Source organism: Oncorhynchus nerka, linkage group LG22, assembly GCF_034236695.1.
Source record: "Oncorhynchus nerka isolate Pitt River linkage group LG22, Oner_Uvic_2.0, whole genome shotgun sequence".
In the NCBI taxonomy this organism is placed as follows: domain Eukaryota; kingdom Metazoa; phylum Chordata; class Actinopteri; order Salmoniformes; family Salmonidae; genus Oncorhynchus; species Oncorhynchus nerka.
The window spans coordinates 64063641-64207819 of NC_088417.1; the positions used below are offsets into that span (position 1 = coordinate 64063641).

The following is a 144179-nucleotide window of genomic DNA, read 5'->3' on the forward strand; positions in this document are numbered from 1 at the left end:
ACAGTGCCTTATTGAGTGTCACCTGAATCGCCACCACCTCCAAGCTCTATGGGACACAGGCTCTCAGGTATCGGTCATTGATGAACGATGGAAAGATGAATCTCTCCCAAACGCAAGGCTGAGAGATGTTTCAGAAATCCTGGACTCACCTGATGATCTAAGGTTGACTGCAGGAAATGGGACTGAAATGCCGTACCTGGGATGGATTGAAACAACTTTTCGGCTAGCCTCTGAAACTGACCAAACAAAGGAACTGATCATCCCGGTGCTGGTAATGAAAGGCTGTCACCTATCTCATTCCATCATAGGTTTCAATGTTATCGAGCACATCCTGACAATGACCGAAAAGACTAAACGATACAGTACAGTAAAAACAGCTTTCCCAAGCCTCAAAAGAAACAAGGTGAGAGCTTTTATACAGGCTGTTAGCGCAGAACAGACAGATGAATATGCAATGAAAACCAAGAAAGAGAAGGTTGCTGTACCAAAACACAGTAGCATTCAGATTGAGTGCCGTGTAGCTTCCCAGCCTTTCAAAGATGACATGACAATGCTTTTCCAGCCAGACCTGAACCCGCAGTGGCCAGACGACCTTGAGTTATTTGACACACTAGTCAGAGTCAGGAAAGGTGTTTTTCCAGTTATCCTGCTTGATGTCTCTAACCCCACTGACCACGACATTGCCCTGCTAGGACGCACAATAATCGGTACAGTACAAACCATGACTGTGTTACCTGCCCAAGTCTTTGAAAAAACTGTCACCTCAGCCACAGTGAATCACACCAGCGTTCGAACCCCATGTACTGCTACTGAACAGTGGGATCCACCAGTAGGTTTAACTCACCTAACCGAAGAGCAGAGAGAGGTTGTTAGGCAAATGCTTAGAGAAGAGTGTCACTCCTTCTCCAGATCAGACAATGACATTGGCTGCATTGAACGATTGAAAATGACTATTTCTCTAAAGGACTCTGAACCAGTAAAGCGCACATACATGTCAGTGCCCAGGCCACTGTATCAGGAGATGAAGGGTTACATTTATGACCTCATAGTCCAGGGCTGGGTTAGGAAGTCAAACTCTTCATATTCTTCACCTGTCGTGTGCGTCCGTAAGAAGGACGGGACCCTCCGGTTGTGTATAGATTACAGAGACCTGAACAGAAAGACACATCCCGACCGCCAGCCCATCCCTCGGGTCCAAGACATCATGGACAGTTTAGGTGGTAATTCCTGGTTCTCCCTCTTAGATCAGGGGAAAGCGTATCACCAGGGGTTCATCTCTGAAGAAAGCAGACCACTGACAGCATTTGTGACACCGTGGGGACTCTATGAGTGGATACGTGTGCCATTCGGCCTCATGAACGCTCCTGCAGCTTTTCAGCGGTGTATGGAGGACTGTTTGGAAGGGCTCCGGGATAACATCTGCATTCCTTATCTGGACGACACGCTAGTTTTCAGTAAAACATTCAACAGCCATGTGAATGATGTGCGAAAAGTTTTGCAGCGTCTCAGAGAGTATGGCATTAAACTCAAACCAAGTAAGTGTGATCTCTTTAAACCCCAGGTCCGTTATTTGGGCAGAATAGTGTCTGCAGAGGGCAGCCGAGTTGACCCAGCCGATTTTGAAGCAGTAAGAACATTGAAAGAAATCAGACCAGAGACTGTGGGCCAGCTCAGAAAAATGCTTGGTTTACTCACTTACTACAGACAGCACATCAAAGACTTTTCTAGGAGTGCCAGCTGCCTGTATGACCTCCTGAAAGCAGATTCGATTCAGAGAAATTACCTGACCACCCACGGAAAACAAAGAAAGTAAGTCATGTGGTGCCCTCAAACAAGCCAATCCTGTGGACTGACCAGCATCAACAGGCACTTGAACAGCTGATTGAGTGTTTGCTTCACCCACCAGTTTTAGGTTTCCCTGATTTCACTCAGCCATTTGTTGTACACACTGATGCGTCACACCAAGGCTTGGGAGCAGTTCTTTATCAAAAGCAAGAGGGGAAGCTTAGGGTCATTGCTTATGGCTCTCGAACCTTAACAGCAGCTGAGAAGAACTATCACTACCACTCGAGCAAGCTAGAATTTCTAGCTCTAAAATGGGCAATCACTGATAAGTTCCATGACTATTTGTACTATGCTCCGACCTTCACTGTATACAGCGATAACAACCCGCTCTGCTACATTCTGTCGACTGCAAAACTGAACGCAACCACTTCCAGGTGGGTTGCAGACTTGGCTGATTTCCACTTTACAATAAAGTACAGGCCAGGCAGAGAGAACGGTGATACAGATGCTTTGTCAAGGATGCCACTGGATGTAGAGTCACTGATGAGAGAATGTTCTGAGGAGCTTCCACCAGACACCATCGCCGCCACGACACAAGCAGTTGAGGTACAGAGGTACACAAAGAGGCTGTACCTTGGTCATTTTCAGCTGCATCTATGTCAGTATCAGCTGAAGGTGAGACAACCACTGCAACAACCAGCTCGATCCCAAAAGATGGGATAAGAGAAGCACAAGAATCTGATCCGGTCATCCGTCCTGTGCTCAATTTCAAACTGTCTGGTTCCAAACCGCCAGTTAAAGAGCAAAAGAAATTCAGTCCAAAGACAAAATGCCTATTCAGAGAATGGGACAAATTGACAATAGACAGTGATGGCATTCTGTACAGAATCACTACAGCCCGCAAGCAGTTAGTTCTACCAGAGCAGTACAAAGGTAAAGTGATGGAAGAGTTGCACAATAACATGGGACACCAAGGTACTGACCGCACTGTATCACTAGTACGTGACCACTTCTTCTGGCCATATATGCAATCTGACATCGGGCACTATGTGACTAAAACTTGTAGCTGGGTCAAGCAGAAAAAGCCAGCCCATGCAACAAGAGCTCCTCTGACAAACATTGTGACAACACAGCCATTTGAACAGGTATGTATAGACTTCCTTCATCTCGACAGATGCAAAGGGGGATATGAGTACATCCTCATGATTGTTGATCATTTCACACGTTTCACTCAAGCCTACGCCACCACATCAAAGTCAGGTAAAACTTCTGCAAATCTCATTTTCAATGACTTTGCCCTGAAGTTTGGGTTCCCGTCCCGCATCCACCATGACCAAGGGGGAGAATTTGAAAAGGAGTTGTTCCATCAGTTAAAGAAACTCAGTGGCATGGCTGGGTCCAGGACAACACCCTATCACCCGATGGGAAACGGTCAAGCGGAACGCATGAACAGAACATTGTTGCAAATGTTAAAGACACTAACTGAGACACAAAAGTCAAATTGGAAGGAGTCTCTGAACAAACTGGTTTATGCCTATAACTGCACCCGTTGCGAAGTGACTGGCTATTCACCATTTTATCTTCTGTTTGGGAGATCACCCAGGCTTCCAGTTGATATGCTCTTTGGATTGTGCACAGAGGCAGGTTCCAGTAACCAGCGAGAATACGTGGAGAACTGGAAACGAGGGATGGAAGAAGCATACGCCATTGCAAATGAAAATGCTCAGAAAGCCGCTGAAAGAAGTAAGAAGTACTATGACACTAAAGTTAGGAGTTCAGTGCTACAGCCTGGTGAGCGAGTTCTGATTAAAAACCTGACACCAAGAGGAGGACCAGGAAAACTCAGAAACTATTGGGAAGATACAATTCACAGTGGTGAGACAAATGGGTTCAGACCTGCCGATTTATGAATTGAGACAAGAAAAGGGTAGGGGACGCTCCAGGGTCCTGCACAGAAACCTGCTCATGTCGTGTGACCACTTACCTTTTGAGACACAACCAGAAATTACCAAAGTGGACAAAAGTCCAAAAACGAGGAGACACCAGCCTGCATCACAGCCTCTAAATTCTGATGAAGACAGCGGGGATGAATATGACCATCATGAGCCGCTACAGGTTCCCACATCTCCTACAGTACCTGAGGAGAGGAATGCTAAACCAGCGAGAGAGTGGGAACACAGACCCCCAACAGTGAAACAGACAGTTGCAGTGCCAGTCCCTGATACGCTACCAGCACAGCCTCTTGTTGAAAAGCAACTGGAGGAGACAACAACAGTTAAAGACTTGCCTGCTGAAAATTTGCCTGATGATCATCCACCAAGTGCCTTTCCTGATGCTGCTGAACCTGAGGAACCAGCCTACCAGCTGCCACAAAGAGAGAGACACCCTCCAAGACGTATCACCTATGATCAGCTTGGTATCCCTTCCTGCTACAGTATACAGCCACAGTTGTTCCCTGTCTACTCTGCACCAGGATTGGTTCCATGGCTGCCATCACTACAGCAATGTTACTTTCAGCCACCTTACATGTATGGGCTTCAGCAAACATGAGGCTACAGAGTTGACATGTTTGACCATGGACTACTGTCTGATTTCACAGACTGTCAAAAGAGACAATTTGCAGACTATGCATATAGATCATTAAAATTGATGGACTGTGGATCAATAGTATGAGAAAATACTGCTTATGTTATATAGCTGGTCAACAGATATGGACTGTGAATATAACTTGTTAGTTATATTTGAACTGTGACACTTGACCTCTGCTCAAGTACTACCTTACAGAAGAGGATTTTCTAGGTCCAGTGCATACGGACTGTTGAAGACAATGTTCGTAATGTTGGGACAACATTTATTTTGTCGGGGAGTGTGACAGGTTAAAGGAAATATTCATAGCCTGTTATACATTAAAAAGTATTAGTGAGGATCTTAAAACATCTAAGGTTAAAAATATGCATTCAGTATTAGTTGATAGAGATTGATCAAATCAAATCAAATTTATTTATATAGCCCTTCGTACATCAGCTGATATCTCAAAGTGCTGTACAGAAACCCAGCCTAAAACCCCAAACAGCAAACAATGCAGGTGTAAAAGCACGGTGGCTAGGAAAAACTCCCTAGAAAGGCCAAAACCTAGGAAGAAACCAGGCTATGTGGGGTGGCCAGTCCTCTTCTGGCTGTGCCGGGTAGAGATAACAGAACATGACCAAGATGTTCAAATGTTCATAAATGACCAGCATGGTCGAATAATAATAAGGCAGAACAGTTGAAACCGGAGCAGCAGCACAGTCAGGTGGACTGGGGACAGCAAGGAGTCATCATGTCAGGTAGTCCTGGGGCACGGTCCTAGGGCTCAGGTCCTCCGAGAGAGAGAAAGAAAGAGAGAATTAGAGAGAGCATATGTGGGGTGGCCAGTCCTCTTCTGGCTGTGCCGGGTGGAGATAACAGAACGTGGCCAAGATGTTCAAATGTTCATAAATGACCAGCATGGTTGAATAATAGTAAGGCAGAACAGTTGAAACTTGAAATTGATAACATTCATATAATTGTGTTATAGTTCAAATCTGTCAAAGGGTACGAATTGTGAGAGTAATGTGTAAACGTTATATTGATTACTTTATTTTGTGGTGCCTAAAAGTGTTAATCTGTGATCTACGAAATGCTCTTAATCTATGAGCCGGAGATCGATTGCTCTGGTCTCCGCGATTTTCCCCAGGAATATGGGTGGTCTTTTCTCATTGAACTAAAAGTTGAATTGAGAATACAACACGGTATCACTCTCGTGATTATTTCTCCCCTGTTTTCAGGGGCGTAACATATACATGTGATAATTATAAGAGCGAGAATATTTTTATTTGTCAAACGGCAGTCAAGCATCGATCATCATGTCACCAGATATACCCTCGATATTTATTGGAAAGGATCATCAAGCTCATCACCAATGCCGTGCACTTTTACCACCCTGTGAAATCCATCAATTTATTTCATCTGTAGCCTAATAAACTGTACGGTTTCCCGAGTGGTAGAGGGAGGCCCACACACACACACCATTTCGTCACGTGACTCAAAAAGTTGACTTCGATATGTTTATTATAGCAACATTTGCGCATATAGGCATTCCCACCAACATTTCTCGCATAACTACATTCTACTAATACAAAAAGATCCCACCATGCCAGACGAACAAATTATCTATCGACATTTATAAAATTGTAACGAAACTACTGGTTTCCATCACACCCGTCGTGATTTTTGTTTATACAGTATGATGACTTAAGGCTACATGCATACAAACAGGATGGGAACGTGGTTACTGATTTCCAATAAAGCAGTTTCGGTGCTGTGAAGTGAGCGGAAGCCTGACTGGAATGTTTAAGTAGCGCAAACTCAAATTAGTCCCCAATTGCTTGAAAAACGCTGTTTCTAAAATCATTGGGGGAAAAAGTTGCGTAACCCCTCATCTGCAATTGATCTCTCATGCAGTGTGTTCAATAAAACAAAAAACACTGGATTTTCGTTATTCAGCCATTTGACAAGTATTTCCATATGTAGTTTACAAAAACAAACGTGCTCCAGTTCAAGAAACCAAACAATATTTTAATTTGTTCATGTCATATTATAAGTACAAAAAAAGAATATCAACATAAATTCCCACTGCATTCTGGGACAATACAAAACAAACACAAGGAGAGCATGAACACTCAAAAACATCTAATCACCTTCTTTCTAGTGCCTTTCCTCAGCCAGCCAGCCCACACCTCAAACCTGGGCAGTGTACACACACACACACATCTCAAATCTGGGCAGTAACAGAAATGTGCAGTGTACACACACACCTCAAACCTGGGCAATAACAGAAATGTGCAGCGTACACACACACCTCAAACCTGGGCAATAACAGAAATGTGCAGTGTACACACACACACCTCAAACCTGGGCAGTAACAGAAATGTGCAGTGTACACACACACCTCAAACCTGGGCAATAACAGAAATGTGCAGTGTACACACACACACCTCAAACCTGGGCAATAACAGAAATGTGCAGTGTACGCACACCTCAAACCTGGGCAATAACAGAAATGTGCAGTGTACACACACACACCTCAAACCTGGGCAGTAACAGAAATGTGCAGTGTACACACACACACATCTCAAACCTGGGCAGTAAGAGAAATGTGCAGTGTACACACACACATCTCAAACCTGGGCAGTAACAGAAATGTGCAGTGTACACACACACAACACAGAAATCGATATAGACACAATAAGACCATATCAGGATGAGTCTCAAGCTGTATATACAAACACCCTTTCAAGGGCACAAGAGGTTTTAAGCATATTTTCCACACTCTGCCTGTTCAACCCTATTAAAGCCATGTGATTCTAGGCACACAATGGAACATTAGGAAGATGTGCAGCTGTGGGTTTAGCATCAGACATCCTATAGCTGACATAGGAAGATATTAACAGCGTTAACCACTCAGCTCTCCACTCAGGCATTTGGAAACATATTTCCTTATTAGTCAATGCACATTAGTATACTTTGAGACATCTTACATATCTCCCTTTCAAGGGATAGAAATGTTTACAGATTCGGTTTGGGTCACCACTTTATTCAAATTACGACTGTCAGTGTTCATTGTTCTCCAAAAAGCAACAACAGTTTCTATTATGATGTCCATGTGGACACTAGTGTGGTCTTTAGATTCATTTTAAGGGTTGAAAGCAATAAAATGGCACTGTGTAAAGAAAAATGGTCCACGGTCACAGAGCAAAGCTAAACTTTAAGGCAGAAATGGCACCCTCTGATGGGCAAAAAGGAAAAAATTTAAAAGGTAATGGGTCCAATTACACACTTTAAAGAAAAATATTCACATCATTGTTGGGGAGTCTTTGTACAAAACAAACACTTATTTACACACGTCTCAGTCAAACAAATTTTTGCTAATAATTAACTCAAATAAAATGTATCTAGACCCAAGAAGATGGAGTGTAACATTTGAATCCATTTAAGACCATGTTTGAACAGGGAAAGGAATCCACTGAGTTGCATCTGCTTCATAGAAGTCAAAACCGGTGAATTTGTATGGACCCAAAGTCAAGCCGAAAAGCTGAACTGGGAGGAGTTGCTCACACAGCACAGGGAAAGAGTGAAGATGGAAATTACAGTGTGGACACAAATGCTATCAGGGAAGAAAACGCAAAACAACACCTACACATGTGCCTATGTTACAGAGCTCATCTTGACAAGAGCTGCAGAAAACACTTCTTCATGAAAGAAAGAACCCTGTATGTACGAATAATGTATGTCAGCTTTGATGTGCAATGAAGAGACAAGGTCAACGAGCACTTGAAGCCCAGACCGTCAATCAAGAATGGTTAATAATCAATTCAGTCAGAATCCACTCAATACTGTGAGCAAGAGTCATTTCCCTAGTAAGACTTCACTCAATACCAATTCAAAATGTAGCCATCTTTTACACAGGCCAGAGGAGGCCGTACCATTGATCCACATTTCAATGTTTGTCTACACAGCAGCAATGTTTGTCTACACAGCAGGTTCTTGTTCTGAATGATTTACTGGGGGGAAAGCAACTCCAATCTAACGGGAGAAGTTGATGAAGTACAGTAGTTTACATTGACAAGATTTACGCAGAGGGGACTTTGGGCAATTTTTCCTTGTGTTTCATCCCCGCCTTTCCTTCAGTTAACGTAAAGGGTTCCTAACACGTTTTAAGCCATATTGATACAGGAATTAAGGTTGTAAATGTGTCCACTTCATTTCAAGGCATTTGTTTAGACTTAACCAGAATTGAGTGTTCATTACAGCACTGTGTGATACCTGCTTGACTGTGCTCCTCCACACAAATACATCAATAGCACCTCATTGAATCAGAAAGGCAGAGAGCTTTTGATGTTCTCTTTGTTGTGAAGCAGGTGCCCCCTGCTTCTTTCTAAAAATTCACCTTAGCTCATAATGCCCAGACCAAAGCCCAATCTGAGTATGTAGACATTGCAAAAGTCAACCATGACCTCATTAGTTACATATTATAACTTCCTATTTTATTTAACACCGACAGGAATATATGTCTCTCGCAAATATATTGTTCATCGCCCCATAAACTCATATTTCATAAAATGTACATTTAAAATGAAAAGATGAATGAATGTGACCAAATATATTGTGACACATTTTGCAGTTAGTCGTCATCATCAAGGTGCTTATTTAGTGAGTTGTAGCATTCGTAGTATTTGGGTTGTCAGTGACTAGAATGAGTGCATGCACGTGTCTACACAAATGCTCATGTGCATTAAAGTTATATACACTACGATCCAGTTCCCAAATGGCGATTGCCACTGTCTAGACCGGCTGTGGTGTCCAAATTGGAGGGGAATCACCTGTCTGTGGTCTCCACTGTGGTGAAGCTTAGGTCATCAGATATCAACTGGTCTCCTGGGAGGAAAGAAGAAAAGAAGCATTTAATCATAGCAATAATTTTCTTCCAAGGAACTGGCAAGTTGATTTGAGGATAAATGTGTATGGAGAACGTGCAGAAATGAAACCCCATACTAGGGTATGCCTGTTCCTGTGTGAGGGGGTTACAGCAGGTAACAATATTGACCTGCGCAGGGCAGTGCCGGGGTGTCGTAGCGACAATCTCCAGCCTCCAGGACCACCACCTCGTCCTCGTTCTCTGTGTCACAGTCGATCTCACTATCACTACTCATACCTGGCAGCAGTACCACCGTCCGCTTCTGGACAACATGACCTGACAGACAGAAAGAGGGACACACAAGATAAGGGAAAACAGAATGACAGGGAGAGACAGGAAAACAGAAAAGGGAGAGCACATAGGTAAACAGAAAGGGGGGGTCAAAAAGGAAAACAGCAGAAAGATGTAAAGGAAAAAAAAGGTCCAGAAACAGGGTGGGGGAGACAGAAATAACCTTATAGCGGAGTCTCACAGGTAAGGGGAACAGGTGTGCTCTTGGCACTGATGGTCTCATCTTGCACACCAGTGCCAAGTAGACACCCACTCGCTCTCTCTACAGACACGGACTCACCCCAGAGTTCATTAGGAGAGATGCTGGAGGAGAAACACATTTTAAAATACCCTTCTCAAAGAAGCTGTTAACTCTACCTGCAGTACGTAATTAGATTACAGTACATTCTATCCACTTAAGATGAAGAGTGGAGCTCAAGCCGTAGTGCCATCACAATCCTCCGTAGAGGAGGGTGGAGCTAGAGGTGGAGGAAGGGAGGGGTGTTAGAGCAGTGAGGGCTCACCTTCGTTGGGGCATGAAGAGGGTTCCTCTGCCAGGAAGAGCAGTGACTGGCGGATCTCAGCCGGCTCCGAGTCACAGTCCAGAGAGCTGTCCGTCAGCAGGCCGGCCCTGAGGGAGGAGAGAAGGAGGGTGTCAGTTTACACAATTCCCTTCTCACAAAGCCTCCTGCACAAAATCACCTCAGATAATCCCCGTGGCCACTGCCAAGACCTTTTTACACTGCTCCTAGAGTGGTCCATCAATTAATAAAAATGACTATCCACACAAATGCTAGACAGGAGGAAAGTAGATGTGCCACTCTTATTTTAAGCACAAGCGAAATTGTATGATTTCAATAGACATTTTTCTTAAATTCTTTCTATGCTATTGTTGAGATTTACGATTTGTATTCGTATCACCATTAGCTGTTAAAGAAGCAGCGGCTTTTCTTCCTGGGGTCCACACAAAACTTACAGAACACTGATGGATAGGAACAGCAACATTTTCACCACTCTAGTAGCTGGTTTATTCCAAAGCTAAACAGTTATTTTAGAGAAAGCTGGCTCTCAAGGCCTTTGTGGTCCACTGGGAGGGTCAATTTGCAATACCAAATAGGGTGCCACAGAAATACCACTTAGCTACAACAGCAGCAGCACACTTTATTTTCACTTATCCGGCATTCTTTTAAAACCCAGCCAAGGTTGGCACAGTGAAGTAATAAAGAAACAGTAAACACAAAAAAAATATGAAGCCAAAAAAAAACAAATTGTTAAATTGGAGGCTTTGGCAGGGGCTAAACACTTGATAAAGGAATAATAACTAAAGCGTTGGTTTAAAACGATCCATTAAAAGATTGTGGAGCAAACAGAAATGTTGTATGAGGGAGTTTATATTCTCAACTGTCAAGTACACTTTTCAATTATCAAGCTCCATTCTCCAAGCACCTGGACTGTATGAAAAAATATTAGATATGGGAAAAATAAACAATAGAATTTCAATCCAATCGCTTTGGATCTCCACAAATGCATAGGGGCTAGGGTTGGATTTAGGACAGGGTGTTAGTTTACCCCATGGTTTTGGTCCTGGGTCGTGCCATGGTGGCGGTGGAGATGCAGCTGAGGACCTCCAGAGCGTACAGGTCAGACCCGTAGAGCTGCTCCTGGTCGTGTTTGGAGCTGCAGGGTTTGTTTTCGGAGCAGGACGACGAGCTGCCCAGATAGGGAGGGGAGCTGTGGGTGCTGCGTGGCTTCAGGGCTCCTACAGTATGACACCGCACAGGGAAACACTGGTCAGTCAGAAGTCATCAGCTGACAATCATTTATTTGGGAACATAGGTAGATCCATGGTGGTCTAAACACTGATAACCCCGACACCTCTGCCTGGCTTTACTACTGACCCTCTGATCCGTTGGAGGTGCCCCTGGGAAAGAGGCTTTGGTCGCTGGACGACTCTCCACCGCTCTGGCCTCTCAGCTCCTTCTCAACTACGTCTGCAGCCCTCCTTAGGCCCAGCCTGCTCCCATCCTGCTTGGGAGATGAGGCCTTCTTCCCTCCTGCCACACAAACCACAGCTAGATAAACATCTGATTGAGCAGTTGATAGCTCCCCAGCTGCCCATCTAGTCTTCAAAGAGTTTGACAGTAGAACGTGATGTAAAATGCTATCCGATTCCACAGATTGTAGTCTGTGTGTATGTGTGTGTATTGTGTGTGTGTGTATTATGTGTGTGTGTGTAGCAACTCTCACCAGAGCGACAGTGTCTGGAGACCCCAGGTCCTTTCCCCATCAGATCTAGCTCTATGGGCTTCCTGCTGGGCCCTAGCTCTGAGTGGTAAGAGGGCCCCTGCTCCCCCCCTGTGGCCCCGCCGGAGGGCCCTGCCTTGGTCTCCCCCCGTGCCTCCAGCTGACACTTGACATCCGTCATCTTACTGCGCACCTCGGCCATCTGTGCCTTGAGCCGAATCAGGACCCCAGAGTCTGGGGCTCCCCGCCTCACTGTCTGAGGCCTGCGCTCACCCCGCTCCTTCCTGGAGTGGACTTGGACTGGAGAGAGAGAGAAAAAAGGGAAGAGTGAAAAAAGGAGATGAAAAGATTAATTGGCTATTAGCGCTTATCCTAATGTCTGCCAGAGAGGGAGTGACTGTGCCTTAGCTTGGCTACCCTGTACAGAGTAGGAGGCTGTGAAAGACAGACCCTACCTGGGCTGTGCAGCAGGGAGGCAGGGGGTCTGGGTTGAAGGCCCCACAGTGACTCCACACTGCTGCGCTCCTTCAGATCCAGTAGCTGGATGAGGATGACGGGGTCAATTTCTAGCAAACTGTTGTTGCTGCCAGCGGAGGAGAGACCACCACTATGCCTCAGAGACCTGGCCCCGGGGTTAGAGCTTCCTGGGAGAGGGTTAGAGTGAGAAAGGTATGTTCAGAGGTACAATGGTGAGGAAACAGTTGCAAACTGAAAGGGGAGACCAAATGTGAGCTACACTGGATATGCTTCTATCTATCGAGTGTTGGAGGAGCAGCAAGGGGAGTCAATTGACACTTCGAATGAGTTTGGAAAAAAGCATATCGAACACTTGTGCAAAAGGAAATCTTTACCTAGGTTTAACACAGAGCGGAGCTCAATGGCTACTAAACAGCCCATGCTGCATCTCCATTTTAAGTTACAGACAAGAGAACTCCTGCACCAAGATTCAGTTCAACTCTCCAGCCATTTCACTGCAGTAGTGAATGAGTCAGCCGGCGCACAGCTACGAGAGCAGCATAAAAATCATTAAGGGCTGCATACAATGAGCATTTCAAAAGGCGAGAGATTAGATTGGAAAAAAACGCTACTCTGTCTGAGGCAGTGAGAGTAATGGAGGCGGGGATGATAATCCACTTTGCAGCCAATGTTTAATGAATACATTTGAATTTGAATAACCTCCCTGGCTAACCGACTATTAGGCATTGGGGCATGCAATAATGGATATTGGAGGAGAGTCCGATATGAAGTAAAAGGGACTACCAACATGTCCAAGTTTAATGGTGGCCCGCACTGAGTTGCTAAAGTTTAAATCAATTATCAAAGTACCGAAGAGTAACAGGACAAGGCTTAGATCTGCCAAAGAAAGGTGCATCCTAAACACTATGTAAATGAAAGTAAACTGACACATGGATTGTTATGCAGCCTTTCACACTCCCCTTTGGCTTAACACACACAGTTTAAACATTCCACATCAGCACCCATGACATCCTCTTTAAGCCCCATTAGACACACACACACACACACACACACACACACACACACGAGAGTTCTGATGATATAGATCAAAAAGAGAGAAAAAAGGCGACGGAAAGAGAGACATACAGACAGAAAGTATGAGAGGGAGAACGAGGCTGTGAGAGAACGGGATGGAGAGAAAAGAGGGGAGGGAGATGGAAAAACAGATGAGGGAGTAGAGAGAGAACGAGATGGAGACAAAGGGGAGGAAGAGGTTACCTGCTGCTCCTGCCACAGCGGCAGGCAGTTCTCCCTCTTCCATATCCAGGTTCCTACTGAACTCCACGTCATTCTCCCCAGACCTGAGAACCAGAGACCATCAACTTCAGGACTGGGAACAACATTGCTACAATGTCACGGTCAAACGAACACTAAAACTTTAGCTGACAGCCAACACTAAAGCTGACTGAATGCCGAAACCATGCCAAGACCAGGAAAACAAGTCTACCTATCATTTCAAATAGCCTCGCTGGCATTTAAATTTGGTCAACTGAGTTTTAGTTGATTCAGTTTATCAATTGGTTTTATTGGCCGACTTATTGTTACAAGACAGCGAGATGTGACCATTTGGGGGACATGGAAATGTCGTTCCCTCCATGGACCTCTTTGGGTATAGAAACTGTGCACGTTCAAATCAACCCCACTTAAGGAAAATTGAGTTCCTTGGCCAATACTATAGGCTGGGAGACGGCATTAATGAGACAAATAATAAATCAGCATCCGCAAGACCTTGGCTGGACCAGCAACTCTTCAATGAGAAAGTGTGTGCATGTCCAGGACTCCCTAAATCACCGAGCAGTGTTCCCTTAACAAAAAGCTTTTTAGGGTGATTAGACAGAAAGTGCTCTGTTGTCACAGACCAACTAGTAGCTCTACTGATGAAATTGATGGACACTGCAATGTTCTCTGTCGAATGGTACAGCTTAATGATAAGTCGTGCTGTTCTTTTAGCAGGGGCCAAACGGCCCCATGGGGATGTGCGTGCCCATTTGAGAGTGTGCAAGTAAGTGACTGACTTGTGTGCCTGTACATTGTGTGTTCGTATACATCAGTCTGTAAGCCTTCCCTGTACACATGCCTTTAGGTATGTCCCAGGGGACAACAGGAAACACAGCAGCCCTTGCCATTATATCATCACATAGCACAACATGAGTCAGAGATATCCAGCAGAGCTTTTCTCACTCGCCGCCACTCAGTGTATTTATAGACGTGGGAACGATGGAGCAACGCATCCCAGAGCATCTTGGAGGAGAAAAAGCCCTACCAGCATTACAGCTTTTGCGAGCGCGAGAGAGAAGTGCCTTGTGGGAGGAGAGGGGGATGGCACTTGACTGTAGTTTCCCCCACAGGGCCTGAGAGGATCCTTGTTAAAAGCAAACATGGAGCACTAACATGGATTTAAATGTTTCAGGAGAGGCATGGAGATTGAACAATGTGTGTTCTCTATGTAATGTGTGTATGCATGCGAGTACAGGTCTATATGAAGACATGGGAAGCCCTTCTGTGAGAGTGTTTATGCATACGGTACATGTGTGATAATGTCTATGTAAGTGTGCGCTTGTGTGAGGAAGGAGCTGGTGAGCCTCGTGTTGGTGTTTTACACTCAGCCAGCCAGGCAGTATGAGGAGCAATGATGACTCATGAACGGCTCATCTGGAGAGCTCACAATGAGGGGGTGGATGGGGGAGAGAGAACATGCGAGGCTGATGATCCAGCGCTGCACTCCACTCTCAGCCTCTCTGGTTGCAGGGGTTTGAAAACACGTCGATGAGGTACGCATACACTAGTCATATAAAACACTTTTTCTAAGTAGCACAACCCGGATGGTGGGGAAGGGCAGAGGGAGTCTAACTTAATTGTACTGATAGGATGCGGAAAATATAATTTCCTTTCTGCATCCATCCCCCAAAAACAAGCAAGTTTCGGTAGGCCACTCACATGGTCTCTTCGTCGATGTCGTTCTCCTCTGTGTTGCTGGTTGCCGTGGAGCTGCCAGAGGTGCTGCTGCCGTCCAGAGGGTTCACCTCCTCATCCCCCGTCAGACAGTCCACCTCCAAATCCCCGTCAGACAGCTCCTGACCACACCACAACGTTTGCACAACATTTACATAAGAGCCTCTTTGTACTGCTCTGTCAAGTTTTATCATCTGATACACCAATGAAACAGTCCATGCTCAAGGTCCCCGTCAGATTGCTCATGATCACACTTCAACATTAATGCAACATTAGCACAATGTTCAGACAACACGTAGCTTGGAGCTCAGCTCCTGACGCACCAAGTGTTTCCCCTCTACTGTGTCGCATCTCCATCTTAAGACAACTTATGATACTGCACACTGAGGTCAGTGCTTAGGTATGACAAGAGAAATTAAGTGGAAGAAAAGGTGGAATGATTTATAAGTGTTTTTTAAATCTAATTTAGTCCAGTAATATAGACTAATGATGCGCCATTTTTAAAATAACATTTTAATCTGAAACAAATATGAACCAAAATTATACATTTTGTGAAGTTCTGTGAAAGGGAGTAAGACACAGCGTTGAAAGAGATCTTCAGTTTCTTGGCAATTTCTCGCATGGAATAGCCTTAATTTCTCAGAACAAGAAAAACTGACGAGTTTCAGAAGAAAGTCTTTGTTTTTAGACATTTTGAGCCTGTAATCAAACCCCCAAACGCTGATGCTCCAGATACTAAACTAGTCTAAAGAAGGCCAGTTTTATTGCATCTTTAATCATAAGTTTTCAGCTGTGCTAACATCTATTTGATGTTATTTTAATGGAGGGGAAAAAGTGCTTTTTGTTAAAAAACAAGGACATTTCTAAGTGACCCCAAACTTTTGAACGGTAGAATAGGGCGCTGGGCCACCACGAGCCAAAACAGCTTCAATGTGCCTTGGCATAGATTCTATAAATGGTCTGGAACTCTATTGGAAAGATTCGACACCATTTCACAATAAATTTATTTGGCGTTTTGTTGATGGTGATAGAAAACGCCATCTCAGGCGCCTCGCCAGACTCCCATTAGGGCTGGACAATATGGCCAAAATATATCACGGAATTTTATTTTTTTAAATAATGAAAGCGTTAAATTAGCTTTACAAGTAGTGCATAACCCAAGGGTGGCAACACATACAGTTGAAGTCAGAAGTTTACATACACCTTAGCCAAATATATTTAAACTCAGTTTTTCCCAAATTCCTGACATTTAATCCTAGTAAAAATTCCCTGTCTTAGGTCAGTTAGGAACACCACTTTTAATAAAAAAAATGTGAAATGTCAGAATAATAGTAGAGAGAATTATTTATTTCATCACATTCCCAGTGGGTCAGAAGTTTACATACACTCAATTAGTACTTGGTAGCATCGCCTTTAAATTGTTTAACTTGGGTCAAACTTTTCGGGTAGCCTTCAAGCTTCCCACAGTAAGTTGGGTGAATTTTGGCCCATTCCTCCTGACAGAGCTGGTGTTACTGAGTCAGGTTTCTAGGCCTCTTTGCTCGCACATGATTTTTCAGTTCTGCCCACAAATTTTCTATGGGATTGAGGTCAGGGCTTTGTGATGGCCACTCCAATACCGTGACTTTGTTGTCCTTATGCCATTTTGCCACAACTTTGGAAGTATGCTTGGGGTCATTGTCCATTTGGACCACCCATTTGCGACCAAGCTTTAACTTCCTGACTGATGTCTTGAGATGTTGCTTCAATATATCCACATGATTTTCCTTCCTCATGTTGTCATCTATTTTGTGCATGATGTCATCTATTGTGTGAAGTGCACCAGTCCCTCCTGCATCAATGCACCCCAACAACATGATGCTGCCACCCCCGTGTTTTATAGTTGGGATGATGTTCTTCGGCTTGCAAGCCTCCCCCTTTCTCCTCCAAACATAACGATGGTCATTATGGCCAAACAGTTCTATTTTTGTTTCATCAGACCAGAGGACATTTCTCCAAAAAGTACCACCTTTGTCCTCATGTGCAGTTGCAAACCATAGTCTGTCTTTTTTAGGGGAGTTTTGGAGCAGTGGCTTCTTCCTTGCTGAGTGGCCTTTCAGGTTGTGTCGATATAGGACTCGTTTACTGTGGATATAGATACTTTTGTACCCGTTTTCCTCCAGCATCTTCACAAGGTCCTTTGTTGCTGTTCTGGGATTGATTTGCACTTTTCGCACCAAAGTACGTTAATCTCTAGGAGACAGAACGCGTCTCCTTCCTGAGCGGTATGACGGCTGCGTGGTCCCATGGTGTATATACTTGCATACTATTGTTTGTACAAATGAACGTGGCACCTTCAGGGATTTGGAAATTGCTCCCAAGGATGAACCAGACTTGTGGAGGTCTATAATATTTTTTCTGAGGTCTTAGTTGATTTCCCCCATGATGTCAAGCAAAGAGGCACTGAGTTTGAAGGTAGGCCTTGAAATACATCCACAGGTACACCTCCAATTGACTCAAATGATGTCAATTAGCCTATCAGAAGCTTCTAAAGCCATGACATCATTTTCTGGAATTTTCCAAGCCGTTTAAAGGCACAGTCAACTTAGTGTATCTAAACTTTCTGACCCACTGGAATTGTGATACAGTGAATTATAAGTGAAATAATCTGTCTGTAAACAATTATTGGAAAAATGACTTGTGTCATGCACAAAGTTGATGTCCTAACGTGACTTGCCAAAACTATAGTTTGTTAACAAGAATTTTGTGGAGTGGTTGAAAAACGAGTTAATGACTCCAACCTAAGTGTATGTAAACTTCCAAATTCAACCGTACATTCTAAGTGATTTCAATGGGTCTATCTCCATTCGGATTATTTTATAATGTTGTCAACATTGATCAATTTCTGCATTTACTGCACTAATTTGAGAATTTCCACACTGCCACGTAGGGTTGTTCGCTTTGGGCAAACAACCTAGGCCTGATCTTTCACCAAATGTTGCAATTGCGATTTGACTTGCGATTTAGAGCAAAACACTTGGACTCACTGTTGGAATTACGGAAACAGAATGTTTATTCTAATTCTATACTAGTGGGCACTTTGAATACAATGTTGTTGACATGACAACGAATGAAAATGCCAGGAAGGAGTTATTGTGACAGGGTAGGAACCAAAGTGTTGACAAGTGTTTCCAAGGGGACCCTATTATCTCTTAGCTACTTCATTTAGATAACATATTTATGCTTTGCGTATTCCTTTTTTATTTATAAGATACTGTTTCAAACAATATTTAAGTCTACAGCCTGATAATACCAGTGATGGTGTATAGCGAATTACATTTGCTCTGACTAAGTGCATTTATTAGCTAGCTAGCTTTAAATCAGTATAATCATATGGTAGTGTGTGCACCATCTTGAACCAAAAACATGAACCAATACAGTGATCCTCGGTGGTCCTCATTAATATGATTATAAAGCGCTAATGTCTGAGTTACTCACATTGGAGTCATCGTGCTGAGTCTTCTCTTCCTCCTCCTCCTCTTTGGTGTCAGTGGTCTGGCAGCTGCCCTCAGCCACGGGGCCTTTCCCTGAGCGTGAGTCTCTCTCCGAGGTCGAGGGGCCCAGGCGCCGGTTAGGAGGGGACGAGCTGCGAGACTGCTGCCTACAGATCAGCTCAATGGCCAGCCTCTGAAAAACGGGTGGACATAATATGCAATGACAAGACAAACATTTAAGCTAAGGTTAATTTGTGATCTAAGCAAACTCGGTCCTGGGGTTCCCCCTGGGTGCACATTTTGTTTTTTGGACCTAGCACTGCAAAGCAGATTCAAATAATCAAAGCTTGATGAGTTTGTTATTTGAATCAGTTGTGTAGTGCTAGGGAAAAATCCAAAACGTGGACCCAGGACCTAATTTGGTAAACCCTGATCTAAGCCCCCACCTCTTTGAGATTGTTGATCTGCTGGATGTAGCTGGACTGGGCTGACTCCAGCTGGCTGATGTACCAGTATTGGTCTCTGCACTTCTGGAAGAAGGTGGGCGAACGCACCTGGTACCTGTTGAGGATAGAGACAGTAACCTCGGCAGTCGAACAAGACATCAATGAACCCGGAATCAGAGCTGATAAAGACACGGCACCTTTCTGTCTAATGTGTAGTAGTGGTAACTCACCTGCAGCGATTTTTTTTTTTTACGAGAGAAATCAAGTCAAGAACTATGTGGGAGGCTGGGCTGAAGCAGAAACGTGACAATTAACTACAATGACCATAATCCATTGCGCCTGTTCTTTCCAGCACGGACAGAGATGGATACACTTTTACGCCTGCTACGTTAGATACACGGACCGCGTGAGAGAGGAATGACGAGAGAGAGGGATAAGGAACACATTCAATGACAGTTTGTGAATGTGTGTCTTATCTACTTTGAAGAACTAGTAAAATTATTGTGTCAGACAGACAGCTCTGCAGCATGTTTAGGCAGACTAGCCTAGCTAAATATGATGAGTAAAGACAATATGGGGAGCAGAGATAACGTTGTCTGATTGACTGCTTCTGCCTGAGCAGAGATGAGATGACGACTAAGGAATGAAAAATAGTCATCAAATAAACAGTAATATACACAACTGAAATATTTTATTTCATATTATTTTCCTATTTTCTATCGTTGTCTATCTAATGTGGAATTGACAGAGATGACGGAATATTTTCAATGTTTTGGCAATTGAATGTTCAAAATTTTTGGCTTTGAAATTTCCATTAAAAAGCTCTCAAATAATTTTAATGTAATTATTTCATAATACATTTGTTTATCTTGAAATGGAAAATCTTTGTAAAAAAATTCAATAGTCAAACCGACCTCAAAAAGCACTAGTCGCTCACCAATACCCACCTGAGGACTAGAGTGTCAGTCTGCATGTTGAGGTAGCCCTCACTGGCCAGCAGGTCCAGTCTGAAGAAGCGGTTGTATCCCCAGCACTCCCCCACCTCAAATCAAATCAAATGTTATTTGTCACATACACATGGTTAGCAGATGTTAATGTGAGTGTAGCGAAATGCTTGTGCTTCTAGTTCCGACAATGCAGTAATATCCAACGAGTAATCTAACCTAACAATTACCTTACACACACACACACACACACACACACACGTGTAAAGGAATGAATAAGAATATGTACATAAAAAACGGCATAGGCAAGATGCAGTGGATGGTATAGAGTACAGTATATACATATGAGATGAGTAATGTAGGGTATGTAAACATTATATGAAGTAGCACCAGACCTCAAAGTCTGACGCAAACTCCCTGATGATGTTCTTAGTGGGGTCGCTGGAGGCCTGGTGAACCATCTCCACGCGGTACTCGTACCTACAGACACAAACACACGCGTTAAAGGTGATATAATTAAAAGTGAAACCTTGAAAGAGAATGACAATTTGACAAAAACATACTTCGACGTTTCAGGGAGTCCTGCAGACAGTTCCAAGAAAACTGACAGGTAATTGCCACGCACCACACCGTTGCCATCCTGAAGGAGAAACACACATAATGATGAACATGACCAGTTTTTCACAGATCTTCAATACTGAAAACTTTGTTGTGACATATCAAATCTAGTAGCTAGAGTAAGATAGGATGAACATAAGAGCTAATTGTCTCGGTTCAATTACTACAAGTTAACAACCAATTGTTGGAGGTGTCGGTCTACTCCAACGGAGGCTACAGAGGGGAGGATGGCTCATAATAATGGCTGGAACAGAGCAAATGGAATGGCATAAAACAAATGTAAATGTGTTTGATGCCATTCATTCCGCTCCAGCCGTTACCACGAGCCTGTCCTCCCCCAATTAAGGTGCCACCAACCGCCTGTGGTCTACTCACTGGGTAAACCTTGAGTCTCCAGCAGAGGCCAGATATCTGGAGTGGTGGGCTGTAGACAGGATCTGCCCTCTGTCTCAGGGTGCTGCAAGACCAACGGAACACACCGGCAGAATAACAAGTCAGATAGGATGAACCCATTCATTAAACAAGCCAATTTCTACTGCGTCTTGGTAAGTGTCACAACGAGAGAGAAATTGCTCATCATCATGGGCCGACATGTCCGTGGTTGTTTTAACGGAGCAAATCCCCCAACTGACTGATGCTAATACATGATCAGTCACATGCTAATTAGCAGCTAGAGCATAAGCACTTAATCAGAGCCTTGGACTTGGCAACCCAAATGGGGGACTTAGTATTCTTTGCCAAGACACAAAAGGTAAAATATATTTTGTTTGTTGTTTAAAAAGACTGTTGATTTCTATTCAAATCAAACTTTGTCACATGCGCCGAATACAACAAGTGTAGACCTTAACGTGAAATGCTTACTTACAAGCACTTAACCAACAGTGCAGTTCAAGAAGAGTTAAGAAAATATTTAACAAATAAACTAAAGTATAAAATTATAAAAAATAACACAATAACGGGGCTATATAGAGGGGGTACAGGTACCGAGTCAGCGTGCGGGGGTACAGGTTAGAGGTCATTTGTACATGTAGGTAGGGGTGAAGTGACTATGCATAGATAATAAACAGCGAGTAGAAGTAGTGTACAAAACAAATGGGAGGGGGGGGGGGCAATGTAACAGTCCAGTGACCTTTTGATTAATTGTTCAGGAGTCTTAAGGCTTGGGGGTAGAAGCTGTTAAGGAGCCTTTTGGTCCTAGACTTGGTGCTCCAGTACCGCTTGCAGTGCAGAAGCAGAGAAAATAGTCTGACTTGGGTAACTGGAGTCTGACAATTTTATGGGCTTTCCTCTGACACCGCCTATTATATAGGTCCTGGATTCAAGGAAGCTTGGCAACAGTGATGTACTGGGCTGTACGCACTACCTTCCCTCTGTAGCGCCTTACGGTCAGATGCAACCAGTCGTGCCCTCTTCACAACTGTCTTGGACCATGATAGATCGTTGGTGATGTGGACACCAAGGAACTCGAAACTCTCGACCCACTCCACTACAGCCCCGTTGATGTTAATGGGGCCTGTTCGGCAAAACTTTTCCTGTAGTCCACAATCAGCTCCTTTGTCTTGCTCACATTGAGGGGGAGGTTGCAGTCCTGGCCCCACACTGCCAGTTCTCTGACCTCCCTATAGGCTGTCTCATCGTTGATCAGGCCTACCACTGTTGTGTCGTCAGCAAACTTGATGGTGTTGGAGTCGTGTTTAGCCACGCAGTCGTCAGTGAAGAGGGAGTACAGGAGGGTATAAGTACACACCCCTGAGGGGCCCCAGTGTTGAGGATCAACGTGGCAGACATGTTGTTTCCTACCCTTACCACCTGGGGGCGGGCCGTCAGGATGTCCAGGATCCAGTTGCAGAGGGAGGCGTTTAGTCCCAGGGTCCTTAGCTTAGTGATGAGCTTTGTGGGCACGATGGTGTTGAACGCTGAGCTGTTGTCAATGAACAGCATTCTCACATAGGCGTTCCTTTTGTCCAGGTAGGAAGGAGCAGCGTGGTCTGTGGATCTGTTGAGGCGGTATACGAATTGGAGTTGGTCTAGGGTATCTGGGAGGATGCAGTTGATGTGAGCCATGAACAGCATTTCAAAGCACTTCATGACTACCGACGTGAGTGCTACGGGGTGGTAATCATTTAGGCAGGTTAACTTCGCTTCCTTGGGCACAGGGACTATGGTGGTCCGCATGAAACATGTATGTATTAGACTGGATCAGGGAGAGGTTGAAAATGTCAGTGAAGACAGTTGTCAGTTGGTCCGCACATTATTTGAGTACACGTCCTGGTAATCCATCTGGCCCCGGGTCTCATTCACATCAGCTACCGAGAGCGTTATCACACTCATCCAGAACAGCTGGTGTGCTCGTGCATGCTTCAGTGTTGCTTGCCTCAAAGCGAGCATAAAAAGGCATGTAGCTTGTCTGTTAGACTCGCGTCACTGGGAAGCTCAAGGCTGGGTTTCTCTTTGTAGTCCATAATAGTTTTCAAACCCTGCCACATCCAACAAGCGTCAGAGCCGGTGTAGTAGGATTCAATCTTAATCCTGTATTGACGCGTTGCCTGTTTGATGGTTCGTCTGAGGGCATAGCGGAATCTAGATTAGTGTCCCGTTCCTTGAAAGTGGCAGCGCTAGCCTTTAGCTTGATGTTGCCTGTAATCCATGGCTTCTTGTTGGGATACACGATCACTGTGGGGACGACGTCGCGGTGCACTTATTGATGAAGCAGATGACTGAGGTGGTATACTCCTCAATGCCATTGGATGAATCCCGGAACATATTCTAGTCTGTGCTAGCAAAACAGTCCTGTAGCGTAGCATCCACGTCATCTGACCACTTCCATATTGAGTGAGTCACTGGTACTTCCCGCTTTAGTTTTTGCTTGTAAGCAGGAATCAGGAGGATATAATTACTGCCAAATGGAGGGTGAGGGAATGCTTTGTACGCATCTGTGTGTGTGGAGTAAAGGTGATCTAGAGTTTTTTTTCCCCCTCTGGTTGCACATGTGACATGCTGGTAAAAAAATTGGTCAAATTGATTTAAGTTTGCCTGCATTAAAATCCCCGGCCACTAGGAGCAGCGCTTCTGGGTGAGCATTTTATTGTTTGCTTATGGCCTTATAGAGTTAGTTGAGTGTCCTCTTAGTGCCAGCGTCGGTCTGTGGTGGTGAATAGAGGGCTACAAATAATATAGATGAGAACTTTCTTGGTATATAGTGTGGTCTGCAGCTTACCATTAGGTACTCTACCTCAGGCGAGCAATACCTCAAGACTTATTTAATATTAGACATCGCGCACCAGCTGTTATTGGCAAAAAGATACACACCACCCCCCCCCAGCTCTATATTATCCGCGTTGTCGTTCAGCCACGACTCGTTGAAACACAAGATATTACAGTTCTTAATGTCCCGTTGGTAGGATAATCGTTAGCCATCAATTTTATTTTCCAATGACTGCATGTTAGCAAGTAGAATTGATGGCAGTGGGAGTTTACTTGCTCGCCTACGGATTTTCAAAAAGGCAGCCCATCTGGGTCCTATTTTCCTCCGTCTTTTCTTCGCACAAATGTGTATCTTTCTCGTTAAAGGAAAAGGCTTCTTCCAGTTCGTGGTGAGTAATCCCAGTTCTGATGTCCAGATGTTATTTATTTTCAGTCATAAGAGACAGTAGCAGCAACATTATGTACAAAATAAATAAGTTAAAAAATAAGTTAAACAAGGCAACAAAAAAATAATAAATTTGCACAATTGGTTACGGGCATGTAAAACTTCAGCCATCCTCTTCAGCTTAACATACACAAGCTGAATATCAGAGCATTTTCAAGACTAGATGAGGAAGAGCGATGAGGATTTTTTTTACCTGAAGTTTGCCAGAACGAAAGTGCTTGAGTCATAGGCAGGAACCAGCTCACTGTACGTGTGTGTGGGGGGGAGATGTTTCGTAATTACAGCTCAATTTCATCAAATATCCATTAAAAGCATAAAAATATCTTGCTGCATTATGACTCATCCAAAATGGAAATGTATATCTGAAAATACAAAATTAAACTGAACATCCATATTTAAAAAGTGGATCCTCCTTTCTCTGACGACAATTTGAAAACACAGCTACAACAAAGTCTAAAAAGAGAGTGCAGGGCATCATCTGTGGTTAAGTACAGTACCTAGGGAGTGCAGTTAGAATGGGTTTAGTGCAGTAGGATTTAGTATGTTACCTGGTGAAGTCTGGGGGACTGGGGTGGTAACAAACGACTGCATGGGCTTGCGGTGAACCTGCTGGAACATGAGCAGGATCTCTGGGCTCTTGGAGATCAACTCGCTCTTACTGCAGGAGCGCAGCTGAAGGACAGAACAACACACAATTCTAGAGCTCCGCAGAGCAACACCTGACCCACCCCCCCACCCTTAACGCTTAAAGTCATCTCATTTCACTGGCGGCATGACATATCAAGGTAGAGTTCCACAGGCCATGGAAATCCCAAGGTGGAATGTATAAGAAAACATCTGGGTGAAGGGCGGAAAACAGCTATATCTTTTTCTTCAATTGACTGTGTTTGAATAACGCATTACGAACCTGAGAAACGTCCTGAAAGATTCACATGGCTGAATTTGAATGCGTGACTGACAGTTGAAGCCAGGACACCCATTCTCTCAGCGGGCTTGCGACCTTCATTGAATTTAGGCTCAGTTTTGAAATATAGGAATCTCTGGACTGAAAAGGGCAGGATTATCAAGCTCTTGCCAATCAATGACTCATCTAAAACATAAAAGCTTAGTTTCTCACACGAGTTTCAAATCAGGGCGAACAACCTGGTTTCTTGAAGTTTCACATGAGTTCTCTCAGAAAACTAAAAGTAAATCTCAATAGTCTGAAAAATGTAATGGAGTTCAAGCTTTTGGGGGATTTTATGCTACTGAAGCTGGCTGGTAAATGCGGCCAGGAGATGGCCAGGTTTCAAAAATGCCTAGCTTTTGTGTCACTATCTAACAGGAAAAGCTAATGGCGGATGAGAGGCATAACAATGGACCTCAGGATCTTGTCACGGTATCTCTGTGCATTCAAATTGACATCAATAAAATGTAATTGTGTTCGTTGTTCGTAGCATATGCCTGCCCATACCATAACCCTACCACCACCAAGGGGCACTCTGTTCACAACATTGACATCAGCTAACCGCTCGCCCAGACAACGCCATGCACTTAGTCTGTGGTTGTGAGGCCGGTTGGAAGTACTGCCAAAATCTCTAAAATGACGTTGTAAGCGGCTTATGGTAGAGAAATGAACATTAAATTATCAGGCAACATCTCTAGTAGCATCTCCTGCAGTCAGCATGTCAATTGCACACACTCCTTAACTTGACAGCTGTGGCATTGTCTTGAATGACAAAACTGCACATTTTAGAGTGGCCTTTTATTGTCCCCAGGACAACGTGCGCCTGTGTAATTTTCATGCTGTTTAATCAACTTCTTGATATGCCACACTTGTCAGGTGGATGGAAATCCATGGCAAAGGAGAAACGCTCACTAACAAGTATGTAAACAAACTTGTGCACAAAATGTGAGAGAAATAAGCTTTTGTGCGTATAGAACATTTGTGGGATCTTTTATTTCAGCTCATGAAGCATGGGACCAACACTTTACATGTTATGTTTATTTTTGTTCATTGTTTACACCAATTGGATTGGTGTAAACACGGGCTTTCTTCCATCATATCTTTTGCACCAGTCTCAGCACTATTCCTTTTAAATCCAAGTCTCTGAGATTTACTTTATAATTTAAACCTAAGCATTGTTCTTGAGAACAAGTAATTTAGAAGACGCTCTTAGAGCAAATTAGGGTTAAGTGTCTTGCTCAAGGACACAGACACATTTTTCACCTAGTCAGGTCGAGGATTCGAACCAGCTAGCTTTTGGTTACTGTCCCAACGGTCTTAAACGTTAGGCTACCTGCTGCCATAGGGTTCCCATATGAACAATTGACCACAGGGGGGCCAACGTGTAAAACGCTCTGTCTAACCCCTAATAATCACAGCGTGCAAGTTATACTTTCATATCATACCCATGGAGGTGTTTTGCATTTCACTTCCTGAGCTAATGGAATCTCGGAAGTCTGCTCGAAGAGGTGTTACACACAAAAGATTAAAGTGGTAAAATATGTGTATTTTTTATGTTAAATTTGAATAATTAAAGTAACTGTACTTTGAACTTTAAAAGTTTATATTCTGTTAACGCATACCCAAATGATGTTGTTGACTCGTCCTAGAGTCCTATGTCGCCAAAGCATAATTTGGAGAAAAAAAAACCACTTCAAAACAGACCGTTTCACAAATGTTTGCCATTTCCTCATAGATTATGTCATACTAGTGAGGAGGATGAGCTGGCCAATCAGTACTCTACTCGCATAAATCTGTTTAATGACTAGCATGAATATTTTTAATGACCGGTATACACCCACACCATTCTGTTATTGGGGTACACCCACACCATTCCAACAAAGTAAGTCTACTTTTTAACAAACTTAATTACAATTTTTTGGAAGGAAAACTATTTCACTCATATTGTAAGTAATTATAGAAATCTGGAAACACCGGAGTGTTACTTTAAGTTGGGTGTTCAAGGTTTCAAAACCATCTCGCAATCAAGTATCAACCATTTCTAGATGGAGCATTCCACACTTGACCAAAACACCTCAGCTAATCAAAAGGGACGTGGAATGACTCCAATGTAGCATTGGAGTCATGAGAAGGGCTAGCCTAACCTATGACCTGACCCATCACCCCCCCAGTGGTAAGAAGTGACATCCCAAGAAAACTATACAACACAAATGGCTCCTAGCCTCTCACGCAAGCTTTCTTCCATTAACACTAAAATTAAATATTTTCATACAACTTAAACTAAATAAAAATGAACAAATCAGGTCTGAAAACTAACAAACTAAACCTAATTCAAAACTAATAGAAATAAAAATGAATCTAAAAACACAAAACTATAATAACCTTGGTGCAGATGCAGAGTAAGAGGATATGAGGGGAACGGCACCTCAGTACCTCCAGGCTCTGATCAGGCCCTACACCCAAACAAGGGCACTGCGTTCATCCACCTCTGGCCTGCTCGCCTCCCTACCACTGAGGAAGTACAGTTCCCGCTCAGCCCAGTCAAAACTGTTCGCTGCTCTGGCCCCCCAATGGTGGAACAAACTCCCACGCCAGGACAGCGGAGTCAATCACCACCTTCCGGAGACACCTGAAACCCCACCTCTTTAAGGAATACCTAGGATAGGATAAAGTAATCCTTCTCCCCCCCCCCCCCCCCCCCCCTTAAAAGACCTAGATGCACTATTGTAAAGTGGCTGTTCCACTGGATGTCATAAGGTGAAAGCACCAATTTGTAAGTCGCTCTGGATAAGAGCGTCTGCTAAATGACTTAAATGTAAATGTAAATATGAAACGAGAGAAAGCTTCTAGACCATTGGTGGCTCAGTGCCTTTTCTCCCCCAGCTTCCTGCTACCCTGAGTGCTGTGCAGTGTGGCGTGCCAGACTTCCACTGGAAACACTTCACACTCTCCTCTTAAACACCTACCTCCACAAACCACAGGACCACACACCCTCAAGCAGGTACACCGTGTCCAATCCACTTGTAGTGCCACCTATGCTGTCATTATTGCCTTTTGGTTTACTGGTGTTAAAATGTATTAAATGGTACGCTGTATAGTGAGTGGTATGGTACAAGTTCACACACCTGATGTTCCACCTCTTGTAGGAGAGACTCCAGTAGCTCAGTCTCCTGGGTGAGGGAGGTCTTCTGACCTGTTGTGAGAGGACATTTTCATGTAAAAAAATAATATTTCAGTGACATAGAAGGGCATTACAGTGACTAGAGTGAACCCGGAATGGTGTCACCAAATGAGCGTACCCATGAGGGTGAGGAGTTTGTTCTTGAGCTGGTTGTCCAGACGGGCGATCATCATTTCCACTGCATTACGGATCTCTCGCACTCGCTCGTCCTTGGCCCCTCGCACTGCTTCCACATTCCTCTCCTGAGAGAACCAGAAAACCATGTCAAATGAAGGCAGATATTGGTACAACTGTAACTTCATCTGTCATCATAGATAGTGGGTAGAGGATAATTAGCTACAGAGGATAATTACCTGTAGTGTCGTTATGCCATCTAGCGGTTAAACTCAACACTGCATTAGTGATACTATTTTCTCATGTGCGCGTCTAACCAAGCCACAAAAAAACAATCAAACGATCCAATGATATGTCATAATATACAGACACAGTTCCCCTCACCACTTCCTGCACCAGGCTGATAAGTTCCATGAGGCGTCGGCGGAGCTTGGCCACCTCCTCGTTCACCTTGGTCACGTGCTGCTCATAGATCTCAGCCAGAGGCTTGAAGGTGTGGCCACCATGCTTGGGAAAGGGGTAGATGTGGTGATCATAAAATGGAGGGACAGACTGACAGAGTACTTGTCTTATACCAAACTGATGTGGGCTTGATTGAGAATACTCCTCTGGGGGTCACTTACCATGCCTCCCCACAGAGCACACTGGTGGCAGATGCACTTCTTACAGGTCCAGCAGAACACACTGAGCTTCTCATGGTGGTTCTCACACCTGTAGACAAACCACACAACTGATAAGGTTGACACATCCAGACCCTCTGGAATCTCTTTTCAATACATTTTCTATAATTAACCATGTTTCGATCCAGTTTTTTTTGCAAGTAAAGGCAAACCGTATTTAAAAAAAAATCATGATAGCTGTGATGGAAACAGGAAGGGTCTGTAAAATGTTATAAACGCAGCCATAATGTGAGAAATGGAGGAGGAAACTACTTTATGTACAAATATTGATATAATAACCATCATATCAAAGTAAACTTGGGAGTCAGGTGTGTGGTCCTCCCACTACGACTCGGGAAACCATGCAGTTTATTAGGCTACAGATAAAATAGGGTGGTGAAAGTGCACAGTGATGAGCTTGACGCTCTATCCATTAAATATCAAGGGTCTTATTCTGGTGACATGATGATCGATGCTTGACAGCCGTCTGACAGTTGAAAATGTGATGGAAACATTGATCTTTAGGTTTTTATTGAAATCACGGAAACGTAAGTGAAAAAGTCAATTTCACATGTGCACTGTCATCATGCACTGATTTTTATCCCCAACAAGGGTGGGAAATGCGCATATTTTCTTTAAGCAGATTTTTCCATATTCGCATGAAAATCTAATGGCAATTGGGTGGAAAACAAGCTACTGTCAGCAAAACAACTCCCAAACAACCAGCCATTTATAAACTCAGCCCACATTAGAATGTGCTGAGCCTTCAAATTTCCTAGCTGAAAGGACACCATTTTAGGTTGCTTTTGCCTCATACTGCAGGTACAAGCTACATTTTGTTTAATGGGGGTTCAGGTCGTTTTAGAGGTCTTCAGAAAGGGGTAGAAAGGGCAGAGAGAGACAGAAGGATAAAAAAAAGCAGTGGTAGTGATGATGAATGAGGCGGCGAGTCACAGGGGAGCGATGGAGAGGGATGCTGGGGCTCACTTGTCCTTGTCGTTCTCCTCATGTTTGGAGAGGTTGCAGAGCTGCAGGGTGTCCAGCTGCTGGGTAACTTCCTCAACCCAACGGCAGTTCACCAGCTCCCGCAGCTGCAGTGGTGCCCTGGACACACACAAGATCAGGCTTGACATATAATGCCCACTAAATGGTGGCTAGAGCCTAGGTCAGGGATGTCAAACTCATTCCATGGAGGGCCTAGTGTCTGCATGTTTTTAGTTTTTCCTTTCAATTAAGACCTAGACAACCAGGTGAGGGGAGTTCTTTACTAATTAGTGACGTTACTTCATTAATCAAGTACCAGGGAGGAGCGAAATCCTGCAAACAGTCTGCCCTCCTGGAAATGAGTTTAACAAGTGGCCTAGGTCTACCCAAAAACATCTAATCAAACAATATAGCCAAAGGAAGTTACATACAGATCTCCAAGTTTAGTATACCTTCAAGAATTTTTCAAGCAAGACTTCTTAAGAAACGTGTTTCTTTTACCAGCATGAATTGATACTGGCACTAGAATTTTTCCGGGGTCGCAACCCCTACTTTGAATACTACTACAGTAGTAGGAGGAGGGCTTACCGACAGTGTGGGCATTGGGCTCTCTGCTCAGTCAACCAGCGCTGTCAATAGGAGAGGTTACATTACAGCACTGCAGATGAGGTTGTATAGATTTCTATAAGATTCTTAACACCCATGACCGCATTCATTTACTATATTTCTAGCCTGACAGTTCAATGTAAACGCTAATGAGAATGTTTCTATACTTTAATAATTTGAAAATGTAAAGTGGAATTTTGGATTTCTCTGGTAAACAAGAAATGTAGTTTCATAAAGCTTCTGCTTAATTCACCAATGCTGTGAGTTAAGCATGTTAGTCCGAACAGAGACTTTTTAATGTGCATTGTTGTAGATTTCTCCCTCACAACCCAGCTGTGCAGTTACGCTAACGAGCTGGCCTCATTGCCCGTGGCGACATGTCATGAGACTCACCCTTATGCAGCTGAAACAGCAGAGTTTGGAGCAGTGGGGGCAGAGCCGAGCGTCCCGCAGCTTCTCCATACAGATGAAACAACGAAACACCTCCGCAATACTCTACGTGCAGAGATGGAAGGCTTTAAATTATCAAAGCAAGACTGGAACCATTATAAATTGACAGGAAACAGTAGGCTCTTGAAATGTGGTGTACGATACATTCAATTAATACAGGCCTAACTAGAAATGTGATATAGGGTATATATTTTGTAAATTAACTTTCTAAATATACAGAAAATATCAATCTATCAAACAGTGATAAAAACTAGCAGCACAATGGTCACGGGGGGCTTAGTCATGGACATGCAAGCAGGAATCAATTCTTATTTGGTACAGTTGAGGCACAAACCAATGTAAATGACTGTCTGGTGGGGTGAGCAATATCACAATCTAATGCAATTGGCATAAGGCCAACGATGGCTGAGAGGAAAAGCTCTAGTCTAGTAACACATCCTGAGCTCAGGAGTGCTTCCATCCATCCGCCTGTCAGCTGAGGAGATTTTCTAGTTAGAGCAGTGTGTCTAGTTGTTCACACAAGCAAGTCAGAGATGGGTCTTTATCTAAAGCTGCAGTGAGGTAACCAGTGACATACATAATGACAGAGTGAAAATCGTTTTTTTTTTTTTAAACGTTTGCAAATGTATTAAAACATTTTTAAAAAACATACCTTATTCACATATAGTACCAGTCAAAAGTTGACACCTAATTCCAGGCTTTTATTTTTTACATTGTAGAATAATAGTGAAGACCTCAAAACTATGAAATAAAACATATGGAATCATGTAGTAACCAAAAAAAGTTAAACATATCCAAATATATTTGAGATGACAAATTCTTCAAAGCCACTCTTTGCCTTGATGAAAGCTTTGCACTCTCTTCGCATTCTCTCAACCAGATAAAATAGTCCTATTTGGTAAAATACCAAGTCCATATTATGACAAGAACAACTCAAATAAGCAAAGAGAAATGACAGTCCATCATTACTTTAAGACATGAAGGTCAGTCAAAATGCAGTCGCAAAAACCATCAAGCGCTATGATGAAACTGGCTCTCATGAGGACTGCCTCAGACAAGTTCATTAGAGTTACCAGCCCAAATAAATGCTTCACGGAGTTCAAGTAGCAGACACCTCAACATCAACTGTTCAGAGACTGCGTGAATTAGGCCTTCATGGTAGAATTGCTGCAAAGTAATCACTACTAAAGGACATCAATACGAAGAAGAGACTTGCTTGGGCCAAGAAACACAAGCAATGGACATCAGACCTGTGGAAATCTGTCCATTAGTCTGATGAGTCCAAATTTGAAATTTTTGGTTCCAACCCGCTGTGTCTTTGTGAGACGCAGAGTAGGTGAAAAGATGATCTCCACATGTGTGGTTCCCACAGTGAAACATGGAGGTGTGATGATGTGGGGTGTTTGGCTGGTGACACTGTCAGTGATTTATTTAGAATTCAAGGCACACGTAACCAGCATGGCAACCACAGGATTCTGCAGCGATACACCATCCCATCTGGTTTGCGCTTAGTAGGAGTATCATTTGCTTTTCAACAGGACAATGGTCCAACACACCTCCAGGCTGTGTAAGGACTATTTGACCAAGAAGGAGAGTGATGGAGTGCTGCGTCAGATGAGCTGGCCTCCACAATCACCCGACCTCAACCCAATTGAGATGGTTTGGGATGAGTTGGACCGCAGTGTGAAGGAAAGCAGCCAACTTCTTCAAGACTGTTGGAAAAGCATCCCTCATGAAGCTGGTTGAGAGAATGCCAAGAGTGCACAAAGCTGTCAACAACGCAAAGGGTGGCTACTTTGAAGAATCTAAACTATATTTAGATTTATTTTACACTTATTTGGTTACTACATGATTCCATGTGTCATTTCAGTGTTGATGTCTTCACTATTATTCTACAAAGTAGAAAATAGTACAAATAAAGAAAAACCCTTGAATAAGTAGGTGTCCAAACGTTTGACTGGTACTGTATACTGATGTGCAAAATGGACCACACCTCAACACTTTGTTCATCCATCTCAGCCAGTTCAGTTTTCTTCAAGTGGAGGAAATTGGGTGAAATCTCAATCCAATACCTATTATCATGGTGAGAAAGAAAACAGGGGTGTAATCATTAGTCCAAACAGTTGCGCTTCGCAACAAAAACGAATTTCTATTTGACAAATTCCGGCCGTTTCGTTCTGTTTGTTTATGTTTAAGAAATGGTTTGCAACAGAATCAACTTAATGGATACGTCGCAGGGTTACAAAACATTCCCTTTTGCAGCGAAAACGAACCCAACAAACAGGGCGGGAACTAAATTAATATGTCCAATATAAATATTAGTTTGATGTTTTCCAACTGTTTGGGGTGTAATCGTTACGCAGATTCTGTTGCAAAACTTTTTGCAGAAACAGTTTACGCCAAATCGAAATGCAAACATTCAGGTAGGTCCCTCCCCGTTTAGTTTGGTTCTTAAACGGTAGACTTTCTGTAATGAACACACCCCAGTTGTGTCAAACTAATGCAGATAGAGGTCAAGTCATTTCCAGCGCATAAATGAATGAGTTCATGATAACGGTATTTCAAACGAACATTGGTGCTCAATAACTTCAAGCTGAAAAAGAGTTTGGCTCTGTGACTGGTTAGCTAACGTTAAGCAGGTGGTGACTTGGCTAATTAATACTGGTTTCCAAAACTTTGTTGGTTATATCCATCTATACACACACCATTAAAAATAATTGTAGTTTGACATGGGGTTGAACAACAAAGCTAACTAGTAAACATTTAAAAAAAAGAGCCAATGAAGTTGTGCATTATGTTATGAGGGCTGATGGCAAATTCTAATTCATAGCTAGCGAGCTAGCTAACGTTAGCGGACTATGATAGTTATCTTACCTTCTCATATGCTTGCTAGATAGCTAACTGGCGTAGCTATTTCTTCAAAAAGGCATCGATAACCGCGCTGAAGATACACGCCGAAGTTCCACTATTATTTTGGATGGGTGGAATTGGATGGTGGAACTAGCTTGCTAGTTAGCCTGATTCCGAACATCCACTGACTAATAAACGAATTAGCATCGAGCTTACTTTACCTAGCTAGCTAGCAGCTAAATTGCCTCAGCTGTAAATATCGAATTCATACAGTAAATGCAGGCGTCATTCAATGATACATTTGAACGCAAGACTAGATATATTTTTTGCAATCCGTGACTACATTTATATTTCTCCCATGATGCAGGCTGTATCATCTGCTGCAGCTACATATCACCATTGGAGACCATTCCCCTGTTTATCGCGAGCTCTTCGGATATTGCTTAAACCAATGTAAAAGCGGTGGAAGGTGGGACGTTTGTAAATGATCCAATGGGCAATGGCCCATATAGCTGAGATGGTAAGGCAACACACCCATTTTATTATCGTATGATCCGCACACACCACTGATATTGAAAAACAAATTCTCTGTGACTATGGTAATTTCCAGTGATGTAATTACATATTACATATCCATAAGAAATTGGGGAGACAAACGGTAACACAAAATGTGAAATTGAAAACCTAGCTAGCTAACGTTACATCATTTGATCATTATCCCCATTGCATTGCAAGTGCAGAATCAAAGTTACTTATCAACTATGCCATGCTTAAAACTGTACTGAAATGTGGACCTTCCACTGAAAATGCCTTATTCTGAAGCATCATTTGGACCCGAGTGAGAAATTGACCCACATACTAAATACAGAGCGCCCGGAGAGTTGCCTTCAGTGGCGTTGCCTTCTCTGGATGTGGGACCAAATTACTGAGCAATTTTTTTATGTCCCCAGTGAACCTGGTTAAATGTAAGTCTTTCATTCAGGCTAGCCCCATCGAGACACATCCCATTTTCAGCAGGATCCTCTGGTATCAAGCCTAGCTAAACACTGTGAACCTTGATGAATATAGGCATCCATAGACACACATAACAAAAGTACATCTTAATTGTCATCCGTTGTCTCATCTCCACCTGTTGTAATCTGAAAACATGTGATAGGTGAAAGCAATATGGTGGACGCTAGTAGGCAATCTACATACACACGTGACCCGTCCAATTCTATTTGATCAATGCAGATGAGGACAAGAGACTTGGAGAAAGAGGCACATACGACTACAATATGTATTAATCATGTCCTCTCTCCTCACTTTCATATATAATATATAGAGCGCCAGAGCAGCCACTATTAAATAGTCATTGCTAGAAACAAAAACCACATCTTAAAAGTTCTACCTAAAACACAATTTGATAATGCTAATGTTCAGTGAGCTTTTCTGTTACAGTACAGCTTTTTAGAAATTTGGTGTCAATGAATTTCCAGCACAAATTCAGAGGCTGAATGTCAAAATGTAGATTAAACCAAGCATATGCATTTTCTGCACAGGATTCTCAGAATTGGGATATGGTTCCAAAGTAACCCGTACTGCTGTGCAGTGCCCCATCTTATCTGCTTTAGCACAACTCTGGTCAACATTTTCACCACAAGATGTCAGTAGCAAGTCATTTGCAGCAGGCAATGCAGACTACTCTACGTGATTTAGGCTAGATTTGAGTGCATTCACTGTTAACGAGCAACAGTTCCAGTAAATTAAATTTGAACAAACATCACCATTATGGGTGGAAATGGTGTGAGGGAGAAAAAAGTAACACAGCTGATGGATTTGAAATCCAGGGGTTTATTCATTGAATGGCAATGAATACACTGACAATAGACACTGTAAAACAAGGCTATTCTTATAAGTTACATGTCCATAATAAAAAGTGATGTGCCATTCAGTTTAAAAGTTTACATAAATATACACATACTTGTTTAGAAATCTCTTAAGAGACCCCTTAGCAGTCAGTCACAGTTGATTACAGTGTTAAGGTAGAGTACCTGTTATGTCTATGTGTAACAACGGAATGAGTGATGTTAATTAACACTTTACAACCAGGGGCTTATTCAGGTGATTAAAACATTCAATGGATTGCTGATAGCAAACACCATGCGGTAATCAGATCGAACTGTTAAGAAGTGTTCCTTCTGCATTGTTCTGAGTGTTTCGCCCCACTGAACATTCCCCAGGTATCATCCATATTTCACGATTACATTATGATATACAACATGCCACCTCCATATATCAGCAGTTCACTGGCATTTTGTACATAACACAGTAACCTGCGTCTTGGTCAACTTCAGGTTTCACAGATTGTACCACTGTCTGAAGAATAAACTTAGGATGGTGCTCCCAGATCTGTTGCAAAATGGAAAAGAAGCGTATTAACTGAAAGTCCTCTATTAATCCTTTGTTTCACTAGACTGGCATCCTCTTAAATATTTTCCAACCGTTTGAATGTGATAGAATTAAAGGGCCACATATTTTAGCACGCTTATTGATAGGTTCTCACATTTCGCTTAAGTAGTACCATTACCTTGATATATATATATATTACAGCCAGATAATTCTGCACCATCGAAATAAATTAGAAATATTGCAGGTCGATTCTAGCCCAGCGGAAGATCGTTCTGGCAATTCTCACATAGGAACTTCATTGGGAGGAAGGATGTTTGACATGCTTTCTACATTCGTATTGCAAAATATTTTTGAGAAAATCATGTTGAAAGTGGCCAGTTTAGGCCCTTTTTATACCTATACATGCCTCCTGTAAGACCCTATGACCTGTGAACAGTACATGATACAGACCATCTTGGTGTCATTATACTCTTTATAGTGTGATCCATTATATGCAGTATGTCTAGATTCTGAAATACACTTTCACATCAATTTATAAAACATTAACAAATATTAATGAATATCTCAACTTGATTTCTTAATTTTAAACAGTTTTCAACAATCTACTCTTCAAACGTCACATTTCCAGAGTGACTCTCTGCTACTGTTAAAGAAATCATACATTTTATACATAGAAATTGACATTATAGGTCATTAACCAATCTCATCCCTCCTTTAGGCTTGCATATTTAGTAATCACCTACAGATGGAGTTCCCTTTAAATCCATTTTTCCTCATTCACTATGTTGGTGGTGCTCAAAATGTATTATTACTCCAGAATTAGCAGAGAGCCCACTCTGTAAATGTGATGTACTTGTAGAGTATATTGTTCCAAACAATATGTCTTCAAATGAACACAATCAGAAAGGGTAGTTTTGAGATATTTATAATAGTATTTGTAATGTTGAATAAATGAATGTGAACATTTGTATTTCAGAATCTAGACATATAATGGATCACACTATAAAGAGTAATGGATCACACTATAAAGAGTATAATGGATCACACTATAAAGAGTATAATGGCACCAAGATGTTGTCTGTATCATGTACTGTTCACAGATCATAGGGTCTTACAGGAGGCATGTACGGCGTAGGTATAAAGAGGGCCTAAAATGGTTTGTGATACAAATGTAAAAAGCTTGCTAAATATCCTTCTTGTCAATAAAGTTACTATGTGAGAATTGCCAGAACAACCTGAGACAACAATATTTTCTGCTTCCGCTGACTTGGAATCGCCCAGCAGCAGTATACCAAGGAAACAATTAAAAAGTATTTGTTCAAGTTACAAATTCATTGAGGAGTGTTACAGTGGAGCAAAAAAGTATTTAGTCAGCCACCAATTGTGCAAGTTCTCCCACTTAAAAAGATGAGGCCTGTAATTTTTCATAGGTATACTTCAACTATGACAGACAAAATGAGTGAAAAAAAAATCCAGAAAATCACATTGTAGGATTTTTAATGAATTTATTTGCAAATTATAAGTATTTGGTCACCTACAAAAGTTTCTCAATACTTTGTTATATACCCTTTGTTGGCAATGACAGAGAGGTCAAACGTTTTCTGTAAATCTTCACAAGGTTTTCACACACCGTTGCTGGTATTTTGGCCCATTCCTCCATGCAGATCTCCTCTAGAGCAGTGATGTTTTGGGGCTGTTGCTGGGCAACACTGACTTTCAACTCCCTCCAAAGATTTTCTATGGGGTTGAGATCTGGAGACTGGCTAGGCCACTCCAGGACCTTGAAATGCTTCTTACGAAGCCACTCCTTCGTTGCCCGGGCGGTGTGTTTGGGATCATTGTCATGCTGAAAGACCCAGCCACGTTTCATCTTCAATGCCCTTGCTGATGGAAGGAGGTTTTCACTCAAAATCTCACGATACATGGCCCCATTCATTCTTTCCTTTACACGGATCAGTCGTCCTGGTCCCTTTGCAGAAAAACAGCCCCAAAACATGATGTTTCCACCCCCATGCTTCACAGTAGGTATGGTGTTCTTGGATGCAACTCCGCATTCTTTGGTCTTTGTCCTCCAAACACGACGAGTGTGTTACTGATGGTAGGCTTTGTTACTTTGGTCCCAGCTCTCTGCAGGTCATTCACTAGGCCCCTCCGTGTGGTTCTGGGATTTTTGCTCACCATTCTTGTGATCATTTTGACCCCACGGGGTGAGATCTTGCGTGGAGCCCCAGATCAAGGGAGATTATCAGTGGTCTTGTATGTCTTCCATTTCCTAATAATTGCTCCCAGTTGATTTCTTCAAACCAAGCTGCTTACCTATTGCAGATTCAGTCTTCCCAGCCTGGTGCAGGTCTACAATTTTGTTTCTGGTGTCCTTTGACAGCTCTTTGGTCTTGGCCATAGTGGAGTTTGGAGTGTGCCTGTTTGAGGTTGTGGACAGGTGTCTTTTATACTGATAACAAGTTCAAACACGTGCCATTAATACAGGTAACGAGTGGAGGACAGAGGAGCCTCTTAAAGAAGAAGTTACAGGTCTGTGAGAGCCAGAAATATTGCTTGTTTGTAGGTGACCAAATACTTATTTTCCACCATAATTTGCAAATTAATTAATTTAAAATCCTACAATGTGATTTTCTGGATTTTTTTTCTCTCATTTTGTCTGTCATAGTTGAAGTGTACCTATGATAAATTACAGGCCTCACATCTTTTTAAGTGGGAGAACTTGCACAATTGGTGGCTGACTAAATACATTTTTGCCCCACTGTATGTGCTTTGCCTCACAATACCATAGGTAGTAATTGTTTATCCAACATTAACGTGTTAAAAAGCTAACTTCTTACACTGCCCTCCAATAATATTGTTATCCCCAACCAATACATATTATGCACCTGCGAGAATAAATTCCCTTTTAATACATTGTTAATTTAGGACCATACAGGATAATTTTCCTATTGTAGTACACAATGTAGTTACAGCATCAGCACCATGGTTCAACTATCAAAAAAGAAATATTGCCCTGCGATTCCATGGTATAATAAGAAGCATGCTTCAGCATTACTGTGCCTCATGGGCATCCTACATGAGAGTAACAGGAGTTTTCCTGGTCAGATCACATCATCAGGAAAAAGGTCCTTTAATACTTACAGTAAGGGCTCTTATACTGACACATAGTTGAGATATAAAATTAATGAGAGAAGTTAAAAGAACCGTACCTACCTAATTCATAATTTTCTGATGATTAAGCGCTCTATATTACCATTACAAATATCAGTTGAGACCACTCATTGGGGCATAATCACATAAGAACCAGCTTAAGACCTTTGGTTTTGGATGAAACACATCCCTTTTCCCCCATTGCGCACAATTAGCCTGCACCCTGGTCCCTCGCTGGAGACTCAAGAAGGATAGGAGCAAAGCACATGCAAGCAGATTATACAATACTGCAGAGTGCATACTGCAAGATGCAGAAGTCAGCGTTTCCCAAATTCAGCAGCAGCCATCTAAAAATACATACTCCTTTCAGCACTACAAGCTGGAGAAGTAATCTTACAGTATCAAGATGTGTCGTCTGGGTCTGTGCAGCAGGGTTGTAGAGGATTACAGACTAGGGCCGAATGCCAACTCCGCCATACATAGTGTGAGGCCATTTGAAGAGGTCAGGTCTAAAAGGAGTATGTGTATGCAGGAGCATTGTTTTGGCTTGGCTTCATTTCAGTCCCTAAACCCTTTTCCTCAAACTTAGTCCATCCTTTTGATCTATTAATGCTTAATTTAACCAGGCTGAGATAATAAGATCTGTGAATGCTATCAGAAAAGGGTCTAGGGGCCAAAATGGACCAAAGCTTACAGTATGTGAGAATGTTTAAAAGCGTAGCAGTGGAGACAGGAGGGGGCTGCCACTTCCTGAACCTCACCAAAGTGAAGAGCCAATGACGTCTCAAGACATTAGAGAGGCGCAGTCATTTGTTCAAGAAGCCCTTTGTTGCCTCCGATTCTGCAGAGACATTACCCAGCAAACACCTGGGGTGTCAGTGGTGGTGGCAGCCGGTCGTTTTCCACGTTGTCTGAGTCAATGGCGGAGGGGGTGGGCAGGCGGATCTCCAGCGGGTACTTCTCCAGGATCTCCTGCACCTCTCGCTCCACACTCTCCTGCCAGGTGATCAGGTCTCTCTGCAGGCTCTGCACCCCCTCCAGAACCCTGTCTTGTCTGCTCCCCAGGCCAGACAGGAGGTCCAGGTTCTGGTAGACCTGGGATAGGGCGGGACTGGAGGCGGCAGAACCAGTAGGAGGGTCCACCTGGGGCCAGCCGCTGTCTGCCTCAGGCCTGCGAGGAGAGGCCTGGCCCGACATGTAGCGCTCAAAGTCCTCTGGGTCCAAGTTGAGAGACTGGGCGTCCAGTTTCTCGATGAAGGCAACTGCACAGCACTAAACATAGAAAGGACACATGAGGTGAGCCATGAACAAAAAGTGTGTGTGCTTGGTTCTCATCAACTTGGTGTGGGCATGAGGGAGTGGTGTGAGGTGGCACAGAGACAGGTACCAGGTTAGTGAAGTAGTATCCGTCCTCTCCAGTCATGAGCCTGCTGGGGTTGCAGAAGCGGGTGATGTACTGGATGTTGGATTGCAGGCGTGGAGGGTTGGCCTTCAGCACGATGTAGATCAGGGTGGGCAGGAAGTCGTCGGCCGAGGCTGGCTCGCTCTTCGTGATCTTGATGGCGCTGAAGATGTGCTTGCTGCAGCGCGTGATGCACGCTAGCTTGTCCCGGGGTACCCGCTTGGAGTCCATCTCGATGACATCTGTGACGCGACACACACAATTCACAATCCTGTCCACACTAACAAGATTTCATTAACAAAGTCTATGAATGTTTGTACAAGACTCATAGCAAACTAAAGGCAACACTCTGCAGTGTCCTCGAACCACACTACCCATGTTTTGGTTGAGTCCTAATGGGGTCCAGTGTGACACCATCAATAGCTCACCTGTTATGGCTTTGACCACGTTGTCTGAAACCTCTGGGATCTCCTCATCCACTGGCACACAAAGCATCTGAATGTCCACCCAGTGTAACGCCCTGTACAACAGAGTGTCGTGGTTGAGCGAGACCTACAGTGACTAACACCCACCGTGCCACCAACACCCACAGAGACAGACACGCAAAAGGGGCATTACCACCCACAGTGATATAGTCACATAATTGCATGCATCTCTCTGTCCACAGTGGTAAATATCCCAACACACAAGCACAGATTAAACGGCTTGTCCTCAGACAGGATATGGTAGTCCTTACCGTATCCGGTTCTGAGTGGCCAGGTCTTTCTCCTCATCGTCTGTGGTCTCGGGGCAGAAGACACTCTTATACAGGCGTGTCATAATGTACTTCTCCACCTCGTCCATCACTCGCTCCACCCGCTCTGAAGAGCCTGGAGGGAAGAGACACCCCATGAGGCTTTACTTTAGTCTTCATTACATATAAAACATTACCATAGTATCAACTGTATATTAGCTTTATGCCTATGTAGCACACAGTGAGGAACAGATGAGTCATGCAAACATTCTACACATCAAAGATCAAAGTATCTATTTGGTCTAAAGGCCTGACATCTCACAAAAACGTTTCCTATATCAGTCAATGAGGACCAAGAGATAGGACTTTAGCCTTTGATATGAGAGAAAGGATTTCGAGTCAACAGGCTTATCAGTCATTCCTTTTGTCCTCACTGGCCTCTTGGTGAAGTGCTTAGAGATCACTTGTATTAGTGTCAAAGGCATTGGCAGAAATTGCTGTGTGGCTGGGCCTGAGTCAAAGTGACTGGGCCAACATTTTCTAGCAAAAATACCCAGATATCAGTTGTGTAGTCATGGCGTATGGAGAAGTAGGCATATTCAAATTTTGCCAAGAATTTCCCAAACAGTCTGCCTGGCAAATCAAAAGTGCCCTGTGTGAAAAATTCTATGAGAAACAGATGTAGGCTACTCAATGATCTAAAAGCATCAACCATCATATCCAGAAGTAAATAATAGACCTAGCACTTATGGCTGATATGTTAAGCAAAGGGACCAGAAAAGGATGGAGGTAAGAAATGGAACAGATTTCTGTGGTGGTGCGTTACATGAGAACGGGATACTGGAGGAGTTCCTACACTTCACAGTAGCTGAAGGCTTTGATACTAGTCGCTGCTGATTAATCTCTGTATTCTACATTTTACGAGAGGAGATTTGTGTGTTACAAAAAAGGTTAGGCTACATTCAATTCCATACACCATGGTTTCCACATACAGTGCATTTGGAAAGTATTCAGATCCCTTGCCTTTTTCCACATTTTGTTACCTTACAGCCTTATTCTAAAATGGATTTTTAAAATGTTACAATTCCCCATAATGACAAAAAAACAACAGAAATACCGTATTTACATAAGTATTCAGACCCTTTGCTATGAGACTCAATTTAGCTCAGGTGCATCCTGTTTCCATTGATCATCCTTGAGATGTTTCTACAACATGGAGTCCACCTGTGATAAATTCAATTGATTGGACATGATTTGGAAAGGCACACAACCTGTCAAAATAAGGTCCCACAGTCGACAGTGCATGTCAGAGCAAAAACCAATCCATGAGGTCAAAGGAATTGTCCGTAGAACTCCAAGACAGGATTGTGTCGAGGCACAGATCTGGGGAAGGGTACCACAATATTTCTATAGCATCAAAAGGTCTCCAAGAACACAGTGGCCTTCATAATTAAATGTAAGTTTGGAACCACCAACACTCTTCCTAGAGCTGGCCGCCTGGCCAAACTGAGCAATTGGGGGAGAAAGGCCTTGGTCAGGGAGGTGACAAAGAACCCGGTGGTCACTCTGACAGAGCTCCAGAGTTCCTCTGTGGAGATGGGAGAACCTTCCAGAAGGACAACCATCTTTGCAGCACTCCACGAATCAGGCCTTTATGGTAGAGTGGCCCGACGGAAGCCACTCCTCAGTAAAAAAGGCACAACGGCCCATTTGGAGTTTGCCAAAAGGCACCTAAAGGACTCTCAGGCCATTAGAAACAAGATTCTCTGGCCTGATGAAACCAAGATTGAACTCTTAGGCATGAATGCCATCGTCACATCTAGAGTAAACCTGGCACCATCCCTACGGTGAAGCATGGTGGCAGCATCATGCTGTGGGGAGGTTTTTAAGCGGAAGGGACTGGGAAACTAGTCTGGACCGAGGGAAAGATGAACAGAGCAAAGTACAGAGAGATCCTTGATGAAAACCTGCTCCAGAGAGCTCAGGACCTCAGACTGGGGCGAAGGTTCACTTTCCAACAGGACAACGACCCTAAGCACATAGCCACTCCTGCGTTGTCTTGACTTCGGGACAAGTCTCTAAAATGTCCTTGAGTGGCCCAGCCAGAGCCCTAACTTGAACCGGAACGAACATCTCTGGGGAGACCTGAAAATAGCTGTGCAACGACGCTCTCCATCCAACCTGACAAAGCTTGAAAGGTTCTGCAGAGATGAATGGGAGAAACTTCCCAAATACAGGTGTGTCAAGCTTGCAGCGTCATACCCAAGACGATCGAGGCTGTAAATTACTGCCAAAAGGTACTTCAACAAAGTACTAGGTAAAGGATCTGAATACTTACAGTGGGGCAAAAACGTATTTAGTCAGCCACCAATTGTGCAAGTTATCCCACTTAAAAAGATGAGGCCTGTAATTTTCATCATAGGTACACTTCAACTATGACAGATAAAATTAGATTTTTTTTCTCCAGAAAATCACATTGTAGGATTTTTAAGGAATTTATTTGCAAATTATGGTGGAAAATAAACTTTTGTTATTGACCAAATACTTATCTCAATACTTTGTTATATACCCTTTGTTGGCAATGACAGAGGTCAAACGTTTTCTGTAAGTCTTCACAAGGTTTTCACACACTGTTGCTGGTATTTTGTCCCATTCCTCCATGCAGATCTCCTCTAGAGCAGTGATGTTTTGGGGCTGTTGCTGGGCAACACAGACTTTCAACTCCCTCCAAAGATTTTCTATTGGGTTGAGATCTGGAGACTGGCTAGGCCACTCCAGGACCTTGAAATGCTTCTTACGAAGCCACTCCTTCGTTGCCCAGGCGGTGTGTTTGGGATCATTGTCATGCTGAAAGACCCAGCCACGTTTCATCCTCAATGCCCTTGCTGATGGAAGGAGATTTTCACTCAAAATCTCACAATACATGGCCCCATTCATTCTTTCCTTTACACGGATCAGTCGTCCTGGTCCCTTTGCAGAAAAACGATGTTTCCACCCCCATGCTTCACAGTAGGTATGGTGTTCTTTGGATGCAACTCAGCATTCTTTGTCCTCCAAACACGACGAGTTGAGTTTTTACCAAAAAGTTATATTTTGGTTTCATCTGACCATATGACATTCTCCCAATCTTATTCTGGATCATCCAAATGCTCTCTAGCAAACTTCAGACTGGCCTGGACATGTACTGACTTAAGCAGGGGGACACGTCTGGCACAGCAGGATTTGAGTCCCTGGCGGCGGAGTGTGTTACTGATGGTAGGCTTTGTTACTTTGGTCCCAGCTCTCTGCAGGTCATTCACTAGGCCCCTCCGTGTGCTTCTGGGATTTTTGCTCACCGTTCTTGTGATCATTTTGACCCCACGGGGTGAGATCTTGCATGGAGCCCCAGATCGAGGGAGATTATCAGTGGTCTTGTATGACTTCCATTTCCTAATAATTGCTCCCACAGTTGATTTCTTCAAACCAAGCTGCTTACCTATTGCAGATTCAGTCTTTCCAGCCTGGTGCAGGTCTACAATTTTGTTTCTGGTGTCCTTTGACAGCTCTTTGGTCTTGGCCATAGTGGAGTTTGGAATGTGACTGTTTGAGGTTGTGGACCGGTGTATTTTATACTGATAACAAGTTCAAACAGGTGCCATTAATACAGGTAACGAGTGGAGGACAGAGGAGCCTCTTAAAGAAGAAGTTACAGGTCTGTGAGAGCCAGAAATCTTGCTTGTTTGTAGGTGACCAAATACTTATTTTCCACCATAATTTGCAAATAAATTAATTAAAAATCCTACAATGTGATTTTCTGGATTTTTTCCCCTCATTTTGTCTGTCATAGTTGAAGTGTACCTATGATGAAAATTACAGGCCTCTCATCTTTTTAAGTGGGAGAACTTGCACAATTGGCGGCTGACTAAATACTTTTTTGCCCCACTGTACACAACATGTCTATTACCGACATATACCGAGAGAGAGCAAAAGAGAGACAGAGAAAGAGATTCTAAAGCAGCAGACAAGTGCAGTGATAAAAAATTTAATTATAGGCCTACTGTCAACAAATACAGATATTGGGTGAAGTGTTCAGTTTGACCGTCCAACCTTATGAAATAATCCAAATATCAGGTCAACCACTCCCACTCAAAGGAGCGATCTACAGTACAGGCATAAGAGGTGGATTCAGGCTATAGTCAGTGTATCGGCCGGACACCAGCTCTGCACTGGATTGGAATTCCAAACCAACGTTGACATGTGCAGACTTACTCAAATTAGTGTACTTGCATACAGTTTGTATACTTATGTAAAACATTTTAAAGTGCATATATTAACATAGATTTAAATGACAGCCAAGAGTGCTTTAGCAGTAACTAATAGGGATCCTAATAAAATAATTATAAACTGGGTGGTTCCAGCCCAGAATTCTGGTTGGCTGACGGCCGTGGTATACGAAACCGTATACCATGGGTATGACAAAACATTTGTTTTTACTTCTCTTATTACTTACTGTTTTTACTGCTCTAGTAACCAGTTAATAATAGCAATAAGGCACCTCGGGGGTTGGTGGTATATGGCCAATACCACACCCAATCGGGCCTTATTATTTAAATAACACACCACAATAATAGTAACTCTTGAACCATTCAAGCCAGACACCAAACCAACTTTTACATGTTCAGGCTATTGTATCTTATCAATCAATTGATACTTCAAGACAAGCTTGCAAGCCCACACTTCAGGAAATGTACTTTTCTAGTTACAGTAGTAGTTACAGCAGTTCCAAGGCACTGCATCTTAGTGCTAGAAGCGTCACTACAGACCCTGGTTTGATTCCAGGCTGTATCACAACCGGCTGTGATTGGGAGTCCCATAGGGCGGCACACAATTGGCCCAGCGTCATTTGGGTTAGGGTTTGGCCGGGGTAGACCGTCATTGTAAATAAGAATTTGTTCTTAACTGACTGCTTAGTTAAATAAAAGGTTAAATCAGTAGATATTTCTACTTGCAAATAAAACCAAAAGGCATTTTGTAAGCCAAAAAGACCAACAGAACACTTTATTGTGCACTAGAACACAGTTAGTTGAAACACATTGGGACTCCGTTTAGTCCATTTTTGTGAATCTAACGATTGCATTGTATTTGCATTTTGCACAGTGCAAGTTGTTGTATCCCTTTTTGGCTGTTTGAGTCATCATTCTTAATGTTGTTTGAACCTACCTTTAAAATGAGTCATGAGGCGGTCAGACAAATTCTGGTAGAAGTCTTGGACACACTCTGACAGCTCGTCAGCACTCAAGTCCTGAAAAATCAAAATGTCATCCCAGGTATTTGTCAATCAATGTCAATGTCTGGATGAGATGAACTACATACCATAACAACCAAACAAACAAAATTGCATGTTCCTGACAAAATGTATGACAGCTTGAAATAACTTTTTAACCTCACCACAACAGCTGTTTTTCTCTGTTTATATAATTTAATTATATTTCTACAAAAGATACCATAAAAAAAAGAGCTTTACACTGAAGGAAATTATAAAAGACACTGTTCTGTAAACTATCTACAACACAACTACTGATTGTGAGAAAGGCTACTACAGCCACAATACATTCTTGTCTAGCCAATAAAAACAAATAACTTTTTGAAACAAGAGAGAACCTTGGAGTGTTTTGCCAGATCAAATAGGAATATTTCATTTCAAAACATACACATAAAAGCTATTCTTTCATTTGTGCTTTTCAGGGCTGACCTTTGTTGAAAGAAGATAAATACCTAAACACTATTGTATATGCCCCCATACCCATACAGTTTATTGCAAAGTTTCAGCTGGATCAAGACCTGTTTAAAATGTTGTCATAATTTGCACACAAGCATAAATTGTGCTGAAGTCAGAAGTTTACATACACTTAGGTTGGAGTCATTAAAACACATTTTTCAACCACTCCACAAATTTCTTGTTAACAAACTATAGTTTTGGCATGTCGGTTAGGACATCTTTGTGCATGACAAGTCCTTTTTCCAACAATTGTTTACAGACAGATTATTTAACTTTTAATTCACTGTATCACAATTCCAGTGGATCAGAAAGTTTAGATACACTAAATTGACTGTGCCTTTAAACGGCTTGGAAAATTCCAGAAAATGATGTCATGGCTTTAGAAGTTTCTGATAGGCTAATTGACATCATTTGAGTCAATTGGAGGTGTACCTGTGGATGTATTTCAAGGCCTACCTTCAAATTCAGTGCCTCTTTGCTTGACATCATGGGAAAATCAAAAGAAATCAACCAAGACCTCAGAAGAAAGATTGTAGACCTCCACAAGCATGGTTCATCCTTGGGAGCAATTTCCAAATGCCTGAAGGGACCATGTTCATCTGTACAAACAATAGTACGCAAGTATAAACACCATGGAACCACGCAGCCGTCATACCGCTCAGGAAGGAGGCGCGTTCTGTGTCCTAGAGATTAAAGTACTTTTGTGCGAAAAGTGCAAATCAATCCCAGAACAACTGCAAACGACCTTGTGAAGATGCTGGAGGAAACAGGTACAAAAGTATCTATATCCACAGTAAAACAAGTCCTATATTGACATAACCTGAAAGGCCGCTCAGCAAGGAATAAGCCACAGCTCCAAAACCGCCATAAAAAAGCCAGACTACGGTTTGCAACTGCACATGGGGATAAATGTCCTCTGGTCTGATGAAACAAAAATAGAACTGTTTGTCCATAATGACCATCGTTATGTTTGGAGGAAAAAGGGGGAAGCTTGCAAGCCGAAGAACACCATCCCAACCGTGAAGCACGGGGGAGCAGCATCATGTTGTGGGGGTGCTTTGCTGCAGGATGGACTGGTGCACTTCACAAAATAGATGGAATCATGAGGGGGGAAAATTACGGATATATTGAAGCAACATCTCAAGACATCAGTCAGGAAGTTAAAGCTTGGTCGCAAATGGACAAAGACCCCAAGCAAAATGGCTTAAGGACAACAAAGTCAAGGTATTGGTGTGGCCATCACAAAGCCCTGACCTCAATCCTTAGAAAATGTGCATGTGCAAGCAAGGAGGCCTACAAACCTGACTCAGTTACACCAGCTCTTTCAGGAGGAATGGGCCAAAATTCACCCAACTTATTGTGGGAAGCTCGTGGAAGGGTACCCGAAACGTTTGACCCAAGTTAAACAATTTAAAGGTAACGCTACCAAATACTAATTGAGTGTATGTAAGCTTCTGACCCACTGGGAATGTGATGAAAGAAATAAAAGCTGAAATAAATAATTCTCTCAACTAGTATTCTGACATTTCACATTCTTAAAATAAAGTGGTCATCCTAACTGACCTAAGACAGGGAATTGTTACTAGGAAAAACTGTGTTTAAATCTATTTGGCTAAGGTGTATGTAAACCTCTGACTTCAACTGTATATCTATGCCTTTCAGATATCGTTTTGTACCCTGCACGTTTAAAAATCAATGAATGAGCATTCAGACTCGTTTTCAACTGACCTTTTTGTTGGCCATGATTTCGATGAAGGCTCGGCTCTGCTTGTGGACCTCACGGCCAGGCTTATGCAGGGTCTTCAGGAAGTCCACAAAGTCTCTGGAGACACGGTCTGTCTCAATGCTTGATTGGCGGCTGATGGAGGGGCTGGGGGTCTTGCCCTCCTGGTTCTCTGATGGGGGGGAGGGGGGACACCATGACATGCGTTACTCTTAATGTTACGCCATACCTTCCTCTTCATGGTTGCCCTCGCTAACTGACTGAGCCTCAGGTAAACAGTCAGAAGTGTGCATCTTTACATAAGAACTGAGAAGAGGTCAGGAAAACAGACTCAAATATGAAATCAACAGTATTGCGTCACAACTACAAATAAACAGATACAACCATCAGCAAAAGCAGTTCTGAAGTAAGAACACATTGTTGGCAGTTTCAGGGACACAGTCAGTTGTATCATCTATTCTGTAGAAGTGTAGCTACAACTACAGAGAGAATGACAGACACCCACCTCTGAGTCTTGCCACCAGTGCTGCCAGTATAATGACCATACGCAAGAGGAGGACAGTGAGATAATGAACTTTATGAGCAACATGAAAAAGGGACTCTTGTTGAACACACACACACACCACGCACACGACACATTAAACAAACTCAAAACCAACCGGAGCAGCGGAGTCACTTTGATAGACAGGTCTCTCAGCCAATCAGACTGAGCGGGTGCTACTATGGTGAGACTATTGGTACTTCTTAATGCTACCTGGTTGGAGGGTAATTATAAGTCGACTACACTAGTTAAGGCCTTATGGTTTCCTAGTTGGTTTTAAAACTACAGGGATTAAAATGGGAGCGCTATCCAATGCAAATCTCCTCTCAAATGGTAGGAATGATTACCTTCGGTGGGAGAGCCCATTTCCCAAGGGGGAGTAAACATTCCTCTCCAGTCCCTGAGGCCTGTCAGCTTCTCCTCTCCCACAGTGGGGGCTGAGAATGAGATGGTAGAGCCAAGTGGGGCCACAGGGCACGGGAAACAGGGATAAAGGGTACCAGAATGGCATACAAGAGAGAATGGGTACATGGGATTTGAGAGAGGTGGGTGAAGGTGGAATGGGTATGAAGAATAATGGACGACAATAAATTCATGAATCAACAAACACTGGCGATGACAGTGTGCGGAAGTGCGGAATGAGGGGATCAGACAAGATGGAGAAGGAGAGGGATTGTTTGGTTTGGGACCATTGTGTTATCATGAGAGGGTATCAATGAGATAGAAGGGATTGGAAAGGATATGGAAAACAGTTAAAAACATGACCTAACAATAGAGAATGGTGCACAGCAGCTATTACTGCAAAGCAAAAGTGAAATGTGATGAGACAAAGTCACAATCTCGACGAGTGAGGCAATGACAATCAAGGCAGAGGGATAGGGCACCTCTTTGAATGAAGAAAAAAATATTTAAGTCTGCAAAAATAAAGGAACTTTGAAGTTTGCACATTGTTCTCGATACCCCTGGGGCCATTGTACAGATAGGAGCTATGGGAGTTTGCCTAACAGTGAGGCTAATAGAGGGCATCACTAAATAACCCAGGCTATAATAGGCTGTAATGGGCTTGGTGGGCACAGAAGACCTTCAAATCACTAACATGCCCTGCTTTAGAGCCTCCGGGGATCACTTCCAAAGAAGTGAGCTGATGAGACAAGTACTAGGCTGATACGCTGGGATGGAAAGAGTGTGTGTGTGTGTGTGTGTCAGAAACTGCACTGGAGAAATGCCATTGAGATAACTCAGGCTTTAACGTATCAAAAGGAAAGCAGAACTGTCTTCCGTTTTATAGAGTCAATCAGGCAGTCAGTACCTTTCTTGGGGGCTGTCCGTGACGAGGGACTAAAGAACTTCTTCACAGTGGTCACCTTGCGTGTCTTCTCATTGGTCTTCTTCTCCTCGAACTTGGAGAAGGGCGCCACAGAGGCCTGGGGTTGTGCCTGGGGCTGGGCCCCCTGGATGCTGGCATAGGCAACCTCCTCCTCCCTCTGCAGCCTGAGGTAGACCAGGGGGAACAACTGGTGATTAGACTAACTTTAAGCTATTCTTTTTAACTAACAAGACACACCGCTGGTGTTTTTTTTTTAAATTACTATGTCATAGGTGGCGCGTCCAATAGGCTAGGGAATAGGCAAGTCCAATATGCTGAGCTTCCCCTAAAGTAAATTGAATTTGCCAAATTTACAGTACCAGTCAAAAGTTGACATACCTACTCATTCCAAGGTTTCTTTATTTGTACTATTTTCTACATTGTAGAATAATAGTGAAGACATCAAAACTATGAAATAACACATATGGAATCATGTAGTAAGCAAAAAAGTGTTATATTTGAGATTCTTCAAAGTAGCCACCCTTTTCCTTGATGACAGCTTTGCACTCTTGGCATTCCCTCAACCAGCTTCATTATGTATTCACCGGGAATTTCAATTAACAGGTGTGCCTTGTTAAAAGTTCATTTGTAGAATGTCTTTCCTTTTAAATGCGTTTGCGCAAATCAGTTGTGTTGTGACAAGGTAGGGGTGGTATACAGAAGATAGCCCTATTTGGTAAAAGACCAAGTCCATATTATGGCAAGAACTGCTCAAATAAGCAAAGAAAATGACAGTCCATCATTACTTTAAGACATGAAGGTCAGTCAATCCGTAACATTTCAAGAACTTTGAAAGTTCCTTCAAGTGCAGTCGCAAAAACCATCAAGCACTGTTGAAACTGGCTCTCATGAGGACTGTCACAGGAAAGGAAAACCCAGAGATACTTCTACTGCAAAGGACAAGTTCATTAGAGTTACCAACCTCAGAAATTGCAGTCCAAATAAATGCTTCAGAGTTCAAGTCACAGACACATCAACTGTTTAGAGGAGACTGCATGAATCAGGCCTGCATGGTCAAATTGCTGCAAAGAAACCACTACTAAAAGGACACCAATAAAAATAAGAGACTTGATTGGGTACTGTGTATATTTTTTTTAACTTCAATGAAATAGTTAACAATATTGACTGTATTTAATAACCATCCCGTGACCATTTCCAAATATCCCGGTATATACAGTACACCGCCCAAGCCTAATTGGCACTATAGTGGAGAGCATCGGCCATATCTCCGGTGTAATGTTTTTTAGGACAATTTCCTCCAAGCTAGATGGATGTCATAGCCTACAATATGAGTCTCCCCTTTTCATAAGCATCGATTAGATGGTTGCATCCAAGACAAGGTCGTTTTCATTGATCTCAGTTTGTCAGTGTCAGCAGAGTAGTCTACCCTGTCATTTTTGAGGTATTAAAGATTATGCTATTGTCTCCAGTCATGAAGAGTAAAGTGTCCTACAACTGCATAAAATGTGTTTATAAAAAGTCAAAACATTTCTCGGTTCCTCTTTAAAAATGTCCCTCTAGCTGGGTCTGAGCTCTGGATATGTGCAAAGAAAGGAGAAGAAAAGCATAACGGTGTTTTTTGTGAACAGTGAGTCAGTTATATTATTAGCTTAACTAAATGACTATCCAATCTACTCATCACATTAGAAATAGTAGGCTCTCTTACATTAGTCTGCATATTCTTTAAGTACCAACAGACACTTTCAACTGGTTGGATTACAGAAATATTGTACCTTTCCCCAACCTTTTGATGTTACCATACTCTCTCATGTTAACAAATGCTTTCCAAGAGTCCATTCTGTAGAGTGGAGAGAAAACGGGGAAAAGGGATTTATGGGGGTCATAAACCTCACCCAACAGGGCAACGTCACGACACACCTTTGGCGGCGATTACAGCTTGGAGTCATCAAGTGTGGTTTTCACAGACTTCACTGTCGTTATGGGGTATTGTGTTCAGATGGGTGGGGAAAAAATCTATTTAATAAAATATTGAATTCAGGCTGTAACAACAAAATGTGGAATAAATCAAGGGGTATGAATACTTTGCGAAGGCACTGTAGATGCATGCAATGCTTTATCATAAAGGAGTTTTTCTCTTCAAACTTCCCCTAACTTGAAACTCAGGCACCATGTGTCAAGGGAGGGTTGGACAAAGCTAGTCAAATTTGGAAATTTCTTTAACGCCAAAACTATTTCAATTATCATATACAGTGGGTATCATAAGTATTCACCCCCTTGGATTTTTTACACATTTTGTTACATTACAAAGCGGGATTGAAACATATGTAATTGTGATTTTATTTGCCAAATACTCTATAAAATGTTGAATTGAAAAGATAACTCTACACATTTTTACAAATTAAACAACTAAAATAGACATTGCATAAGTATTTACCCCCTTTGTTTAGGCCTAAATTAGTTCAGTAGTAAAATAATAACTTACATGGACTCAAAATGTATGAAATATTAGAGGTTGACATGATTTTTGAATGACTACCCTTTCCTGTGTCCCCCACACATACAACAGCCGTATGGTCCCTCAGTCAAGTATTGCATTTCTGGCACAGATTTAACTACAAGACCAGGGAGCTTTTCGAAAGCCTCATAAAGGGCAGCGATTTGTAGATGGGTAACAAGAAATCAGACATTGAATCTCTCTTTAAGCAGAGCTTGACATAAACTTTTTTTGCCATTTGCTTTTGAACAAGTAGGATAGATTCTTTACTTGTCCAAAAGCTCAATTCATTAGCCCAAAAATGATTTTTACACTGTTGTATGATGTGAGGAACCATTAAATAAAATGCATGATATTTTTTACCGTAGAGAATCGGACAGAAATCTCTGCCTATCGACTTCTTTACATATTCAACCCTGTCTCAAAATACAACACTGCCCCTTTTAAGGCTCTCCTGGAGGATGGTTGGCCACCATTGTTAGCCTATAAAATATTGCAACATTACAATTACAACCAAATAATTTATATCTTTATAAAATAATTCCCTCCAGGGTTCGAAATTAAGGTTGTCCTGTCATTCCTGGGACAATATAAAAAAAGGGATGTCTACTGAAAGAATACACTTTTTATTCCGCTAGGCACCAATCATTTTCAAGGATAGATTACATTCATCACAGTTAGTGCATCTAGTTCAGAAGGTGGAAATTATACACGGTGTTGTTGTATGTGTCGAACTGCTTTGCTTTATCTTGGCCAGGTCACAGTTGTAAATGAGAACTTGTTCTCAACTAGCCAACCTGGTTAAATAAAGGTGAAATAAAAATAAATAGAGTGCATTTGGAAAGTATTCTGACCCCTTGACTTGTTACCATTTTGTTATGTTACAGCCTTATTAAAAAATTGATTAAATACAAATTGTTCACTCTACACACAATACCCCATAAAGCAAAACAGGTTTTTAGAAACTGTTGCAAATTTATAGAAAATTAAAAACTGAAAAGCCTTATTTACACAAGTATTCAGACCCTTTCCAAGGAGACTCAAAATTGAGCTCAGGTGCATCCTATTTCCATTGATCATCCTTGAGGATGTTTCTACAACTTGGAGTTCACCTGTGGTAAATTAAATTGATTGGACATGATTTGGAAAGGCACACAACCTGTCAAAATAAGGTCCCACAGTTGACAATGCATGTCAGAGCAAAAACCAAGCCATGAGGTCGTGGGAATTGTCCGTAGAGCTCGGAGACAGGATTGTGTCGAGGTACAGATCTGGGAAACGGTATCACCAAGACTCTTCCTAGAGCTGGCCGCCCCGGCCAAACTGAGCAATTTGGGGAGAAGGGCCTTGGTCAGAGAGGTGACCAAGAACCTGATGGTCACTCTGACAGAGCTCCAGAGTTACGCTGTAGAGATGGGAGAACCTTCCAGAAGGACAACCATCTCTGCAGCACTCCACCAATCAGGCCTTTATGGTAGAGTGGCTAGATGGAAGCCACTCCTCAGTAAAAGGCACATGGCAAACTCCAAGCGGGCTGTCAAGAGGCACTTAAACAACTCTGACCATGAGAAACAAGATTCTATGGTCTGATGAAACCAAGATTGAACTCTCTGGCCTGAATGCCAAGCGTCACGTCGGGAAGAAACCTGGCACCATCCCTACGGTGAAGTATGGTGGTGACAGCATCATGTTATGGGGATGTTTTTCAGCGCTAGGGACTGGGAGACTAGTCAGGATCGAGGGAAAGATGAACAGAGCAAAGTACAGAGAGATCCTTGATGAAAACCTGTTCCAGAGCACTCAGGAGCTCAGTTCGTCAAATTTCTGCCCTGCTAGAGCTGCCCCGGTCAACTGTAAGTGCTTTTATTGTGAAGTGGAAACATCTAGGAGCAACAACGCCTCAGCCGTGAAGTGGTAGGCCACACAAGCTCACAGAACGGGACTGCCGAGTGCTGAAGCGCGTAATTTTTTGTTGTTGCCTGTCCTCAGTTGCAACACTCACTACCGAGTCCCAAACTGCCTAGGGAAGCAACGTCAGCTTCATGAAATGGGTTTCCATGGCCGAACGGCTAAACACAAGTCAAAGATCACAATGACCAATGCCATTTGTCGGCTAGAGTGGTGTAAAGCTCGCCGCCATTGGACTCTGGAGCAATTGGAAACGTGTTCCCTGGCGTGATGAATCGCAGTCACCATCTGGCGGATGAATCTAGGTTTGACGGATACCAAGAGAACGCTACCTGCCTCAATGCATAGTGCAAACTGTAAAGTTAGGTGGAAGAGGAATAATGGTCTGGGGCTGTTTTTCGTGGTTCAGGCCCCTTAGTTCCAGTGAAAGGAAATCTTAACGCTACAGCATACAACGACTGTCTAGACGATTCTGTGTTTTCAACTTTGTGGCAACAGTTTGGGGAAGGCCCTTTCCTGTTTCAGCATGACAATGCTCCCATGCACAGAGCGAGGCCCATACAGAAATTGTTTGTAGAGATCGGTGTGGAAGAACTTGACTGGCCTGCGCAGTGCCCTGACCTCAACTCTATCGAACACCTTTGGAATGAACTGCAACGCCAACTGCGAGCCAGGCCTAATTGCCCAACCTCACTAATGCTTGTGGCAAGTCCCCGCAGCAATGCTCCAACATCTAGTGGAAAGCCTTCCCAGAAGAGTGGAGGCAGTTATGGCAGCAAAGGGGGGACCAACTCCATATTAATGGCCATGATTTTGGAATGAGATGTTAGAAGAGCAGGTGCCCACATGTAGTGTGTCTAATGATCTTACAAATTATCAACAACCGATGCTCCAAATCCTCAACTAAGAGTCTGTGACCCAGTTTGTGAACAAGTCTCAAATAAAAAATAATAACCAAACTGTTGTCCACTATTCTTACTAACTCATCAACAAGCAGAACAGTTTCTCCGCCGAAGAGATAATTAATCATTAAAACTGAGTTAAATTCCTTACTCAGATTAAGAGCAGAATTTTGAATTCATAGAGTCCGACAAACTGATTATCTGCACTTTAAATAGACCTAGCTTCCTCTTAGTGAGTAAATTACGGAATAATGATAGTCTTGTTCCCATTCAGGCTGACAATGTTCTCTTGCATGATTCACCATCAATTTATATTTAAAAAATGTATATGAAAAATTATACAGTTCTGAAGTACAAAATACCTCAGACCGCAAGAGACCCTTTTTTGAGGGCTTGAATCTACCGCAAAACTCTCCTCTGATGATGCACACTCTTTAAATGCATCTATAAACACTCAATGAACTGCACAATGCATTGAAATACATGAACTGAGGTAAATCCCCTGGATGGGATGGCATCCCATCTGAATTTTATTTAACCTTTTGGTCTGAACTTGGTCCGATATTATTAGAGATGCTACGAATATCTATTCAAATAGGCTTTTTCAATAGAGACATCTCTCTGTTACATAAAAAAGGTAAAGACTCAACTCTCTTTTCAAGTCATAGGCCTCTCTCCCTCATTAAATAGTGACATGAAATTGTATGCCAAGGTTCTGGCCAAACGTCTTGAAACCATTTTACCCAAACTAGTTCAACCTGATCAAATGGGTCTCAAACAGACTGGCGTCAGACAATCGGAGGGGTCCCCTACATATAATACAAATTACACCTAATATACCGCCCTCCTGTGCAGTCCTGCCAATTGATGCGGAAAAGGTCTTTGGCCGTCTCGAATGGTCCTACCTCTGGTATACTATGTGTTAAGTTCTAAATATCAGAGTAAGAAATTGACGGACACTATGAAAGCTCCAACCAAGTTTATTCGCCCAAAGGATCGAACAGCAGTGGTAGTACATATACCCCAATATGGGTGACGTAATGTTTAGAGAGAAGGAGGACATCTCTATTGCTAGGCAGGAAATTAAGTGACACGGGCAATAAACTGTTCCTTCTCCCTCAAGGTGACCTCAACCCCTTTCCTCACTAATCCACCTCTCCATCCTTATCAGTGCCTGCCACATGTGATTATCTTTTCTTCACTCAGTACATTCACATCATATTTCCTTCACTCAGTACAGGGTTGCTGCCCCTATCGTCGCCAAGCCTGTCTCTTTCTGGGGAGGTTCCCATTGCTTGAAAGGCAGCCATGGTTCATCCTTTGTTTAAAAGGGGGAGATCAAGCTGATCCTAACTGTTATAGGCCTATTTCTATTTTGCCCTGTTCATCAAAAGTGGTGGGAAAACTTGTCAATAATCAACTGACTGGCTTTCTTGATGTCTATAGTATTCTCTCTGGTATGCAATCTGGTTTCTGCTCAGGTTATGGATGTGTCACTGCAACCTTAAAGGTCCTCAATGATGTTACCATTGCCCTTGATTCTAAGCAATGTTAGGCTGCTATTTTTATTGACTTGGCCAAAGCTTTTGATATGGTAGACCATTCCATTCTTGTGGGCCGGCTAAGGAGTATTGGTGTCTCTGAGGGGTCTTTGGCCTCGTATGCTCTTCTCAATTTACATCAACAACATAGCTCAGGCAGTAGGAAGCTCTCTCATCCATTTATATGCAGATGATACAGTCTAATACACTGCTGGCCCCTCCCCAGATTTTGTCTAAAATGCTCTACAACAAAGCTTTCTTAGCGTCTAACAAGCTGTCTCTACTCTTAACCCTGCTCTGAACCCCTCCAAAACAAAGGTCATGTGGTTTGGTAAGAAGAAAGCCCCTCTCCCTACAGGTGTGATTACTACCTCGGAGCGTTTAGAGCTTGAGGTAGTCACCTCATACAAGTACTTGGGAGCATGGCCAGACGGTACACTGTCCTTCTCTGAGCACTTATCAAAGCTGCAGGCGAAAGTTCAATCTAGACTGAGTTAAACTCTATCGTAATCGCTCCTCTTTCACTCCAGCTGCCAAACTAACCCTGATTCAGATGACCATCCTACCCATGCTAGATTATGGAGACATCATTTATAGATCGGCAGGTAAGGGTGCTCTCGTGCAGCTAGATGTTCTTTACCACTCGGCCATCAGATTTGCCACCACACCTCTGTAAACTAGTCATCTCTGTATACCTGTCACAAGACTCACTGGTTGATGCTTATTTATAAAACCCTCTTAGGCCTCACTCCTCCCTATCTGAGATATCTACTGCAGACCCCATTCTTCCACATACGACACCTGTTCTGCCTGTCACATTCTGTTAAAAGGTCCCGAAAGCACACATATCCCTGGGTCGCTTGTCTTTTCAGTTCGCTGCAGCTAACGACTGGAACGAGCTGCAACAAACACCTCAAACTGGACAGTTTTATCTCCATCCCTTCATTCAAAGACTCAATCATGGACCCTCTTACTGACAGTTGTGGCTGCTTTGCGTGATCTATTGTTGTCTCTACCTTCGTGCCCTTTGTGCTGATGTCTGTGCCCGATAATATTTGTACAATGTTTTGTGCTTCTACCCTGTTGTGTTGCTACCATGCTGTGTTGTCATGTGTTGCTGCCTTGCTGTTGTCGTCATCTTAGGTCTCTTTTTATGTAGTGTCGTCTCTTCTCATGATGTGTGTTTAGTCTTATATTTATTTTTTACATTTTTAATCCCAGTCCCCGCAGGCCTTTTGTCTTTTGGTAGGTTGTCATTGTAAATAAGAATTTGTTCTTAACTGACTTGCTTAGTTAAATCAAGGTAAAATTGAAAAAAAAAAAACATTCCAAGCTTAAATGCATCCACCATATACATTCCTCATACAGATAACCATTAACTTCTGGTGTAGACCCTAGACTATGGCATTCCTCATGTCTCTAGTGTAACTGATGATTGACAACATTTAAAGTTTAGAAATCCGAACCCATCATATGGATTTGGCTAAATGTTTATAACCATGTTAAAAATCATTTACAGTACCCTCTATGCAATGGTCTTGACGGGTATCCAATGCTTCTCACAATTCGCCTTCTAACGGGGAACTCGTCAAGGCTGTCCAGCCTCCTATTTGCCCTATCATTGGAGCCATTAGTGGAAAAAAAAACATTTCACAACATTTCTTCGCAGTGCCAATAGAGATCGTGGTTCGAGTCCAGGCTCTGTCGCAGCCGGCTGCAAATGGGACACCCATGGGGCGGAGCACAATTGGCCCAGCCTTGTCCTGGTTTGGGAAGGGTTTTGCCGGCAGAGATGTTCTTGTCTTATCGCGCACTAGCGGCCCCTGTGGCGGGCCTGGCGGCAATGCACGCTGACATGGTCGCAAGGTGCTTCCTCCGACACATTGGTGTGGCTGGCTTCCGGGTTAAGCAGGAATTGTGTCAAGAACCAGTGCGGCTTGGCTGGGTTGAGTTTGAGGACACACGGCTCTCGACCTTTGCCTCTCCCGAGTCTGTACAAGAGTTGCAGCGATGGGACAAGACTAACTACCAATTTGATACCACGAAATTGAAAAAATTATAACATTTTTCCCTCTAGATAAAAATTGTTTAGAAGAACTACAAACCAGTCACAACTGCAATTACAGCAATTGGTTTAATCTAACCTTCATCAGGTCAAATTTCGATAGTCAGAATGAATGTCTTGCCTAGACTACATTTCTTTGGTAGCATGTTTCCTTTGCACGCGCCATTCGGGTACTGGGAAAATATATGATTTTATATGGAAAGGGAAACATCCCAGAATTAAAATGACTACACTCCAGCAACCCAAATGTTTTGGGGGTCTAGGTTTACCCGACTTCAAGTTATATGCTTTGTCTCTTGTGCTCCAGCACGCTTAAGAAATGGTTTGATCAAGATACAAGGTCTTCCTTGGTTGGAAATAGAGGAAAATATAATGTCACCATTTACATTGAAAGATGTATAATTCTCTTCTTTATCTCCTAAGTTTTGCCGTAATCAGTTTGGACCAATCATCAACCACTCAATGCAGACCTGGCAACAAATTGAAAAACTTGGTAATTGGGAAGTGCAATGGCATACCCAAACACCAATATTTAGAAATAACTCCCTACCTTTGGGAGGGAAAACCTATCATGGTCTGAACAAAGTATTTATAAACTTTCTGAATATCCTTCTTCCCGAAATTTGAAATCATCAACTAATACACTACAAATTAATTGACATATTTTATTTGACTCCATGGAAAAGCTGCCAATTTACATTTGCTCCTATTCCAAATTGTCTGTTGTATGTATTCTCTAATAAATATTGGAACTTACATGCATATGATGTGGGACTACCCCAGTTTGACAGGTCTCTATCGAGCATAGTTGGTGTTCCCATTCCCCATCTCCCCAATATATTATTGGTGAATGATGACTCTTCACTGACTCACAGTACCACACAAACTAGTATGGTTGTCTGAACTGACTGCAGCAAAAAGGATGTTAGTGACCAGATGGAAGCCTCCACATAAGCTCAGCATAACTCATTGGCTACAAAACGTCCTTGACGTTCTTTCACTAGAGTTCTCCATAGCTCGTGTGAATAGCGCCAAAGAAACATTTGATACATTCAATAGAGCAGTTGAAAAGGTCAAAAGCTTATTATGAGTTAAAATGTAATCATATTTGAATATCTGTATTAAATATCGATGTATGCAGGTTGATTCTATTCATGTGTGCCTTGGTCCCACAAAATCAAAGATGAGTTACCCATGATGTTGTTTTATACATATAGATACGTTCACAACATGAGCTCGTGTTGTTACAGCCCGAATTTAAAATGGATTAAATGTAGATGTATGGTCACTGGCATACACACAATACCCCATAATGTCAAAGTGGAATTATGATTTTAGAATTGACCTTTGTGTCCTGAATACAAAGCGTTATGTTTGGGGCAAATCCAATACATCATTAAGTCCCACCTCATATTTTCAAGCATGATGGTGGCCTCATCATGTTACGGGTAAGCTTGTCATCGGCAAGGACTAAGGATTTTTGTTAGGATAAAAATAAACAGAATAGAGCAAAGCACAGACAAAATCCTAAAGGAAATCCTGGTTTAGTCTGCTTTCCAACAGACACTGGGAGACGCATTCACCTTTCAGCAGCACAATAACCAAAAACTCATGGCCAAATCTACACTCTTGTTGCTTTCCAAGAAGACGGTGAATGTTCCTGAGTGGCCAAGTTACAGTTGACTTTAATATGCTTGCAAATCTATGGCAAGACCTAAAAATGGCTGTCTAGCCATGATCCCCAACACCTTGACCACGTTCAAACCCGGAAGGGCCAATTGTGCGCCGCCCTATGGGACTCCCAATCACAGCCGGATGTGATGCAGCCTGGATTCCAACCAGGTACAGCAGTGACGCCTCTTGTACTGAGATGCAGTGACGCCTCTTGTACTGAGATGCAGTGACGCCTCTTGTACTGAGATGCAGTGACGCCTCTTGTACTGAGATGCAGTGACGCCTCTTGTACTGAGATGCAGTGACGCCTCTTGTACTGAGATGCAGTGACGCCTCTTGTACTGAGATGCAGTGACGCCTCTTGTACTGAGATGCAGTGACGCCTCTTGTACTGAGATGCAGTGACGCCTCTTGTACTGAGATGCAGTGACGCCTCTTGTACTGAGATGCAGTGACGCCTCTTGTACTGAGATGCAGTGACGCCTCTTGTACTGAGATGCAGTGACGCCTCTTGTACTGAGATGCAGTGACGCCTCTTGTACTGAGATGCAGTGACGCCTCTTGTACTGAGATGCAGTGACGCCTCTTGTACTGAGATGCAGTGACGCCTCTTGTACTGAGATGCAGTGACGCCTCTTGTACTGAGATGCAGTGACGCCTCTTGTACTGAGATGCAGTGCCTTAGACTGCTGTGCCACTTGGGAGCACCTTCCACTCTTAGAGACTTACCCAAAAAGACTCACAAATTTAATCACTGCCAAAGGTGTGTTGACTCAGGGGAGTGAAATCTTATTTAATCAAGGTATATTCGAATTTTATTTTTCATTAATTTTTAAACAAAATTATAACTTTTCTTCCACTTTGAAAATAGATTGTGTGTAGATCGTTGTCAAAAAAATGACAAATTAATTTGAATCCAAGTGGGTAAATACTTCTAGGCACATATCCTCTGCTACAGTAGAATACCATGTGGATAAGACAAACCAGTATGCCTGTTAACTCTGCTGGCCAGTCAGTGACCTGGGGTTGAATGTTGACATTCCAACATAGTCAGGCATCCCACATGAAACTTTGTGATGTATAAGTATCTACCCTGCCACTGAGGAAGGAATGCGCCACAGCACTGACAACACATCGCAATTGATTAGAACGTTTCACAAGTGGGCCTACATTTCATCCTACGTCATCCCACCAACTATCTATGGACCCCTCCATCATCACACCCCACTCCCAGTTTGAGACCCATTGATCCAGGACTATGAGTGTTCCTTCCTTACTTCTCAGCTAGGGCCCAGTCCTCCTGGATCTGCTTCTGCCGGGCCCGCTGGTACTCCTCCCGCCAGCACTTGGAGCACAGGCCCTGCCAGGCGGCATTGCCATAGTAACCGCAGCCCTTGTTGCAGTGCAGCTCTGACTGGTCCACGTGGATCCCGCGGCGCTCCTTCCGCTGACTCATCTAGCTGCCTGGGTGGAGGGAACTTATAAGAGCTGGCTGGTGGGAAAAGATTACATTTTTAGTGTTGTTCACACACCAATGAAATTGAGGAAGACTGAGACCATCTGGGACATTGAGCTAGGCCTATAGTTATAGGTTGTTTTTTGTGTTGTTTTTTTACTCTTACACCTTTACCACCTTCTCTAAATAAGGCTTGCATGGCCACAGTTTTGACAAGCAATCAGTCAATGCAGTTTTTGGATAGAATTGAGGTTTACACACACTTATTCAAGTCCATGGGCTTTTCCACATTTAACTAAACATACAAGATGAATCACCCCCCACAAACCCCTGATGTTCCAGCAGGAAGGAGGCACGTCCGGACACAAGCCAATCCTGCCCAGAAACACTGAGAACATTCAGACCTAAGAACTGCTCTCCAATCAAACAAGCTCCATTCCTGGACAAAAAAATAATAATAATCAACCCCATGCATTATGGATAGGGTTGCACATTTTAGGGAATATTCAGAGGTGGGAACTTTCCTTGGGAATATATGGGAATTAATGCAAATTAATATTAATACCATTTAGAATGGAGATATTTTTTTTTATTGGATATATTTACCATATCATATGGAGACAGAAACATAAACCTTTTACCTCATCATAAGTAGACATCATTGCAAATGATTAAATCCTTCCAATAGAAAAAAAAAACTAAAAAACAATTCAGTTACAAATTTAACTTTAATTAAATGAGTTGACTCTTCACACAGGATGATTTCACTGAACAACAAAAGGGAATATTGAATAATCCCCAATGATCCATCGCATCTCCCAAAAACCATTTAACATACATCTGTAAAATGACAGTCTAGAAACTAATGCTTTGGTTGTCTTCCTCTCAGGCGTTTATGTCTTCTCCCTGGACCTCCTCAATGTCCACCTCTTGAACATCAGACTCATCACTTTCCAATCTTGTTGAGGATGGCTCGTTGTCAGGCTCAAAAATCCTCAAATTTGCCCAGATGGCCACCAATTTGTCAACCCTTGTATTGGTCAGCCTGTTGCGTGCGTGTTCCCAAACAAGGACCAGTTGCGCTCCAGGTGGCTGATGAGATATGTTGGCACGACTGCCATATTGCATCTCCATTCCAAAGCCCTTGCTTGGAAGTGTACTTCGGCAGACTGCCAAGAACCTTGCCCTCATCCAGGCCAAGGTGGCGAGACACTGTAGTGATGACACCATAAGCCTTGATCGCTGCACCAGACAGGATGCTCTTGCCAGCATACTTGGGGTCCAACATGTACGCTGCGGCGTGTATGGGCTTCAGGCAGAAGTCTTCATACTTTTTGATGTATTTCAGAACTGCAGTTTCCTCTGCTTGGAGCAACAGTGACGTGGGCAGGGCAGTATGGATTTCTTCTCTTACATCTGCAAGCAGTCTGAACATCAGACAGGATGGCATTATCTCCCTCAATCTGTGCAATGGCTACTGCTATAGGTTTCAGGAGATTCAGGCTGCTTTCCACTCTCTCCCAAAATACATCATCCAGGAGGATCCTCTTGATGGGGCTGTCCATATCGGCAGACTGATATGGCCATTTCTTGGAGAGACTCCTCCCCCTCCAGGAGACTGTCAAACATGATGACAACACCACACCAACGGGTGTTGCTGGGCAGCTTCAATGTGGTGCTCTTATTCTTCTCACTTTGTTTGGTGAGGTAGATTGCTGCTATAACATGATGACACTCCACATACCTAACCATTTCCTTGGCTCTCTTGTAGAGTGTATCCATTGTTTTCGAGCAGCAGTCATTTGAAAGAGTAAGAAAATGTCAACGAGACAACTCAAAGGCAAAATCCATTAAAACCAAGATAATGGAATTAATTGCCCTTAACAATCAACCGTTCTCTGTCGTGGGTGATGTTGGCTTTCGTCGACTGGTCAAGTGCCGGTACACACTACCAAGTGAGCTATTTTTCAGATGTTGCTCTACCGGCGTTACACAGTAATAGCGTGGAATGCCATTTGGGTCTTTGCGTGTCAAAAAGGATACAGTAGCACTGTCAAAGCTGTACAAAAAAAAGTCTGTAAACAAGCCAACACCGGCCACGAACGATGTGTAATAAAGCATCATTTGTTTAACTGCAACTTCTGGGGTAGCTAGGCTTAGCTTGCTAACCGCAAAGTCCACTATTGTGGCTAATCCTTATTGTGGTTAGCTTCACATAGATTGGTCCGATCACCATTAATCAAATAAGAACCGTCTTGCAAATTAGGGTTATTTTAGACGATTACACCTAGCTATATAGTTACTGAAACAAATGTCAGTTTGCTATGTTTTTGGAGAAGAACATTGTTTGTATCCATGAGCTAGCTTGCTGTTTTATGACCAGCACTGTAGGTGCGCAAGACAACTTTACCAGCATTATAGCATACGTATCGATGAATCGTTGTGACATATCAAATACGAGTGATAGTGTAATCAATGTGTAATAACTACCCAATTTAGGAACATGTTTAATGAACGCGTTAAATTATTATATGATGTGCAGTCATATTCAGATCCTGATTGGTCAACAAGCTTATTTGACACGTCAAAGAGTGTTATTTAACAAGCATCTTTTTTTGACACGAAAAGACCCAAACGGCATTCCATAGAAATCCTGGTTGAGAATTTAACGACTGAAGAAATGAACAACGAAACAGCACAGCAAGTAACAGAAATCGTTTGATGTTTTTTTTTTACTGGTAATGGGGACATACGCAAATGCCAACCTAATAATTTTTGGGTCAGTGTGGTGTGTGTGTAACCTTTATATAACTAGGCAAGTTAGTTAAGAACAAATTCGTAATTTACAATGATGGCCTACCCCGGCCAAACCTGGACGATGCTTGGCCAATTGTGCGCCGCCCTATGAGACTCCCAATCACAGCCAGATGTGATAGAGCCTGGATACAAACCAGGGACTGTAGAGACGCCGCTTGCACTGAGATGCAGTCCATTAAACTGCTGCATCTGTGTGTTAACTATTTAACTGTACTAGACTGCTTAAAAGAACGCAACCATTTTAAAAATCGGTTATCGGTATAGGTTTTTTTGGCAAGGAAAATATCGGTATTGGCCAAAAATGTGATATCGGTGCATCACTAAATACAAATGTTTTAAATTGAAACATGTATGGAAACAGGTGAATTTAACACTCAGTTAGCAGGCTCAAACAAGCTAAAACACATGGTATCAAAAACTAACTAGCAGAAATTGTTAACAAGTTAGAAATGATTTAAACACACTTTGCTGTAGGCTACAATTTACTAGTTAATATAAAATATATTCACCCCACCTAGCATTGTAATCAAAACTTACCAGAAAGCATGTAGTCCTTGGCTTAGACAGTGTAGTCGTGTGGGCTCAATAGCATCTCATTAGTGTGCAAAATCTTGAGAATCAGCTGTACATGTGATGGAAGAATGCACTGTGCATGCAGAGGGTTGCAATTCCATTAAATTGCGGATAGTTTAACCAAAATATTCCACAAGAGAAAGTTTCCGACCCTTTGCAACCCTACCTATGGAGGAACAAGGTGACTTGTTACAGGGGGACCATATCCAGTACTGCCCAGTATAATATGCACATACAGCAATAGAGAGTGACTTGTAGGTAACAGGACCCATCACTACACAGCAGAAAGCAGACACAGCATCAATATTTCAGTGTGATGCTGCTGACACTGCTGTGTGAGCTCAGAGAACACAATGTGGTCAGGAACAAAGATAGGGACTAGGCTAAAGAGAATGCAGCCTGAAGCTAACAATTCACGTGAATGTTTCCAACCCCATATACACCGTGGACAACAAGACTCACTGTGTGGTCAACTTTACACACATTATAGTGGAAGGAGACATGGAGGTGCTTCCCAAGCTCACTGCATTGGGATTCTAAAAGTATGCTAAACTGTGCTGAGCGTAACCTACATCCCATGTAGCCTTAGCAGATTGTTGTAAAAACAGAGGTTAGGGTTGGGCATCAGCTTAGCTCTATCACAGCAAACACATAAGGTTTAGGTGGGGGTTGTACCACCTCAAAAATCACAAGAAAGAGGATTGCCAGCCATCATCTCAGATTGTTCATAAATGGTTGCCTTTGTTATAAACAGATAAAATTATCATTCTGAAATTATTTTGTTGAAATAGAATGTGAAAAATTAAGCTAATTGATTACACCCAAAATTGGCCATTTTCATTTATGGGATTCATTTAATATTCAATAAATATAGTATCCAATGTGACTTGGACTAACATTTTTCTAACAATGAGATAGACATGAGGAATCCAAGGAAATGGTCAAAAGCCATCCAAGGACCCCCACATCAATCCCACCCCAACAACGAGTAAATAGATCAGATCTCCATGTCTGACAAGTAGTATGGAGCTGCGTCTTTGAGAATTGTTTCTTCATACAATGTAATGTATGCCCAGTGAATTCAGTGATGTCGTCGTCCCCCCCGTTCCGAGAAACTAAACTCAGCAAAAAATGAAACGTCCTCTCACAGTCAACTGCGTTTATTTTCAGCAAACTTAACATGTGTAAATATTTGTAAGAACATAACATTCAACAACTGAGACATAAACTGAACAAGTTCCACAGACATGTGAAATGGAATAATGTGTCCCTGAACAAACGGAAATTCAAAATCAAAAGTAACAGTCAGTATCAGATGTGGCCATCAGCTGCATTAAGTACTGAGGTGCATCTCCTCCTCATGGACTGCACCAGATTTGCCAGTTCTTGCTGTGAGATGTTACCACACTCTTCCACCAAGACACCTGCAAGTTCCCGGTCATTTCTGGGGGGGCCCCAGACATGCTCAATGGGATTGAGATCCGGGCTCTTCGCTGGTCATGGCAGAACACTGACATTCCTGTCTTGCAGGAAATCAAGCACAGAACGAGCAGTATGGCTGGTGGCATTGTCATGCTGGAGGGTCATGTCAGGATGAGAATGCAGGAAGGGTACCACATGAGGGAGGAGAAGGTCTTCCCTGTAACGCACAGCGTTGAGATTGCCTGCAATGACAACAAGCTCAGTCCGATGATGCCGTGACACACCGCCCCCAGACCCTGACGGACCCTCCACCTCCAAATCGATCCCGCTCCAGAGTACAGGCCTCGGTGTAACGCTCATTCCTTCGACTGTTAATGCAAATCCGACCATCACCCCTGGTGAGACAAAACAGCAACTCGTCAGTGAAGAGCACTTTTTGCCAGTCCTGTCTGGTCCAGCGACAGTGGGTTTGTGCCAAAAGACGACGTTGTTGCCGGTGATATCTGGTGAGGACCTGCCTTACAACAGGCCTACAAGCCCTCATTCCAGCCTTTCTCAGCCTATTGCAGAAAGTCTGAGCACTGATGGAGGGATTGTGCTTTCCTGGTGTAAGTCGTGCAGTTGTTGTTCCTATCCTGTACCTGTCCCGCAGGTGTGATGTTGGATGTGCAGGTGTTGTTACTAGAGGTCGACCGATTAATCAGAATGGCCGATTAATTAGGGCCGATTTAAAGTTTTCATAACAATCGGAAATCTGTATTTTTAGGCGCCGATTTAAAAAATAATAATAATACATTTAATTTAAAAACATTTTTTTTATTTTATACCTTTATTTAACTAGGAAAGTCAGTTAAGAACACATGATTATTTTCAATGATGGCCTAGGAACGGTGGGTTAACTGCCTTGTTCAGGGCCAGAACGACAGATTTTCACCTTGTCAGCTCGGGGACCCTGGCCATCCAGGGACCCTGGCCATCTTTCGTTTGGTGTTTTTCAGAGTCAGTAGAAAGGCCTCTTCAGTGTCCTACATTTTCATAACTCTGACCTTAATTGCCTACCGTGTGTAAGCTGTTAGTGTCTTAACGACCGTTCCACAGGTGCATGTTCATTAATTATTTATGGATCATTGAACAAGGATGAGAAACCGTGTTTAAGCCCTTTACAATATAGATCTGTGAAGTTAATTGGATTTTTACAAATTATCTTTGAAAGACAGGGTCCTGAAAAAGGGACTATTATTTTTTTGCTGAATTTAGTAATTTATGTTCCATCCTACATCCTAATATTACCAGGTTTGGACCACTAGATGGTGCTGTTCCAGGTGTTATTAAGGACCCAAATTCACACAAAAAATACATTACATAGGATGAAGAAACAATAATCCGAGCCACAGCTCCATACTATTTGTCAGACATAGAGAACTGGTACTGTATACTTACTGTTGGGATGGGTTTGCCGTGGGGGGAGGGGTCTGTGGTTGGCTTTTGACCATTTTCTTCAGTCTTACTCATTGTTCGAAAAATAATTGGTCAAATTGGATGTTAGGCACTATATTTATTGGGTATTATATGAATTCTGTAAATAATAATGTATGTAATCAATTAGCTTAATTTCTCTGAGATCAAAGTTATATTTCAACAAAATAATGTTGCAAGAATGCTACTCGGATCTGTTTCTAACTACAGAAATGATTTTAGAACAATCAGATGGTGGGTGTAATGGATTGCTGAAATGACATGGAACGACCCATGGGGACAATGGTGCCTAGACTATATTTGAGATGGTTTACTTGCTAGTGTTAATCACCAGAAAGCTTTCCTGGCAGTGACTAAAACTATATAGAGTTACTTTGAATGAAATAATACATCTCACTGCAATGCCATCAACGTACTTCACCAACCAAATAGAATATCCCTTTATTAAAAGCTGTGTCATGTGCAGTTTGTGTGTAGCCTGTCTACAGTGTGCAGATTATGTACATCAGGTTGTGGCTCCTGAATATTGATTTTGACATTTAACTCCAGGTCACTGGACATTTCCCCAGATGAAATTGAGGTAGGCCAGTTTGTCCTTCAAAACAAAGAAACCATTCACCTGCAGGCTGCAGCTTGAGGACTATGAGTGTGTATGTGCACTCAAAACAAGACCGTCAGTATATTAGGTTAAACCCTGGTTGAGACCCCTCGAGCAGGAGGTGGATACCTCACCTGTATATGACAGATTGTAGCTACTAGCTAAACCATCAACATAACAGGAGCTTGGCTGGTTATTTAGCTGACGTTATCATGTATGACGCCTGCAACAACCAAAAATACACAAGATAAGCCGGAGACGGGGGAGCGTGTACCGTTACAGGTTACAACAAACATAAATAGGGTTTCGTCACAAAGCGTTAGATTTTGTCAAACAACGTGCCAACAACCCATTGATAACAATAAACAGCTAGCTGGCTAGGCAACTAACCACCGTGCTACTGTACATATGTATAACTAAAAATATGTTTATTAACTGACCTTACTACCGTATCCAGACTTGTTCTATATGTGTTAGCATGCTAACTAACAGTGGAGTAGCTTTATGTCTAGCTAGCTAGCAAGCTAAAGTTAGCAAATGCGTACTTACATGTTGGTGGTTGCAAACATGCCTTAGATAACTGGTCAAGAACTAACTTTACAAGGCTTAAATCTCACCTTTTACAGAGGACGAGACACCTTCTTCAGTAGCCACTGACTGTGCGGCTGGTATCAGCGTCTCGTCAGCAACACTAAAAAAAGTACTTCAGTGTCACGGAATTTCGAAAATTCTCAAAATAAAAGTCCCACGTGTAATAGTAGAAAAAGTGTAATTAACCTGTATTTATTCATGATATATATGTTTTTAAATGTTCTAAATATTAACAAGGATTCATATTTGTTCATATTTAAGCAACATTAAATGTGGGTTTTAAAACATGTTTCACGGTCAAATAAATGCCCCATGTGCAATACACAAAATACTTATAGATAGAAAACTATTATAGGTGCCAAATTAACGTGGGGTTGGGATTACTCACTAGGGTCTGTAGAATCTATATATGATCATTATTTAATGCCCAGCAACACTTTTTACTCCACCCACTCCATTCACTGCAATTCAATACACTGTCGGCCGATAGGTGATTAGTTACTTCAAAGACACAATGTAAACAATGATGGACTGCCATACCTGTTAACGACCTAGATTAATCTAATGATTAGCCAGTTGTGCTTTTCACACATTTAAAAATGCCCAAGGCCAGCCTTGACCTGTGCCAAAACATGCATTTGGCCTGACAAATAACGTCAAACGACTTAAAATGGAGCCATTAGACACTACGGTACAAATATTGCACTGTAAACGCAAAACCATCGATCGTGTGTCCATAAAACCAGGGTCCAGTATAATCATTAGAATCTCTAGAAAACCAAATAGCCAATCCCCTCTTCAAGCCTCTCTCTTTAAAGTAGCAGATGAGGTCCACCAAGGCCAGAACAGCAAGACTCGGTAACAGCACTTACTCGTAGGCTGTGAGGTCGGTGAACTCATGTCTAAATCATACTTCTGTACTGTCACTTTAACTCTGCTGACTGACTAATTTAGGACTATATCTAAATGCCAAAACAATGAATTAACTATATTAGCTTTCTATTGAGTTTACTGTGTGAACTTAAACACAATTCCACAGACTTGCACTCTTGTCTTGCCCTAGCAGGTGTTAGGTGAAAAGCTAACTGCTTCAAAGAAACAATGGAAACAACTGACTGGCATTGCTACGTGTAAATTACCTACGTTATAGTATTGATTATGAGCAGGCTGCAGACATTTAAATCAGCCCAAAGCCTGCATTAGGTGCCAAAACATGCACCAGGTCAAGCGTTTTGGATAGACAAATATATATATATATATTTTCTTTAAATCCGGCAGTACACTAGTAAGATCATAGTGCTAGTATGCCTATAGCCGATCAACGATTATCACGGAGGTTAACAGCGCTATTCTTCAACCCACCCTGGTCGCAATTCATCAAAATGTTTGCATCTTGGACAGGTTTTTTTTGTGATTGTGTGACGTATTATTGCCTCGTAAAATAGCGATGTGCTCACCAGGACAAGTTAGACTCTAGTGAGTAGACTGGACCCAGGTTTTATGGACACACTATTGATCGTTATTCCTTGTACAGTGGCAGTGCAATGTGTTTGTGCAATACAGCACGAATACAGTAAGACTTTCTTAAACATTACATTTCAAAATGGTATCTTTGAACAAAAGCAGGAGAAATTAGCATAAATCATACAATCAAAATAGTGATTTTTTTTTTATTGTCATGTTTTTTTTACCAGTTGGCTGTGTTCTTTACATTCATTTACTCAAGCTCCAACCATTTCTCAATGTGCTCCACCTTAAAATATTCTTTATCTTATAAAAAGTAGTAATTCTCTTGCGTTTAGATTTCCCCCAGTAGTTATAATTGTTTTACATATTTGTAACATTGTGCACTATGCAAAGCTGCAAAAAATATAGATGTTGTATCATACACATAGCGTTTTACCGCAGACTTTTATTTTTAAGGCAAAAATCGAAAACCGGAAGACTTAATGTGGCTGCCGGGACAAAATCAAATCAATAACATTTTCAAACGTTATTGGTTATTGGTCACATACTTCTTAAACAACAGGTGGGGACTATGCAGAGAAAAAGACAGAGAAAGAACAGAAAAATAAAACACATAATAAATAATAATAGATACAAAATGAGTAATGATAACTTGGCTATATACAAGGAGTACAAGTACTGAGTCGATGTGAAGAGGTAATTGAGGTAGATATGTACATATAACTCGGAATAAAGTGACGGATAGTAAACCGTAGCAGCAGCGAATGTGATGAATCAAAAAAGTTAGCGCAAAAAGGGTCAATGCAGATAATCAGTGTCGCTATTTGGTTAACTATTTAATAGCCTTATGGCTTGGGGGTAGAAGCTGTTCAGGGTCCTGTTGGTTCCAGACTTGGTGCATCGGTACCACTTGCCGTGCAGTAGCAGAGAGAACAGTCTATGACTTGGGTGGCTGGGGTCTTTAACCCTTTTTAGGGCCTTCCTCTGACACCCCCTGGTATTTAGGTCCTGGAGGGCAGGGACCTCAGCCCCAGTGATATATTGGGCCATCCGCACTACCGGATGCCAAGCAGTTGGCATACCAAGCGGTGATGCAGCCAGTCAAGATGCTCTCAAAGGTGCAGCTGTAGATCTTTTTGAGGATCTGAGGGCCCATGCCCTCTTCATAACTGTGTTGGTATGTTTGGACCATGATAGATTCTTAGTGATGTGGACAAAGAGGAATTTGAAACTCTCAACCCGCTCCCCTACAGCCTCGCTCATTTTTCTTGCTGATGTTGAGGGAGAGGTTGTTGTCCTGACACCACACTGCCAGGTGTCTGACCTCCTCCCTATAGTCTGTCTCATCGTCGTCGGTGATCAGGCATACCACCGATGTGTTGTCGGCAAACTTAATGTCGCTCGGCCACGCAGTCGTGGATGAACAGGGGGGGACTAAGTACGCAGCCGAGGGGCCCCCATGTTGAGGATCAGCGTGATGGATGTATTCATGTGTTGTTGTCTACCCTCACCACCTGCACAGGGAGGAGTTCAGTCCCAGAGTCCTTACCTTAGTGTGAGCTTGGAGGGTACTATGGTGTTGAACACTGAGCTGTAGTGAATGAACCGCATTCTCGCTTATCCAAGTGGGAAAGGGCAGTGTGGCGTCAATAGAGATTGCGTCATCTATGGATCTGTTGGGGCGGTATGCGAATTGGAGTAGGCCCAGGGTGTCTGGGATGACAGTATTTATGTGAGCCATGACCAGCCTTTCAAAGCATTTAATGGTTACAGTGCTACAGGGAGATAGTAATTTAGACAGGTTACCTTGGTATTTTTTTGGCACAGGGACTATGGTGGTCTGCTTGAAACATGCATGTATTACAGACGGGATCAGGGAGAGGTTGAAAATGTCAGTGAAGACACTTGCCAGCTGGTCAGCCCATGCTCTAAATACGTGTCCTGGTAATCTGTCTGCGGCCTTGGGAATGTTAACCTATTTAAAGGTTTTACTCACATCAGCTACGGAGAGCTTGATCACACAGTCATCTGGAACTGCTGGTGCTCTCACGCATGGTTCAATGTTGCTTGCCTCGAAGCCAGCATAGAAAGCATTTAGCTTGTCTGGTAGGCTCACGTCACTGGGCAGCTTGTGGCTGGGTTTCCCTTTGTAATCCGTAACAGTTTGCAAGCTCTGCCACATTCAATTATTTATTAATGAAGCCGGTGACTAATGTGGTAAACTCATCAATGCTATCTGATGAGTTCCGGGAAATACATTTGTCTGTGATAGTGAAACAGTCTTGTAGCTTGGTATTCACTTCACTTCTGCATTGAGCGTGTCACTGGTACTTGCTGTTTGAGTTTTTGCTTGTAAGCAGGAATCAGTAGGATAGAGTTATGATCAGATTTTCCAAATGGAGGGCGAGGGAGAGCTTTGTATGCGTCTCTGTGTGTGGAGTAAAGGTGATCGGATTACAGTTTTCCTGCATTATGTGGCTGGGAATTGTCAGGAGAGGTGGAGAATTGGAATGGTACCCCTAGCAGTTGGAGTGCAGTAACATTCATGTCATTCATTGTACTGTGTATATTTTCCCCTGACCCTACATGCATTCATCCATTCCAATTCAACAGTTAGCATACCAACAATGTGGAATATTTGGTTATATATGAGAGAGATGCATATTGAAGCTAGATCATCTTTATTATTAGGCTTATGATGAATAAAACACAGATAACTGCCAAGAAGCAGAGAGAGATGACATCCTGGCCAAATGTGGTCACAAAAATGTGATAAGTGCCAAGTTGTTGCACTGATGAATGACACAGATGAGCTTGGTTTCAATGACAGATCAGCAAATGATCCCAGGTCTGGGTCTCCATCCACATGTTTTCAGTTTAGGTTGCTTGGTTCATTTCATGGTAGTACTGCATTTGGCAACTTGAAACATTGGCACATTGTTTGCATAACATTAACAACCACAGAGACTGATAATTTTATACAGTCAAACACAAACTGTATTTGAACCTTGTTATAAAAACAAAAAATATACACGACTTACTATTAGCACAATACATCATAGCATTACAACAAATAATGCAGTATGTATTTTAAAGCAAGATATTACTCTTGTAAACTTAATAGTAGGGCACTGGTCTAGCTGTGCATTGTTTTTCAACTTTCCCATGCCATGAGCAGCCTAGACAACATTGGCCAGCTATGGGATCTGCAAAAGACATTCACTAGCCAGGGGAGAAACTTCAATAAGGTGCCTGGAACGTTCATAAAGTCAAATTTGCCTTTAATGCCGAAATAAATAAATAAAATGGGATTATTTTAACCCCAAACCATCCCTGCAATTGAATCTTAAAAGATTGAAGCCTCGATCTGTGACAGGCTCAATTGACATCCATCAGTAAGAAAGTGGGCAACTCTTAACACTTTTTGTCAATGACTCAACCTAGTCCTAGAATCACAGTTAAACAGAGGGAAAAGACAGTCACATTATCTAAGTCAAAACTCAAATTGTGTCAGAGACATCACATCAATAGCACAAAACAAGACTTAATCTTGATCTACCTGACGTACCTTCTTGTTTGTTATGTTTTAAAGCATTAAATGAGCCTATAATGGATCACCCCAGCCATCTGGACATACAGTATTGTGTTGTTATAATTGTATTACCTTCTGAAAACTATCAAAGTAATGGATTCACATACATTTTTGACAACAGAAATACAGGTGCTTGTACAAACAGTAAATTGCACATAATCCCTCTAAAACTAGAACTTGTAGCCTATTCTATGAAAATGTAATTAAAATGGACATATTATGACATCTGAAAATCTAATACATATTCACTAAATAACAACATGGGGAACAAGAAAGAAAACAGAACCCACGGAGGAGGTGACAATACTGTCACTGCAGTCCTTGATTAGAAATATTGTGTGGTTTCCTGGTTTAAACACCATGTAAGTGTAAGTGAAACAGTTGCCCTTAAGAAAAGGCACTTAAGCTGAATTTGTTTAAATCAGTAGAAATATGTCATATAAAATGATCTATGAAACTTGTGTGACTAATCTGTCATGCTGCAAAAGAAGATTATTCAATAATTTAATGGCAAATATCAGATAAATGTAAAGTATCGTAAAAATCTGCTAAATTGACAATAGCTTTTTATGTGTAAATTACCTTTAGCAGCACATTTCAATGTTCCATCTGCTATAGAAACCCCTTCAGAGACATACATTCTGGGGCAGTAGGGTCACCATCAGGAATTCTTTTTACAAAAAGAAGATGCATAATTTTCAACTGCAAGATAAACATTTCCATTAAAAAAAAGCAATATATCTTGGATCTCTCATGAGGCAACTGAAGTAAAATAACTTTGCCCATGCCCCTTTAACCTATTTGATTTTAAACTCTCTAGTTGACTTTGGTTCTCTCAAACTGGAATAGTAAAAAGAGAATGACTTTCCAAAGCCTTTCTGATCACAGACCGTATAGCAAAGAACATCTACATTTACTTGTGTCTCTAACCTAGAACTTCTAAAGGTTTATGGGAGAGTAAGTGACAGAAAATACCAGCATCAGTAACAAAAATAGACATTTACTCTTCATGTAGATGAGAAATATTTCATCAGCTTGCTAAATTGCATCCAGTTAATTTGTGAAGGCTTTCTCTCGCGACCATCAAAGTGGCTAACAGAGAAACGCAAAGCGTAGAAAACATAATAGCATAAATAGGAATTAAACCAAAGAGACAGACAACACTGTAATCACAATATGAGATTAACTTGACCCTTTTCTGAAAAACTTGATGGTCCACAAGCTTGGATGAGCACAAAAACTCCCAGAGTTTAACACAATAAAACAGCCAATGAGAGCCTAGGTTAATGCTGTTTATAAAAAAAGAAACAGAAAGAAAAAACATTGGTCACAACTATTCAATAAGGAAACAGAACAACAACTGTCCGACTCGCTCCTTTCTATAAACTCAGCACTTCATAGGTTTCAGTTCTTGAAAAGGGGGAATAACATTGACAACCCAATTTCTCTCTCAACCTGAGGGACCAGGAAGGAGATCAGTCAGCCTATTACAACACAAGTCCACCTCACAACAAAAAACACAGCGACAGACAGAAAGGGAGAGAGTTCTGTCTTCCCCTTACTTTACCACCATGTGATCTTGAACTCGTAGATTGGCCTCTTGCAGTAGTAGTGGTTGATGAGGTGTTTGTCGCAGACGCCGATGCATTGCTGGTCGGCAGTGATGCCGCGCTCCGCCAGGTCGCTGACAATGCAGTGGAGCAAGTCGTAAACATCCGCCACCGCCTCCCAGGGCCCGAACGACACGTCCACCTCACAGTGGTGTTCGAACAGTTTGGCCTCGCTCTCCGTGCGCTCAAAGCGCAGTGAGTTGAAGAGTGGCCGCTCGTACGGCGTGATGGGCATCTCCTCCTTGTACACGCAGATCTTCAGCTTGGCGAAGCGCGCCTTCCTCTGCATGGCCCGCAGCTTGGCGATCTCCACGATGCGCTCCAGATTATCTGGAAACAATACAAGGGATAACTTCACTCCAGTCCAAGCTTTTCCAAAATAGTTAATTGACACATTTCCATTTACTTCACACATTTCTACTTTATTATAGTCAATGCCACTTAAAAGGCCCAATGCAGCCATTTTTATCTCAACATCAAGTAATTTCTAGGTTCCATTCAAAAAGAAACAAAATTAGCTTTTTACCCCAAAACGATTTCTCAAGCAATAACTTTGCTAGGACTGTCTGGGAGTGGTCTGAGTGAGGGACTAATTGGAGTGGCCTAATGGGAGGGATACGTAACCTGAAAACTAGCGGTTATTGGTAGAGAGGTTTAAACGCTTTTTGTTATTAATTTATAGAGCTTGGTGATGGCACCAGGCAAGCCAAAACCCCACCCATGTAAAAACCTGCTGATTAGAAGGTCCTTTGTAAATTGTACACTACATGCCCAAAAGTATGTGTACACCTGCTCGACAAACATCTTATTCCAAAGTCATGGGCATTAACATGGAGTTGGTCCCCCCTCTGCTGCTATAACAGCCTCCACTCTTCTGGGAAAGCCTTCCACTAGATCAGGTATTCCCAAACTGGGGTACGCCAATGCCAAATAAAAATAAAGTTTTTTTCTCACCTGAGTAGCCTCGTTTCACTGCCAAAAATAAAATGAAACAATGTTCAGCGAAATAACAATGACAAATACAGGTAGCCTAGTCAAATAATTAGCAAGGCCCCTAAACTCTTGTGTATTTTCTGCATTATGCAATGATATTGACACATTTTAAAAAAAATGCGATACGGGCTTAAAGTTTTCTTCACTGACCATAATTTTCACTTGTCTGACCGCTTGCATGATGAGTATCTCACACGACTGGCCGATCTGAATGATGTTTTTTCTCACCTGAATGATCTGATTCTAGGATTACAGGGACTCTCTGCAACTATATTCAATGTGCGGGACAAAATTGAGGCTATGATTAAGAAGTTGGAGCTCTTTTCTGTCTGCATTAACAAGGACAACACACAGGTCTTTCCATCATTGTATGATTTTTTGTGTGCAAATGAACTCAAGCTTACGAACAATGTCAAATGTGATATAGCGAAGCACCTGAGTGAGTTGGGTGCGCAATTACGCAGGTACTTTACCGAAACGGACGACACAAACAACTGGATTCGTTATCCCTTTCATGCTCTGCCTCCAGTCCACTTAGCAATATCTGAACAAGAGAGCCTCATCGAAATTGCAACAAGCGGTTCGGTGAAAATTGAATTTAATCAGAAGCCACTGTCAGATTTCTGGATAGGGCTGCGCTCAGAGTTTCTTGCCTTGGCAAATCGCGCTGTTAAGACACTGATGCCCTTTGCAACCACGTACCTATGTGAGAGTGGATTCTCGGCCCTCACTAGCATGAAAACTAAATACGGGCAGACTGTGTGGAAAATTATTTAAGACTGAGACTCTCTCCAATACAACCCAACATTGCAGAGTTTTTATCATCCTTTCAAGCACACCCTTCTCATTAATCTGTGGTGAGTTATTCACCATTTTTAATGATTTTTTTTTATTTATTTCACCTTTATTTAACCAGGTAGGCAAGTTGAGAACAAGTTCTCATTTACAATTGCGACCTGGCCAAGATAAAGTAAAGCAGTTCGACACATACAACAACACAGAGTTACACATGGAGTAAATCAAACATAGTCAATAATACAGTAGGAAAATAAGTCTATATACAATGTGAGCAAATGAGGTGAGATAAGGGAGGTAAAGGCAAAATAAAGGCCATGGTGGCGAAGTAAATACAATATAGCAAGTAAAACACTGGAATGGTAGATTTGCAGTGGAAGAATGTGCAAAGTAGAGATAGAAATAATTGGGTGCAAAGGAGCAAAATAAATAAATACAGAAGGGGGAGCGGTAGTTGTTTGGGCTAAATTATAGATGGGCTATGTACAGGTGCAGTAAATAAGGTTTAATATGCAAGATGGCTAAATAAAGAGCAAAATTATTGATTATTATTATATTATTATTTGTGCCCTGGTCCTATAAGAGCTCTTTGTCACTTCCCACGAGCTGGGTTGTGACAAAAACACTCATTGTCATTGTACACTGTAGCGTTAAGATTTCCCTTCACTGGAACTAAGGGGCTGAGCCCGAACCATGAAAAACAGCCCCAGACCATTATTCCTCTTCCACCAAACTTTAGTTGGCACTATGCATTGGGGCAGGTAGCGGTTCTCCTGGCATCAGCCAAATCCAGGTTTGTGCGTTGGACTGCCAGATGGTGAAGCGTGATTCATCACTCCAGAGAACGCATTTCCACTGCTCCAGAGTCCAGACGGCGAGCTTTACACCACTCCAGCAGACGCTTGGTACGGTGATCTTAGGCTTGTGTGTGGCTGCTCGACCATGGAAACCCATTTCTTGAAGCTCCCGACGAACAGTTATTGTGGTTACATTGCTTCCAGAGTCAATTTGGAACTCGGTAGTGAGTTGTGCTCTCGCTCTCTGGCATCATCACGATGGCAGAGAGTGGGCGCCCATAGCCCCATTCATACAATTAGTCTGGGAGGATGAGGCTCAAAGAGAAAGTGCGATAGATAGGAATAGAAAGAAAGAAAGAGAAGCATCCGCGTAGGATTTATCACATGCTAGTCTCTCATCTGCCTGTCTGCCTGCTTCTATCTTGGCCTAACCCAGCCCCTGGTGGGAGACACATTGTCTGTTTCAAAGGCAGTATTCCACAGATTTCCTGTTTGAAAAAGCTAAGATGGGGATGAAGAGATAGATAATAGTTTCTATGAACCACCTGGGTGTAATGAGTTTATGGTGCCTCCTATTACACCCATAAAAATGCATTATAACATTTGCTAAGCATTCATAAAAGCATATATGAATTCATAACTGCATAGAACATATTCTAGTGTGTACACCCACTCTGTGCAGAGCGCTTTGGTGATGACAGTTCACTTCCTTATGTTTTAAAATACATTTTACCAAGACAAATTCGTTCTGAATCATTCAGTGGGGTCTTTCTCTAACATACACTACATGGCTAAAAGTATGTGGACACCTGCTCGTTGAACATCTCATTCCAAAATCATGGGCATTAATATGGAGTGGGTCCCCCCTTTGCTGCTATAACAGCCTCCACTCTTCTGGGAAGGCTTTCCATTAGATGTTGGAACATTCAGCCACAAGAGCATTAGTGGGTTTGAGGTCAGGGTTCTGTGCAGGCCAGTCAAGATCTTCCACACCAATCTCGACAAACCATTTCTGTATGGACCTTGCTTTGTACACGGGGCATTGTCATGCTGCAACAGGAAAGGGCCTTCCCCAACCTGTTACCACAAAGTTGGAAGCACAGAATCGTCTACAATGTCATTGTACGCTGTAGAGTTAAGATTTCCCTTCACTGGAACTAAGGGGCTGAGCCCGAACCATGATAAACAGCCCCAGACCATTATTCCTCTTCCACCTAACTTTACAGTGGGCACTATGCATTCGTGCAGGTAGCGTTCTCCAGACTGTCAGATGGTGAAGCGTGATTCATCACTCCAGAGAACGCATTTCCACTGCTCCAGAGTCCAGACGGCGAGCTTTACACCACTCCAGCCGACGCTTGGGATGGTGATCTTAGGCTTGTGTGTGGCTGCTCGACCATGGAAACCCATTTCTTGATGCTCCCGATGAACAGTTATTGTGGTGACATTGCTTCCAGAGGCAGTTTGGAACTCGGTAGTGAGTGGTGCAAACGAGGACAGACAATTTTTATGCACTTCTGCATTCGGCGGTCCCGTTCTGTGAGCTTGTGTGGCCTTTCACTTCGTGGCTGAGCCTTTGTGGCTCCGAGACGTTTCCACTTCACAATGTCAGCACTTAAAGTTGACAGAGGCAGCTGTAGCAGGACAGAAATTTGACGAACTGACTTGTTGGAGAGGTTGCATTCTATGACGATGCCACGTTGAAAGTCACTGAGCTCGTCAGTACAGGCTAATGTTTGTCTAAGGAGATTGCATGGCTGTGTGCTCAATTATATACATCTGTCAGCAACAGCTGTGGCTGAAATAGCTGAATCCACTAATTTGAAGAGGTGTCCCACATACTTTTAGCCATGTAGTGCATTTTCAACCAGCAACTATCAGGAAGTAACACTGATCACATTTTTTGACGCTTTTAAAGTGTTCGTTTCCTCAGCTGTTGTCCAATATGATACAACACAGGAAAACCGATTTTGACTGCACTGGGCCTTCACATGTAAGCAACCATATGCAATAGGGTTAGCGGGTGAACGTAAAGTGCCAGTTACCCTTGTAGTAGGGTAGGAGATCGAGGAAGGCCTGGCGGACTTTCTCGCCTGTGAGTGGCTGAGTGTCCTCCAAGCTGTCTAACAGTGGACCAATAGCATAGTACAGGGCCTCCCTATGTACCGCCCTCACATGATCCCTCTGAGGTAGCTCGCCCTCGCGCAGGAAGTTCAGGATGTCCCTATACAAGGAACATGCAAACAAACACGGGTTTGAGTTGAAATTGCATCCACCATCCTTCATCATCTGTTCATTCAACCTTGTCTAGACATGGATAGCCCACCTTACCATTTTGTCAGTCAACCTGTTAATGGTGCTTTCTTGTCAAAGGTGTTGCATAATAAGGGTCTGGCATGCTCACTCACTATTATTAACATGTAATAAGCATGTTTTGCTGCAGGCTATTTGAAGAGTGCTCACCTGAAATATGCTCCATCCCGGTCAATGAAGAAGCGACCTTCAGCATCACGTGGGATGTGTTTGCGTCCACTGAACATGGCGGCGAGCATGGTGTCTTCATAGCGCCTTAATGTGGACAGACGGGTGGTGAAGTAGGTGCCACCCACATTGAGAGAAATTACCTCAGGAAACTATGAGTGATTGGAAAAAAATCAGGACAGTGCATTATCCATTTTGGAAGGTCTGTGCATAAAATACAGTACATTTTATTTTGGTTTAAAAAAAAGCTGGATTCCATTAGATACCATAATCATGAATTCATTTGAAAAAAATAATACTTTTATATAACATCAGACCAATTTTACTAAACATTTAAAAATGTGACAAGTGCAAATACAGAACTCATCAACAATAAATAACTGTCATTTTCTTTTGTTTTCTTCTATTACATTTACATTTAAGTCATTTAGCAGACGCTCTTATCCAGAGCGACTTACAAATTGGTGCGTTCACCTTAAGACATCCAGTGGAACAGCCACTTTACAATAGTGCATCTAAATCTTTTAAGGGGGGTGAGAAGGATTACTTTATCCTATCCTAGGTATTCCTGAAAGAGGTGGGGTTTCAGGTGTCTCCGGAAGGTGGTGATTGACTCCGCTGTCCTGGCGTCGTGAGGGAGTTTGTTCCACCATTGGGGGGCCAGAGCAGCGAACAGTTTTGACTGGGCTGCGCGGGAACTGTACTTCCTCAGTGGTAGGGAGGCAAGCAGGCCAGAGGTGGATGAACGCAGTGCCCTTGTTTGGGTGTAGGGCCTGATCAGAGCCTGGAGGTACTGAGGTGCCGTTCCCCTCACAGCTCCGTAGGCAAGCACCATGGTCTTGTAGCGGATGCGAGCTTCAACTGGAAGCCAGTGGAGAGAGCGGAGGAGCGGGGTGACGTGAGAGAACTTGGGAAGGTTGAACACCAGATGGGCTGCGGCGTTCTGGATGAGTTGTAGGGGTTTAATGGCACAGGCAGGGAGCCCAGCCAACAGCGAGTTGCAGTAATCCAGACGGGAGATGACAAGTGCCTGGATTAGGACCTGCGCTGCTTCCTGTGTGAGGCAGGGTCGTACTCTGCGGATGTTGTAGAGCATGAACCTAATTTCTATCACCTCTAATCTTGGGGCTCCTGAGTTGCGCAGTGGTCTAAGGCACTGCATCTCAGTGATAGAGGCGTTATTAGTGTGCTAGTTCGATTCCAGGCTGTATCACAACTGGCCATGATTGGGAGTCCCATAGGGCGGCGCACAATTTGCCCAGCATCGTTCGGGTTAGGGTCGGCCGTCATTGTAAATAAGAATTTGTTCTTAACTGACTTGCCTAGTTAAATAAGGGTTAAATACGATTTAAAAAATATTCCTTTGCAGTTGCTTCACAGTAGCCAAATAAATAAATATGTACACACACACACATACATTATCAGTCAAAGTTTTGGATGCACCTACTCATTAAAGGGTTTTTCTTTATTAGTACTATTTTTTACATTGTAGAATAATAGTGAAAGAAATCAAAACTATGGAATTATGTAGTAACCAAAAAAGTGTTAAATCAAAATAGATTTTAGATTCTTCAAAGTAGCCACCTTTTGCCTTGATGACAGCTTTGCACACTCTTGGCATTCTCTCAACCAGCTTCACCTGGAATGCTTTTACAATAGTCTTTAACTTCTTGGTGACAGGGGGCAGTATTTTCACATCCGGATGAAATGCATGCCCATATTCAACTGCCTGCTACTCATCCCCAGATGATAAGATATGCATAGTATTAGTAGATTTGGGTAGAAAACACTCTGAAGTTTCTAAAACTGTTTGAATCATGTCTGTGAGTATAACAGAACTTATTTAGCAGGCGAAACCCTGAGGACAAACCATTCAGATGTTTTTTTTTTAGGTCACTCTCTTTTCAATGGGAATCCAGATTTCTAAGGGACCTTCTTGCAGTTCCTATCGCTTCCACTGGATGACAACAGTCTTTTGAAATTGGTTGAGGTTTTTCCTTTGTGTAATGAAGAAGTATGGCCATCTTGAACGAGGGTAACTTGAAGTGTACTGTTAGATAGAGGCGCGTCACCAGAAAGCTAGCTACAGTTTGTTTTCCTCCTGTATTGAACACAGATCATTCCATCCTCAATTTTATCGATTATTTACGTTAAAAAATACCTAAAGTTGTAACTTGAGATATTTTGTATTCACGTTGCTCAAGTTGAAACCGGTGTTTTTCCGGATCAAACGCGCCAAATAAATGGACATTTTGGATGTATATCGACGGAATTAATCGAACAAAAGGACCATTTGTGATGTTTATGGGACATATTGGAGTGCCAACAAAAAAAGCTTGTCAAAGGCATGAATTATATTTTCATTTCTGCGTTTTGTGTCGCACCTGCAGGGTTGAAATATGCTTCGCTCTCTTTGTTTACTATGGCGCTATCCTCAGATAATAGCATTGTTTGCTTTAGCCGAAAAGCCTTTTTGAAATCTGACATGTTGGCTGGATTCACAACAAGTGTAGCTTTAATTTGCTATCTTGCATGTGTGATTTCATGAAAGTTAGATTTTTATAGTAATTTATTTGAATTTGGCGCTCTGCATTTTCACTGGCTTTTGGCCAGGTCCCACATATCCCAGTGAGGTTAAGGAGTTCCCACATATGCCGAGCACTTGTTAGCTGCTTTCCTTCACTCTGCGGTCCAACTCATCCCAAACCATCTCAATTGGGTTGAGGCTGGGTTATTTGTGGAGGCCAGGTCATCTGGTGAAGCACTCCATCACTCTCCTTCTTGGTAAAATAGCCCTTACACAGCCTGGAGGTCAAATCAAATCAAATTTTATTTGTCACATACACATGGTTAGCAGATGTTAGTGCGAGTGTAGCGAAATGCTTGTGCTTCTAGTTCCGACAATGCAGTAATAACCAACAAGTAATCTAGCTAACAATTCCAAAACTACTACCTTATAGACACAAGTGTAAGGGGATAAAGAATATGTACATAAAGATATATGAATGAGTGATGGTACAGAGCGGCATAGGCAAGATACAGTAGATGGTATTGAGTGCAGTATATACATATGAGATGAGTATGTAAACAAAGTGGCATAGTTAAAGTGGCTAGTGATACATGTATTACATAAGGATGCAGTAGATGATATAGAGTACAGTATATACGTATACATATGAGATGAATAATGTAGGGTATGTAAACATTATATTAGGTAGCATTGTTTAAAGTGGCTAGTGATATATTTTACATAATTTCCCATCAATTCCCATTATTAAAGTGGCTGGAGTTGAGTCAGTGTGTTGGCAGCAGCCACTCAATGTTAGTGGTGGCTGTTTTTTAGTCTCTCGGTCCCAGCTTTGATGCACCTGTATTGACCTCGCCTTCTGGATGATAGCGGGGTGAACAGGCAGTGGCTCGGGTGGTTGTTGTCCTTGATGATCTTTATGGCCTTCCTGTGACATCGGGTGGTGTAGGTGTCCTGGAGGACAGGTAGTTTGCCCCCGGTGATGCGTTGTGCAGACCTCACTACCCTCTGGAGAGCCTTACGGTTGTGGGCGGAGCAGTTGCCGTACCAGGCGGTGATACAGCCCGACAGGATGCTCTCGATTGTGCATCTGTAGAAGTTTGTGAGTGCTTTTGGTGACAAGCCGAATTTCTTCAGCCTCCTGAGGTTGAAGAGGCGCTGCTGCGCCTTCTTCACGATGCTGTCTGTGTGGGTGGACCAATTCAGTTTGTCTGTGATGTGTATGCCGAGGAACTTAAAACTTGCTACCCTCTCCACTACTGTTCCATCAATGTGGATAGGGGGGTGTTCCCTCTGCTGTTTTCTGAAGTCCACAATCATCTCCTTAGTTTTGTTGATGTTGAGTGAGGTTATTTTCCTGACACCACACTCCGAGGGCCCTCACCTCCTCCCTGTAGGCCATCTCGTCGTTGTTGGTAATCAAGCCTACCACTGTTGTGTCGTCCGCAAACTTGATGATTGAGTTGGAGGCGTGTGTGGCCACGCAGTCGTGGGTGAACAGGGAGTACAGGAGAGGGCTCAGAACGCACCCTTGTGGGGCCCCAGTGTTGAGGATCAGCGGGGTGGAGATGTTGTTGCCTACCCTCACCTCCTGTTGAAAAACAAATGATAGTCCCAATAAGCGCAAACCAGATGGGAGGGCGTATCGCTGCAGAATGCTGTGGTAGCCATGCTGGTTAAGTGTGCCTTTAATCCTAAATAAATCACTGACTGTCACCAGCAAAGCGCCCCCACACAATTACAGATCCTGCTCCATTCTTCACAGTGGGAACCACACATGAGGAGAACATCCGTTCACCTACTCTGCGTCTCACAAATATACAGCGGTTGGAACCAAAAATCTCAAAATTGGACTCATCAGACTAATGGACAGATTTCCACTGGTCTAATGTCCATTGCTCGTGTTTCTTTACCCAAGGAAGTCTCTTATTATTGGTGTCCTTTAGTGGTGGTTTCTTTGCAGCAATTCAACCATGATGGCCTGATTCACACAGTCTCCTCTGAACAGTTGATGTTGAGATGTGTCTGTTACATGAACTCTGTGAAGCATTTATTTGGGCTGCAATTTCTGAGGCTGGCAAATCTAATGAACGTATCCTCTGCAGCAGAGGTAACTCTAGGTCTTCCTTTCCTGTGACAGTCCTCATGAGAACCAGTTTCATCATAGCACTTGATGGTTTTTGCGACTGCACTTGAAGTAACTTTCAAAATTCTTGAAATGTTCCGGATTGACTGACCTTCATGTCTTAAAGTAATGATGGACTGTCATTTCTCTTTGCTCATTTGATTTGTTATTGCCATAATATGGACTTGGTCTTTTACAAAATAGGGCTATGTTCTGCATACCACCCTTACCTTGTCACAACACAACTAATTGTCTCAAATGCATTAAGAAGCAAAGAGATTCCACAAATGAACTTTTAAGAAGGCACACCTGTTAATTGAAATGCATTCCAGGTGACTACCTCATGAAGCTGGTTGAGAAAATGCCAAGTGTGTGCAAAGAAATACCCTTGAATGAGTAGGTGTGTCTAAACAAATAAAACCCACAAACTACCTACCTACACATAGCTATCAAGTAGACATCTCAAATAAGTGTTATTAAAAAGATAAAAATGTATTAAAATACTTAAAACCAATACAAATAAAGTTGTTCAGTATGCATCTACATATAAATTTAAGCAATAAGGGAGGGTGTGTGGTATATGGCGAATATACCACGGCTAAGGGCGGTTCTTACGCACGACGCATCGCGGAGTGCCTGGACACAGCCCTTAGCCATGGTATCAGCAATAAGAGGATGGGATTACTGCTAAGGATATTATAATCACAAGGCAGATATCGACCAGACATATTGGGCCCATCATCAAAAGTGACAGTCATTAAACATGACACTGTCGGCAAGGGTTTCCCTTCACACGATTAAAGATCAATCCCAGTGAGGGGCTGTCACAGAAAACAAGAGCCAATTGGGCTATCCCTCTATGTGGGTGGTGAACCAATCATGGTAAAGACAACACCGGAAGAAGAAATACATGGGCAGCGTTCAGTATGTTTTTACGTTCTGGAACGTTCAACTTAACGGAAACAGTGCTGTACTGAAGACCAGTTGAAAAACAGGGCAGGGTTGGGTTGTGGAACGCTGTAAGCATGGCCACTGGCCTTTAAATAAGTAACTCATTGCTTCAAGCCACACCTCCCCACACATCAAACGGTAGCAAACGTATCTCAAAGTCTGTTCAAGAACGTACAATAATGTTTTGGGGAAACTTGTCTTCAGTACAAACGCAACGTAGCAAGCGTTCAAACTAACTGAACGTACCTACGTTGCCCGTGGAGACGGATCCATATAATTTACAGTTTCTTTCTGATCAATGCTGAATTGTACAGAAAATGTGCAAAGAGAGATTCTCACAGATAGCGACGTTTATATAGCCATTGAACTCACATCCTAATTAAGCACCTTTAGCTACAAATGTCACTGGATAAACAACAACAAACGCCCATCTCCTCACCTCAGGAGATGGCGATGCGTTTAACGTGCTGCTGAGAGACTTGCCCAGATTTAGGTTCGGTGCGGATAGCTTTCGGAAATCACCCTTCACAGAGCCTGCACTAGACATTGCATCGCCTGGTTTTCCAGGCTCACTAGCGGCCGAAAAAAACACCATTACTCTCGAATGAGGGAGTGCTCGCCTCTCCTTAACCGTGAAGGAGCCACGGGTAAAGGGCTGGACATGTTGAAAGAGAGCGGCGGTCGTTCTCCATTGGAAGCCTCGTCAGATCCATACTGCTGCATGCACACACACCAGGTCTGTGAGTGGCCAGTGCATCCGGTGAACTCAAATCAATCACCAAGGATAAAGCACCATCCACGTTTGATTGTAAGGGATGACAGGACAACACTGTAATCAACCTAGGGGTGGTACGTGTCAGCTGATAGGTACATTTACAGTATGGTACGAGAGAATAATCCCCTTTACCTACTTTGCGTGTACTCTCATTAACGCCCTCTAGCTGACATATTGCAATAAGGCAGCTTGGAGTAGAAATGTCTCCAGGGAGAAGAAACACGTTACGCACGACGAGAACCTCAAACTGTTACGCCAACTGAGCGAGTTCTGTACAATAGCCTATGGGTTGCTTAGCCTACGTTTAATTCGTAGTTTATATACTTCCAAGTATTCCGATTATGCGTATGTTACACTGAAAATGAGACTAACAAATGAAAACCGTGATTTTAAACCGACAAAAACAACACACCTTTCAAGATTGTAAATGCATAATAAACTCAATATAACATTTGCGCCCTCTAGATAGCACGACAAAGTTCTGTTATAATGTAACCTAAATCAGGCGTGATAATATGCTCTATATCCCTCAAACTCAACTGTTGACCTCGAAGCCAGTTCCACTGCATTTTTCATCGTTCCCCTCTAATCAGGGACTGATTTAGACCCGGGACATCAGGTGTGTGAAATTATTTATCAGGTAGAACAGAATGCCAGCAGGCTGCTGACCTCGTAGGGTTATGCCGCGTTCAAAACCTTCGGGGAACTTGGAAAAATACGAGGTCAAATTATGACTTCAGTGATCTTCAGGTCGCAGCACTAGAAAGAGGCCCAAGTTCCCGAGTTGGAATTCCGATTTGGATGACCGTTCAAATCATTTTTTTCCCCAGTCGAAGCTTGTTTTTTCCCCAGAGTTCGCTGTTTTGAACGCACGGAACTTTGAGATCTCCGAGTTCCTAGTTGTTTTTGACACGGCAATAAGAGTTGAGAACCCCTGCTCAAAAGACAGACCCCTTTTGCGGTGCGCGCAAATTGGTGGCAAAACAATGGGGAGTTCTTATAGAACGCCAGAAAAAAAGCCCATTTACATGTTGCTTATGGGTGAATTTCACACTAATTTTGGATTATAATTGAATTTTAAGGCTCTTATGAATATATTGCTTAATATAATGTGTGTCATCATCGCAAATTGAACTGCATTATACTTTTTTTTTTAAACACTTCAACCAGTAAAATGGCTCTTTGGCTAGCTTGTGCTACAAGCTACAGCATATATACATGAGCGTTAGCATTCTAGCTAACTGCTGCATCCAAAATAGTGTAGCGATCCGCCCAGACAGCTGTGTGTTATGCCATTAGTTGGTTGTGTTGAACTTACCAGTACCCAGTGTTCGCGGAATCCGACATGCCAATCACCCTGCTATCTGCCAACCACGGGAATGCTCTGATGCCGGATATCCTGGTGGAGTGGCGGGGCGATTGCAAGTTAAGACCATGTTTACCAATTGTTCTCTCTCTTACATATGGTCTTCACAAGAGAAGGTCATAGTTGTTTTATAGGGTATCTTTCATTTATTTGGCGTGGGCTACGGCCAAAAAGTAGCCTGTGTGGAGTTAGGTTAATAAACCGTATACTAAATTCATTGTCTGGACAATTGTCCCTTTATGATCTAGCCAGGTCATTACAATAGTTATTTTTCAAAAAGATCAAAAACAAATATAATCTTAGCAACTGTTTCAAGCAACAATCAAAATATCATTGTAAGCGTACAAAAAAAAAAATGTATATATTTTCTTTAGAAGTCACGTAGATCTAGGCTATGCTGAATGGGTGCAGATGGCGATGGCTTTCCTACTGCTGCCAAGAGTTGCACGCATCTGTGCGCGATGTCAGTGTCTCATGAACTGGAAAAGGGTCTAATGAGATGGTCTTGTATGGAGCGAGATAGCTGCCAAAATGTTGAATGTCGGTATCGTTAGGATCGTAAAAAAATCTATAAGTAAATTACGGTAGTAAGAAAAGCCATGCGTGAAACATGACATGTAAACGTTCAATTTGATATGTAAACTTACAAACCCTGTTTCGACTATGAATTAACATTTATACGTTCAATTCTTACATCTCCCTTTACTCGGTTACAGATATTTTTTATAGGCACACACATTTGTCAGTAATGTGGCATCGGCAAAGGACATTAATCGACCATAGCTAGTCATTCAAGCAACTCTAGGCCAGACGTTAGAGTTGCTTTGCAGCTTCCGGTTTCATTTCCAAAATAAAAGTCTAGCGTTTGTTATATAACTGTATTTAATAATGACGTTATACCAGTAGATGGCGTAGTATAGGCATGATCCTTCAGCAAATGACTTGTGTAAGAATGACAGACACAGAAGAGCTGTGGCTAGAATAACCACATGAGTTGCAATATAGAAAGTAAATATCATTTAGGCTAGGTCTATTCCACTATCTAAATATGACATGCTGTTGTGTGTTATTTAATGGCCATATCATTTCAAAATGTATTGTTATAGCCATGTGGGGCTACTGTGATGATCACGTAACTGAATGAATCACACTTTTTCCAGTATTTGGGAGCACGGACTGTAGGCCTTATATTAGACATTTTGACTGTTGGATTAGTGAATTCCACTCTGTATGTAGGCTTGTTATAGCCATTTGCATTGCACAACCCCATCACGCAGAAGCTATATCCATATCAATAAATGAGACAAAACAAAATATTGATGAAGTCGAGGCTATAACCTGTCCTGAGCGAAATAGTCAAGGGGTCCCAAATGGTCAAGACTATCTATAGCCTATTCTTATTGGCAGATCTGTTTTCCCTATCAGCCACTGCACGTGCTTTTTAAACTATTTTGTTCAACATTTATTTAGAGGCATGTGAGCTAGGGCCTCTTTTTAAGGGGAGCCCTATAATAAGAACTGATAAAACATAGTTATAAAATTATCCCGCAAGACACCAGTACCAAAAATGATAGCCTAAATTGCAATGCCTACAAGTTGAAGGCCTATTTTTTATTTAGATAGGCCTAAAAACTTAAATAAGTACTGAATTATTAAAGTGATAGGCTAAAGAACTTTGGAGACTAGATCATTTTGAATACACACATGGATTTCAATAATCAAATGGATAAGACTGTTCTATTATTTTTTTATTTAGTTCCTATTGCAACTCAGACAAATGACAATGAATGACATACTGACTGAAGGATGAATTAAATGTTGGAATGACGAGTTGCACGCATCATGCATGCTCTTTATTTGGCTAGTAGGCAAATAGGCCTTACATTCGGGTATAATGACTCTATAGCTGCATGCCTCCAGAAGGGCATCACCTGAGGTTTAGTGGTGCTTTTCCAAAGGTGCATGGTGCTGTGGTGCTGCATGGAGATCACAAGCTCTTCAACTGGGTAGCAGTGTCGCGATGGAGGGAATAGCCTATACAGAGATTTCCTAAAACCACTGCAACCACTGTAAAATGTGGAAATAAGTTTATGCCAGATTTAGCCTACGTTTAACCTCTCCCTTGTTCATTCCAAAGTCCATATGTTCATGACCCGATTCATATAAATCATGTCAAATTATTTTAAATTCATATTAATCCCTCCTACAGAATATGCGTCGGCAGGATTTTGAATGATTAAATAAATATCAACATGTTCAATAAAAAAATAGAGTGGCAAAGACTCCAGTAGTCATACATAATTCCTAGATTAACCAAACATCTATTATTCTATGTTTCATTATTCCTGGTAGATACTCCAGGTTATGATAACAGACAGAGCCCAGAGAATGGGATCGTGCAATATTGAATTAGTCATATTCTGATATGGTGCATGCATGGGGATGTTCACTCACCCAGAGATATTCACATGCTTGCAACATAATATTTGTTCAAACCTAAAATGTTAGTCTGTAATCGTAACATGGTGTTTGTATGTTCACAGATGAAATTTCACGTTTACGTTTCATGTTTCACACATGGCTTTCATTATGATCCTAACAATTTACGTATGGATTTTTCTTACTATCCTAACGCTATGCACGTTCAACCTTTTGGCAGGTATCTCGCTCCATAGTCTTGTCTCCGAGCTCGCCAGTTAATAGTCCTAAAACCCGGAAATGATTTACCTCTGGTTCGTTCGGCCATTCCTATGGGCAAAATTAATGGGGAAATAATAGTGTTATGGAATAAACGCTTGAAAATAAGGTCTGAGGTTAACACATGCTTATGAGATCTTATACGTTTTGTTCTATGAGATCATATCAGTCAGACATGACCTTTATGAATTATTAAGCATTTTTGTATTACATAAATGCTTAAAAATTCACAAAATGTGACATTAGCTGACGAAGATTATCTCATAGTACAAAACGTATAAGATCTCCTAAACCTGTCTTCTACGTTTATCCCAAAACTCTACAAAAGCTCCATTCATTTTCAATAGACTTTGGCCAACAAGCCATGGCGGAGTATGACTACCTTAGTGCCTACAAAAAGACGCCATTACTATTGTTCGCTGCCAGCCGTGGGCCTATTGCCTACTTTCGGTTTCACATTCACCAGGTTTTTGCGCAAGTGCATGTGAGGAAAATCAGGAAGTATGTACGTCAAGCCTACTACTAGGGTGCGGTTCCGGTGGTTAGAAAAGTCTGTTTATTTTCTCAACTATACATATTAAAGTTAGGACAAACTGATCGTAGATCTGCAATAAACCCACGGTTTGCAACGAACAATAAGGTTGGAACTACAAATATTTTAGCAGGATAAACAAGTGTGAAGATCATCAAGAAAGTTACATCATACTTTTGTTCTACCCTTGGCAGCGATGGCAGGTAAAATACTTGTGCAATAGTGTAGCCTATAAGTGTCACATTGCATATTCATAAAAGTTAAGTGTGATCTATTAATAGTGAAAAACAGTCAGACATGCCAGTAGACAGTATTGTGTCTGTCATGGTTGACATGAGCAAGTCTGTTATTCCTCCTAACTCATTTCAAGAAGGTCCCCCAACTACAATGTATAAAGACTATATGTGTTTACAAATATAGTCTATGTATTTATTTACCAGTTGAAAGTTATGGGAACTGAGCCCTAATAATAAGTGAAATGGTAACACAAAAACAGCCTATTAATTCATTGTTTCTTTGGTATTAATTAATATAAGCACCACTATGCACATTCACAATTGATATAATTAAAAGTACCCATTGATATAATTTCCTTGTTAATACCAAGTAAATGCATTGTAAACCGGTCTACCCTACAGTAAAGTACTATAGGCCTATCAACATTTCCAAAATTGTAATGTCAACAGCTCAGCAGCTGCATGGATTGAGGACCAAATTCATTGAAAAGGTGTCAAAGACCGTTCTAGATCAACTGATGGATGACCTCTTAGAAGACATGGTGCTGAACGATGGAGAAATCGAGGAGATAAAGGAGAACAACATGCTGAGGGCGGATAAGGCTCGCCAACTTATTGATAGTGTGCGCAGGAAAGGCAACACAGCCAGTGAGAAGTTTCTCATACGACTCCAGGAAAGAGACAAAAATGTCTACAGTGAGCTTAACCCCCAGGTGTAGCCAATATGGATGAGAGAAAAAGGTTAGTCTGACATTTGACCCCTTCACCGGGGGAGAAACCAGATAAATGTTGGCTACAATATACTTATTTTGACTTATTTTTATCTCCACAGTGTCTGACTCTTGACCCTCTCTTGAAAGACCTGGAGGTGCCACCCAGAGAGCCTCTTACATTCCTTTTGACCAAGGCTTCATAATTAAATGTCTTAATGTACGGTATTTTTTAAACAAATGAAATATCTATATTTTTCACAAGAATGTTTAATATAGAATAAATATATATACAAACTAAATATATATATTTTTACAATGTTTTTCTACTGGATTTTTTAAATCTAATAAATACTTTTATTTTCCTGTTACATTTTTTTATCATTCTTGCCTTATATCCTAGCATCAAATATTAGATGAATCGGCTAGGTGAGCCTCAAACATAACTGATTACAGCGAATGCCACACTAACAAAGCACTTCCCTTACATGCTTCTTGCAGTGGAAAAACAAAATACATACCTTTATACCTCAGATTCTCCTGGCTAGTGGATTTGATTAGATAGCATCATCAGTGTGTGCAGTGAAGTGGGTTGAGGCTGATCCCCTCAAAGACCTGCTGGGTACAGTATAGCGACTCTGTACCGGCTGATTTCCCACCAAAGCCTTCTGTGTATTTGTTGACCTAATTATTCAGTGCAGACAACATCCCTCTAGAGGAAATGTTCCCCTGTGTTCCTAGCCAGATGGAATGTCCTGTAATCTCTTTAAAAAAAACAGTAAGCGCATCAAACAATGAATTAACAAACTAGTAAATAGCAAAAAAATGATACCATAGGTGATCAAATATGTGTATTGTCACTTAGCATTGCACAGTAACTGCAGATCTAACATTGAATTGATCTGACAGTGCTCTATTCCAATGAATAGTTAGTTCCCAACAATTCAATAAAAATGAGTTGCTGCACACTGCACTATCAAAGTATCACTTGTTGATTTAGCAAAGTATGAATTGTTTATTTGCAAAGTATTGGTTATTTACTTTGCAAAAGCATTTTTGTGACAAAATAACCAAGTAATAGTTTGCGAGTGCAATATCTTCTTATCTCGGAAGTGTTCACCATTTTTTTCTACATACCTACAAAGTAATCCCTTGATGTGTAAGTACATGTTACCTTTGTTCCAAATTGGATGATTATGCAATGCATGTAGCATAACTGCACTGTAAAATATGACCAACGCAAATGATTTACTTGTATTAATCACCAATTATTATTTAGCTTTATGCATTAACATGTTTCATGTGAATTTAATTGAACTTGTTCTGAATCATCTTCATCGCAAATGTGATTACCTGTTCAATTTGAAGGGGAACCCTTTTTATCATTGAATCAGATAATAGAAGCCCCGTGTTCCACATAATATACTAACAGTGTACATTCATAGTGATTAATGTGAACATCATAGTGTCAGTTCACAGCTGCAAGTATTGACTCAGCAGGCCGTAGTGACAAATGTTCACTCCCAAAGTTGACACACAGTGGCTTGAACACTGCTCTTCATTTCCTTATCCAATTAAAACACCATTTAAAATTGCACCACTTGTGAGCATCAACAGACAAGGGATTTTAAGGGAAGTCATTACTCAGTCAGCCTATTATCTTCACTAGCATATAAATGAAGGCAATCTTCTTGTCTAGGGCCTACTACTATCATTAGCCTACTCAGTGTCCTAAAGGCCACATTTACTAAGTGCTTATTTCAGTTGAGGATAACAGACCAAACACAAAGCTAAAGCATGTCTTAATTTACAATTACAAGACTTAAAAATCTATTATGCATTTTCTACTTTATATGCGTTATTCCCTCTGATGCAAACCTCGCACCTAGTGCAAATACTTCATAGCCTACATCTGGCCATATGTCTGTAGTCAGTGACAACTACAGCATCCCCATAATATTTTCAGTGTATTTTTTTCTCCCAACCATGTACCAGGGTACCACCTCCCTTATGAGTGCAGTGGCAGTGCTATACACAGTGCTATACACAGTGCTATATACAGTGCATTCAGAACATATTCAGACACCTTCACTTTTTGTTTTGTTACAGCCTTATTCTAAAATGGATTGAATTGTTCTTTCCCCTCATCAATCTACACACAATACCCCATAATGACAAAGCAAAAACAGGTGGAGACATTTTTGTAAATTTTTAAGATAAACATGGAAATATCACATTTACTTACAGACAATTGAAGTTGAACGTTTACATACACATTAGCCAAATACATTTAAACTCTTTTTTTCACAATTCTTGACATTTAATCCCAGTAGAAATTCCCTGTTTTAGGATCACCACTTTATTTTAAGAATGTGAAATGTCAGAATAATAGTAGAGAATTATTTTTCTCAGCTCTAACTTCTTTCATCACATTCCAAGTGGGTCAGAAGTTTACATACATTCAATTAGTATTTGGTAGCATTGCCTTTAAATTGTTTAACTTGGGTCAAACAATTCGGGTAGCCCTCCACAAGCCTCCCACAATACGTTGGGTGAATTTTGGCCCAATCCTCCTGACAGAGCTGATGTAACTGAGTCAGGTTTGTAGGCCTCCTTGCTCGCACACACTTTTTCAGTTCTGCCCACAAATGTTCTATGGGATTGAGGTCAGGGCTTTGTGATGGCCACTCCAATACCTTGATTTTGTTGTCCTTAAGCCATTTTGCCACAACTTTGGAAGTATGCTTGGGGTCATTGTCCATTTGGAAGACCCATTTGTGACCAAGCTTTAACTTCCTGACTGATGTCTTGAGATGTTGCTTCAATATATCCACATAAATGTCCTGCCTCATGATGCCATCCATCTATTTTGGTGAAGTGCACCAGTCCCTCCTGCAGCAAAGCACCCCCACAACATGATGCTGCCCCCCCTGTGCTTCACGGTTGGGATGGTGTTCTTCAGCTTGCAAGCCTCCCCCTTTTTCCTCCAAACATAACAATGGTCATTATGGCCAAACAGTTCTATTTTTGTTTCATCAGACCAGAGGACATTTCTCCAAAAAGTACGATCTTTATCCCCATGTGCAGCTGTAAACTGTAGTCTGGCTTTTTTTATGAGGGTTTTAGAGTAGTGGCTTCTTCCTTGCTGAGCGGCCTTTCAGGTTATGTTGATATAGGACTCGTTTTACTGTGTATATAGATACTTTTGTACCCGTTTCACCCAGCACAGTCAACTTAGAGAATGTTAACTTCTGACCCACTGGAATTGTGATAAATTAAATAATCTGTCTGTAATCAATTGTTGGTAAAATTACTTTGTGTCATGCACAAAGTAGATGTCCTAACCGACTTGCCAAAACTATAGTTTGTTATTAACAAGAAATTTGTGGAGTGGTTGAAAAACAAGTTTTAATGACTCCAACCTAATTGTATGTAAACTTCCGACTTCAACTGTAAGTATTCAGACCCTTTACTCAGTACTTTATTGAAGCAGCTTTGGAAGCGATTACAGCCTCAAGTCTACTTGGTTCCTCCCATTCTTCTCTACAGATCCTCTCAAGCTCTGTCAGGTTGGATGGGGAGCGTCGTTGCACAGCTATTTTCAGATCTCTCCAGAGATGTTCGTTCAGGTTCAAGTTCTGGCTGGGCCACTCAAGGACATTCAGAGACTTGTCCCAAATCAAATACAATTTTATTAGTCACATGCGCCGAATAACCAACAATGCAGTTTTTAAAAATACAGATAAGAATAATAGATAAAAGTAACAAGTAATGCATTAAAGTCGCCGGCTACTAGGAGCGTCACCTCTGGGTGAGCGTTTTCCCAAAGCCACTCCTGCATTGTCTTGGCTGTGTGCTTACGGTTGTTGTCCTGTTGGAAGGTGAACCTTCACACCTAGTCTGAGGTCCTTAGAGCTCTGGAGCAGGTTTTCATCAAGGACCTCACTGTACTTTACTCCGTCCATCTTTCCCTTGATCCTGACTAGTTACCCAGTCCCTGCCGCTGAAAAACATCCCCGCAGCACGATGCTGCCACAACCATGCTTCACCGTAGGGATTGGTGCCAGGTTTCCTCCAGACGTGACGCTTGGCATTCAGGCCAAAGTGTTCAATCTTGGTTTCATCAGACCAGAGAATCTTGTTTCTCATGGTCTGAGAGTTCTTTAGTTGCCTTTTGGCAAACTCCAAGTAGGTTGTCATGCCTTTTATTGAGGAGTAGCTTCCATCTGGCCACTCTACCATAAAGGCCTGATTTGTAGAGTGCTGCAGATATGGTTGTCATTCTGGAAGGTTCTCCCATCTCCACAGAGGAACTCTGAAGCTCAGTCAGAGTGACCATCGGGTTCTTGGTCACCTCCCTGACCAAGGCCCTAATCCATCGACTGCTCGGTTTGGCCGGGCGGCCAGCTCTAGGAAGAGTCTTTGTGATTCAAACTTCTTCCAGTTAAGAATGATGGAGGCCACTGTGTTCTTGGGGACCTTCAATGCTGCAGACATTTTTTGGTACCCTTCCCCAGATCTGTGCCTCGACACAATCCTGTCTCGGAGCTCTACAGACAATTCCTTTGACCTCATGGCTCGACATGCACTCAATTTGCTCTGACATGCACTGTCAACTGTGGGACCTTATATGTGCATTTCCAAATCATGTACAAATCAATTGAACCTACCACAGGTGGACTCCAATTAAGTTGTAGAAACATCTCAAGAATGATCAATGGAAACAGGATGCACATGAGCTCAATTTCGAGTCTCATGGCAAAAGGGTTTGAATACTTATTTATTTGTAATACATTTGAAAACATTTTAAAAAACTTGTTTTCGCTTTGTCGTTATGGGTTACTGTGTGTCGATTGATGTAGGAACATATCCAGTGTGCTACAGAGTGAGGGACGGAACAAACAGGTCACACTGAGTCATTCACACAGATCCATGGCCGCTGGGAGAGGAGATGGTGAGTGACAGCATAATGACACAGCCAGGTGTCTATAAATATAATGTGCACTATGAAAGCCCAGCCTTTCAATACACTATGAAAGTCCAGCCTACTTCCTGGATCATGTTACGTACTGTTTTTGAATGGGATTCAAGATATCAAATTCAAGAAACGTGCTTATGACGATGACGACGAAGGGACCAATCAGAAAGCAGGGTTATAACGATGTAATTAGGAAGGGACCAATCAGAAAGGAGGGTTATGATGATGATGATGTCATTATGAAGGGACCTATCAGAGAGCAGTTATGAAGATGTCATTACGAAGGGACCGTCCCAGAGCAGGATTATTATTTTTTTTTTTAACCTTTATTTAACTAGGCAAGTCAGTTAAGAACAAATTCTTATTTTCAATGACGGCCTAGGAACAGTGAACAACTGCAGAACGACAGATTTGTACCTTGTCAGCTCGGGGATTTGAACTCGCAACCTTTCGGTTACTAGTCCAAAGCTCTAACCACTAGGCTACCCTGCCGCCCCTTATGACAATGTTATTACGAAGGGACCAATCTGAGAGCAGGGTTATGACGATGTTATGAAGGGACCAATCAGAGGGCAGGGTTATGAACCATAAATACTTCCAAGACAAGCAAGCACACACATTTTCTTTTGGAAATGTCATTTTCTGGTTATAGATAGCTAGATCGTTCAGAAGTATTGGTCAGACAAATCAATCAGAAAATGCTGACTTCACTCATCAAAAGAGGCCATTTATTTGGACATACAAAAAATAAAAAGATATTTTCAATTGGAATGTAAGAGTTACAGTACTGTTGTCAAAAACACTAATGTCCCGCTCCCGGTTACAATCAGACCCCAAATACATTTTAAATGTCATTGTAAAACATTCAACATCCAACAATCAATAAGACGTTTAGAACCACATGTTATTTACAAGAGACACTCATGCATAACGAATACACCTGCCCTGTACACTGTCTATCTTTTATTTGTGTGTGCGCATGTGGGTCTATATGTGTATAATGTGTCTTCTATGCTAAACTTCCACCAACACTGGAGGCAATAACAATACCAAGAACCACACAACATATAATAATCATTATTTTCTTCTGCATGACCATTATTGCATTATGTCAATAGAAATAAAACAAGGATTCCAGGCAGCATGAAAGAGTAGAGGGGGAAATGGCATTACCAAAATGTCAAGAAAATGTTATTGTCAGAACTACTACTAACCATATTGCCAACAGCACAGTTATGTGCAACAGGTAAAACACACATGGGCATGCTTACACACTGACATTGCTAGGAAATACACACATGCCCCAGCATTTCACAGCCTTAAGAAAACAGATACATTTTGAAAGTATGTTAATGTATTGGAATAGGGTTTTATTCTCTATATATGAGCTTTGTATTAGAGTCAAACTTTAATTGTCTGTTTAAATTGCAACTTCTCTCAACCTTGACCTGCTGTACTATTATCTGACCAAGTGGTGGCAATATTGTACCGCCTGTCACTCGGGAGGAGTATGATGAGGTTTACCCGGCCTATACGCTGGTCTAACGTCAGTTTCACATTTTCTCTCTGATAGCAATGCTCAGAAGTTGGTAAGAGTAAGATGATCCTATATCTGTGCCTAATGGTAAGTTCTACAGTGTGTGTAGGAGAGACAGTTGAATAATAGATGTAACCCAGCAGATACCAGTAGGCTTGGGGAGATTCATGCTGTTCTGTCACAGCAGCAGTGTTGAGGGTATATAGACACATGGACTTCAATGAGACCATGTCACATAAGGTCATGCATGGTTTGCCTGGGTTGAAAAGGGGTTGAGGGTAAATGCAAGTAAACAGTTTGTGCACCTTTATTTGTGACTGTTTAATTTACCCACCTATAAACACTAGATGCAGATTTATTTACTACTGGAGATGAGCAAAACAGAAGAGGTGAAATTAATAGTAGCTTTTTCCACGGTCTCCAGAGATCAATTGATGTCAATACGTGACATATTCACTTTAAAAGTGCATTTGTGGGTCCAATGTTTAGCTGGGAGAGGGCTGTGTGACCAATATGAAGGGACAGGCACTGTTCCCCATTGCACAGACAACAACTGTACAAGCATCACTTCTATGTGAGCAGGGTCCCATCCCATCCTGCACTGTATCTGTTCAGACACAAGGGGGTGGACGAGACATCTAAAATGTAATGTATGCTGTGTGTGACAGTCTTCTCATTGAACCACTGAATGGAGCGGGAGAGACAGAGAGAGAGACCTATGGGCCTGAGTCAATTATCTCTCACTGAATCTTTTATTTTGGGAAAGACATGCACAGCCGACCAAGCCACCTCACGTCAACTTACCTCACGTCAAGCCACGTCGCATCTAAGTCATATCTAACGATAACACTCGCATCAGGTCACATTGACAGTATTTGACTTACCCTCCTGGCTTTACTCTGGTACTTCACTGCCTTCTTGGTGTCAGACACGGCCCTCTCTACATAGTCCACTGAGTGCTCCACGTTGTACTCTATACGATCTATCATCTCCCCCTGAAAAGAAAGAGAGAGAGAGAGAGAGAGAGAGAGAGAAAGAAAGAAAAATAGAGAAAGAAAGAAAGAGAGAGAGAGAGAGAGAGAGAGAGAGAGAGAGAGAAAGAAAGAAAAAGAGAGAGAGAGAGAGAGAGAGAGAGGTGAACGGCAGAGCAGGAAACAGAAGGAGAGGGATTTCATTGTCGTGGATTTTCTAATTGGTATGTGTGTAGTCTTCATTGTTGTGTGTTGGCCAGTCAGTGTGTATAGACTCCTACCTGGCTCTCTACCAGCATGGCCATGTCCATGAACATGTCGTGAAGTTCTCTGATGCTGTTCTCCAGCTTGATGATCTCAGTGTGTCTCGTCTCAATCTCATTCATGGCCTGCTGGGTGATGTTGGAGTCCATGATGATCTAGGAGAGACAGAGACACAGTTGATGTTTCATCACACACTCATATCCACACACAAGTTCTCCCCCTTGTAGGTGTGGCATACTCAGTTGGTATACCACACCTCGCCAACAGAGAAAGTTCATCTGCTAGATTGTACTGTGTATGATTATCTCAGATACTAGCATGTTCTTGTTTGTGTATAGGCTACGTGTAAGTGTGGTCACTCACCCCTGATGTGAAGATGGCAGGGTTGTCACTCTCCAGCATGCTCTCCAGTTCCTCATTAGTTGTGTTCCTACCAGCTACAATAACAAAGACAATCCATAGAGTTGGTCTCCAATAACTAACCTGTAATCAACAGCAATTGGGTATTTTCAGCACAACAGAAGACTATACATTCTGAAACAGCAATAAACCTCAGTTATCAAACTGGTAATGGCTAACTGTAACGGATGAAGACAGACCGAATGTCATTGTGACAGGCTAAATTAGTATCCTCAGGGATGATCTGTGTGTGTCTGTGTGTGTGTGCACGCACAAGTATACAGTATGTCTTTGTATATGTCTATGTGTGTACTATACAGTACCAGTCAAACGTTTGGACATACCTACTCATTCAAAGGTTTTTCATTATATTTACTATTTTCTACATTGTAGAATAATAGTGAAGACATCAAAACTATGAAATAACACATCTAGTAACCAAGAGTGTGCAAAGCTGTCATCAAGGCAAAGGGTGGCTACTTTGAAGAATCTCAAATATATTTTGATTTGTTTAACCTTTTTATGGTTACTACATGATTCAATATGTGTTATTTCATAGTTTTAATGTCTTCATTATTATTACACAATGTAGGAAATAGTTCAAATAAAGAAAAACCCTGGAATAACTAGGTGTGTCTAAACTTTTGACTGGCCCTGTATATCCAAGAACACGTGTGTGTGTGTGTGTGTGTGTACTTGTCTTTGTGTGAGTGAGTGTGTGTGTTTGTGTGTGTGTACAGACTCATCACGATGGCAGAGAGTGGGCGCCCATAGCCTCATTCGGACAAGTAGTCTGGGAGGACGAGGAGCAAAGAGAAAGAACAAGATTTAAGAGAGAAAGAAAGAAATAAAGAAAGAAAGAGAGAGTGAGAGAGGCATCAGCATAGGATTAATCACATGCTAGTCTCTCATCTGCCTGTTTCTATCTCTGCCTAACCCAGCCACTCGTGGGAGACACATTGTCTGTTTCAAAGGCAGTATTTCACACATTTCCTGTTTAAAAAAGCGAAGATGGGGCTGAAAAGATGGATACAGTGCCTTGCGAAACTATTCACCCCCTTGGCATTTTTCCTATTTTGGTATGTATCATTTTATTTACACAACATGCCTACCATTTTGAAGATGCAAATGATTTTTTATTGTGAAACAAACAAGAAAAAAGACAAAAAAGACAGAAAACATAACTATTCACCCCCCCAAAGTCAATACTTTGTAGAGCCACCTTTTGCAGCAATTACAGCTGCAAGTCTCTTGGGATAGGTCTCTATAAGCATGGCACATCAAGCCACTGGGATTTTTGCCCATTCTTCGAGGCAAAACTGCTCCAGCTCCTTCAAGTTGGATGGGTTCCTGCTGGTGTACAGCAATCTTTAAGTCATACGACAGATTCTCAATTGGATTGAGGTCTGGGCTGTGACTAGGCCATTCCAAGTAATTTAAATGTTTCCCGTTAAACCACTCAAGTGTTGCTTTAGCAGTATGCTTAGGGTTATTGTCCTGCTGGAAGGTGAACCTCCGTCCCAGTCTCAAATCTCTGGAAGACTGAAACAAGTTTCCCTCAAGAATTTCCCTGTATTTAGCGCCATCCATCATTCCTTCAAATCAGACCAGTTTCCCAGTATCTGCTGATGAAAAACATCCCAACAGCATGATGCTGCCACCACCATGCTTTACTGTGGGGATGGGTGTTCTCTGAGTGATGACAGGTGTTGGGTTTGTTCCAGACATAGTGTTTTCCTTGATGGCCAAAAAGCTACATTTTAGTCTCATCTGACCAGAGTACCTTCTTACATATGTTTGGGGAGTCTCTCACATGCCTTTTGTCGAACACCAACCATGTTTGCTTATTTTTTTTCTATGGCTATGGCTTTATTTCTGGCCACTCTTCCGTAAAGCCCAGCTATGTGGAGTATACGGCTTAAAGTGGTCCTATGGACAGATAGTCCAATCTCCGCTGTGGAGCTTTGCAGCTCCTTCAGGGTTATATTTGGTTTCTTTATTGCCTCTCTGATTAATGCCCTCCTTGCCTGGTCCGTGAGTTTTGGTGGGTGGCCCTCTCTTGGCAGGTTTGTTGTGGTGCCATATTCTTTCCATTTTTTTTTTTATATATAATGGATTTAATGGTGCTCCGTGAGATGTTCAAAGTTTCTGATATGTTTTTATAACCCAAACCTGATCTGTACTTCTCCACAACTCTGTCCCTGTTTGGAGAGCTGCTTGGTCTTCATGGTGCCTCTTGCTTGGTGGTGCCCCTTGCTTAGTGTTGTTGCAGACCTTTCAGAACAGGTGTATATATACGGAGATCATATGGCAGATCATGTGACACATAATTAAATAATGTCCACCTCTGCGCAATCTATGTGACTTCTGAAGGTAATTGGTTGCACCCGATCTTATTTAGGGGCTTCATAGCAAAGGGGGTGAATACATATCCACGCACCACTTTTCCGTTTATTATTTTTTGAAATTTTTTGAAACACGTAATTTTTTTCATTTCACTTCACCAATTTGGACTATTTTGTGTATGCCCATTACATGGAATCCAAATAAAAATCCATTTAAATTACAGGTTGTTAATGCAACAAAATAGGAAAAACGCCAAGGGGGGTGAATATTTTTGCAAGGTACTGTAATAGTTTATATGAACCACCTGGGTGTAATGAGTTTTTGATGCCTCCTATTACACACATAAAAATGCATTATAACATTTGCTAAGCATTCATAAAAGCATATGAAATCATAACTGCATAGATCATTTTCTAGGGTATCCACCCACAGAGCGCTTTGGTGATGACAGTTCACTTCCTTATGTTATAAAATACATTTTACCAAGACAAATTTGTTCTGAATCATTCAGTGGGGTCTTTCTCTAACATACAGTTGAAGTCTGAAGTTTACGTACACTTAGGTTGGAGTCATTAAAACTTGTTTTTTAACCACTCCACAAGTTTCTTGTTAACAAACTCTAGTTTTGGCAAGTCGGATAGGACATCTACTTTGTGCTTGACACAAGTAATTTTTCCAACAATTGTTTACAGACAGATTCTTTCACTGTATCACAATTCCAGTGGATCCAATTCCAATTCCAGGTCAGAAGTTTACATACACTAAGTTGACTGTGCCTTTAAACAGCTTGGAAAATTCCAGAAAATTATGTCATGGCTTGAGAAGCTTCTGATAGGCTAATTGACATCATTTGAGTCAATTGGAGGTGTACCTGTGGATGTATTTCAAGGCCTACCTTCAAACTCAGTGCCTCGTTGCTTGACATCATGGGACAATCAAAAGAAATCAGCAATGACCTCAGAATAATGTTTTTAGACCTCCACAAGTCTGGTTCATCCTTGGAAGCAATTTCCAAATGCCTGAAGGTACCATCTTCATCTGTACAAACAATAGTACACAAGTATAAACACCATGGGACCACGCAGCCGTCATACCGCTCAGGAAGGAGACGCATTCTGTCTCCTAGAGATGAATGTACTTTGGTGTGAAAAGTGCAAATCAATCCCAGAACAATAGCAAAGGACCTTGTGACGATGCTGGAGGAAACAGGTACAAAAGTATCTATATCCACAGTAAAACGAGTCCTATATCGATATAACCTGAAAGACCGCTCAGCAAGGAAGAAGCCACTGCTCCAAAACCTCCATAAAAAAGCCAAACTATGTTTTGCAACTGCACATGGGGACAAAGATCGTACTTTTTTGAGAAACGTCCTCTGGTCTGATGAAACAAAAATAGAATGGTTTGGCCATAATGACCATCGTTATGTTTGGAGGAAAAAGGGAGAGGCTTGCAAGCTGAAGAACACCATCCCAACCGTGAAGCATGGGGGTGGCAGCATCATGTTGTGGGGGTGCTTCGCTGCAGGAGGAATGGTGCACTTCACAAAATAGATGGCATCATGAGGCCGGAAAATCATGTGGATATATTGAAGCAACATCTCAAGACATCAGTCAGGAAGTTAAAGCTTGGTCGCAAATGGGTCTTCCAAATGGACAATGACCCCAAGCATACTTCCAAAGTTGTGAAAAAATGGCTTAAGGACAACAAAGTCAAGTTATTGGAGTGGCCATCACAAAGCACTGACCTCAATCCTATAGAAAATTTGTGGGCAGAACTGAAAATGCGCGTGCGAGCAAGGGGGCCTACAAACCTGACTCAGTTACACCAGCTCTGTTAGGAGGAATGGGCCAAAATTCACCCAACTTATTGTGGGAAGCTTGTGGAGGGCTACACGAATCATTTGACCCAAGTTAAACAATTTAAAGGCAATGCTACCAAATACTAATTGAATTGAGTGTATGTAAACTTCTGACTCACTGGGAATGTGATGAAAGAAATAAAACTTGAAATAAATCATTCTCTACTATTATTCTGACATTTCACATTCTTAAAATAAAGTGGTGATTCTAACTGACCTAAGACAGAGACATTTTACTAGGATTAAGATGTCAGGAATTGTGAAAAACTTGAGTTGAACTGTATTTGGCTAAGGTGTATGTAAACTTCCGACTTCAACTGTACACTACATGGCTAAAAGTATGTGGACACCTGCTCGTTGAACATCTCATTCCAAAATCATGGGCATTAATATGGAGTTGGTCCCCCCTTTGCTGCTATAACAGCCTCCACTCTTCTGGGAAGGCTTTCAACTAGATGTGAACATTCAGCCACAAGAGCATTAGTGGGTTTGAGGTCAGGGCTCTGTGCAGGCCAGTCAAGTTCTTCCACATCAATTTCAGGAGGTAGGAGCGAGGAGAGGGGCGGAAGCTATACTGTTACACTGGCAATTCTAAAGGGCCTATAAGAACATCCAATAGTCAAAGGTATATGAAATACAAATGGTATAGAGAGAAATAGTCCTATAATAACTACAACCTAAAACGTCTTACCTGGGAATATTGAAGACTCATATTAAAAGGAACCACCAGCTTTCATATGTTCTCATGTTCTGAGCAAGGAACTTAAACGTAAGCTTTCTTACATGGCACATATTGCACTTTTACTTTCTTCTCCAACACTGCTTTTGCATTATTTAAACCAAATTGAACATGTTTCATTATTTATTTGAGGCTAAATTGATTTTATTGATGTATTATATTAAGTTAAAATAAGTGTTCAAATCAGTATTGTTGTAATTGTCATTATTACAAATACATTTTTTAAAAAAATGTAAAACTTTTTTTTTATTTTATTTTTAAATCGGCCGATTAATCGCTATAGCCTTTTTTTGGTCCTCCAATAAATCGGTACCAGTATCGGCGTTGATAAATCAGAATCGGTCGACCTCTAGTTGGCACTATGCATTCGGGTAGGTAGGGTTCTCCTGGCATCCACCAAACCCAGATGGTGAAGCGTGATTCATCAATCCAGAGAGCGCGATTCCACTGCTCCACAGTCCAATGGCGGCAAACTTTACACCACTCCAGCCGATGCTTGGCATTGAGCATGGTGATCTTATGCTTGTGTGCGGCTGCTTGGCCATGGAAACCCCTTTCATGAAGTTCCAGACAAACAGTTATTGTGCTGATGTTGCTTTCAGAGAAAGTTTCGAACTCAATAGTGAGTGTCGCAACCGAGGACAGATGATTTTGCCGCTCTACACGCTTCAGCACCCGCCAGTTCCGTTCTGTGAGCTTTTGTGGTCTTCAGTACGGGCCATTCTACTGCCAATGTTTGTCTATGGCGATTTCATGGCTGTGTGCTCGATTTTATACACCTGTCAGCAACGGGTGTGGCTGAAATAGCTGAATCCACTCATTTGAAGGGGTGTCCACAAAGTTTTGGTCATGTACTGTAACATTAAGCAATAAGGCACAAGGGGATGTGGTAAATGGCCAACATACCACGGCTAAGGGTTGTTCTTAGTACCTGAACACAGCACATAGCCGTGGTATATTGGCAATATTTCACAAACCCACAAGGAGCCTTATTGCTATTATAAAAACTGGTTATCAACGTAATTAGAGCAGTAAAAATAAATGTTTTGTCATACCCGTGGTATACGGCCTGCTATACCACGGCTATCAGCCAATCAGCATTCAATGTTCGAACCATCCAGTTTGTAATTAACATTATATCCCAAAAGTTGGATTTCGTAACCTAATACATCCGATAATAAGCACCAACTTCTGTTGACACAGCGGTGCAACTTTCTCGCCAAAACTTTTGAGGATTTTACATTTTGTGGTCGCCGTCTTCCAAGGGTTACAAATAGCAAAATTAGCATGACACCAGCTGAATTAAATGTAAAAGGCTTTGGAAATAAAAAGCTTGCAGTACGCTCAGTGGTCCGTTGACATTATGGTGGAAATTACAAGATTATGTTATAATGCTGTTATTGCATCAAATGGTTGTTAGAATGCTCATCTGTGTGTGTTCTACTGAGGATGGGCCTCTGGAAGATTTACCATGTCTTTGGGTGATACCGCATTCCAGAGCATGAGTTAATGTTTCAGTACCAGGGGGAGATGGCTGCAGTATGGAGTTGGGGTCCAGACACTGGTCTCTACACAATGAGGACTGTTTTCACACACAATGAGGACTGTTTTTACAGCAGATACCGTTTGCTGTGAATTATAATTATCTTTCATATAAATCTTAACCTTGTGACCCATTCCATACATCTGTTGTGTGTCATGTAGACGAGAGGATGGAATTTACAATAAAATGCGGTGGCTCAAACCAAGCTCGTTGAGTTCTCAGTGATCACCTCCAGGGGCGATTACCGACCAGGGGCGGGATTCACAAAACATTACTTACGAAAAAACTTAAGAAGCTGCTTAAGACTAAAAAATAAGAAGTTCATAAGATAGTTCGTAAATGTCTTCTTATGTGGCAGGAGTATTATCTTCTTATGTGGCATTGACATTAGTGACAGGCTTATTTATTCATTTCAAGCACATGTAACAGGGATGATAGGATTTGGCCCACTATAATAAAGTGTTGATATTTACATTTAATTACATTTATTTTTTTGCTTTATGTCTCGAGAATAAAAATGTTTTAGTTGGCTCACGAACCCCTTATACACACACACAAAAAAAAACATTTTTCACACATTATAGCCAGACTAACGTTAGCTACTGTACATCAAAATCAAAAATGGATAACCAAGGAAAGCGCAAACAAGAGCTTGAAGTGATGGTGGAGGAAATAGCAGCCAGGAAAAGGTTGCTGTTGGGGAGACTTGATAACTGCGTGGTCACTGCAGACACCAAAAAGACAGGATGGGCGAGAGTGGCCGACTCGGTCTATGACTTCGGGGGTATGGCAATGGACAGTGAAGCCGTAAAAAAGTGGCCCGACATCAAGTCGGCTGCTAAGAAGAAGGGAACTGAGAGACCATTAATGTGGACCAGCATATTTACCCATTGGTCAAAAGATTTTGATTGGACACCCTATATAATCCTACAGATTAGAATACAACTTTATTGGCCATTGGTTAAAACTGATATTGGTCTTCTGCTCTTCCTAACACCCCCATATACACACACACACACACACACGTTGCAAGGCACAGGGTCAGCAGCGGTGCAGTGCCCCTGGATGGATAGTAATTGTGTGCAGTTAATAAGTGCCTTGCTCAAGGGCAACAACTGGAGATGGTCATTAGAGACCAGTAGCCTTCTAGATGCCAGTTCAGTTGCATTCCCATTTTTGTGTTTAGTCCGGCCCAGGGCTTGAACTGGTCCACCTCTCTAATCTCTAGGCTACCGCCCAAATGAATTACACAGACCATATTTGATTAATACAGTATGGACTTTTTTGTTTCACTCAGTAAATGTGTCTTAGTGATTGAATTCATCCAAACAAGAATCCATAGAAACGTGTTGTAGAGTTCCATCATGGTTGAATTACAGATTTTGGAAATAAAGCATGCACACGCAACATTGCTTCAAGGGATCTTTCTACAGCTTTCCAAAGAAAATCTGCTAGCAAAACACAGAGATGTGTTGGGGCTATCTTGTGACAGCAGTTGGCAATAGGAGGGCCTAATCCACTCTTCCATCCAGGGGGAAACTGATATTTCAAGTCTGTAACCTTAGTGACCGACCTTGTGAGGATTTAGCATGGCAGCTTGTGACAAAAAAAAGGCTACAACATGCGATGGCTACACACATACGTACAAAGACACATGTAGACACACTTGTGCAAGCACACATATAGACATAACACCCTGAAAACAGACCTCTGCCTCCCTCCAAGTGTCCTTCTGTCCTCCCACTTCCAAATCCATCCAACCTCAGCCGCACCCAGTAACAGTCCCTGTCTCTTTCCTCTCCCTATTTGGGCTCAGGGCTGTGTGCAGGCACTCCTTCAAGAGAAGCTGAATAACTCTCAAATTTGTCAATTTAGAAACCTTAGAGGTAGCAGGTAGTGACAGTATTATATATTTTTCAACATGTTAATCTGCATGGCATAACATCTTGGTCCAGCTAAATTAATGAGTGTGCCCTTTCACTAATTGCCATTGAGAGGAGTGAGTGTCATGATTGACTGTTTCGGGATTGGCGAGGACAAAGGTAACATCGGCGTGGCAACCCAGCGCCCAATCAGGACACGGCCAGTGCGTACCCACGCTTAGACAACAATTTTAGCATTTTTTTGTTGTGATTGAGGTGTGAGTGTGTATGTACAGTATATATATATGTGTGTGTGTGTGTGTGTGTAAATACACATTTGTGTACATTTGTTAATGAGTGTGTGCACACACTTCCACTATGGATCGGTTCACCAAGGCTAACCCTTGTTCCACCCCCTCATTCTCGCTCTCTCTCCACTCTGCGGGGACCCAGGGCTTATCAACACCACCTCCTCATCTCATCCCCTAGCCTAGTCAGCCTCCCACTCACAGGTAAATGGTAGATTCCCACACTGCCTCACATGACACTGGAGAGCAGACAATGTGGTGGTGACGATGCAAACAGAGCAAAGGTCAATTTGACAGCCATAGAGAATCTTGTATTTGCGGGTATCAACAAAGTGTATACCCCTGTAGACTATGCATAAACACTATGACTGTACAACAATCTATGGCTTGGTATGATGCCTTACGGTTGTTGATAACGCTCCTTTCGATTCTTAACAGTATTAAATTATTATTTGACCAGGACGTCTTTCTCAATTTTTGGAAAGAGACCTGTGAGAAGTGTAGACCTACAATGCTTTACGACTGTGTATAACAATCTATAGCTATGCATAATGCTTTATGGCTGTGCAGTGTGTGTGTATATGTGTGGAGGTTCAGCTGCAGGATTTCTGTTGTGTGTGATGCTCCGCCTGGTTCAATATTGACTTAGCGCTGCTAGCACTTCCTGGCTGCAACACACCTGCAGCTCACCTGGGAGCCATGAAAACACACCCACACACACACACCCACACCCACACACCTTGTGGAAGGCTGGGGATTTAGACAGGTAAGTCACAGAAGCTGGCTCACATGCCTGTTTAAACAACCTCAACCTTTGAGGGGGGTGTCCCTTTGATACCCATCTACATATTCCTTGTTTGAAATAGTGAATTAAACTGAATTAAAATGTCATGCTTTTTCCAGGAGCAGGCTTGAAACACAGGCTAGCAATTGCATGACTTCTTGAGACAAATGAACAAACCCATGTTGACAGTTGGATTCATATGAAGTTGTAAATATCAATACACATTCATGTACGGCGGCAAAAAGCATAAGCCATAACACCATGATGCTAATGTAAGAGTTTTAGATGAAGGACCAAGAAAAATAATCATCATCTAACCACAAGAAGCTATTTTGGTATCCCCACACTTCTCCAATAGTGAAACTTGTTGGAGAACCCAAGAGGAGCTTGTCTCTACATCTCTAATCACTTCAGAGTCAATCTTTCCCCATTCTGCCTCACGTCATTTGCTTCCAGCCTGAGTGACTTCAGTGTTTATATTATATTCTGCTCAATAAACCCGTAAGGGTGTTATCTCCTCACTACCGTCATCTGGAGCTGAAATTACAGTGCGACACACACACCTCCAGCCAGAGAAAACCGGAAAACTGTTTCGATGATCGCTTCAAGGTTTATTAAACGCAGTCTAAACTGCATGAGTGAGTGGAGAAATTAATTTAAAAAAGGATATTAAAATGACGTCGGTTCCCTCACCTTGTTTACTGCTATTCCCATGATGGCTTTTTAAATGAACCGGATCAATATCTCAAGCATTGGCTTGATTTCCCAGTCACTCTCGCACACCTTTTCCGGAAACAACAAGGTTCTACCAGATGAAACAATTTAAAGAGCGTCTTAATACATGAGGCGATTCTCAAAGCCCTCATTATGCAAACCACACCAGTAGAGGCTGCTGAGGAGAGGACAGCTCAAAATAATGGCTGAAACAGAGCAAATGGAATGGCATCAAACCATGTGTTTGATGTATATTATACCATTCCACTGATTCCGCTCTAGTCATTGCCACAATCCCATCCTCCCCAATTAAGGTTCCACCAACCTCCTGTGAAACACACAGACATTTGCAAAACACACACACGTGGGTCACCAATGGGTTGTCCAGATCAAAGTTGACTACACAGCCCTAAAGTTTATATGATCTACCCGTCTTCCATTACTCATGAAACGCGGCCTTGAATCATGCATGTGAACAGATGCATTCTACATAAATATATGCTAATAAAATTAGCATACACATCTACACCTCAACAAACATTAGGAATCCCAGCCACTATTAAGAATGCATAAAATAAGCCTCCCGGGTGGCGCAGTGCTTAAGGGCGCTGTACTGCAGCGCCAGCTGTGCCACCAGAGACTCTGAGTTCGTGCCCAGGCTCTGTCGTAACCGGCCTCGACCGGGAGGTCCGTGGGGCGACGCACAATTGGCCTTGCGTCGTCCAGGTTAGGGAGGGTTTGGCCGGTAGGGAAATCCTTGTCTCATCGCGCACCAGCGACTCCTGTGGCGGGCCGGGCACAGTGTTTCCTCCGACACATTGGTGCGGCTGGATCCGGGTTGGATGGCGCTGTGTTAAGAAGCAGTGCGGCTTGGTTGGGTTGTGTATCGGAGGACGCATGACTTTCAACCTTCATCTCTCCCGTACGGGAGTTGTAGCGATGAGACAAAGATAGTAGCTACTAAACAATTGGAGACCACGAAATTGGGGAGAAAAAAAAGGGGTAAAAATAGACAAACAAAATGTTGGACGGGGGAAATAAAACCAAATCAACCCATTTATTTATTTGGTGTCTGTACTCTGTAATGCTCACAATTCCTGATAAGAGAATATCAGGCACACACACCCAGAGAGAGCACACTCACTAATCTCCAGTTGTCTTTGGATGCGGCCCTTGCAGCGTTCCCGGTAGTCCGACTGCGTGGCATTATACTCTGACATCACCTCCACAAACTTCCGAGACAACGTGGAATGCTGGTAGGGAATGATGCAGGATGAGTTTTCCACGATTCACTAGAGTTACACAGTACAGCAGGGATGGCAACTCCAATCCTGAAAACTCCACACTCAGATTTGAAAGTCCCTGCTATATATAGCATAACCCACCTGTGTCTTACGTATCCTCAGATCTGCAGACGACCTGCTTAAAGCCTCCTCATGCTCTATGGACTGTTCAATGCCTGTAGGGAACAGAGCGAGAAGGAGAATTCATCTACCATTACCAGTAGCATTTATTCAGAAGGTCTAATTAATGAAGAACCTGGGCCTCGTTTCCCCCAGAGCCTTTGTAGCGTTAAGATCATCGTTAGAACCTTCTTACGATGGATCATTAGTAGCCAAGGTGTTTCCCAGAGCCTTTGTTAGTAACGTGGCTCTTGAAACCCATGCACATCTACGAGTGATCCAGGCCACTCATAGAGCAGCCAAAATGCATTGTTAGAGCTTCATTTCATTTCGTCGCAGGAGTAAAATAATCTTGCAGCAGGATGATTTTAATATCTGAATAAATATTTAGAATCGCCGCCAGTGGGCAGCTGGAAGTGGTGTTTGTATATAAAATTCAGTACCGTACCTAATGTACATTGTACTTTACATAGGCTAAATGCAGACTTCAGCACATCTCTTGTGAATTCTTATGTGGATTTTAAAACATTTACATATTTGTAGGGGGTAGATGTATTTTTCGTAAAGGAAAATCAGTTGTTTTAGATCAATTGTTTTATTAAATGTTGAAGACAAGCAATAGGCAGACTCAATACCTGTGTGGTCCAGCAGTTACAGCCACTGACCCGACACACATATGCCCGAGTTGGCATGGGTTCGAATCCGGCACACTGCCCTTTGACTCATGGATGAACGGCAAAGATTATGGCTATTCTGACAAGATACACGTCTTTTAGCCCTAACAATGGGAGACATAGTCCATTCATTTTTTGTTGTTGACGAAATTTGACACTCTCTCATTGACCTCCAAACAAAAACACCTTGCTTGGTGGGTGAACATTTTATTTTATTTTTTAAACACCATCTGCTGGTGGGAGTCAGATTTTCCGCCAAGTTGGGCCTCTCTCTTCCAACGTCTATTTTTGACACATTAATGGTTACAGGCTTAAAACAGGAACAACTTAAAAGGTTAAGAGTTTAGGCATTAATTCAGAGTGGTTACGGTTAGGGCTATGTAATGACACGTCTATGTATCATCAGTCTTCATAGTATTCTTAGTGCTTGCTAGAGCATTGTGAACTGCCGTAGGGCACTGGTCTAAGCAGAGTGCTCCGAGTTCATGCCCAGCGCTGGGACAAATAGTGACCAGTCTAAGTCTACATTAGGCCCACAAGTTAATTCAAATCAAATCAATTGCATTTATTTCAATGTTTTCAAAAAGTAAAATTAATCGTCTGATAATTTTCTTTGATGTGTAAATTGTCTCAACCAGAACGTCTTTGGATAGGCTCAAATACATAAAACATCTTGCCAGCTTAAGAAATAAAATATCAAAAAGACACACAATACAGGCTTTCAATCCACACCAAAGACCAGAACTATACAAAAAAATATAAATGCAAAATGCAACAATTTCAACGATTTTACTGAGTTACAGTTCATATAAGGAAATCAGTCAATTTAAATAAATAAAATTAGGCCCCAATCTATGGATTTCACATGACTCGGCAGGGGCACAGCCATGGGAGGGCAAAGGCCCACCCACTTGGGAGCCAGGCCCACCCACTGGGGAGCCAGGTCCAGCCAATCAGAATTGAGTTTTTCCACCACAAAAGGGTTTTATTACCGACATGGGGGGGAGACTATCTGTTGTTCCATGTAGTGAATCTGTTATTCAATGCATTTGTATGGGCTAATAGCAGTAAGGCCAAACTCTTTTTTCATCAAATCATTTTTAAAATATAAAATCAAATGGCAAAATGATCCTTGGTATGACTTTCTTTTAAAAAATCCATACAGCTTAGTAGATCCATTGTCAGTATTGTGAAATATAATATTAAGCTAAGATTTGAATGGAGAAAGCTGATCCGAGGGCAGCGCTGCTTTTCTTTCAATCCAATCAGTATCAACACATGACGCACTTAGCCAATGAACGTTCTCTCTACTTGCTTGTTTGGGTAACACTTAAAAAGTTGGCTAGTAAAGAACAATGCATCTGGTACAATCATCCTAATGCTGAAGTAACTAGGAAACGAGGCCCTGGTTTAGTTTTTTAAGAGAATCTGGCCAAAGGCGGCAACATTATTTAGCGTAGAGTGTGTTTGCAACATACTTTTTAACTTGGAGCGCACTTTGTTCGCAAACTTCTTTATGTCCGTCATCAACTGCTCCAGCTCTGCCTTCGTTTCTGTTGATAGAGAGTAAAAAAATAAATACAATTTAAATCACAATTTTATCCAACAAAATCAACACGATTGCAACAATGAGTTTGTTTCAGTTTCTTCCAGGAAAGAAAATAACATCAAAACACCCCCAGCCATATCAACAGATGCTGAAATGCTTTAAACTAATACATCTTCCTGAGAGGTGTAAAAGATTCCTAAATAAACCAAAATAATACATCAAATGGAAGATCAGGGATGCTTTGGTGGTGATGACCTAGTTCCTGTTCCTGTCCTGTCCCACATCAGCCAGCTCCCAGCATCAGTCATCTTCTCAGTGGGCTGCACAGACCACACCACCCACACAGAGATATGGTAATTTCACCCTACTTCTAAGCCCTATATACAACTTTGGGCTAGGTCTCAATAGTCAAAACAAGTGGATCCCTGTTCTCATATCCTTACCCGAATGATCTAGACTGACTGGATAGGTGAAAGTAACATGTTGGTTTGAGTTCCTACATGTTTCTCTCATATATCCTGTGTTTTCAGCTCGGTGTGGGTAAAGCTCCTTTTCTGTTTTTATTCCTCCTAAAAAATTATGTCTGGAGTAAGAGGAAGGCAGCCACAGCCACTCATCAATTATGAATAGGAGAGTGATGGCCCAAAACCACCACTAGACCCCACAATAGCTTGTTAGTGTAGCTCTGTGTTCTTTATATACTGTACACTCCTTGTAGTCCTCCTGATTTGCAGAAATCAGACTCAACCCCCGTTTGGAGATTTTATTCTCTCTTCTAGAGGCTGAGAGGAGAGACATTCACATAAGAGGCTCCCTTTGGCTCCAAGACAGCTCTGTCTTCAGTGGGTGTGGGTGAGTGTGAGTGTCGTGTGCGTGTGTGCATACCTGTGTGTGTTTGCATGTGTGCGTGCATAAAACAGACCGTCTCTGTTATGGTATGTGTGAGGAACCCTGGCTCTTCTCGCTAATCATGCATCTGATCAGAATGCAGCAGCAGGGGCCTCCTGAGTGGCGCAGCGGTCTAAGGAACTGCAGTGCTAGGGGCGTCGTTACAGACCCAGGTCGAACCCAGGCTGTATCACAATAGCCCGTGATCGGGAGGCCTATAGGGCGGTGCAAAATTGGCCCAGCGTTATCCGGGTTAGGGGAGGGTTTGGCCTGGGGGGGCTTTACTTGGCACATCGTGCTCTAGCGACTCCTTGTGGCAGGCCGGCCACCTGCAAGCTGACCTGGGTCGTCAGTTTAACAGTGTTTCCTCCGACACATTGTTGCGGCTGGCTTCCGGGTTATGCGGGCATTGTGTTAAGAAGCGAGGTTACTGCGGGTCATGTTTCAGAGGAAGCATGACTCAACCTTCTCCCGAGCCCGTTGAGATAAGATCGAAATTGGGGAGAAAAATGGGGCGCTGACAACTAATTTCTGCCTGCTGTAACCCTGACAACGAGGGTAGGCTGAGTGTGTGGCAAAACAGGGAGGTCAAGTTCATCTGTTGCAGACGAGGAGCTTGTTTGTGTCACTGTCGGTGGCACTTTAATGGGGGCAAAGGTCTTCTCTAACCTGCATTAATGATGCAGGGTTCTTCCTCTACTTCGACAGTGACCTGGGAGCACATAGACGTGTTAAGGCTTAGATACATCCAAACGTCATGACGAGACAATAAGTTGGAGGAAATCTTGCCAAAATCGTCATATCATCAAATAACTGATCCATGCTTCTCTCTCTGTGTAGCGCTAGGGTAGTGACTGCCCTATTGATCAGGGCAAGGGTGTCAAACACATTTTTCCACAAGGGCTACACTGTCACTTTTGGAATTTTCATTGCTCCTTGACTGTCTAGAATTCTTTTCGATTACTGTTAGCAAGCTGGTCGGGTGAATGAAGTATACATGTAGACCCATGATCATTTCTACAGTTTCTATTCATTTTTAGTCATTTCAATGACAATTGAGATTGTGTTCCCTCAAAAAAAAAAAGAAGATATTTATTTAACTCAACCGCTCCCGTATGTTTTGACACCAATGGATTAGAGCCTCTAACTGAAAACAAAAGAATGACTACTGACTAGAGAGAGGTAATCAGCAGTATTACCTCTCCATGTTATGTGGATTATCTTCCTCCATCCTCAACGTGTCTCCAGAGTGGACACAAATCAATGCAACACACTTCCTCTTGTTTAGGTGGGTTCCATTGAGCTGCTGAAGGGCCAGGTTTCACAAAGTGTAGGTTTGACTGACTGTCTCTCAACAGCAAGTCAGCAGTCAAGGTAGCATTGCCCTTGAGTATTACACTATGCATTAAACAAGTAGTGTAGCCAATGGACTGTGACAATAATGTCTTAACAATATGGTTATAAGATATACTTTTATTCAAAAGAACTTACAATCCATGTTATGCTAGTTGGAGCGCTGAGTTGGTGGAGAGTTGAATCTGACGTGTGTGTGTGTGTCCCTTGAGTGATGAAAATGTGATGAATTTTTTTTTTTATACTCTGTGACAGTTGAAGAACATGCTTCACTTTGATTCCCCCTATACTCAAAATGGAGCCACTTCTCTAATGACACCAAAACAGATCAACAAATTAAAGCATTTCTCTCTGTACTTCAGTGAAATGTCATACGTGTTACTGTGAATTCAACACAGACACTTTCCTACGCTAGCAAGAGTGCTTTGGTAATTACACCAATATTCATCTAATAAGACTTAATGGGAGATGGAACATTGCATCTCTCTCCAAATGCAACCCAGGGGAAAAATTGCCCAACGTGAGTAGTCTATAATTGGAATGTATTAATATTTCACTTGACGTGTCTGTCGATGAATATAAATGCAAATGGAGGCTTTTCTTTTTCCATCAGCACCTTAAGCCCAGTGGTTCTTCTCTGCAAGGAACCTCTCTGCAAGGAACCTCTCTGCAAGGCCAACCAGAATGCATTGGAGATTAGTGCTTGTTAGGGAAATCTCTTAATTAATTGGCCATGTTTAACAGTTTTTGATTGATAAAAATAGGAACTTTTATTTTTGCGGGGGGGGGGGGCAAATGCATCCATGCATAACTACATGTATTATTTTATACAATGCAATTAAATGATTATATTACAACTTCCAAAGAAAACAGAATGATATTTATACACTAATTAAAATGAAGTTGTGGCACATTGACTCACTAACTTACATACTGAAAGTAAGTGTGGTGGCGTCACACGCACGCACGCACACACACACACACACACACACACACACACCTCTCCAGAGAGTGAGTGACCTTCCATAAACAGTGTGAGTAGACACCACTCCACACCAACAACACCAAAGTCCTCATGCCAGGGCATTCACATAATGGGCTGTTCTCCATCTCAATTAAACAAGTAAATTCTCCAATTCCTGAACTTAACAAGCAGTGTTTGAGTCTCCTCTCCTTTTCACACATTACATGTGCTGCCATCACTGATAAGAAAACCGTAAGGGTGTGAGAAGAATACATTGCGGATTGAGAGTAACATAGGGCTTGCTAGTATAGCATGTGGGCTTAACAGATAATAACTATTGATGTATAACTAGGCTGTAAGTTATACTTAGTATTATGCACTACCTATGACCGTGTGTGTGTCTGTAGGAGGCAAATAGCCTCCTACCATTTCTCAAAAACCTAATTTCATGATCTGTGGAGGTTACCACCCACCTTTTCCCTCTCCCTTGTTCCATCTCGCATCCTTTCATCCAGGGAGGAAGAGTAGAGGAGAAGAGTGACTTACTTTCGTCAGGATTGGGGGCAGCCAAGATGGCGCTGTGTTGTCTCTTCACCTCCTCCACCTTCTCTGAGAGCTCCTCGATGAAGCCTCGGATCTCCTCCACCTGGTACAACAGAGAGGGAGACATTATACAACAAGCCCACTCGAGGAGGCCATCCACAAGCAGACCAGGTAATGATGTGGGACCCAGAAAGAAGCCCATTTTTAAAAAAGCATAACATCTATACTTAATATGATTTCTGTTTGGACAAATGTGTTATATCACTCAGATTTGGAGAGACAAAATCTGTTAGCACATTAAGAGGCCAATTGCCTAATCAAAACAGGCAAGCTAACATAGAGCTTTTTACTTGATGTAGCCCACGCAGTCTCTGTAGATATGCCCCCAATATAACTGCCATAAATATATCAAACAGTATTGGGCCCATTCCATTCATTTGGCTCCTGAGTGGCGCAACGGTCTAAGGCACTGCATCTCAGTGCAAGTGGTTCGAAACCAGGCTGTATCACATCCAGCCGTGATTGGGAGTCTCATAGGGCGGCGCACAATTGGCCCAGCGTCGTCTGGGTTTGGCGGTCATTGCAAATAAGAATTTGTTCTGAAATGGCTTGCCTAATAAAAAAAAAGGTGAAATAAAAAAAAATATATCTATCAGCCCTATCACAGCACACCACACTTAGTTATAGGCCTCAGTGATGTCATCAGCGTGCAGTGTGTGTCTATAGGGAGCTGGTCTAAATATCACTCGTGGAGGAGAGAGACATTGGTTACGTCAATGTGTATATTCCACCACTACGGACGCTGCACAGTGCCTGGTAGCTAGGGAGATTCTCAGCTGAGTGTGGTGCTCCTCTACAGCTCAGCATGGTGTAGTATTTAAGTGTGCTGTTAGAGAGCTCAGACACTGCATGTGGGCAGCCTGATGGGAAAATGCCTGTTAAAGTAGAGGAAGCAATGCCAGGAAGACTTCAATGAGAGAGAGGAGAGCAGAGGGGATTTAAGTTATTATACCATCACAGTCCCTGTGGAATAAGTTGTACTTAGACCTAAATTCAATTTATGTATTGATTTATCCACCTTTATTTGATCAGGTAAGTTGATTTAAGAACACATTGTCTTGGGAATATAGGAAGAGGTGCAATCATGGGAGAGGTGAGGGGGAGGTTTGATTAAGCCAGTCGGAGGGTAAGGAATCGGATGCTAAAATAATCAAATCAGCAGGTTCAGAACAGTGCTGTATGTACCATGCTAATATCAAACACAGATAGCTCATTTCTATGGTCCTCAGATAGCACCAAGCCCCACCCCCATAGAGGCCTATGTTTGATGGCTTGATGTGTATCTAGATACAGCATGGGCTCTTTGCTGACTGATCCCTTACTTTGGAAGAGGACTGCTCGCAGAAGATGTGTCTGAAGTAATGACGCAGGAGCTTGAACATCTGTAATTGGGAGCGCAAGATATTGCCTACCTACAGTGAGATGTATCGACTTCACAGAGCTCAAATGCTGAGCACAAACATGGCAACCCCGCTGCTTCACGCATAACAAGGGCCTGTTCAGTTATGGAAGTAGCTAATGTTAGAAACAGGATAAACTCCAGCTGAATTACAGATTTAATCCTCAACTCAGAGTCAGCACCACTTACAGGTGAGGCTGAACTAGGGCTGCATGATATGGGCAAAAATATATATATAATAGTGATTTCTTTACCAAATATTGTGATTTGACACACGATATAGATCAAAACACTTGAGTAAAGTGTTGGAATCATAGAAATATAATGACTTACAGTGTATATTAAGACGCAAAGAAGAAAACAGCACCGTTCTTGTTTGGAACAATAGGTTGACTCCATATCACCCAACAGAACGGTATCCAGTATGATATTGAATCTAACAGAGGAGGAACTGTGCTGCTTGAGTGACAAGGGGCGGGGCTTGGTGTGTTTGGGAAGCAACCGCAAGAGAAAGAAAACGGAGTAAACTATAGAAACGGACGTTAAATGCGGCTGAGATGCATTTCAAAATATTGCAAGCGATATGGATCTCGTGCGATATGGATATTGAACATGTAAATATTGTGATTTCGATGTGAATTTGATTAATTGTGTTGCCCTAGGCAGAACCTTCCATGGCCTTTTCCTGTCCACGGAAACCAATGCTAATGCAAAAGGAGTTAGCCTAGATTTGTGCAAATGCTGCTGGTGGGTTTTGTTTTCTGCCCCAAATCTACAAGAACCACTGAACATTTGGCCCAGTTACCACTTGAAATTAGGGTCCACAAGTAGGCCAGGTCTGGTTGCCATACCTAACCAGATGTTCCGTGTAAAAATGCTAGACCTGCCCATAGTCAAAGTGCCAACTCTCCCCTAGTGCTCATATCCCGCATTTGTACCAAATCTGGACCATGACATAAGTTCCTGTGCCAGCACTGAGACATATATGTTGCACCAAAAAAACGATATGGCCCACAGTCGGCTGCTGTGTACGTTAAGATTAAACCAGTGTAAAAGAGTAAGATGCAAATGGTGGGAGAAGAAGGCAAGCCAAACGTTGTTTCAACACATTGTTATTTAACCTCGAATACAGGGTTCTTCTTTGCAACTTTAGATGATGCTAATTGGACCTCTTAGCTAAATTACAAGTATTCAGCAGAAATATAAAAGGCACTTGATGAACAATGTTTTGTATAATTGAATGGACCTCAGAATTTCTGATTTAGTTGTCCTGTGCAGTGCCTGTGTACATCTCAGTGGTGTACATAGACAGAGCACTCGCCGTTCACACACACACCTGGGGCTTACCTGTACAAAGAACTCATCCATAAATCGATCTTTTTCCATGTTGACTGCCACATCATCTTCTTCCTCAGTCTCCTTCCCCTAAAGGTGCATAGACAAGGCAATATTAACAGAAATGAATACATTTTCAAAATGTGGATGTAGAAAATGCATCTAAAAAGCATCAAAGACCATCTGCCTAGAGCCTGAAAACCAGATTTAAAAAATTAACTGGCAACTTCCACATTTGTCATGCCTAGTGCAACTACTAGTTTATCTAACGTCAACAACAAAGTAAAATAATTATTCACAGCCAGAGAAAAAGACACCTGTGATGACAAAGGATCCGATTGATCCCCAAAAAGAAGGCGAAATCAGGGAAGGATAGCTCTCTCTGGGGGATTCGTGAAGGAAGTGCTATCCTCATCACATAGACCTTTGCAGCTGGGGGTGGATGCAATGAGTCCTTAAAAGCATGAATGTTTAATTCCTCTACCAGAGGGGGTCCTTGGGGAGGTTCAGGACGTGGACACTGGGTCAGGGTTCACCTCCCCTGTATGCTGTCTCTGTCACATCTCATGCATTTAATTAATCTTATCTAGAGCAACTTACAGTTATGCAGTAGTGCATTCATCTTAAAGATGCAATATGTAACTTTTTGGGCGACCTGACACAATTCACATAGATATGAGAGTTATTGATCGGCCATTCTAATTGAAAGCAAGTCTAAGAAGTGGTCGATCTGTTCTATGTGCGCCATTTCTATGCTACCCGTGCTTAAATTCATTTTTTTCATCTTTTACTTTTGTACACAAGCTTCAAAACAACTGAAAATATTTTTGGTTATGGAAAATGTATTTCAGAGCAGATTAGATGCTACAATGATTCTCTACACTATACTTGCTTGTTTGGTCACAAAATGAAATTAGGCTAACTACTATAATTTTTCAGATGAGCAATTTCTGCAAATTGCATCTTTAAGATAGCTAGGTGGGACAACCACGACTAAGGCAAAACAGGTTATTGGACATTTTTGCAAATACATTACAAATAAAAAAACAGAAATAGCTTATTTAGGTATTCAGACCCTTTGCTATGAGACTCAAAATTGAGTTCAGGTGCACCCTGTTTCCATTGATCATCATTGAGATGTTAACAACTTGATTTGAGTCCACCTGTGGTAAATTCAATTGATTGGACATTATTTGGAAAGTCACACAACTGTCTATATAAAATGTACCACAGTTGGCAGTGCATGTCAGAGCAAAAACCAAGCCATGAGGTCGAAGGAATTGTACGTAGAGCTCTGAGACAGGATTGTGTCGAGGCGCAGATGTGGGGAAGTGGCCTCCATACTTCTTAAATGGATGAAGTTTGGAACCAACAAGACCCTTCCTAGAGCTGGCCGCCCGGCCAAACTGAGCAATCGGGGGAGAAAGGCCTTTGTCAGGGAGGTGACCAAAAACTTGATGGTCACTCTGACAGAGCTCACCCTTCCAGAAGGACAACCATGTCTGCAGCACTACTACCATGAAGGCCTGATTGGTGGAGAGTGGCCAGACAAAAGCCACTCCTTAGTAAAAGGCACATGACAGCCCGCTTGGAGTTTGCCAAAAGGCACCTAAAGGACTCTCAGACATTGAGAAACAAGAGTCTCTGGTCTGATGAAACCAAGATTGAACTATTTAGCCTGAATGTGTCACGTCTGGAGGAAACCTGGCACCATCCCAACTGTGCAGCATGGTGGTGGCAGCATCATGCTGTGTGGATGCTTTTCAGTGGCAGGGACTGGGTGACTAGTCAGGATTGAGGGAAAGGTGAACGGAGCAAAGTACAGAGAGATCCTTGATGAAAACCTGCTCCAGAGCGCTCAGGACCTCAGACTGGGGGGGGCGAAGATTCACGTTCCTACAGGACAACGACCCTAAGCACACAGCCAAGACAACGCAGGTGTGGCTTTGGGGACAAGTGTCTGAATGTCCTTGAGTGGCCCAGCCAGAGCCTTGAACCCAATCGAACATCTCTGGAGAGACCTGAAAATAGCTGTGCCTCGACACTCCCCATTCAACCTGACAAAGCTTGAGAGGATCTGCAGAGAATAATGGGAGAAACTCCCCCAATACAGGTGTGCGAAACTTGTAGTGTCATACCCAAGAAGACTCGAGGCTGTAATCGCTGTCAAAGGTGCTTCAAAAAAGTACTGAGAAAAGGGTCTGAATACTAATGCAAATGTGATGTTTTTTTTTTTTTTTTTATACATTTGCAACAATTTCTAAAAAACAGTTTTTGCTTTTTCAATATGGGGTATTGTGTGTAGATTGATAGGGTGGGGGTGTAATTCATTTTAGAATAAGGCAGTAATGTAACAAAATGTGGAAAAACTCAAGGGGTCTGAATACTTTCCGAATGCACTGTATGACATGTCGCATACATAGTCAGGCCCTTGTGATTGAAGAAGGCTCAATGACGATGTTGGTATACATGGGTGGGAAATGCTCATTTATCAACACTAGAGCCTTTGCTACCTCAACAGCTTGAATCAGGCAATACATTTTTCTACCCATACCCATTTTCTTTCACTGATCACCCAATTCCCACTGACCTTTGGCCTCTATTGAGAAGCATTAGCCAGCCACAGAAGGAAATTAGCCTCCATGAATATCGCCTTAAAGCTAGCCTGGCATGCCAGAATTCGAGACGCCTGTAATAACACCAAGACATCAAGGCTAGTGAACAAGCAGGAAACCAGATGAAGACAGATCAAATTATATCATTCCAAAGATATCCAGCAAATAGGATGAAAATATACTTGGGAGCAAAATGCAATTAGCAGAAACAGGCTATTGATGCCATTATAAACCCTGCTTATCTAGAAGCATATTGGATTTAGACTTTACTCATTATAATAAAATCTTCAAAATATAATCAAGGTATGAGTACTTGTAAAGCACAGATTTGATTCTTTGTCTCACAATAAATGTAAAAAAAGGACATTTGATGGTTGACATCAAGAGAGGTGGAGGTTGATGATGAACCTAATAGTCCCCATGGAAGTAGTGGGGGAGCGTTTTAACCGTCACACACTCATCCTGCTCCTACACATAGGCTGTGGGAGGGCACAGGAAGGGAGACAAGGGTTCCTGGCTCTATGCTGCTACACCATAGTCATTACAGCCATCAGCCCACAGTGACACCACATTATCTCCATTAGCCTACACGTTTCACGACACAAAAAAACCCCACACATGCAAACACCGTCCTCTCACCCACACACACACACGAAAGAGAAAGGGAGGGCGATAGAAAGATGGGTGACCACTCCACCCCCCCCCCTCCCCGCTCTATGGTTAGGGAGGACATGCCTTGTCACGACCGTTGTTCTGCCGACTCACTCTAACTCCAGCTCCATCTGCACACTCATCATCACACTCAGAGAAAGCAGTCAATGCTGTCACTGGCAAGTGTTACATAATATTTCAAGTGGTCAAAAGGAACCATCAATAACATTAAAGAAGTGTCATAGCTGAGATATTAAAGATATTATGCAGACAACATGTAAGCATTATATACTAACCAAGAACTGGCCATGGGCAGTTTGGACAATCCCATTGCTTTATGCTGTTCTACAATCTACGAGAGGCCCTTGAGAAGTACAGTATCTAGAGGTTTTCATAATGGGCACCAGTGAATACACAATTCAACACTGGCATACACTAACAGACATGATGCATCTCTGAGAATACACCAAGATCTCAAACAACTAAGAACAGCATTGGTATAGCACTCTAACCATCGGACAATAGTGATCGTGATTTTTTAATTTTTTAAATACAATCGAATACATATCAGGATATTCATTTTGACAATACATCGTATTGTTTTGACAACATCGCGATGTCTTTTTACGCTAGTTGGCTGTACCTGCACCAAAACATCAGTATTTTTCCTTCATTGCTTGTTTTATTTTCTTTAACCAGGCAATTCAGTTTACAGTGACGGCCTATTCCGGCCAAACCCTAACCCGGGCGATGCTGGACCAATTGTGCGCCGCACTATGAGACTCCCAATCACGGCCAGTTGTGATACAGCCTGGAATCGAACCAGGGTCTGTAGTGACACCTCTAGCACTGAGATGCAGTGCCTTAGACCGCTACAACACTCGGGAGCCTCATCTCCTATTTCAATAGAGAGCCAATTTGTTTTCAGCATTTCATATCCATGACTGATCAAAACTTGTTTTCTCATGGCTCTCGTCCATCTGCAGCAGACATATTGTGAGTAATATGGTTGGAACATCAAATCGCAATAAAATTACAGCATCGAGTTGCAATACATATAGAATTGTGAGCACCGCAATATACACCACCGTTCAAAAGTTTGGGGTCACTTAGAAATGTCCTTGTTTTTGAAAGAAAAACACCAGTCTCAACATCAACAGTGAAGAGGCGACTCCGGGATGCTGGCTTTCTAGGCAGAGTTGCAAATAAAAAGCCATATCTCATACTGGCCAATAAAAATAAATGATTAAGATGGGCAAAAGAACACTGGACAGAGCAACTCTACCTAGAAGGCCAGCATCCCAGAGTCGCCTCTTCACAGGTGACGTTGACACTGGTGTTTTGCGGGTACTATTTAATTAAGCTGCCAGTTGAGGACTCGTGAGGCATCTGTTTCTCAAACTAGACACTAATGTACTTGATAATTGGCCTCTGTATGCCCATGTAGATATTCCATTAAAAAAGTGATCTGCCGTTTCCAGCTACAATAGTCATTTACAACATTAACAATGTCTACACTGTATTTCTGATCAATTTGATGTTATTTTAAAAAAGGACCAAAAATATTATTTTCTTTCAAAAACAAGAACATTTCTAAGTGACCCCAAACTTTTGAATGGTAGTGTATCTCGTATCGCCATCAAAGTATCGTGAAAACTTTTGAATGGTAGTGTATCTCGTATCGCCATCAAAGTATCGTGAGGTCCCTGGCAATTCCTAGCCCGATTGGACAACATACCCACCCATGCCGTACACTTTTTGAATCAAATGCCTGTGTGATGATTCCACACCAGCACCAGGTTCTCTCTCAGACCCCCATATCCAGTCAGATGCATGCAGGGCATGGCAAAGGTGATAATAATGCATAAACCCATTGGCGGGCTACAGGATCTGAACACACAAAACCATCTATGACCAATTCCATTGGCTTCCTATAGTCTCAAAAACAGCTAATTCAATTCGTAGCAGTCATCTCCAGAATCCACACACACAGAGCCACAGCATGTCTTCCTACACTGAACAACTCAGAAGCAACATTGAGCAGAGATGAAGTTAGACACTGCATCATTTGGGAAGATGAAACTAATTAGGGATTGAGGTGTAGCTGGATCTACTCAACAGGTGGCTTAGGAAGTGGATCTCACCATTAGACCACTTTTGATGTCTGAAAAATATATTGTGGTGACTTTGTCACATGTAAAATGCCTGATGTAAACAAATCAATCTAATAGCTGATATGTCAGCACCATGGACAGTGACAGAATCCCAAACTGTTGAAATTCAGCACCACAGAACATTGGACAGTGACTGCAACTCATTATTGCACTGAATATGAGAGGAAATATCACCCTCCAGTCATGCTATGTCTTGTGGTGTTTAACAGCCACCGCAGCATGACGTTCCAGTGTGAAATGGCTTTTTTAATAGCAGCAAGCTGTGGAGCCTGAAATGGATTTGAACTTAATGTAGAGGTTTAACAATGACTGGGCAGTCATACACTGCATGACCAAAAGTATGTGGACAACTGCTCGTCGAAAATCTCATTCTAAAATTATGGGCCTTAATATAGAGTTGGTCCCCCCTTTGCTGCTATAACAGCCTTCACACTTCTGGGAAGGCTTTCCACTAGATTTTGGAACATTGCTGGGGGGACTTGCTTCTATTCAACCACAAGATCATTAGTGAGGTTGTGCACTGATGTTGGGCGATTAGGCCTGGCTCGCAGTCGGCCTTCCAATTCATCCCAAAGGTGTTTGATTGAGTTCAGGTCAGGCCTCTGTGCAGGCCAGTCAAGATCTTCCACACCAATCACGACAAACCATTTCTGTATGGACCTTGCTTTGTACACACACGGGGCATTGTCATGCTGCAACAGGAAAGGGCCTTCCCCAACCTTTTGTCACAAATTTGGAACAGAATCGTCTAGAATGTCATTGTATTCTGTAGCGTCAAGATTTCCCTTCACTGGAACTAAGGGGCCTAGCCAAACCATGAAAAACAGCTCCAGACCATTATTTGTCTTTCGACCAAACTTTACAGTTGGCAATATGCATTCGGGCAGGTATAGTCAAAACCCAGATTTGTCCATCAGACTGCCAGATGGTGAAGCGCAATTAATCACTCCAGAGAACTAATTTCCACTGCTCCAAAGTTCACTGCTCCAATGGCAGCGAGCTTTACACCACTCCAGCCGACGCTTGGCATTGAGCATGGTGATCTTAGGCTTGTGTGCAGCTGCTCGGCCATGGAAACCCATTTCATGAAGCTCCCGACGAACAGTTATTGTGCTGAAGTTGCATCCAGAGGTAGTTTGGAACTCAGTAGTGAGTGTTGCAACCGATGATTTTTACACACTATGCGCTTCAAAACTCGGCGGTCCCGTTCTGTGAGCTTGTGTGGCCTACCACTTCGTGACTGAGCCATTGTTGCTCCTAGATGTTTCCACTTCACAATAACAGCACTTACAGATGACAGGAGCAGCTCTAGCAGGAGAGAAATTTGACAAACTGCCTTGTTGTAAAAGTGCCATCCTATGACAGTGCCACGTTGAAAGTCACTGAGCTATTCAGTACAGGCCATTCTTTTGCCAATGTTTTTCAATGGAGATCGCATGGCTGTGTGCTAGATTTTATACACGTCAGCAACGGGTGTGGCTGAAATAGCTGAATCCACTCATTTGAAGGAGTGTCTTTTGGCCATGTAGTGTAAGAAATTGTCCCCCTCTATAAAAAGAAAAATCTTGACTCTCTGTGAAACCATTCCTAGATTACATTTGGGATATCACTCATGTGAGACTGACTGCGATTGGTCAGTGTGGTACCTCTCGGGGAGAAACCAGGTGTCGACTGTCATCCACAGATGCTAACGCAGCTCCTCTGAGAACTGAGGAATGCCCCCTTTTCCCCCACTGTGTGTGTGAGATAGAAAGGAAGCGCTAAAGAGATACAGTCCCTTCGGAATGTATTCAGACCCCTTGACATTTTCTACATTGTTACGTGACAGCCTTATTCTAAAAAATTGACTAAATCCCCTCAATCTACTCACAATAGCCCATAATCACAAAGCAATAACAGGTCTTTTTTATTTTTATTTTTTTTATACAAAAATTGAAATATAAGATTTACATAAGTATTCAGACCTTTACTCAGTACTTTGTTGACGCCCCTTTGGCAGCGACTACAGCCTCGAGTCTTCTTGGGTATGACGCTACAAGCTTGGCACGCCTGTATTTGGGGAGTTTCTCCCATTCTTCTCTGCAGATTCTCTCAAGCTCTGTCAGGTTGGATGGGGAACGTTGCTGCACAGCCATTTTTAAGTATTTTCAAAGATGTTGGATCGGGTTCATGTCCGGCCTCTGGCTGGGCCACTCAAGGACATTCAGAGACTTGTCCCAAAGCCACTCCTGCATTGTCTTGGCTGTGTGCTTAGGGTTGTTGGTGGAAGGTGAATCTTCGCCCCCCGAAGTCTGAGGTCTTGAGCACTCTGGAGCAGGTTTTCATCAAGGATCTTTCTGTACTTTGCTCCATTCATCTTTGCAGCGATCCTGACTAGTTTCCCAGTCCCTGCTGCTGAAAAACATCCCCACAGCATGATGCTGCCAACATCATGCTTCACCTAAGGGGTTGTGCCAGGTTTCCTCCAGGCGTGACGCTTGGCATTCAGGCCAAAGAGTTCAATCTTGGTTTCATCAGAAAAGAGAATCTTGTTTCTCATGGTCTGAGAGTCCTTTCGGTGCCTTTTGGCAAACTCCAAGCAGGCTGTCATGTGCCTTTTACTGAGGAGTGGCTTCCATCTGGCCACTCTACTATAAAGTCCTGATTGGTGGAGTGCTGCAGATATGGTTGTCCTTCTGGAAGGTTCTCCCATCCACACAGATGAACTCTGGAGCTCTGTCATTTAAGAATGATGGAGGGCACTGTGTTCTTGGGGACATTCAATGCTGCATACATGTATTGGTACCCTTCCCCAGATCTGTGCCTTGACACAATCCTGTCTCGGAGCTCTATGGACAATTCCTTTTACCTCATGGCTTGGTTTAGCTGTTACATGCATTGTCAACTGTGGTACCTTTTATAGACAGTTGTGTGCCTTTCCAAATCATGTCCAATCAATTGTATTTACCCAGGTGGAATCTAATCAAATTGTAGAAACATCTCAATGATGTTCAACGGAAACAGAATGCACCCAAGCTCAATTTCGAGTCTCATAGCAAAGGGTCTGAATAGGTATGTAAATATGGTATTTCTGTTTTTATTTTTAATAAATTTGCTAAGATTTCGAAAAATCTTTCGCTTTATGATTATGGGGTATTGTGTGTAGATTGCTGACGATTTTTTTTGTATGTAAACATTTTAGAATAAGGCTGTAACGTAACAAAATGTTGAAAAAGTCAAGGAGTCTGAATTCTATCTGAAGATGAACGTGATTTAAAATATTAGTAAGGTTTCACTGAGATGTTAATTGACTCAATATCGTTAATAAACACTTGGATATAGCCTATCCGATAAAATACAACTAGCCTGTGGAATTAATGGGGAAAGTAAAGCACTACACATTCGGAGAAGGCAAGTTAATAAAACAATAGTTAATACACCGTTTTCTATAGGGCTGAAGCCAGAAGCTAATTCATTAATACTTTGGCACACTGGCTAGACTACAAGTGAAATCACATTGGGGAAAAAAAGTTTCACTCGCGCTTTTATGAACAATTCCCATATAGAGATAATGTACAACTATCCTATTAATGGACAACATTCTACCAATGTTTTCACCGTCCTCTCACACGTTGCGTTTCCATATGGACGTGTGGAACAAGTTTTACCTTGATAGGCTACTTAGCAAAAACGGATCCCCAGAAATGTCCACCATTGTTATGAAATGACAATAAATACTTTAAAAAAAGATGTTCTACTCTAAAACAGCTGCTTTCCAACTCCCACGAAATAAGTGAGGCGCACCTTCCGCCCAACCCCTCCGAATAACCACCGTTTGCTTCTGGGGTCTCGAATATAGTAGGGTAGAATTACAAATATAATCACTTACCACCCTTAGCTCGTGTGTACGGTCCTTCATCGTGAATTAACTACTTTTCCACTTGTTTCTACAACTAGGTTGATGCTCCTTATATCCGTACTCTCGAGTCAGGGTTTTATTTTATTTTCCGTGAAGAGAGCAGCGGGCGCGCGCAAGGGGTGTAGATCAATCGAGAGCGCGCGATAATCTCGAGGCACAAAATGTCATGAATTTTCTTGACATCAATGTATTAGAAATATCACTTCAACCACAACAAAAATCGTAATTCTTTTCGCAGAGATGAATATCACGATACTCGCTTTCAGGATTAAAAGAGAAACAAATTGCATGGTACAGACTACAATATAGCAGACACATTTAAAATGGGCCTCCCTTACAGATTATGAAGAATAAAAACTGGCATTCAAAATTACTGTTTTGGGAACAGTTCATATATTATCAAAATTATTATCACTTTAAAAAACACATCTATGTTTTACACACTAGCGCCACCTGGTGGAGCAAATCACTGCAGTTTAGCTGACGCCTCATACGCATGGTTTTACTCTGTGATTCCTTCGAAACATCTAAAACAATATAAAATGTCAGACTCATCCTTGAATTATTTTCTTATATTGTATTTCATGGTAAGATATAAACGTTTACACAACAAAACATATTCCCCCTCAGGAGACTGAAAAGATTTGGCAATGGGTCCTCAAATCCTCAAAAGGTTATACAGCTCACTGTAAGGTCTACCTACACCTGTTGTATTCGGAATGTGACAAATAACATTTGATTTGATATTTCGATAGTTACAAAAAGGAATATACACCTATAAGTGGTTATTGCAAGTGCTGAGGTATCCCACTTATCTCTAAATAAACCAAATGTTAATATTGCTAATTAAGCTTGCACCTTAGGGCAATGAAATAACATTCTTCAACCACACAAACTTCACACTATCCTCCGATTTGGGACTCCAAAGTGGACCCATCCAACTTGGGGCCAATCGACTTTGGACGCATCCAAATTCGACCATCTGACTTGGGATCATCTGACTTGGGACCCTCCAACTTGTCTCACTTATTAACCATCACCAGCCCTTGTGGCCTATATCTCTACTCCAGTCACCACTATCCTCATAGGGACACTTCTTGCACTTCCAGGCCTCCTCCACATCCTCTCCCTGAGGCTCCCTTATCGTCCCTCCAGTAGATCAGGTAGCCCTGAATCTTAGCCCTAAACTGGGCTTCATCAAACTCTACCTCCCTGGTGCCTATGAGATTTCCAGGGCTCTGGAGGCTGTACTATATGGCATGGAGGTCAGAGAAAGTAAGAAGGACCAGTAAAATGGTCCAGGAGCTCTCCAAACATGATTGCCCAGAAGCCCCGTGTATGAAGGTCTGATCCAAAGACCTGATTAGGATCCAGTTGTCAAACAGGAGCTTGTTCATAACGGACAAGACAAGACCAGACCAGACCAGACCAGACCAGACAAAAGATGGCTTGTTTCAGCTCGTTGAATTTTGTTATTGATATCATGTCTTATTTTGAGGTGTTTTGAATCATGTCACGTCTATGCTAATACATTAGGGCTCAAATTTGCTAGCTAGCTAATCCAACATCTGTAACAATGGATTTGAGAGATAAGCTTCTCATTATTTAAATAAACATTTGGAGAGGAAATATAGTTTAAATGTTGTCAACAATTCTTTGATTCTATTAAAGCCAACCCAATCTATTTTGCCCCAAGGGTCGTGTACACATCGTTTTGTTGCTAAACAACCCACCCGTCTATTTCCTACTATGTCAATTTCTCTGTTTTAAATGGGCCATAACTCTAGAATTTTGATATGCCTGTAGAATATGATGTTCAACAATATATTGAAAAGTTTGCCAAATAATTAAAAATATATATTTTCCATATTCATGTTTATATATTTCTCTATATTCATAAATGAATGTAAGAATTGTTTTATTGAAAACAAAATACTACTAATATTACAAAGCAAGAGGTAATATTTGCACCCCAGTATCTCTACTTGCACACTCATCTTCTGCACATCTATCACTCCAGTGTTTAATTGCTATATTGTCATTATTTTGCCACTATGGCCTATTTATTGCCTTACCTCCCTTATCCTACCTCATATGCACACACTGTATATAGACTTTTTCTATTGTATTATTGACTGTGTGTTTGTTTATTCCATGTGTAACTGTGTTGTTGTTTGTGTCGAACTGCTTTGCTTTATCTTGGCCAGGTCGCAGTTGTAAATGAGAACTTGTTCTCAACTAGCCTACCAGGTTAAATAAAGGTGAAATAAATTTAAATTTAAAAAAAGCTTCATATGACAGCAATGTTTGCAGTGTAGCACCTAGAGATGAAACATTATGGAGTCTTAAAGGGGACTTGGGTAAGACCATAATGTCATAAATATGCCAAAATTGAATCATTATTTCACAATTATGCTTTTAGATATAAATGTCTAATATACTGTACACTCCCATATGTATTTATTTGGACAGTGAAACGTAAACTTTTAATTTGGCTCTATACTCCAGCATTTTGGATTTGACATCAAATGTTTCATATGAGGCAACAGTACAGAATGTCACCTTTAGTTTTGAGAGTATTTCCATAAAAAACGGTTTACCGCTTACAAATTAAAGCACTTTATGTATCTAGTACCCATTTGAAGTTGTCATAAGTATTTGGACAAACGTAGTAGTGTAGTAGTCAAAGGTTTAGTATTTGGTCCTATATTCTTAGGACGCAATGGCAACATCAAACTTGTCACTCGACAAATTTGTTGGATGCATTTGCCATTTGTTTTGGTTGTTTCAGATTATATTGTGCCCAATATAATTTCCACGTGGCTACCCCTACCCCGTTCAACAGCTCTGCACCACCCACAGCAACTCGCCCAATCCTCCCCATTTCTCCTTCACCCAAATCCAGATAGCTGATGTTTTGAAAGAGCTGCAAAATCTGGACCCCTACAAATAAGCTGGGCTAGACAATCTGGACCCTCTCTTTCTAAAATTATCTGCCGCAATTGTAGCAACCTCTATTACCAGTCTGTTCAACCTTTCGTATCGTCTGAGATTCCCAAAGATTGGAAAGCGGCCGCGGTCATCCCCCTCTTCAAAAGGGAGACACTCTAGACCCAAACTGTTACAGACCTATATCTATCCTACCCTGCCGTTCTAAAGTCTTCAAAAGCCAAGTTAACAAACAGATCACCGACCATTTGGAATCCCACTGTACCTTCTCCGCTATGCAATCTGGTTTCCGAGCTGGTCATGGGTGCACCTCGGCCACGCTCAAGGTCCTAAATGATATCATAACCGCCATTGATAAAAGACAATACTTTGCAGCCGTCTTCATCAACCTGGCCAAGGCTTTTGACTCAGTCAATCACCGCCTTGGTTTCTCAAATGTCTGTCTCGCCTGGTTCACCAACTACTTCTCTGATAGAGTTCAGTGTGTCAAATTGGAGGGCCTGTTGTCTGGACCTCTGGCAGTCTCTATGGGGGTGCCACAGGGTTCAATTCTCGGGACTCTTTTCTTTGTATTCATCAATGATGTCGCTCTTGTTGCTGGTGATTCTCTGATCCACCTCTACGCAGATGACACCATTCTGTATACTTCTGGCCCTTCTTTGGACACTGTGTTAACAAACCTCCAGACATGCTTCAATGCCATACAACACTCCTTCCGTGGCCTCCAACTGCTCTTAAATGCAAGTAAAACTAAATGCATGCTCTTCAACCGATCGCTGCCCATACCCGCCTGCCCGTCGAGCATCACTACTCTGGACAGTTCTGAATTAGAATATGTGGACAACTACAAATACCTATGTGTCGGGTTAGACTGTAAACTCTCCTTCCAGACTCACATTAAGCATCTCCAATCCAAAATTAAATCTAGAATCGGCTTCCTATTTTGCAACAAAGCATCCTTCACTCATGCTGCCAAACTTACCCACGTAAAACTGACTATCCTACCGATCCTTGACTTCGGCGATGTCATTTATAAAATAGCCTCCAACATTCTACTCAGCAAATTGGATGCAGTCTATCACAGTGCCATCAATTTTGTTACCAAAGCCACATATACTACCCACCATTGCGACCTGTATGCGCTCGTTGGTTGGGCCTCGCTTCATATTCGTCGCCAAACCCACTGCCAGCAGGTAATCTATAAGACTTTGCTGGGTAAACCCCCGCCTTATCTCAGCTCACTGGTCACCATAGAAGCACCCACCCATAGCACGCGCTCCAGCAGGTATATTTCACTGGTCATCCCCAAAGCCAACTCCTCCTTTGGCTGCCTTTCCTTCCTGTTCTCTGCTGCCAGTGACTGGAACAAATAGCAAAAATCACTGAAACTGGAGTCTTATATCTCACTCACTAACTTTAAGCAACAGCTGTCAGAGCAGCTTACTGATCATTGTAAAAAAAAAATCTGTAAATAGCCCACCCAACTGTAAATAGCCCACTTCATCCCCATATTGTTATTTATTCTTACTTAATCTTACTCCATTTGCACACACTGTATATAGATTCTTCTATTGTGTTATTGACATGTGATAAACTGTTTATCACATGTGTAACTCTGTGTCGTTTGTGTCACACTGCTTTGCTTTATCTTGGCCAGGTCGCAGTTGTAAATGAGAACTTGTTCTCAACTGGCCTACCTGGTTAAAAAAAGGTTAAATAAAATAAAAATAAAAATATATAAATTCATGGTAAATAATGTATTGTGTCATTTTGGAGTCACTTTTGTTGTAAATAAGAATGGAATATATTTTTCTGAATACTTCTACATTAATGTGGATGCTACCATGATTATGGATAATCATGAATTAATGATGAAAGTTATAGAGGCATAAATATCGTGAGAGGTTAGCATGTCTTGGGGGTATGATCTTTGTGCCTCTAACTTTCACTTATCATTATTCATGATTATCCGTACTCATGGTAGCATCCACATGAATGAAGAAGTGTTCAGAAATATATTACATTCTTAATTACAAAAAGTGACTCCAAAATGACACGATACATTATTTATCATTCATTTCTACTGGGCACAACATAACCCGAAACACAACCAAAGAAAAAACTGCAAATGCATCCAACAAGTTTGTAGAGTCAGAAGCTTGATATAGTCACTCCGCGCTAGCAATATGGGACCAAATACTAAACGTTTGACTACTTTAATACATAAGGGAATTTGTCCAAATACTTACACTACCGTTCAAAAGTTTGGGGTCACTTAGTTTAATGGACAAAAAATGACATTTCTAACATCAAATTGATCTGGAATACAGTGTAGACATAGCTAATGTTGTAAATGACTATTGTAGCTGGAAACGGCTGATTTTTCATGGAATATCTACATAGGTGTACAGAGGCCCATTATCAGCAACCATCACTTCTGTGTTCCAATGGCACATTGTGTTAGCTAATTCAAGTTTATAATTTTAAAAGGCTAATTGATCATTAGAAAACCATTTTGCAATTATGTTAGCACAGCTGAAAATGGTTGTGCTGATTAAAGAAGCAATAAAACTGGCATTCTTTAGACGAGTTGAGTATCTGGAGCGTCAGCATTTGTGGGTTCGATTACAGGCTCAAAATGGCCAGAAAAAAAGAACGTATTCTGAAACTCGTCAGTCTATTCTTGTTCTGAGAAATGAAGGCTACTCCATGTGTGAAATTTCCAAGAAACTGAAGATCTCATACAACAAGGTGTACTACCTTCACAGAACAGCACAAACTGTCCCTAACCAGAATAGAAAGAGGAGTGGGAGGTCCCAGTACACAACTGAGCAAGAGGACAAGTACATTAGAGTGTCTAGTTTAAGAAACAGACACCTCACAAGTCCTCAACTGGCAGCTTCATCAAATAGTACCCGCAAAACACCAGTCTCAACGTTAACAGTGAAGAGGCAACTCCGGGATGCTGGCCTTCTAGGCAGAGTTGCAAAGAAAAAGCCATATCTCAGACTGACCAATAAAAATAAAAGATTAAGATGGGCAAAATAATACAGACGCTGGACAGAGGAAGATTGGAAAAAAGTGTTATGGACGGAAGAATCTAAGTTTGGTGTGTTCGGATCACAAAGAAGAACATTCGTGAGACGCAGAAAAAATGAAAAGATGCTGGAGGAGTGCTTGACGCCATCTGTCAACCATCGTGGCAGCAATGTGATGGTCTGGGGGTGCTTTGGTGGTGGTAAAGTGGGAGATTTGTACAGGGTAAATGGGATCTTGAAGAAAGAAGACAATCACTCCATTTTGCAACGCCATGCCATACCCTGTGGACGGCGCTTAATTGGAGCCAATTTCCTTCTACAACAGGACAATGACCCAAAGCACAGCTCCAAAATATGCAAGAAATATTTAGGGAAGAAGCAGTCAGGTGGTATTCTGTCTATAATGGAGTGGCCAGCACAATCACCGGATCTCAACCCTAGTGAGCTGTTGTGGGAGCAGCTTGACCGTATGGTACGTAAGAAGTGCCCATCAAGCCAATCCGACTTGTGGGAGGTGCTTCAGGAAGCATGAGGTGAAATCTCTTCCGATTACCTCAACAAATTGACAACTAGAATGCCAAAGGTCTGCAAGGCTGTAATTGCTGCAAATGGAGGACTCTTGGATGAAGAAAAGTTTGAAGGACACAATTATTATTTAAATTAAAAATCAGTATTTATAACTTTGTCAACTTCTTGACTATATTTCCTATTCATTTTGTAACTCATTTCATGGAAAACAAGGACATTTCTAAGTGACCCGAAACTTTTGAACGGTAGAGTATGTCACCTTCAAATGGGGGAACTAGATACATAGTGCTTTCATTTCTAAATGGTAAAACAGATATGAATAAAAAATACCCTTATGTAAAACATTTGCCCTCAAATCCAAAGTGCTGCAGTATAGAGACAAACGTTTTAGCCTCACTGTCCAAATAAATACGTCAGAGAGTGTGTCAACAATCCTTCCTCCAAAGAAACATTCTATAAATTAAAGTAGGCTATTAAAGTCAAAGACTAGATAGAGTTCAGAGAACAGAGATAGAGAGACCAGAGAGAGAGAGAGAGACCAGAGAGGTCAGAAAGAAAGACCAAAGAGCAGAAAGTGAGGGGAGACCTGAGAAAAAGGGGTCATAGGGAAATATAAGAGAGCGTTTGTCTGTGTCTGTATCGTACCTGTGGAGCAGTGGAGGCTGCTGAAGGGAGAAAGGCTCATAATGATGGCTGGAACGTAGCAAATGGAATTGCTTCAAACACATAGAAACCAGTGGTGGAAAAAGTACCCAATTGTCAAAAAGTAAAGATAACTTGATAGAAAATGACTCAAGTAAAGGGAAAGTCACCCAGGAAAATACTACCTGAGTGAAAGTCTAACAATACTTGGTTTTAAATATACTTGGCATTCAAAGTAGGCTAAATGTAATTGCTAAAATATACCTAAGTATTACAAGTAATTACAAGTAATTTAAAATTCATTATATTAAGCAAACCAGACGGCACAATGTTGTGTTTTTTAAATTGATAGATTGCCAGGGGCACACTCCAACATACAAACGAAGCATGTGTATTAGTGAGTCCGTCAGATCAGACAGAGGCAGTAGAGACGACCAGGGATGTTCGTGTTTCCCTGTCCTGCTAAGCATAAAAAATGTTACGAGTAGCCTACTTTGGGGTGTCAGGGAAAATGTACGGAGTTAGAAGTACATTATTTTCTTTAGGAGTGAAATAAAAGTAAACGTTGTAATAAATATAAATACTACAGTACAGATACACCAGAAACAAATGTTGCGTAATTACCATGACGTTACGCAGTGATGAGTCTCAAACATGTTTCTCACATTTGATTGGCTACTTTCTGTGCGCGTTCCAAGTACCAAGGTTTTTATTGGCCCGTTGCTGTAACTTGAATTGTTATTATTAGCTCCTTGCAAACATGGCGGAGGTCAGACTGAAATTTAGTAATGGAGTCTACAGAATTCTTCAAAATACATATCATCAGTTGCCTCTGAGGATTGAGGGAAACCAAGCTAAAGGCGCAATACAAGCCACAAGCTTGCTGACAGAATATCGGTCTGGCGAAGCTCAAGATGACCATGATAATACAGCCCGGGCCGACAACTTGACACGGTTGCCGTTTCTCGGAAGTCCTGATGAGACTTTAAGAACGGAGAACTCAAGGTCCCTCAGCAGACTCACCGAAGGTGGATTTAAGATTGGATTTTGCCACGACCTTATATCAAAATGCGGTGAGGGGGTATTACAGTTAGGTTCTGAATGGATGAATAACTTGTCGGACAGTGAGGATATAAGAGTACTCGATAGTGCTTCAAGGTGGTTTTATCTCAGTTCACCTCACCTGGCCGACACACAAGTCCATGTTATTGCCTCTAGAGCTTCAAGCTGGATAAGAAACGGTCTCGTGACGGCCACCATAACTCAAACCAGGCGCGAGCAGAGAAGATCTCTGTGTATGGTGCGATTTGCCATCGGACAGTCACGCTTTAGTTTGCGACAGTCTCATGAGCAGTTATTTGTGAGAGCTTATGGCAACGGCAACATGTCTGAGCCCCTATATAAAAGCAGAACGGCATATTATGAAATCCTCCAGGTGTCTCCAACCGCCACGCAAGCTCAGATCAAGACGGCTTACTACAAGCAGTCTTTCGTCTACCACCCAGATAAGAATGCTGGCAGTGAAGAGGCTACGAACCGCTTCTCCAACATCAGCGAGGCTTACAACGTGTTGGGCAACAAGGGACTGAGGAAGAAATACGACCGAGGCATTCTGAGTCAGGGAGACGTTACTGGAGCGAGCAAACCTTCCGCAAAGGACACCAAGAGCTCCTCATCTCAGCCAACGAGGGAGGCACGCCAGACTTCCGCCTTGGGGATAGACAGCAAGAACATTTTCGACTTTGACAACTTCATCAAATCCCACTATAAATCCCAGCTCATGAGAGAGGAGGAGCTGCGAGTTAGGAAGGAAGAGATTATGAGGAAGAAAGAGGCCATCAAAGATCAGGAGATGGGCAAGATGATGGAGATGGCTGTGGGAGTGTTGGTCATAATAGCGGTGTCTATTCTGGTCAACTTGAAACGGGGAGGAAATTGATTTTGCAAACTGACGCTGGACAAGCATAGGATGGTATTCTTTTCATCCACACTATAGGATTTATATGGGAAGGCTGAATGCAATGGTAAGGGACATGCCTTGTGCCAACTTGACACACCCTGGACTGGTTTCCATCTGTTCCATTCTTGCTGTATCCAGATGCCCTAATGAAAGCTGTTTAACCTAAGAATATATGTCAATAATAATACTGTAATAGATGTAATAGATGCTGATGATTGAGTGATTACTGGTGCTTTGGGTTGAGCTGTTCCACAATCACAAGACTGCACTGTATCACTTGTGTGTTCGCATATAGTTCACTAGAAAATATAAATATTTAAATTGGAAATTGTTGGAAGTTTGATGTAGGAAGTGATGCAGTGAGGAACCAACACATATTGGTTTAGGCCTATATTGCAGTTTTGATTGATTCTGCAGTGTTGAATGAATTGCAGAACGGTGCAATGGTTAAATAGGCTAACGTTCAATATGGTGCTATGATTCATCTTGGCTTTTAAAAAGTTGTGAAAAGTGAATTGTATGTCATGAGCACAGTTTTAAGTGTGGGAAGTAAGCTGATGAAACCTGGCTGCACAAGTTTAGCCCTTGGCATCAGATAGCTCTTGATCATGAGTCTCAGTTCCATTACATTACACATAAGAGTCATTGGATGAAGGCGTCTTCTGTAGGGGAGTTTTGTTAAGATCCCTGCTGCTCGGTCTGAACATTAACACGCATCGCTTCCGATACAGTTTTGGAAACATAAGGACCTTATCTTTCATATCAGTGAGAAATACTTTTAAAAAAGGTTCAATTGATACACACCTTAATAGGATTATGGTTCCCACACAGGCATATCTCCATTTTACAGCACTTGTTCAAGGAAAACAGATGGAAGCTATCTATTAGCTATCTAGCATGCTCTGAACACCTGTGCGTAAGCGTAACTCGGGAAGTGTAGTAGAAGTTTAATTTCGTCGGATGGAGGCACCCATAGATGTATGGATCTGTGCAAAACTCCTATAGGTAAGTATATTTTTTATCTGAAGGATTCTTTCTCACTGATGAAGGATACTGTATGGGCCATATGTTTCGAAAGCCGTATCGCAAGCCATGATTATTGACGCTTCTAAACGTTGAAACACAGTGTCTGGATTGTATTTCACATGAGGCAGTCGTGGGCGAAGCAAATATAAAGCAGAATGCCAAATATAAAGCAGAATGCCGCCTATAAAGCAGAATGCCGCCTAGAGTTGAGTTAGGTGTCAGCCAGCTGAGCAGCAGTTGTAGCTGGGTGAAAAGGTGCTTTTGAGAAAACGTTTGGTAATTCAGTTTAGATGAGACTCCTGCAACGAACTAGTGCACTGAAGGGCCCTAGGTGGGCTTCTGTACTGGGCTCCTGTACAGAAATAATAAAAATGGAACCTAAGATCAGTAAGAGACAAGATAACTTTGTGTACAGTAAATTAGTTGAAATGTGCCTTGACGATATTTGAAGTAAGAACATGTATGGCCAATCTCATGTCATTTTCCCTGCCTCAAACACTTTTAATGTATTTAAGATGAATAAATTATTTTAAAAGTGTGCTTATGGAAGCACATGAAAAAGGAATGTCACTTGGGTCTTTATTAGCATGTGTCAGTATTTATACAATACTGAATACAAAGAGGATTAATCATAAGGGTTACAGCAGCACAGGACTTTCCAGTGTTGTAGAACCGTACAAAAATGGGTACTACACAGTTCAGAATAAATAGTGTTTATTTTCTCTCCTGCAGATGCATCAATTAAGTAGGGCCGGGATGATACGAGTATTGCAATATGGAAAAATTAAAACATGAAGCAGACCCTTCCTTTTTAAAAACCTGCTGTATGTAAAATATTGTGTGCTATAAGCTTGGAAAATAAATAAATGTGACTGGATGACAACATAATGATGTTTGTTTCGAACATTAGGACTGTTTTCCTAAAGAAGAAATCTGCTTCGTGTTTTGTTTTCTTGCCACGATTAATAACGAGTATCGCGATACTGGTATTGTCCCGGCCCTACAATTCAGTCTAGTAGAGATGCACGTGACCAATGTTTGTCAGACATTTTCAGACTTCAAAATGTATTCCTATTCATGTTTGATGAACTAATCTACACTATTTTTGAGGTCGCTTTAATGTATATATAAAAAATATTATAGTTAGCAAATTTAGCCAGTAGTTATAATTATCCCAATAGCAATGCATTGATGTTCTTGTAAGTATACATTTTAAAAGACCGAACTTTAAAATATGGGGGATAATAAGTGTTTGGTTAGTGTAGTGTAAGTGTTTGGTTAGTGTAGTGTAGTCAAATATTTTTACCACCAGATGTCTCCTACAGCATCTTGATTGAATTAGAGGGGACAGTGTGACAATTTTATTTTCTTTAAAGGTCCAAAGCAGCCGTTTTATCTCAATAACCAGGTTTCCATCCAACCTTTTATGCACGTAAAGTACATGTCAGATCATTTTTTTAATGAAAGGCCTGATGGAAACAGAATTTGTTTTTCAGTAAATTTTCCAAATGTCAGCAAAACACTAGACAAGGTGTTATCTTTTTGTGTCGTAAAATGAATTATGCAAGAAATGTTATTGGAAATGCTTTTTTGCACAAATATTGATATAATAACCATCATACCGAAGTAAGCTTGGAGTCACGCGATGACATATTGTGTTGTCTTTCCACTACAACTCATCGGGAAAGCATGCAGTTTAATAATGCAATCATCAGTAGAGTTCAAAATGCGATTGAAACCCTTTTTTTTTTTGGTACATGAGAATTAAACCACAAAATGTATTTTTATGTGCACTACGTCATCACTCGCTACTTATGTAAGAGCAATTTGTCAAGCAAGAATT

General features: G+C 42.1%; 4 protein-coding genes and 1 pseudogene across 11 annotated transcripts; 1 reads left to right on the forward strand and 4 right to left on the reverse strand.

Moving 5' to 3' along the window:
• Positions 1–6360: 6360 nt before the first annotated feature.
• Positions 6361–34629, reverse strand: LOC115105481 (E3 ubiquitin-protein ligase TRIM37-like). Its single transcript, XM_029627579.2, is given in 27 exon segments — positions 6361–9240; positions 9410–9556; positions 10075–10181; positions 11120–11309; positions 11449–11604; positions 11798–12094; positions 12250–12438; positions 13529–13611; positions 15248–15384; positions 18740–18928; positions 19182–19296; positions 20129–20223; positions 20521–20605; positions 20689–20765; positions 21119–21200; positions 24586–24636; positions 24941–24959; positions 24962–25064; positions 28464–28531; positions 28638–28761; positions 29018–29140; positions 29257–29344; positions 30280–30396; positions 30865–30905; positions 31276–31377; positions 33326–33404; positions 34207–34629. Coding segments are annotated over 27 exon segments (2931 nt in total). The 5' UTR covers positions 34215–34629; the 3' UTR covers positions 6361–9181.
• Positions 34630–35999: 1370 nt separating this feature from the next.
• Positions 36000–70839, reverse strand: LOC115105482 (RAB guanine nucleotide exchange factor (GEF) 1). 7 transcript variants are annotated; one of them, XR_003859868.2, is made up of 12 exons: positions 70754–70839; positions 63072–63286; positions 51193–51374; positions 50231–50320; positions 49848–49868; positions 49348–49514; positions 47061–47142; positions 41865–41997; positions 41557–41648; positions 41114–41370; positions 40488–40998; positions 36000–36573 (listed from the first exon to the last, which is right to left on the reverse strand). XR_003859868.2 is itself a non-coding variant. In XM_065007310.1 (12 exons), exons 3-12 carry the CDS (start codon positions 63248–63250, stop codon positions 40579–40581), a joined length of 1623 nt encoding a protein of 540 aa, XP_064863382.1. In that variant the 5' UTR covers positions 63251–63286; positions 66605–66806; positions 70754–70803; the 3' UTR covers positions 36000–40578. The 7 variants fall into 7 exon arrangements, 6 of the variants coding, with proteins under 6 accessions (XP_064863382.1, XP_029483442.1, XP_029483443.1 ...); XM_065007310.1 differs by adding an exon at positions 66605–66806 and having other exon boundaries at positions 36000–40998; positions 70754–70803; XM_029627582.2 differs by having other exon boundaries at positions 36000–40998.
• A 4019-nt stretch (positions 70840–74858) lies between these two features.
• LOC115105483 (BTB/POZ domain-containing protein KCTD7-like) lies at positions 74859–89246 on the reverse strand (annotated as a pseudogene).
• Positions 89247–100065: 10819 nt separating this feature from the next.
• On the reverse strand, positions 100066–132309 carry LOC115105484 (syntaxin-1A). 2 transcript variants are annotated; one of them, XM_029627588.2, is made up of 10 exons: positions 132164–132309; positions 122868–122945; positions 120065–120164; positions 116243–116317; positions 114073–114146; positions 113832–113940; positions 102495–102568; positions 102149–102286; positions 101781–101891; positions 100066–100446 (listed from the first exon to the last, which is right to left on the reverse strand). In XM_029627588.2, exons 1-10 carry the CDS (start codon positions 132191–132193, stop codon positions 100369–100371), a joined length of 867 nt encoding a protein of 288 aa, XP_029483448.1. In that variant the 5' UTR covers positions 132194–132309; the 3' UTR covers positions 100066–100368. The 2 variants fall into 2 exon arrangements, with proteins under 2 accessions (XP_029483448.1, XP_029483449.1); XM_029627589.2 differs by having other exon boundaries at positions 100369–101152.
• A 7791-nt stretch (positions 132310–140100) lies between these two features.
• Positions 140101–143268, forward strand: LOC115105486 (uncharacterized). The gene has a single exon (XM_029627590.2). The coding sequence runs from the start codon at positions 140111–140113 to the stop codon at positions 141287–141289; it is 1179 nt and encodes a 392-aa protein (XP_029483450.1). The 5' UTR covers positions 140101–140110; the 3' UTR covers positions 141290–143268.
• Positions 143269–144179: the final 911 nt, after the last annotated feature.

Coding starts and splice junctions, on each gene's coding strand:
- LOC115105484 (XM_029627588.2), bottom strand. CDS start 132,193: ATGAAGGACCGTACACACGAGCTAAGGGTG. Junction 113,941..114,072: donor TGAGGATACGTAAGACACAG/GTGGGTTATGCT, acceptor ATTCCCTACCAG/CATTCCACGTTGTCTCGGAA. Junction 102,287..102,494: donor CTGCCATCTTCACATCAGGG/GTGAGTGACCAC, acceptor TGTCTCTCCTAG/ATCATCATGGACTCCAACAT.
- LOC115105482 (XM_029627582.2), bottom strand. CDS start 63,250: ATGAGTCAGCGGAAGGAGCGCCGCGGGATCCACGTGGACCAGTCAGAG. Junction 51,375..63,071: donor GACTGGGCCCTAGCTGAGAA/GTAAGGAAGGAA, acceptor GGTCTACCTCAG/GCTGCAGAGGGAGGAGGAGG. Junction 41,649..41,864: donor GCCACTCAGAACCGGATACG/GTAAGGACTACC, acceptor TCTGTTGTACAG/GGCGTTACACTGGGTGGACA.
- LOC115105486 (XM_029627590.2), top strand. CDS start 140,111: ATGGCGGAGGTCAGACTGAAATTTAGTAATGGAGTCTACAGAATTCTT.